Here is a 144,179-nt window from a genome sequence, read left to right as displayed (position 1 = left end):
AATTTGCTTCTCCAAAATCTTATCGCGCATATTAGTTTTATCTTATGAAGAAACTTGTTTTAATTTTTCTTTATATTTATTTTTTCTAAAAGTGCTTCTGGATAAACTTATCCAAGCATGTCCTTGATGTAATTTTTTCCCTGGAGAATGTGTTTCCAACCAAACACAGGCTTAGGAATCTGAATTTTTCTATTTAAACTTGATTCTTCATTGGTCAAAGGGAACCTTGTAACTGTTTAGAACCAAAGTACTTGCCGGAGGAGCCATATGGGTTGATGTGATTATAGATACTTGTTCATTACTCTTCTACCTCGTTTTGTCATATCAGGTGCTTTATCATTTGTATGATATTTTGTTAAGAGGGTTCATGATTTAGAACCTATTTAGATATAAGCTTTCGAGAACTTCTCTACCAGACATAAACAGTGTTTTTCAGTTGAGAAAATCTCAAAATAGTTTCTAAAGGTTGTTAGGCATTGTAGCAAGGTTTCTCTGTATTATTAGACGAAGTTATTATCTGGTGAAATTTGAGGTATATTGTCTGTTGCTTTTCAGTTAATATTACTGTATTATTTGAGGTACAATTATTTGCTGTATTATAATCTTAACATGATAGACACTTGTAACTTAATCATAAGTTGCAGCATATGAGATCAGAGTTGCTTCTGCTGTCTGCAAATCACTATACTTCCAGAGAATGCGGTTATATGGTTGGTGAATCATATGGTTCTTACTCAATCTGGTTAGACATGAATCAGGTTTTGATTTCTGACAAGTTCAGCACACTTGAGAGGTGAAGGACTTGGTAAAATTAAGATCCTGTATCTGGTTGAGATCGAAAGTGACCCATTTCAATTATTCCTTTTGATGCTGGGCACTCTTGGAAAGGTATAGACCTCAAAAAAGTCCGAATCTTATTCACAGGCTGACTTCTATTTTGCATTTATGGGGAATTCCAAGTCATGCTTCATGTGTCCCTCACGTACATTACTGTGGTGATTCTGACTTTTTTGTCACTGCAAGTCCAGGCTAATGATATTTTTCCTCTCTTACAAAGTATCTATTGTCAAAAAAAGTTACTAATTTTCATTAAAAATTATGAGCACACACAAGATGATTATTTTTATCTTAATATAATTTATTTCATATCTAAAGTGAAAATTAGAATTATAAATAACTTAGTTAAGAGATATAAGTTATTATTTAATGATAGGAATTCATGCAAATGGTATATGAACATTAATAAGAGGAGGTGCAGGTTCAAGTGTTGGTGTGCTCTACTTATGGTTGGTTATCAAGCTTGGGTTGAATATGGGATCGTGAGGGAAATTTGTTGGCACTACACTTATAGAACCAACTCAACCAGATTCATACTTGTACCCGAATCTGTGTTGTATTTTCCATCTCAGTACCGGCGTAACTAACTTAGTTCCATTTGAACCTGTATCAGAATCCGCAGCACAACAATCGGTTGTTAAGGGATCCAAAATGACAGCCTTACCAGCATCACCATCTCGATAACTAGAAAACTCTTGATCCCAAGAGGCCGAGACTGTATAACCACTGCGTGTGATCCTCCAACATAGGTTCCTAAATGGCAAACCCAATTCATGGACCACCAGCATGAGAACACGGGGTTTACTATGTACTGCAGTGCCGCTTGTATGATTAAAACGCAATTTAGATTCTCTTTTTAACAAACACTTGTTAATAAGAAAAGAAAAATAAGAGTAAATAACTAAAAAGGACTAAAAACAAAAACACTCTATTTTGAATTTTTATATTTTAATTTATGAAAGTAATTAGTTTGATTGTATATCCTGATTCTAATTCTAGCTAGGTAGATTGTAGTCTCTAAACATGAGCCATGATATACACCATAGAAATAGATTGATAATATACCCTATACAGATTGTGATCAATCTTGAGATTCTTCAATTACATTTGAAAATAATTCAATTTTTCAGGTAAATTTTATTTTTTAAGATTATCCGATATGATTGATTTTCAATATAAAAAAAATGTAACTATCAATGTACAAATAATATTATTTATACGAAAGGATTACAAAGTAATTTATGAAAATCTTGTGTCAAAATAACACAATATCTATTAGAGTGGGGATGATTTTCCCTCCGCAATTACAACTTAGAATTGTAAAATTAACTTGACATCAATACAATTCTAAACCTATCTAATAAATTATTTAAAGGTAAACAAAATGAAAATCCATCCTATCACTGTTGCAACTACCAATCAAGAATAAAGAACAAATTTTAGCGTCAGTAATTATTGGTAACAATGTATATCTTTTAAGTTTTAAATTTCATGAGTTCAAGCACTAATAATATCAAATGTCATCGGATTAATTTGATGCAACTTGAGCACAATTTGCCACTATTTTTCAAACTCTTCAACTTGGTATATCTCTTCAAATTGGCATGAACTACACAAAATCATATTTTTATAACAATGACAAAAATAAGATTGATACATAATATATAAAATGAAATGAAACTTATTAAAATAAGGAATTATGCGACCCTAAAATATTAATTAAAGCCATACTCTAGATCTCCTAAATGTAGAAGAGGAATACTTAGAATAGATTGTCATTTTGTGTATCTTCTAGGATCTATTAATGGGGTTTATTAGGTAACTAATTAGAAATTAAGTGTAATATAACATGCACAACAACGGATAATTGAAGAAATTTATGGGACTATCTTATAAAGATAATATAATATACTCAATAAATGTTGTTATTTATTTATTTTATATAATCGACTTCATTTGAAAATACTACGGGAAATATGAAGTTAACCTAAATTGGTCGGTGTAATTTATATGTTATGAAGTTAACTTAACTCGATCAAAACAATTTATAATTATTTATAACACAATTTATTTATTTATTTTTAACACCACAACACAATTTAGTTAACAACCATCATTTAACATTTTGAAATTTTCTATATTATGTATCTCACTTTTCACCTTAAATAATCTATCTATTAATATACAATTCATCTAACATAGATAACCTTTTGAATGAACTTCACTAACATTGAGAGAGATAATTTAAAAATTTGTATAAAATGCTATAAAACAGGTAATCTTTGAAAATCACAAGATAAAACTTAGAATCAATATCATTTCACTTTTTTTTTCTTTCTCAAAAGGTTATTTCTCTTTTTCTCCTTAACTGCAAATGCAAAAGGTTAAAATAAAAAATAAATATTGGATGAAAAAGGAAGAGTAAACAAGTCTCAAATAAAAAATTATTGTAAAAAAAAAAAATACAAATCTTTGAGTACATTATAGCCAGCAATTAATGTCACTGGAAATTAAACATTTTGATTTTTGAATTTATACAAGTATTGGGCAGTAATAAAGATGACAAACAAATGACACTTGTTGTTTAGCCACATAAATCTGTAGAAGTACTGATTACTACAATAAATACTTCAAGCACTTCATCTTTATAACACTTTATATCTAGCCGAATATTTTTTTTTCTTTTTTAAAACTATGAAGAAAAAACGGTACAATTCACACTGAACTTTCCTGAATTTAAAACTTTTCACCAGGCCCTCAAAATTTTAGGGTAACAATGACCAAATCAAATTCCAAATATATTTGAAATAAAAAAATTCCCACATTAAAAAACACATTCTAAACTATGATTAAAAAATATTGAATAGAAAACCACATAAGTTGTGATCTATATTGATATTGAACAAAAAACCACATAAGTTGTTACCCATTGAATCAGGTTGAAGCCCTTTGATTTGAGAGAGAGAGAGAGGGAGAGAGTGAAGGTTGTATTTCAAAAAGAAGAGCTTAGAGCGCGTTGAAGCGCACACTCAACCCAACCATGGAAGTTCCCAAGGATCAAATCGCTACTCTCCTCGAACATGGCCTCTACAACTCCGCTCAGATGCTCGTAATCCTTCTTCTTCTTCTTCCCCTTTCAATTCGCATTTTAAATATTTCTGATTCCGCACCAAAAATCGTTGCTTTTTGATTTCTTGATTTCTGGGTCGGAGCTCTAATCCCAAGTTGCTGTGTTGAACAGGGTTGTTTTCTTGTCTCTTCGCCTGCTGCAAATGCTGAATCTGCCCCACACCTCAAAACTGAGAGCTTGGTCTCTGCAAAATTTCATTTTTTTTTAATTTTAAATTTTTTAATTTTATAATTTCAAAGGTATTGAATTTTCAATGTTTGAGGAGCTCATTCAAGTTTTCATGTTGGTTATTTATTTATTTGTGCAGGTGCTTCTGGGTGATTCTTTCTTCCGAGAAAGGGAGTATCGTAGAGCCATTGTAAGTGACTGTGCTATCTCTTTCTCCCTTTTGTATATGCAGTTGGCAACCATTTCTTGTTCTTTATTGTATTATCTTAAAGCTTTTGTGAAATGGGTAATTCAAAAGTTGTCTTTTTGGGGGGAGAGGTGAAGTCTTGCTGTTATTAATTATTATTTCTTCTGTTGATGAACAGCACACCTATAAGCAAGCTTTGCAATGCTACAAGATGATTCCAAAACAGAACATGTCGTCTTCTCGGAGTTCGTTGGCTTCGAACCGGTCTTCATCTCCAAATTCTTGCAATGGATCGGTGATCAATGAGAATGAGGTAAACTGGTGTTTTATGTTTCTTTGGTTCATGATATATGAATTGGCTTTATGTGATTTTAAGGTTTCTCAAGTTCAGGTTTTTATCGGGCCTTTTTTTATTTTTTATTTTTTATTTTAACTCTTTAACAGGTGAAGTTCAAAATTGCATCATGTCACTGTTCTCTGAATGAGAATAAAGCAGCTCTAGTCGAGGTTTGTTTGTTCTCTTATCTCCTTTCTGCAGACCAGACTTGTGAGAGTGCATGCTCATTGACAATTTTTTTAAGAAAATCCCTGTTGGTGTAGTGTAAAGTGAAGGAGTGCCAATTCTCTATTTATGGGGACATTAACATTATCAATGAAAACAATGAGCCTAGTATGGCTATATTGTGCATTTTTGTCAGTTCAGGATGTGGCATTTTTTAGTTAGAAACAAAGGACATGAAATTTTGTTTACATTCTTGGTTTGTTTTCAATTTTGTCATTCCTTATCAGTTATTTGTGTCACTTTCTTGTTACAGATGGAAGCAATTCCAAGCAAAGCTAGAAATTTACCAATGAATTTGTTATTAGGGAAGCTATACAGAATTTCTAGACATAGCCGGGCTGCTGTTGCTATTTACAAAGAATGTCTAAGGTTTGTAAATATCTTATACAATGATTGAACCATTGATATGTCACCAATAGGTTACGTTTCAGTTTGAATGCTTTTATGTATCTATTTTTATCAATTTTAATTTATTTGTTGCAAATCCATTTCATATTGACCTTCAGCTTTCAGGCATGATGTCCACTAGCATCCTTATGCCCAAGTGATAGCATTTGCTCTTTCAAACACACAATTGTTATGTTTGTTCATCCAGTGACGTATTTGTTTTTGTTGTCTTAGACATAGAATCTTTGATTGTTAATATTGAATAATAGAATAGGAAATGACGTAGTGTATGAATAAATTCTCTCAAAATATATGGGATGGAGGTAAACACCTTATCATGGTGAAAACAACGCTGACAAAAAATAGAAAAATCCCAAATAACTGAGACCGAGAGGGATGCCCCACAGCTCCTCCAAGCATCCATAACCATCCCCCCTTCCTCCTGTTAATTCCCCCCTTGTATTCTATATCACACTCCCCTCCACTTCCCATGATTTCCGCACCTTCTTCCCCCTCTCTATGCTTGCCATCTGTACATTCAGTTACAACTCTGCCTTTCCCTTTTCTAAATTCCACCTCAGCTGCTATAGTCAAGCCCAAATTGTCTTTTGGCCTATTCCTCTCCCACTCTCCCTTCAGTGTTTTTCTTTCCCCTTCTCCTATATACTTGCGAAATGGGCCTAACATCGATGAACCTGTTGAAGTAGTGTGATTACTGCATTTCTGATATAGGGTTTGGGCAAATAATTTGCTTTCAGATGTCTGCTACAGCCATGTAAATAACCTCAATTTACGTTGTGCTGGGTGCGATTTTAAAAACTACATACATATGCTGGTATCAGACTTCTCTCTTCTTTGTTGTTTTATATCCTCTTAAAGCTTGTATATCATTTGCATTTTATTATGAAGCTCCTTTGCATTTTTTTAATTCTGATTGCTTGCTTTCTCTTTTGGAAGTATTGATTGTGTTATGGACTTATGTAATTGGCTACTTTCTTTAAACTTGTGCATTTGCTTCTTTCATATGATCTATATTATTCATTTACTATTTTTTAATTTGCTACTTGAGTTTAAGATGATATTCTTTTTTGATGTCTTTTTGCCAGACATTGTCCTTATGTACTTGATGCAATCACAGCTTTAGCAGAACTGGGATCTACTGCAAAGGACATCATTTCGTTGTTTCCACAGGTTTGTTGATGAAAAGCTGGAAGAAATTTGTGTGAAAAAATCTAAATAGAGATTCAGCCATTGACCATCTTCAAGATGATCCTTGATATGCAATTGGGTAGTCATTAAATTATGTTATTTCTTCCTCTTTAGGCAATTAGATACCCGGCAACAAAAAATAGATAAACTTTACCCTGTAGGCTGATGTGTTCTATATTGCTGAGTTAGGAGGATGGGGTATTTATACGCCTCAGCCCTTTGGGTTACGAAATCACTCTCCTTAGATGGATTTTGGTTCCTTTCCCCTTTATTAATTAGATTTACCACATTGGAATACTTTCTGTTTTGTGGCCTGATAACCTTTATGTGTGATAATTCTGTGCATGAAGTTACATGAAGCTAAGCTAACTACTTGACAATCAGTCTCATTAGAATACCTTAGGTAGCATTTGTGACATTTCTTTTGTATATTTAATTGCCTGGATTTACTAATAACTCATTACCTTTTATCATGAAATATTTTAATTTTTTTTTAGTTGATCCATTTGCAAAATTGCAGTTTAATTGTAATTTAAATACCCTCCAAGGAAATAATTAGTGTGCAAATATTTACTTTCAGACTCTGAATAGAAGTGGTAGAGCTCCATTTGATCACTCTGACTCAAGTCGTTGGCTTCTAGTAAGTTATACTTAATACTCAATTCTTTTGTTTGTTGTGTGCTTTAAAGTACTTGCTACCATTTATCCCTTCAGAGATTTTTCAATAAATGTTAAGCCTCCATAGATGTATCATTCTTAATCTACACTGTGTATGCTACATCAAATCCTTGAGAAGCAACAAAAGATGATTGCTAGTCTAATAAGTTTGATATTTATTGATTATTTTGATGGTTTGCTGGTACATCTAGAATATATTGAGCTTGGCTAGTTGATATCCACATCTCAATGTAATAATTGGTTGCAATTTGCAATGTAAAATCCAGTCATTCCAAATCAATTTTATTTTTGTATGTTTATCAATTGTCGTGCCAGATACTGATGCTTTTGTTACAGGATGATGTTCTTGGCTTTCTAATAAGCATGATAATGACTTGGGAAGGGTTATGCATTTTAATTGCTAATTTTTTCTTCTTCCTTAGTATTGTTCTTAATGATGAAACTTGTTGGAAAGTCCCATATCGCTTGCCTCAATTCTTGGGATACGCTGGTACAGCTCATATATCTGTTGGTGTTGGGAAATCTCAACTAATGCCAATTAGTTTTAAGATGAAATCTAACATGGTCCCACATCGCCCACCTCAATTCCTGGGTTGTGCGTGTGGCTAACATAACTGTTGGAAAACTCTACCTAATGCCAATTTATTTTAAGATGAAATCTAATATGGTCCCACATTGTCAGCCTCAATTCTTGGGGTGTGGCTTATAATTGAGAAACTTCACCTAATACCAATTGGTTTAAGATGAAATCTAAACTTGTGGGCCCATACCAAACTTAAGCTTTTGGGGGAGTTGGCTTTTAACATGGTATCAAAGCCTGTATACCTTGATGATCAATATTTTGATCCTTTTTTCCTCCTTTTTTAATTCTTAAATTGAATTTCAATCTGATTCAAGCTTTCAAGTTAAAAGGGTTTCTGCATGAAGGGGGCCTGCTAGAGAGAAAAATAATCAGTATTGGGCTGTAACTAACAACTTTGGCTTTAATTATAGTTGGATCTGAACAGAACTGATAGTTAATTATGATTTAATTCCCATCATATGTTGCCTGGTTCAAAATAGTATTTGCTGAGGCATGAGGATATTAGTTAATAAATTCTAACCTTTTTCTTCTTTTATAGTTAATCTTATCTTTCCATATATTTTGCAATTGACATGTAAGATTTAAGCATACACCAAAACTATCAAGGAAGGTTCAAGGTTATATACTATATCAAACAATTTTATTTTCTAAAGAAAATAATCATAAATATAGGCATGATAAAGTTGGAAAATTAGTTTGTTTATGATTCTGGTTTAATTTTGGCATCGTCTGGTTCATGGATTATGTTTGTATACAGGCAGGCAAAATGTCGGAACTACTGACTAATTTTTCCTCTTCTATTTGCAGCGGTATGTTGAAGCTCAATGTTGTATAGCTTCAAATGATTATAAAGGTGAGATATTCTATTTTATTCGGAGTCATTTGATTATTGATTCCATGTTTGCATGTTGAATGCTTGGAGCTGAAAAATCTCATAAGTCAAATGTGTTTTATGGGCATAGCCCTTGGGCCAATTTCTGACAGATTTACAAAATAATACATTCTACCGTAAATTGTTTGTGTTTATGTGGCTCATTTTTCTGCATTAGCTTCTTGTCTTCTAGTTTTGAATTTGATCAAACTTGGATAAAATCTTAATGAAAAAAGAGATTTTTTTGGATTGCTTATATTTTGTTATTTCTACTTTCTACTATCTTCAGTGATGTGTGTTTGACACTGACACATCCAGTTTTACTTTGTTTCCAATGTTGGCAGGTGGATTGGAACTCTTTGCAGATCTTTTACAGCGTTTTCCTAATAATACACACTTACTACTTGAGATGGCTAAGGTAGGCTTGCTACACTGATATAGAACCAGTGTAATATAATCTTCCAACCAGGCTGATTATGCACCTATTTCTAACTTTTCCCTTTGGACTCTCAGGAAAGCTTTGCTTTCTAAAGCTACTGTTGTGATAGATGGATTTAGCTCCTCTATAAAGTGAGTAATTCCCTTTGGAGAGAAAAGTAAAACATCTCAACCCTTAATGAAAAAATTAATATAGTAGATTTTATCAAATCCATGTTTGTAATGCATTTAAGTGATATCAAGTCAACTATTAATTTTTTCATTAATGATTGGGATTTCTTACTTCTCCCTCCGAAGTGAGAACTAGCTTTAGAAGAACCAAATTTGTGACAGAAAATCGATGCTATTCCCATGAGTTGGTTGTCAGAAATTTTTTAGCAAGTGATGCACTACTTTGACTGCCCGCACTTTTCCCTGATAATTAATTTACTTGAAGTTTCCTTAAATTGATTGCTCAAGGTCTAATTTCTGATGTATATTGTAAATGAAGGTTGAAGCTATTATTGGAAAGAATGAAGAGGCCATTATGAATTTTGAAAAGGTAATGCAAAATTATAGCATATTATGTTAATGTATTTATCTGTTTCTCTACCTGCTTATTTATTTGTTTAGTGAGCTTATTATAATCACATTGATAATTTGATGATCACAGGCCCGGTCAATTGATCCATACATCATAACATATATGGATGAGTATGCAATCCTTCTAAAGCTGAAGTCTGAGTATCCAAAGCTGAACAAGTTAGTGCACGATTTATTGAATGTTGATCCTGGAAGACCAGAGGTTTTTGTAGCTTTGTCTGCTTTATGGGAAAGGAAAGATGAGAAAAAAGCATTACAATATGCTGAGCAGGTGTGTATTTTCATTTGATGCAGATTGGATTGAATTATTTTATCTATTATAAAATTGCTTGCAATTGACTGATCATTTTGCAATTAGAGTATTCGGATCGATGAGAGGCATGTAACAGGGCATCTAATCAAGGTAATAATATGGTTTTGCATCATATGAGGCATGGGCCATGCCACATGAGGGTATATTTACCCTATATGTTTGTAGAGGGTGATAGCAAAGCATTTTCTAACTTGTTGGGTTTATTCAGGGAAATTATTTATTGACCATGAAACGGGCAGAAGCAGCTTTGTCTGCCTTCAGAGCAGCTCAAGAATTGAGACCCGATATTCGTGCATATCAAGGTTTATTTTATACTGGAAAAATATATGGTTGCATGGTTTGCATATCTTTCCTGCAATGACATTTATGTATCCTGCTGCCAATATCTACTGCAAAATGCTGATAGAAGAAATTAAAATTTTTTACAGACTTTGACATGAATCTGAATATTGCAGGTTTGGTTCATACATATTTGACACTCTCTAAAATCAAAGAGGCTTTATATGCATCAAGAGAAGCAATGAAAGCAATGCCTCAGTCAGCCAAGGCTTTGAAATTAGTAGGTGATGTGCATGCCAGTAGTTCTAGTGGCAGAGAAAAGGTAAGTTGTCAGCCCTTTAAAATTAGCATCTATTGACTACTATCTTTGCTTTCTTGTGTGTGAAATATAATGCATTCTTCATAAAGGCAAAAAAGTTCTATGAATCTTCACTAAGGCTGGAACCTGGTTACCTTGGAGCTGCACTAGCTTTGGCAGAGCTCCATGTCATAGAGGGCCGAAATGGAGATGCCGTGTCTCTGCTTGAGCGATATCTTAAAGACTGGGCTGATGATTCTCTTCATGTAAAACTTGCACAAGTTTTTGCAGAAACTAACATGCCGCAAGAGGCTTTGTCACATTATCAAGCTGCATTAAGGTTGATCTCCTATCCCTACAGTTGAGCATATCCGTGTGATGTATGCCTGCATTCAAGGACGGAGCCAAGGGGGGACCTACGGGTGCCACGGCCCCCCCAACAATTTTAATTTTTTTTTATATACATATATATTACTATATGGCACCTCCTATTTTTAATATAAACTCATATGTATAATTAAATGAATAACCCAAATTTATTTTTTTATTCAACTTTTGGACTTCTGGTACGGCCTGCTATGTGGTATCACTTTGGAATTTTTTTTTTTTTAAAAAAATGTAGCGCCTCATTTGATCATTCCAATTCTCGGCCCCCCAGTATTGAAATCCTGGCTCCGTCCATGCCTGCATTCATTATTTTACTACTCTTCTACTTCTAAGCTTTTGCATAAATGGCAGGTTAAACCCTCAGAATGAAGCAGCAAAACGGGGTTTGGAGCGTTTAGAGAAGCAAATGAAGGTTTGTTATTTCTATTTATTATTTAACACATTTTTCTAAATAATTTGATGCTTGATTATATATCTCCCAACTAATCACACATTTCTCACTCTTCATTACTGCTGGTTTATGTTATCTGAAATAGGCATATTATAGTCCAAAACTATAATTTGGTCTAATCCATTTATTAAATTATCTGAAATAGATGCATTGTACAAATTAAAAGTGTTCAAGAGTTTCTCTAATGAATTTTTTTTATATTTTTAATAAATAAATTCACAAAAATTCTTTTAAACTTGTATCCCAACAAACTCAGTCCAAAATTTTAGTCTTGAAAAGTTGAGTTGGAATAAAATTTGTGATTTTGCATCCTTTGTAGGGAGTGGATCCTGATGCACCTGAAGAAGATGAAGATAATGATGTTGAAGATGCGGATGGAGATCAAGATGAGACTGAACTTCTTTGAGTATCAGTGTCCAAGGGAAGTCTGTTATGATGAGAACAGTGCCCTGGAAATAGTTTAATGTTGAGACAGCATTAGCAGTAGGGGGTGAGACTTACCTTGGTGGCCTGCAGGCTGTTTGTCTTAACTACAACTGTTCACATCAGAAAACAAAGCATTTCACACTGTTGCATCTGGTGATCATTGGTTAAACCCTGAGGCTGTAAAAATATGGATTGGATGGTGTAATTTCCTGTCCAGGTTGTAAGGCCAAAGATGTTTCAGCTGGAAGCTAAGCTTGTGTAATCTCCATTGTAAATTTTTTTGTTCTTGAATTTAAGTTTGTAAAAGTTGTGATAAGTTTGGTAAAAAATTTAGTTAAGTGAAAGCTCTAGACAGTCTTCATTCACTTTCTGTAACTCCTGTAAAACAGTTGTCCATTTAATTGTTTTCATCACGAGTCAAAAATCTGAGATTCTATGTAAGCTTTGTATTCCTTGTAGTCTAGCTAGGTGAAAGAGTAAAAAATGTGTCACAACTCAAATGAGTGGCCACAGAAGTTGGGCAACTTCATCACTGCAAAGTAAAGAGTTGTTCAAATTCAATCTCTTTCACTTCAATTTTTATATACTTGTCGGTTCCTATTTTACTTTTGCAACCCATACTTCTCCAGGCGACTTTATTTTATTTATGTAAATACTTTCTTTTTACATTTACTCTAATCGCGTAACATGAGTGCAAATGTTGCTTAATTTTCTGTAATTTAACATATGGTGTAATTTCATTTCGATTTTCGTGTATATACAATTTTAACATTTTTAAATAATACAACATTGTATTAATATTTAAACGTTTTAACATAAAAATAGATTATGTCCATTATCTATTCCATTATTACATATACTAATATTCCATATTACATTTACATATTTGAATGATGTCTGCTTCAAAATAAAGAGAACATAAAGGGCATCTCTCAAACTTCCATTCATTTTTAAGGTTTTTATCAATACACTTTTTGCTTTACCTTCTCTTTCATCGACTTTTATTTATATCTATATCATATATAAAAGTAATAGTTTGATTTACTGTATACATTTTTTTAAATAATTTTATTTTTAATCTTTTAAATAATAAAAAATAATATGAAAAGTTAATTATTCTTATAATTACAAAACTTGAACCTAAGATCTTAAGGTTTGAAAATCAAGTAACAATTAATCTTAATAATTCTTAAATATTTTTATTAAATAAAATATAGAAATATGAAATGTCTTGATCTCACAATATAATATACATAAAAATGAATAAAAAATTATAGTAATTAAATTTAATATATATTATAAAGATTAAAATAAAATCTCAATAATTCAAATATTAACTTTTTCTTATAAAGATCATGTTTTAATAAAGGTAATCAATATTCAATTATAGAAGTTAATTTCTTTGTCACAAGTGTCTCATAAATACATAAATTTCTTGTTATATGGATTTAGTAGTTGGAGATTTGAATTTGTCTCGTTTGAATGCAAATTTGATGTCATGCATGTTCAAAAGTAGAATCATTTGATAAAGTAATGTTATAGTTAGTCCATATAATATTTAAACAATAAATTTTTTCATGCTTGATCTATTTTTTTATTGATTAGAATTATAATGACATCATCATGCTTGAATCTAAGACCCTATACATAATATTATAATTTATCATGACTTGATCTATTCTTTACAATAATTTTCTTAAATTTGTTTAATATACTTTATTTTATTATTTTTGAATCATAAATATTTGTATTTAATATGCATGATGATAATATGATATTTCATTGAGTCTTGTGTGACATGCATTATATGCATATAAATTGACAAATTGAAAAATTGATATATATAAATATATATATTATGTATATTTATTGACGCCACACACATATACAAATTGTAATTTGTGTCCACGACATCTTGTATGGGAATGTGTATTGTGTGAAATGATGTGGCAAATTGTGGATGATCTATTTGTACCTTGTTAACAATTTAATTGTATATGTAAATATGATGATGATGATATCTTGTTATTGTGTGTTGGGTTATACAACCTTATTCTATGTCGCAAGCTAGAATGAGATATTTCTCACTCTTCATTTTTTGTGATGTTCTATATATATGTTGTTACAGGTGAAACTCATCACGATGTTGATGATATTGATGACAATACTTAAACTTTGTGTTGGGGGCTCTAATAAGATGTGATATCAAGACATAGTTAGGACATGATATTCATGTTGTTTAGCCGTATTTAGGGACATAGTCTTGGATTTATTTTATAGTGTCTTAGTATAGGTTATTGTTGGATTTAGTGACATGTTTATTTGTTATATGATGTCCTCCTCCAGAGTTGATACTACTTGTTTGGTTATTTATGCATGAACTCAATTTTTAGTTAAAAAAGAGCATTTTTATTATAGTTATTATGTATGCGATAGAAAGTGTCACACTCTATCTGTGTGTATATGTAAATGCTTTATCTTTATGTGTGTCGTGTCTTTATCTTTGTATGTTTGTGTGTGTGTGTTTATGTCTCTATGTGTGTTCATATTTATGCTTTGTATTTGTGTTTGTGTGTGTGCTCTATCCTTGTCTCAATGTTTATGTGTGTGCTTAGCGTTTATCTTTGTCTTTGTGTGTCCCTTTGCATGAGTTGTGTTTATATTTGTGTCTTTGTGTGTGTATGCATATCTTTGTCTTTATTTGATTTATCTTTATCTTTTGTATCTGTCTATATTTGTGTGCGCGCTTTATTTGTCTCTGTGTTTGGATGTGTATTTGTATTTGTGTGTCTTTATCTCTTTGTGTTTGTATCTCAAAACACCTAAAACTAAAAAAAATACTCAATTAGTTAACAAGACAAAATTAAAATACTAATTTTTTATTAAAAAAAATTACTCTAAAGTATAAGATATGCTCAAATAATTGCTTAAATTGGATAAAAAATATTCACATATTTGACAATTATCATCATACTTGATATAACTTTTTTTTTTTTATCAATTAGAATTACAACGATAACATCAATCTTTAAATCTAAGACTCTATATATATTATTCCAACTCACCACCACTTGATCTATTTTTTAACATGCACATATGATTTTTATTCTATTTAAGTAAAATATAATTTTAATTAAAAAATATATAGATTAAAATTAATCTTATAGATAATTTTCTTACATTTTATTTTTATTATTTATAAATTTTGAATCATACATATTTGTATTTATATATATATATATATATTTAAATTCAATATCATATAGTCAAATATGTTTCTGTATCTTGTATTTACAATGTAGACTAATTTTTTATTTTAATATCTTATTTGTAAAAATATATTGTGTGATCATCGTCCTTCACAAAAAAAAAACCTTTTAGTCTCATTTGTGAAATTTTATGAATAAGAAAAAAAATAATAATTAAAATCATAATTAATCTTTCTTTTGGTTTGAATATTTTTTTAATTGCATTAAATTTTTAATTTTTAATATTTTTCATTAATATGTAATACTATATCATTTTCACTATCGTTATGTTTTATGTGATGGAAGTAATTAATTTTTGCTTTTGAAAAAAAAAGTGTTATACGTGATACTTGTCATTCACAAAAAAGAAAAGTTATTTTTCTTATATAACACGTTTTTGTGTGATAAATTTTAGTGATACTTTCTCTAACACTTATTATTTCCTGAAATTTATTGAAAATAATAAATTTTGGTGAGAAATCATCAACATTTGTGATTTTTAATAAACTTTATTTAATAATAAAGAGTGTTAAAGAAAAAGTGTTATTATTATTTTTTTAAAAATAAGAGAACAATTTATTTATTTTTATCAAATACGAATTAGAAATTTTATTAGTCATATTTTTAGCACATTTATTGTTTTTACACCACTCTTAGTATTGTAAATTATTACATTCATTTTTATTTTATTTTTTGAACTGTTTACGTGGTAATATATATATTTTTGTTACTTTTTAATATGCATTATTACATTTCTTTTGAACTAAACTTTCATAATGTTTTTGAAATAAAAGTTTTACAATTTTTTCATAAGATAAATACCAACAATACTTTATTTAACATTATCTTTATAACACTTTCTATTATTACATGAAATTTATTGAAAATTACAAATTTTGAAGAGATGCAAAACTCATCAAGATTTGTGATTTTTAATTTAATATTTTAATTTTCATATTTGTGAAAAAGAAAATATACTTTAAAATGGTCAATTATGTTTTTATGTGTCACAAGTAAACTAATTTTTGCTTTTATTCTCTCATTTATTAAAATTTGATATGTGTAATCGTTGTTATTCACCAATAAAATATATATTTTGGTCTCATGTATGTCGAATTTTTGTAAAATGAATATTTACACTTTTTTTAACACTTCCTTTCTAACACTCTTATTATTGTGTAAATTTTATTTGAAATCTTGATGAGACGTGGGAACCATCAAGATTTTTTATTTCAGCCAATTATACATAGAGTTGGAGACAATATCCCCAATTATTGTGGGGAGGATTGTAGTTTAAATATTCATGGTTTCCATTGAAGTCAAGTTGCTTCTTGCATCTTTTTCTTTTTCTTTTACTTTATTAAATCAATGTAAATATGCAAACTGTACGCTTAATGTGTATAACTACTTTATTTGAGATTTATGTTTATGTTACTCAATTAACGCAAGTTTCGATCAATACTCCTCTTAATGTTTTCACTTGCACACAGTGTGGCAAGTACCAAGTAAAGTTTTTTCCTTTTCTTTTCTACTGTATTATTTTATAAATTTTATAAAGATCATGTTTTAAAACAGGTAATCAATACTCAATCTGAAAAAGTAATTTCTCTGCCACAGATGTCTCATATAAATATATAATTTTTTTTATATGGATTCAATAATTGAGAATTTGAATTTGCCTCATTTGAGCGAAGATTTGATGTCATATATCTTCTAAAAAAAATTATTTGATAAAGTAACATGATAATTAGTCTAAATAATATTTAAACTATAAAGCTTTTCATACTATATATCTGTTTTACCAATTAGAATTCATTTTTTTTATTAATTAGAATTACAATGACTGCATCTTGTTTGCATTGAGAAACATAATATGATAGTGATATTTTATTTAACTTCTTATTAGTAATAATTTATTTTACAGAATATAACCAATTTATAACGTTACCATTTTATGCTAATTTAAAATATCACTTAACTTTATTTCCGATAATTTTGCCAAATTATTATTTTAAAAATTACAAAAAAATAAATCTTATTTAATTATCATTGATTTGATCATGATTTAATTATACATGGAATAGTGAACTCTTGTCTTCACCACTTGAATGACCATCATTCCATGTTTAAACTATAGTGTTTCTGTTAAGTAACAGTGGAGCTCAGTGATTAAAACATGTACAGATCCAATTCTCTCAGCCGATTGGTAGTTCCATTATTTGTGCTGCTTTTTTCTTTGGAGGTCTTCAAAACCATCCTCAAATTGCCCTTTCCTTAACAGATTTTGTCTTTTTGTCTTCTTGGTAGGAGCATTGTCTCATCATTTATGCTGAAATTCATAGGCATAGCATCATTGACCATTCAAAACACTAAACTAGACATGAAAAGGTTTCCTAGGAGTAGGGGCTCGATTTTCCATTGATTGAAGTCTCTGTTTGAGATGGAAAACTTCAACCTATGCACCCAAAAAACATGGCAAAGTGTTAGAGATATCCATGTATGATGAGAAGTGAGAACACTTAAGACATTATTATCAGCTAATGAACAAAAGCATAAAGTTATAAATCAAAGAAAATAAAGCTAGAGTGAAGATTTGTGATCAATCCTAGGATATACCTGTAATTGGAATGCCCTCGTTCTTTCTGCTGCAAGAACCCCTCTGGTTGAGTGTAATTCCTACTAAAAGCTTTTATTAAGTCAATATAGTCTTTATAAAGGTATGCAAGTACTTTCATCAAATGAAGGGTTTATATACCTTTTGTGTATCATCTAAAACAGCCTTGAGGAAAGCCACATCATGCTCAAGCCTAACATTGTCACCATGGACCATGTTGGATAGGTTGCTAGCTTCTTCTTGGGCTAACTCTGCACTAACCAGTTTCTCTCTCAGCAATTCCATCTCCTTCAGTGTATTGGTCAATTTTTTCTCCATCTCCTGCCTGCTTTTAAAGGCAGAAGCTAAGCTTTTTTCAGCAGCCTCTCTGCTTGCTAATGCAGCAGCCAATTGTCCCTCCAGAATGCCAAATTTTCTCATTAGGGAAGCCACTTTAGTTTCATAATAGTGATGGATGTTTGAAGCAGTGGACAACCCTGATTTACTGTTCTCGGGGAATGAGAATGACACATCATCACTTTCTAGAAAGGGGTTTCCAAAACCTAGATTTTGTTGATTTGGATTTCCAGATACCGACACCTGTTCCTCCATGTTGGTCTTGCCTCCACTTTTGCTCATGTGATTTCCAGGGTCATTTTGATTTGTTCTGTGATCAGCAGCCTGAAGTGTACAATAAGTACCAAGTTTCAGGAATGGAATAGCAATTACCACTGAATAAATGGTTCTGACCTTATGGACTATTAAAAATAATACTTATATGTGATGATTGAAAAGGAGTGATACATGCCATCAAGAGAAACCAGTCTAGATGGCAACATAAGCAGCTTATCAATAACATTTATAGTCCATACAAATAAGAAATGTGATACAGTGATAGCATTGCATATTGATGTTTATTACAAGTCGAAATATTCTGATCACAAGTATGTATGACTTATGAAGTGCAAAATAATAATAAAAATGAATGTTACCTATATGCAACTGAATGAATGGAAGCCTAGAACTGTATTTAGAGAGTGGGTAGGAGACACTAGGATATGTATTACTAATAAGTATTAACCATTCTGAGGACTTTCAGCCTAACTCAACTCCACAAAATTAACTTAGGACAGTTTTTAGAGAGTGGGTAGGGGACACTAGGATATGTATTACTATTAAGTATTAACCATTTTTAGAATTTAGACTTAGAGTATAATTCAACTTCACAAAATTAGCTTGTAAGGTGAAGACTATCTAAACTTCATAAGCTATATTTAACTCATATCTCTAGTCAATTAGAACTAGACATCACCCTTTAGGTGGGAATTAAGGCAGCACTCAAAGAGGCTGCAACTAAGGCAGTGGAGAACAACTACAACGACTTACCAACAACCATCATTTGTTATAACCATATCAAAAGTGTTTTGTATTAAAGCATAGCGTTGTGATTAATGGGAATTTGCATTTTACCTGAGGGGCAGAACTTTCATCTTCTGAATGCTTGTCAATCCTTACATCTGCATTGTATTCTTCATCATGATTAAATTGCCTGTGAAAGGAGATGTTGGTAGGGAGAGAATTGGAATCTTGTACAAGCAAGGATTTGGACAGAGATTTCCTTTCAGAACCATGTTCAATTGCAGATGCAAGATTTTGTCGAGCAACAGAGTTGATTGAACGTTGGGATGAGTCATTTTTACGTTGAGAACCCAATCCAGAAGTTAATGAATGTTTTTCAAGAAGAATAGATCTTGGCCCTTTGGTAGAAGTTGGTCGCCTTCCCAGGACTGATTCATTTTTTTCTGTTATCAATACTTCCACCTAGTACAGTAAAAAAGAACAGGGTTAAAAGTTCCAAAAGAATTAACTCATACATTAACTTCATACATTTATGTAATACCTGATTTGATGGCTCTTTTTTGGATCCCCCAAATGCAACAAGAAAGTCCTTATCCTTGTGCTGCACATGTACTAGGCTAAAACCCTGCTAACACAAAAAATATTATAAACATGCTTTTTAAACACTCAAATGCCAAAAATACAAACAAAATCTTCTATAGCAGATCTTTAAATTGAGTCAGGAAATGGATAAGATGTACTCCTAATGCCAAATATAACACATCTAAAAATAATTTCGCTAATAGTAAATAAGATACATGGTAAATAAATTAATGCAGTGTACAGCTTATAGGCTGAACAAAAATCTCTCATTAAAAAAAATATTAAAACTAAACCCTAGCCAGTGATTTCATCAGTTAAGATTAAATAGGTCTAACAAAGTCTCATATTTAACCTCTAGACTACATTGTGGGCTTGTAATACTTAGTTCACCACCATGAAACAAAATGAGTTATAAGCACAAAAAGCTAAATGGAATATTTTTAATAATACCAAATGCACAGTGAATTAGCAGAAGATGAATCTCACCTTGTTGGTAGTAATAGAAGATGGAGGTGATGCAATTGCCACAGACCATTCACTTCTTACTATATCATATACCAAAGTCTCCCCGTGTCCTGGTAAATACAAGGGAAAATTAGAAATTTTAGAATAAATCCCCCTTTCAGTAATCTGATCTTCTTACCGTGTAACTTGTAAGTATTTGTCTCTGGCTATCAAGGAACATTAAATAAATGAAAGTTTAAAACACACAATACAAGGAATGCTCACAAAGGCTATACAATCAAAAGCATTTTAGCGGTTAACAGATGCAATGATGACTGGAATGAAAGGTAAGAAGGAATAACTCAAACGCAACATAGTAACCAGGAACTATATCAGTGAAATTCATGCATAAATTACTTTTCTTAAGCTGCTGTAGTGTAAAAGGACAAGTTCAAAAGATAGAAATAAATAATATGCTCTGATATCAAGAGTGAATGTTTCTTCCATTAAAAAGCATACGTTTTTTCTTGCTTCCACCCCCTGTAATATACCATTTAGTGCCACATAAAACACCACAGCAACCAGATCTTGGTGATGGATGGAAACCACGTATCTTTATTCTTGACCATTCCATCTGAGAAGACATGTATTTTCATTAAATTACAGTGAATAAATATTTAATCTGCATCTTGGAGAAATAATAAGGTTGTATAGAGAGCTCACTGTTCCAAAGTCAAGTGAATACAAGTCATTCAAGGTCCTGGATTTTGATGCTCCTCCAAATATAAATAGAATTTTACCATCATAAAGAGCTGCCACATGGTTGAATCTTGGACAAGGTGCAGCTCCCCTGTAAGTAGTATCATATATTATTGTTCGAAACACAATTCAAATTTTCAAATTCAAATCTCTAAGAAATTATTTAGATTTTAAAAGATATGGATTTTTTTAAGGATATTGTTTAGAATTGAAATATATTAATTTATTTTAGAGATTTATTTCTTCTTTTAAGATTAGGATGTAAGGTTAATAAATAGAGATTCTTGAGATGAGAAGAAACACCAAAAAACTTGTGATAGGGAGGTTTTCAAGTTTCACCTATAAAATTTGTGAGGAAGGAATTTCTAAATTTCATCTATAAAACTTGTGAGGAAGAGATTTTCAAGTTTCACCCACAACTTGAATGGAGGATTTTCAAGATATATGTAATACATTTTGAGATTGATAATGAACATCTTGTAGACATAGTCATGAGAAGCTAAACCATGTTAAATAAATTTATGTGATCTTTTTTATTTTTTATTTTATGGTGTTTTACTGTGTTTCGCATCATTATTGTGCGTAAAAGAAAAGGGGCATCAGAGCTCATGGTGATCTATCACTTGAGTATTGAAGAGTGACATACGACAATTCCAATACCCAAGAAATGGAGACAAGAAATACTGTAGAGTAAAAGTATGATTGAAGATGATTGTGATAGGCATCCATGACAACAAGAAGATCAAATTTAAAAATTTTAATTGAGGGAGGAATTGTTGGGAAAACAATTCAAGTTTTCAAATTCAAATCTGAGATATTATTTAGATTTTAAAAGATATTTGATTTTTTTAGGATATTGTTTAGAATTAAAATATATTGTATTTATTTCAGAGATTTGTTTCCTCTTTTAAGATTAGGATAAAAAGTCAATAAATAGAGACTCTTGAGATGAGAAGAAGCATCCAACTTATAGAGGGGGTCACTGCCTTAAATGAGAGAAAAAGTCATATGAAGGAGGGTTTCCAAGTTTCGTTAAAAAACTTGTGAAGGAAGGTTTTCAAGTTCTGCCAAAATATTTATGAGAGAAGGGTTTTCAAGTTTCATCCATAAAACTTGTGAGAAAGGGGTTTTCAAATTTCATCTATAAAATTTGTGAGGAAAGGATTTTCAAGTTTCGCCCACAAAATTTGAAGGGAGGATTTTCAAGGTATATATAATACATTTTGAGATAGATAGTACGCATGAGAAGCTGAACCACGTTAAATAAATTCGTGTGATCTTTTTCGATTTCTTTTATAGTGTTTTAATTTGTTTCTCATCATTATTATGCGTAAAAGAAAAAGAGATTTTTTGTTCCCAACAAGGAGCTGGGAAAAGAGAAAAAAAGAACATAGTTATATTTCAAAAGCAAGGAAACATTTTAATCAGGTCCTTATCGGCAGATAGTGACATGGAAGTTCAAACTTTTGTTTTTGAACATAGGAAAAAAAGAAGAAAGAATTCATAACAAAGTGTAGACACAATTACGTGTAGAGAAGTGGAAGCCATGTAAAGGAATTGAGATCAAACATATGTAGATCATTCAGTTTCCTCCTTTTTGCATCTTCTCCCCCAAACAATATTAAAACAGAGTTAGCCATAACAACAGTGTGACCACTGCGGGCAACCTGCCAAGAACAAAATCTTTGGTCGGTAAGAAAGATTCTGAAAGGAGAAATGAAATTATGATGCATTAGTCCAGGTAATGCGCTATATTCTCATTACAGAAAATTTCCCTACTTTTTATACACTTTGTGTGCAATACTTTCGGCTCATGTCTTCCTGACAATTTAGCTTGTCAAATGTAATGCACGAATCACTCATCATGCATGACAATGTCAATGTAATCAAGGAAAAAGCTGTTCCATTTCAATAGGGAGTCCTCAATGAAAGACATCCTAGCACATACTCATTAACATAGTTTAATTGATAAAGAACTATTTTGGTTAAAAGAGAGATAAAATAGAAGTATACATGCTGAAAACTGTGTTTCAACTAAACCACAGAGATATTTATAAAAATGATTGTAATAAATACAAAGACACAATTCCTAATTATTATATTTATGTCTACATGATACAGTTAACCTAGACATAATAATACATGTAATGATTACCATGATTCATGATAATATTGGGCACAATATGTAAGTTGCAATTCATTAGCATATGGCTTAATATTTGGATTCCTAATATTATGGAAACAATACCGAAGATCAACTTTCTACCCAGAAGAATTTGCAGTTTTATCAAATGACAATTCCTACCGGTATGTCTCCCTTTGCTTCCATGAGTGACCAACACTCTGACTCTGTATCAAATGCCCACACTGCAAAAATCAGAAAGATAATTAGAACATTTTCACAGCCTGAAACAGGAAAAACTATTACATATGTGAAGGACATGGAGCTGAACCAGAAATTTTGTCACTTGCTGGGTCTGTTTTCCCTCCAATGAGGAGTGCCTTTCCCCCCCAAGAAACCTGGCCAAATTATCATCAAACATAAGAAAATTGACAGTTTGAGACTGGGGGTAAATCATTAAATTATATAAACTTAATTGTTCTTGTATATCTCTTGGTAAGCAATTGATTAACTTTATCTTCAAAGTTGGAGGTCTCAGAATTTAAATAATATATTTGCTATTTCTAGTTTCAGGCAGCTTTCTACAAAACCCTATGTTATGCCAGGCATAAACTTTATGAAGTGCATCTAATGACCAAGAGAAAAAAGGGGGAAAAAACTTTAAAATGGAACAAATCACAGCAGATATAAAGTGATAGAAGAAAACAGAAAATTTTAAGTGCTACACCTGAAGATTGAAATTATACACAAGGGAAATTGAAAACAGGCTTTTATATTTGCCTCAACGCTTGAAACACCGCTCTTCTCTCCACACCAAAAAAGAAGTACATTTTCCAAGAAAAAGAGAATATATAATACCATGCTAAGCACCAACATGACAATGCTGTGTATAAAATAGAAATATAGGAAAGATGTTATCAATTCCAAATGACATTTGATTTGTTGTATCATCAAGCAGCTCATTTATAATGGCCACAATTTACTGATGAACACTACAATTGGACATGCAATGGTGGCCCTTTTATTTTGTACAAATTCAGGTCCATGAAATTTTCAATTTTTCATCTTAAACAGACTTGTTATTCCATGTCTATGATGAGAGCATTATCAAGGTCACTTAGATAGAATACAAATAAACATGTCAACATGCTGAAAATATGTTAAAACCATAAATTAAATTACCAAACAATGCCCCTTGCAAGCTGGAATCTTTAGTGGAAGACTGCTTGGTGACAAGTAAAGCTTAGACGATGCTGTGGTCCATGAAAATCTGTCAAAATTTAGCACCTGAAAATAAAAATAAAATGTATCCAGATCACAGTTTGTGTGATAAGCCAACAACCAAATAATTAGTTAACATTGATGCTCATATATAGCAACAATATCCCTATCATAAATCTTCCAATTCCAAAACAAGAAATGTATCCTCACCTGCACGTCGTCTAACAATTCACTCCCAGATTCACCACCAACCACTACCATCTTATTCTCAATGACAGCTGCAGCATGCTATTTACAAATAATAATAGTTAGTCTTTTGCCGTAACTGCTCATAAGTCATAAATCCTCCACAAAATACCCAGGATCAAACAAAAAATCAACACGAATCACAAAATTACGTACATATGATCTAGGAGTGGGCTTATCCCCTACAATTGACAGCACCATCCAGTTCTCTGAGCTTCCTGATGTACAAGTACGCATCTCTGGCGCAGCAGACGAAAACTGGCAATCAATTTCCTCAGAATGACCACTTATCCCTGCAACTCCATCACCCTGAAATAAGCTTTATCAGTGGCCACAAGCCACAGATTGTTTCAAATTCTATCCAACACAAGTAATGAATCTGAAAAACTCACATTGGAGTTTACATTTCGCTTGTGGTGCCTAATGGGACTTCTAGTTCCCTGGGTGGTGTCAGAAAGCTGGACCTTCAATCTACTGAGAAAACAATCAAAACGACAATAAACCATCAATACAAGTGCTTTTGGAAGAGTTTATTTACAATGACGAAATATTTGTTTGGGGAAATTTCTCTATAAGTTTCTTCATAAGTTAAAATTAACTTACACATAAACTAATTTGTAGTTCTATCCTATTAACTTCTCAGAAATCTTATTTTTAACTGTTTTAGCTTAGAGTCAGAGAAACTTATTTCAACCTAGAAATGCTTTTGGAGAAGCTTATCCAACAATACCCATAAACATTTGCTTAATTATTTGAAAAAACATATGATATGTCTATAATCTGCATTTAACTCATTTCAATAAACCCTTAAATATAGCTTTTAAAGTTAACTTACAACTCATGAAAATAGCTTAATCATCAATTGTAGAAACAATTTAAATAAGCAATCACATTACATTATAAACACTTATTCAAAACACCTTTAGTTAACATGTTTACCAAAAGCACCCTAGAAAGAACTATCGGTACCCTAAAAAAAATCCAAACTTTGAAAGAACAAAAAAGAAAGGTAAAATTCTTCACCTGCCAAGTTTCATATGTTTACGAGAGAACCCGAACATTTCTTCTTCAAAACTCAAAGCAGAGCACCCACTATACGAAGAATCAACTGAACACTAGAACTCCAAAAAGGGTGACCACATTATCCTCAAAGTGAAAGACTTTCCCACTGAGAATGCAAATCAAGATGGTTCCTTTTCAGTTGCCCAGAAAACAAGGAGAACTGAAAATCAACCCTGATGAAAATGGTACAAAGAAAAGAACAACATTGGGACAGTGAGAAAAAAGCTCTAGCTCACGAAGTCCAGGGTGTTGATTCCTAAGAAAGTTGGTAGGAAAGAAAGATAAGCTCCAAACGGCACCGTATGATGAAAATCCCAACAACAACAAAATCAAAGTGAATAATGGAAAAATGAGCTGGAAGCGGTGAAACACACACTTAGAGAGATCACATTAACTGAGTACTAACATATTACAGACAGACTAGATCATTTCCACTTTCCACTTGTTTTAGCAGTTTTTTGTCGTCTTGTGTGTGAGAGAGAGATCCACATCCACCGGTCATTGTACTGTGAATAGGATGTGATCTTCTCGGTCGTTTCTGTGTTACGCCGTGCCATTAGAAAACCAAATTACCGCTTAGTATTTTTTTTTAACCATGTTTTTTAACAAAATATTTATCTGCTTTACATGGAACAAATCTTTTGTTGACAACTTGTAACAGAGATTCTTTTTGTAACATGTTTTTTTCTAGACACTTACTCTAACTCGAGATGTTTAACATGATATACTTAAATAATGCATTAATTATGATAATAACTTATAATTAGGCTACAATATCTTTTTTTTATAAGTATTTTATCTTTAATTTATTTAAAATTCATTTTTATTTTTATTTTTAAAATTTAAATAACAATGAATTTGACATGATTGATAAAATAATTTTATCTTTTAAACATATGATTTAGAGTTTCATCCCTAATTGATAAGTATAAAACAAATATTTATTAAAAAGTTAATTTCTTAAATAGATTACAATATTTTAGAGAATTAATTTTTAATTATTAGTACTTGTGAACATGATAATGTTTTAAATAATGATGAATATTTAGGTGAACAATAACAATTTCAAGTGTGAAATTAAATCTATAAACATATAGACACTCCAACGCCAAGTTAGTAAGCGCAAAAAATGTGCAAAATGATCATTAATTAATTAATTATTTGTAAGAATGAAATGGACATAATTAAACCGTTATAATGAGTTAAAATTCAACGATTGCATGGTAAATTTTAAAAAATACGTAAAATAATTATTCTATTAAAATAAAATAAACAATTTTTTTGAGGTGAATTAATTTCTTTTATTCTACTATATTTACTTGTATGAAGTTTATAAAATTCAACTAATGTTTAAAGTAAGGAGTCATAAAAATAACAAAAATTGTAAAAAGAAAAACAATTGAAAATTTTAAAATTAGATCTTTACATTATGCCTTATTTTTAAGTAAATAAATTTAATAAGATAAATTTTATATTTTAAATTAATTTAAAAAATAAATTATTTCTCAAAATTATGAATGATCATATTTAAAAATAATAATATAACTCAAATTTAAAATTAAATGACCATTTTTCAAAAATAAATAAATAACAAAACAAAACAAATTTTCATGAAACGCCGGGATATATTTTTAGCATAGCATATTAATTACTGTCTTAAGTGGTCATCCAAATGCTTTGAAAAAACTATTATAAATATTTTCCTTAATATAACTAATATTATAATGAAAAAATAATGTAAAATTAAAGATATGTTTGATAAAATTAACGTATAAATCAAGAGTTAAAAAAATATTTTAATTAAATAATAAATTAAAAATATTTAACAAAATTAATTAATAATTTATCTGATTAATGTAAAATGGTATATTTATTTATTAAATAATATTAATGAAATATCATGTAAGCAAAATAATTTTTTTAAAAAGATAATTTTTTTAAATAAGTGAATAAAAAAAATTATGTATACCACGACGTAAATAAACTCTAATAAATTAGTTAAACAGAATGGTAGAAAAAGGTAAGTGTGCATTGATGGATGCACAGGTGTCCGTCGCCTCGTGACTCGTGAGAGTGAGAGAAGAAGATCGCATCTATTGTGATTGTCACCGTAACTCACAAACAAATAATGGAGACCGTGCCATGATTCATCAATCAATCATCACTTTTCTTTGTTCAACAACGCAAAAGTGCTCATTGTTTCTTGATTCTCAGATTTCACTTTTGTTCATGTTCATGATTGGACTTGTCTTGGTAGAAAATAAAACATCCCTCGAGGTGTCCTTTGTTCTTATTATATTTCAATAATAATGAATGAGAGATCATGCTTCTTCGCCACCCGTGTTAGACCAATTTGTTTCAATATTTTTTATAACCCTAAACTATAAGACCAACTTGTTACATGATTAATCATATAATTAATTATATTTTAATAAGTTGAAAAGAGTTGTATCTAGTTGGATTGAGATTTTTTTTTTTAACTTTTTGTGCATTTTTAAATAAATATTATAAAAAAAAGTACGCGCTAACATTAAAAGTATTGATTTAAAAAATAATAAATTATTATAGAATAAAATATTTTTATAAGGAATTATAAGCATTAAATAAATAGAAAAAAAAAAAAAAAAAGTGGTGATACGGAGTATGCACGGAAGATGTTTGATGAAATGGCTAAAGTTTTTGTTTTTGAAATTCCATGTAATCTTGGTAACTTAGCTGAGGCTCATTGTTGTGTTGTTCCCTTCTTTTCAAATAAGATTATTGGGAAGGTTGCCATGTCTAGGATTTTTATGGTCTCTGGCTATGTGAAAGAAGGAAATGTGTAGCAGGCATGTTCTTTATTTCAACAAATCCTAAACAGAAACTTGGCTTCCCGAAATACAATAATTACTGCTTACATTGATTATGGAAACACAATACTATCAGCTAAAGAATTTGTTCAAAATTCTCAAGACATGAATCACATGGACTGTAAGGATGCTATTTTCTCAGCAATGGATCTTCATTTTTCTTGGTTCTAAAGTTTCCTTTATGCTTTAGTCATTTTTTTCTAATAAATTAGTAAAGTTTATTTGTATACGATCTGTTTGAATAGGTCTATACAAAAGTATTTCTTATAGAAAAAAATAAACAAAAAATTAAAATAAACTTTTTCACGGACTAAAACTAACTTAAACAGTTAAAAACAAAATTATGAAAGAACTAATGAAATAGAACTCTTATAAATTAGTTTATTAAAAATTAATTATAATTTATGAAGAAAAATATTTAGAAGTACTTCCAAATAAGCGATAATAAGATTTAGTTTTTTAATGAAGTTCTAATTATTCAATATTGGAAATGCTCATGTATCAGTTTCTATCTATTGAGTATCAAACTATTAATCCTGGATGACACCAGATACTTTTGTAACCTTTTCTACAGAAGTAACAGAATATTAAAAAGATAATAAAGGAGCATTAGCTAGTTTGATAAGATCATTTTTAAAAAATAATGTTTTCTTTTCTCTATAGAAAAAATAATTAAAAATTTTCATTCATCATCTGGGCATCCAAACTTGTGACACTTGCATAGCTAGTCTGATGACCAGCTGGAATATAAAATGCTTGTCAATCTTGACTTTTGAGATGAATGTATTTTGGTCTACAGGTGAAAAGTTGTAGAAAACTGATATTGTTATTCATTTATATATAAAATATGGTTATGACTTTTACGTGGCCTAATTTAATACTAACTAGTGGTTTTCACTTTCACCTGTCTCTCACTGAGAATAATATTATATAATATAATTCCAGGAAACAGATAGTGTTGGAGCTGGTCCAACTCCACCATGGCCCTATCCAGAGTACATTTTTCTTTAGAATATAGCCACTTTTCCTTAATATATGACTTAAGAGTCTCTTTAACTCCATGATATATGCTCAATTAGCTAGTTTTCCTCTTTTGTCTTTTTTCTAACTTGGGTATATAACTGTTTGATGATGTGACAGAGGAACCATGTATTGACATGTCGCATTCAACTGTACCAATAGATTTATTCCATTCTGTGCGTTGTCCCTCATCAACTATGTGAAAGAACAAGACGCTGTTTGAAGCCTTAATGCCTTATCATGTGGACTATGATTTTTGTCTTACAATGTGCCACTTTGCAAAGAGTGACACAGTTGATGACCAAACCCCCCCATAGAGAATTTCTTTAGATTTCGGTTTTACCTGAAAAATAGGAAAAAGGGATCGAAGGAAGGATTTTCTTTTATGTTCACACCATGGCTATACTGAAACACAACTAAGATAGATAACAAGTTATTTTTCATTTCTGTGCCCTCCCTTTTCTTTTGTTATCTAAATCCAATTATTGCTTTAGAAAACACATCTCTCTCTTAATCTTTGCCTTATTTTGAATCTAGTTTTGTGGCTGATAAACCACTATTCACTAGCAATGACATGATGCTTAAACAAACTGTTAAAACTCATACAAACTAAATTACATTGAATTTATTATAATTAACTATAAAGCACAAGGCTACATGCGATGCAAAAAAGGGGCTAATCAAATGACACCCTTATCAGTCAAGTTAACCAGCCTTATTATTACCAATTAGTAGCATAAACTCTAAACTAATATACATGTGCATCCTATAATGGATCATGCCGGCCACTACACATAAGCTTAAGCTCACCATTATACATGTAACAACCAAAACAGATTATATATTTATTAGTGCCTGATGAGAAGGTCACTATGACAAGACATGTAGATATGATTTCTCAAACCCAAATAGCTCCTGCTCTCCTAAGCATAGGGATCAAAGACCTGTTTAGGTGAAGGCTCATGACTTCATTGGCTCCACCAACAAGGTCACCACCAATGAACACAGCTGGCACAGAGGGGCTGCACCCTAGCCTTGAAAGGGCTTGCTCAATGTCCTTCCCCCTAGGAACCTCATCAAGCTCATGAACATTTGGATGCACTCCAAAGTCACTGAAGAGGGCTTTGATGGTGTGGCACATGCAGCAGGAACTCCTGCTAAAGATCACCACTGGTCTCTCTGATACCAACTGAGTCAACCTATCCATTATATATGCTGCTATGTGATGTGATGTCAAGTCCACAAAGGTTAATTAACAAAGGGTTATGGAAACAATGCCAAACAGAAAGTGGTGAGGAGTGTGAAGGAGGTAGTTGAAGTTTTTGTATGAGGTGTGCTTGAACTAGAGGCAAATGGGGTGTGCTTATATAGGGGTTTGATCAGGAGTTGGTACGGTTGACATTGCTATGCAAACTGAGTAAAGAGAAAGATAGAGTGGCTGAGGAGAAAGGAGGTGAAAAGAGGAGAATGTTCCATCAGATATTTGGGTCGGTTTAGAAATTTTCTGAAAGTGATTGATCCATGTTTTCTATCTATTCTAACGAATCGATATCTATGCATGCATACGGAAACAAATTAAGTCGTATCATTGGTACGGCTTCGAATAAAAACAAATCGTGCATGTCCTCTCATAATTGTTTCTTTTTGCTTAATCTTGTGTTATGTGATTCTTTGTACCAAAAATATAATACTGAATGCGAGATGTTTTTATCTTATAGTCATACTTGTTCATCATAATCTATCTTTTACTATAAAAAAAAATAGAAACTCTTGCTTCTTATATACAACCTACAATTTATTTTTTTTATTAACAAGAATCAATACGAGTACTAATTTCTTTTTACAATACTCATATATCTTATTACTCAACTAATTCCTTACTATATGCAACCTACAGTTTGGGAATAAGAAATAGTCTTATCTAAGAGTTTTTTTTTTTTTTTTTTTTTTGTATGATAAGGCTGTATAATTGATTTGAATTCAATTATAGTACTCACGTTATAAAAGTGTTTTTTTTTAAGAGATTTGATCTATGTAGGACGTCATTATCTTTTCATCTATTTCTCCGTGTCATTCGTTACATTTAAATTCTCTCCATTTTTCATTGTAGAATTTGTTGTATATCAATATTATTTATCATTTTGTATACTATCATCTAATCTAAAAAGTTTCTTTATTTTTATAATAATGGTTTTTAAAAGTTATACTTAGGATAATCTTTTACTAGTTAATAATTTATAATATATAAAAATTTATACTTAGTGTACATAAAAATTAAATTAAATTGATTTTAAAATTACGGGAAAAATAAGAAGAGGAAAGTCTAATGTTTGTGATAATTAAGATAACGAAAAATAACTTTATAAAAAAATATTATATAAATAATATAACTTGGTTAATTATAAAATAGGAACTACGTACGTGGAGCCAATAGATTAAAGAGTATAACTGTTATATATAAATATATAAATAATTGTTATATAAAAGTTAGTGATCTATGATTTGATTATAAATATAAAATGCTTTTACACTTAAAATACAGTTTATTTAATTTCACAGATTAATAATATACCAAAGGAACTAGGTTAATGCATATAGTTCTATATGATTCAGCAAAAAGTTGAATTCTATTACTCCTATATGTGCCATTAAAACATTTTTTAATCATGCAATTTGTTGGGGGGTTTCTTCCATATCTATCTTGGAGGCATCTTCTGCCTTGAAAGAAAAGTTGAATTTATCCCATTGGGACCTCTTTCGAGCTATTACTATTCGCATCCAATTCCAGAAAGGGAAATATGATTATAATGACTACAAGTTCTACCAAAAAAAAAAAAATTAAATTTCTATCATGTATTAATTAAGAATAAATATTATTGATGATAAGATTCAAAACTTTTTTTTAGTCCTTATATTTCTGCAATTTTACTCCCTTCAAAAGTTCCAATTAACATAGACAAAAACAAGGGAGGAATATTCTTAGATATAGGTATTGTATTAATTTCTTAAACAAATCTAATCATTGATTAGGGTAAATAGCTAGTAAGTACACATTCCATTTTTTAAAAACAGCAAATTATGAGAATACTTATCATTGTCTTATATATATGTGCGACATTAATTTTCTCATATATAAAAACAAAAAACCAGAAAAATTTTCTCATGTTAATTTTTTAATTACCCTAAATGACATTGTTTGACAAATCTTTTATAAACAGTTTTTTTTTAATGTTTGTTTTTGATAATCTTTAATTATATATGGATGTTTCTAGTGAATGACAACTGTTTAATATTTTCATATTCATGACATAATATACTAATCACGTTGTATAATATGCGACATGAATTTTGTCATATATAAAAAACAAAAGAAAAAAAAAATACAGAATTTTTTTATGTATTCCTCAGTTTCATGGAATTGCATATTAGTGGCGCTATAGACTTAAGTTGCAAATATATTGAGATCATTATTCAATAGTTGATGCTTTGAATCAATTAATTAATTGGAGAATATTGCTTCTTAATCTTTACGATCATAAACATATACGTCGTCGTTCCATAATGAATGCTAACAAAAAGGTCGTGCAAGAAAATAGAAAAGAGATGCCTCCAAGGCATAGCATTATATATCTACCATCTTTGTTCGTAATTTTTGGCCTTACCTTTAATGATCGATCATCAGAGTTTTTGCCACATATAAATTGATTCACATTGATATTGACATACAAATGCAAATAATTTTATTTTAATTATTTGATATTTAATAAGTTTTTAATTAAATATCGAAATTTAATTCTATTTTAAATATAAAGTTGCAATTGGATATATAATTTTATTTTTATAAGAGTTGATTAAATAAAAAGGAGTTATACCTTTTTATTGAAAAAATTATATATAACGATTATGGTGATTGTGAATCCTTGGGGAAAGAAAAGGAACCAATTATTAGACAATTGGTAGAAATTAGCTTTTAAACTTGCCTTATTAGGGCTAAAAGATTCTGAGAAAGTTATGGTTGGTTGTGTTCTAGTGATCCCTAGAAAATTCCAATAAAACTAAAGCTACTTGCCTTTCTTTCCGACCAATGTTGTGGCTAAACGAATCTTGATGGTGCCACCAACTAATGTTCACGTCGAGAAGTGTTTGTTACACTCTTTAAATGCATTCTTTATTGTTGCGTAAAGTTTATTATAAAAAATTATAATTCTCTTATGAATTTTACATCTTTAAAAAAAAAGTTATTGTTTTAAAAAAAATGACTAAAAGTGTTCCTCTTACACGTACACAAAATCGGATAACTCAAGCACAGATCCTCCTATATACAAATCTAAGGCTCTTCATTAACCGTCTCTTCATACAACTCAAGGGCTACTTTTTAGTTCGTTAATTTCATTGGATATAAAGTTGTCGAATTATGTTCATAAGAGTTTATCCTTCTAAATGGTACATAACTTACAGTCAAGCTTTAGATGAGCAATTTACATAAATTAATAAACTTAGTTTTTGAGAACAGAACATAGTCAATCTCATACGTATAACAACTAGTTGATCCGAGTAGTACTCAATTCAGATCTTTTAAGTGAAGTTTCAAGTTTGAAACTTGTAAACAGAAAATAAAGAAAAATAGTTTAGATAGGAAACCCTATTAAAAAGAGAGTAGTCAAAAATTAATCATGATAAAATTAATGATACTTTACACTTACAGTGTTAAAAAAATAATAATCATTGGTTTTTTTTATTAATAATTAAAATTATTTATTTACCTTTACTCCCTTCAAGTAATATTAGATCATCCAAATTGTTATTTATGTGTTATTATTGAAAAGGGTATGTAAGAGAGGTACTTTAGTCCAATTGCACGGAGCACATTACAACTTTACAAGAAGATTAAATGTGCTACTAGATAGGAGTTGATAAACATGAATTAGAGAAGAAGATTAAGGCTCTAGTATATATAGTCGAATATCTCGATCATGACCTTATTAACATTGGTATAATGTGTAGTGAAGAATGTTAGCTGGAAAAGAAAAAGAGAATTGCGATGGCGGATCCTGGCATCACAAATTGGGGTGAAGTACAGAACTGTACAAATTGCTACTCTTTGAGCCATCAATAACTATAATTCAATTAATATCATATTCTTCTTCTCATCCAGAGAAAACGAAGGAAAGGAAATGACAGCCATAAATAACTTATGCCCTTTAATAATTTGCCCTTTTCTATTGCTTTTTAAGATACGAGACACACAGAATATTAATCCTTACATGCAGTATCCAAAACCACATTAAAAATGAAAGGACGAAAAGTTCTCTTAGAAAAAGAAAAAGAAATTGCTCAGGGAACATAATATTGCTGAATATATACAAATATACAATCAATCATGAGCTTTTACCATTTACTAGTATTTATTTATTCCATATTGATTATAAAGAAATATATTCCGAGATTTTATTAAGATAGCCTATGATTCCCACAAGCATTATTATTTGTCTTCTTCTCAGCCATGTCAACTTTCAAAGCTATAAAATTCTTAGTGTCAACATTGAAATGAATAATCATTATGAATAAAGTTATATATGGAAGTCATGTTATAAATATATTCATCTCTAGTTTTTATCTACTTTAGAATTTAATTATAATATATTGTACGCAAAAAAAATTTAAGATTGTCATCTAATCATAGATTAAAGAAATTGCTAACTTTTAGTGAAGGATTATTTTAAAACTATATATGAAATAGTATGTAATTATTCAGAATGAAAAAAAAAATACTATTTATAATATAAAAAAAACAACAAAAAAAAACTCATGATCCTAAGCTCAAACATGTTGTTATTATTGTATTTTTTACTGATTAAAAAAACACGAGTTAAAATTAAGAGTTAATCACCTATACACTGTCAGTGTAAAAAAATTTTACACTGGCAACTAATTATATCTTTTAATTGTGTCATGTCACTGTTAAAAGTAAATGTGTTTACAGTGACATGACATAATTAAAAGATATAATTAGTTGTCAATGTAAAAAAACTTTACACTAATAATGTATAGGTAATTAACTCTAAAATTAATACCAGTGAAATAGGCCTTGGACAGCACATAAATTTTAATGTTTGATTATATAGGCCGAGGTTAGGTGAAAGTAAAATTATGATGATTAATAGTTAGCCCAACGAGAAACCCTATTTGGGCTGGGTTCTATTTGTCATGGAATTAAACCATAATAAAAGGATAATGGATTCACATTCACTCATTCACATGTGGTTCAAGTTGTATAGGGGTTAAATATTCTTTATACTCAAAGTTCAATAATAATTTTCTAAATCTATCGAAAACATAAGATCTGTTTAAATATTCCTTAGACTCAGAGTTTTAGTTAATGATAATTGATAATAATTTATTAAACTTAATGTTTGCATGCATGCCATGTTATTGGATATTGAGTATGTTTGTTTAAACATTTTTAAAAAAATACATTTTAATAAATAAAGAAAATAGTGTGTTTGTCTAAGATTTTAAATTGCTTACTTTAATTTTTTTAAGAAATAAATATTATATATTTTTAAATAATTATTTTAATTTTTTTTAAAAGAAATTGACGTATTATATATTCACAAATGTTACAGAATCAGAAATTATAAGAGTATTTATGACTTTTTTTTTTATTACCCTGTCTCTATCTAAAGTTCATTTTGTTGGGAATTGAGATTTACAAATTACATGTAATATAAATTTTATAATTATAATTTTAGTCATCTCAATCCAACTCAATGTCTATATATTTTTACAATATATAACTTTTTCATTTATTATGTATTAATAATATAATTTATTGACTTTATACATAATATTTCACATAACATGATATTCTATTTATAATATTTCTTTCTTTTGTGAAATGTGTTCTAAATTATATATTTTGGTTTTATACTTTTTTAATTTTATAATTTAATTATGTATTTATAATATTAAATTTGATATCTACTGTTAATAAATTGAATAAACTCGATCATAAGTTATATATTATCGAATTAGACTTAGTCTTGAAAAATTTTCCTCTCAAATCTTCAAATGTGATAAAAATCATGAAAGAAATTTGCCCTAAACATATCTATTAACGTTTCCAATAAATGGGTCCGGATTTTTCTTCTTTTTTTTCAAGCGTTTTTTTCTTTTAAAAAAAGTATCACTTAATCAAAAATTAAGGACTAATCTTCTGAAATATTAAATTGTGCTTAAAAAACTTACATCTCTTAACAAATATTATATATATATATATATATATATATATATATATATATATATATATATATATATATATATATGAATCTTTGACTGCCACATGTTTAAGTTATAAGTTGTTTGTTAACTTAATGACCGAGTGTTACAACAAATTATTCTATTCAATAACCAAATCTTGAATAATAACTATATTTTGTTGGATGCTTTAATTTATTGAATAATATATTTTTAAAGACAAATGAATTATACAGATTAGAAAACTTGTACAAAAAAGCAAAAAGTTAATGTCACAAGGCATAAGTCTATCTTAACCGAGTTATATATATATATATATATATATATATATATATATATATATATATATATATATATATATATATCAGATTAATTAATACAGCAATCTGAAAATAAAATTTGATGAAAATTAGTTCTAATTAATAACCACTACAAAATGAGGCTTTAATTCTATCGTCTAGTACCAGAAGAATATGCAACCAAATCAGACATTTTGAATAATATGTTTTCCTCTTCTAAAAACGAAGGTACATTAATTAACATGATACATTAATTGAGAGGGTTGATTTAACCCACAAAATTGTGTTAGATGCTTGATGATTAGCCTGATGTTCCAAGTAAAATTGTACAATTGATCTCCACAAAGTTGTGGATAAGACACGATATATTTGTCCATTTGATTGTAAATCATAGTGTCTTTAAAATATGGAATAAGAACATATATATATAAAAACTTAACTAACTCATAAAGAAACTTGATAACATGCATGGAGATTCCTTTAAAACATAGCCTGGGCATGCAAAAGATCCCAGTTTGCCTAATCCTGTCCATGTACGTTCTAATTAATAAACTTTTTATAATGTTTTTTTAGAAAAAACGAATTAGTTTATGTAATTTTAGCTTTCAAGTCAGATGAAATCAACTTATGCGGCACAACTATTTGATAATAAGTGAGCATAAACTATATCAATTTACATTATTACAACACTATAAAACTATTAATTAAGTAGTAAAACAGACTTATTTGTCACATATTTTTATTTTCATTAAACTAGCTTATAACTTGATTGAAATAATTTATCAAAGAGAAATGTTAAGAATAATTTTATGACTCATTTTTTAATATACTTTTTATTAGGGAAAATTTATTATAAATCCACAAAATTCAATAATTTCACATACTTAATAAATCTCTCTCGTAATATTTATTGAAATATATATATATATATATATATATATATATATATATATATATATGTGTGTGTGTGTGTGTGTGTAATTTTACATTGTATATATAATTTTGTAATTTCACATATACAAATTAAAATTAAGCTACCATTAATATAATAAAGATTACATAATTAAAAAAGGCTACATAATTAAAATAATAATTAATTTTGTTGACTATCATGTCTAAAACCATCCACAATAAGCTTTAAAAAGTATATTTAAAGTTGATGATCATGTTATCTATCACAAATAACTGTTCACTTCTAAGTATGGTGTAAGATTTGAATGAAAACCGTATATTAACTATTGAAGTATCATTATTGGAATGATTATAAGAAATTCATCCCAAACCATAGATTAGTGTTTTAAAACTTGAAATAATGATCAACTGGATTAAAATATTGAGTCAATGGATCAATGATTGAATTAATGAGTCATTTTAATTGAGTATATAATTAATTTTATAATTTAAATAAATGATATACACAAAAAGTATAAATTTCATAATAACAATTAAACATCTTAGCCTTGTGGTTACAAATCTTCCAAACTTTTCATAGCATTTGAGTTCAAGTCCCACTTAAGAAATGGTAGAGCTCCCAACCTTATATAAGTGAGCTCATTGAGCAATGAACGTACATTCCTCCTTCAACTGCGTAATCGAGCACCAATTTTATCGGTTTATCAAGAAAATCGATCGTGTTAAAACATCCATATATAGTAACATATTATTGTTGATGCTCAGTTTTTAACATTCAGACTTTCAATTCCAACGATCATAATTTATGAAAATTGGATGAATTTCAACTCTAAATGTCAAACTTCCTTTCATTCAATTCTTGTTAATTTATTTATTTTTCTGTTACGTTATTTCTTTTTAATACGTTGGATCCACATTTGCTTTTTGGAGCAATATATATATGTCATACGTGTTTTTTTTCCCACTTATTACGTACATGCATTTTATAGCCATAAGTTCATTCTTATATTATAAATTTACATATTTATTGGTGAATGAGAGCATTTTTATGATTTATTTTATATCATTCCTTTGAATTTTTGCTATGTTAAGTATAGTTTTTAATTATTTTTTTCATTCTTCTCAAAATTAATCAATCTCGGTTTAAATTTTAATTTGGATGCAATATATCAAGTTATAGATATAAAAATTAAAACTATGTCTTAATTCAGATAATTTATTCTCATATTTCTCCTTGATCAATTTCAAAAGTTTTATCTCCTTAACTTAATTATTTCTATTTAGCAAATTAAAATAAAATTATCATTAATTACTGTTTTGTCATTTTTTTAAGATATTCAATTTTATCATTATTTAGTAATAATAATTATTATTATAATTTTATCTCTTACTTTTTTCCTTTAAATTTGATTCAAACTTAAAATAACACATATTTAACACATAAAAACTTTCTATAACTATACATCAATGTTACATCACGGGCTTAACACTTGATTAACACTTTACTAGATATTTATTCTGTTTTCTGAACATACACGCACACCTCCAATAGGAATGTAAGGTGTTATCGTATCTCTGTTCCATAAATTGATGGAGTTTGTGCTTTTGTTTGGTATAAGAATTAGTGAATTACTCTCTATATATATCCGTATCCACCAAGTGTCAACCTCCATGCTCATCCCACGTGGTATGTATTCCCCTATCCAACATTAAAGACAGATTCTTAATGTATTCCAATATCATTATATATTAATTTTAAAAAGTTAACAAAATGATGTCACATAATATGCTAGTGTTAAATGAAAAATGATATTATAATTAGATCCGATTCATCTGAACATCACAAAACTATATAAAAAGTATTATTTTTTTTTTAAAAAAAATCTCTCTATGCCAATCAATAAGATCTAGTTAAATATTTAAATTTATTTTTTATTCATAAAAACTTAAACTCCTTGCCACTTACTTCTTACAAGTGTTGCTATCCAAAATATTTAGCGTCGAGTATTTAAGAATTTGTGGTAAAGTTGACATTCTTCACGCACCATCAAACCCACGTAATCAACGGTATTTTTCATCCACATGAACCACCTCATGCTCCCCCTCTAATTTTGGTGGTCCCATGATTTAGTGTTTGGCTTATCTTCATGGCCTAGTAGATTCTTTGTCACACACAAGTAGCCACCTATACTAATTAGCGACTAACACACCACACAAGTCCCTCTCAAATCAAGGATATTTTGGGCATCAACTCGTGGAAGAACCTTCAACCTTTTCACCCCTTCCTTCTTTAGGATACCAAAATAATTAATGTATCACTCTAACTCTCATCACTATATATGTCCTCACTCCCCACATGTACAACAACAACACAAACCCCTCAACCTTAGGTACGTGCGCACCAACTTCCTCTAATTTCCCATCTATTTTCTCTCTTATTTCTCATACAATTACACTTTATAAGCACCAAACCATATATATCACACATTTAACCACGTACATAGAAAAATATACATACACATACACATATACATATATAGCTAGCTAGATATATGGATCGCATAACAAAGTTGGCATCACAAAAAGCTGTGGTGATCTTCAGCAAGAGTTCATGTGGGATGAGCCATGCAATTAAGAGGCTGTTTTATGAACAAGGTGTGGGGCCCGCAATTTGTGAGCTAGATGAAGACTCAAGAGGGAAGGAAATGGAATGGGCTCTTATGAGACTTGGATGCAACCCTTCTGTCCCTGCAGTGTTCGTTGGAGGCAAGTTTGTGGGTTCGGCCAACACAGTCATGACCCTTCACCTCAATGGCTCACTCAAGAAAATGCTCAGAGATGCTGGTGCTTTGTGGCTTTAGAAACTTATTAACCTCACAAGTACTATGACATAACGTACCATGTCACATTCTAGGGCAATGCAAACAGCTAGCCAAACACGGCCTTAACAGAAAGCTAGTTTAGCTGTATTGTAATATCATAACCTAGTTTTTTTTTTCATCTTTTTAAATTTGAGTATTGGCGGCTTTTGGAATCTACATTGTACTAGAATAATATCTAGAGATGTGCTCCAATATAATCTTGAGTTCTACAACTTTTTCTGGGTACACTAATTGTTTAATTAATATATATTTATGATATGCTTGGAACAACTTTATTTAAAAGTTCTAAAAATATCGGTGGTAATAAACTAATATTTTTTTTATAATAATCGAAAAGTGCATGCAATGTTATGGAGTGAGACATATATTGATCAAAATCTCAATTTCTGTTTGTTTTGTGTGTTTCTTTGGTACTTAATATTCAGAATGCGTTATATATACTTTTAATATTTTCTTCGAAGTACTGCATTATACTGACAAACTTTATTGCTAATACAGTTTTGTGGACTAAATATAAAAACAATCGTGAAATATTGTACTGATATGAACGGACTGCAACGAAAATTGTGGGAGTTGTGATGATGATTGTGACTTACGTATATGAGCATCCATGCATGCCCATTAATTTTAAATTTCGACAAGTTTTATGGGGGAGCACGTGGCTCAAAGATGACATGTTTCTCGTCTTTGTCATTTCGAAAGAAGGATATATTCCTTGATTGATATATGCATATAGAAATGGATAAATTTCCCATCGAATAGAAATATTCTTATCGTAGTGTTGTTCCATCAGCATGTGTGGCCCTTCAATATGCTTATCGGTGTATATATAATGATTTTTTAAATTATGGAATTTTTTTTATCATTTTAAGGAGATTTTAAATCATTTTTTTTTATATCAATTTTGTTCTATTTTTAAAAATAAATGAATTCAGGAATATTATAATAGCTAGAAGATGTTATATATATATATATATATATATATATATATATATATATATATATATATATATATATATATATAATTTTAATTATGATTTCTATTTATTTTCTTATAATTTGTATTTATTTTTAGGTAATAAAAAAAAATTAGAACTTTAATGAATAAAAAAAGGTCAACAATACAGCCTAAAAGAAATCCTTTCAAAGTTTGGGGTTTGTCTATAGTATGAGTTATTTGACCCACATATATATAAAAGGATAATAAAAATGATTATTAGACTTTTTCTTTCATTCTCTAATTTGAGTCGTTATCTAGGATTTTTCCTCTCACACTCTCTCATGCCTTCCATGTTTCCTCACTCATTCTTTCTATCACATTGAATTTTCATCTTTCCTTTTTTTGTTTTAATCTTTTGTTATATTTTATTTTTATATATATGTCCAAATAAATTATTTTTTGTTGGGATTAGGTGGATATATATCTATGTAACTTATGGATTCTTGAACTGAAAAATTTAATGAATTGTTTTTCTCTATTTGAGTTTTCTTTTCCTTAATACTTCTTATTATTAGTTCTTAAGATTTGATCACTCTAATATATTTCAGTGAATGAAATTTTGCTCTATAGAGTAATATCTTGGAATAGGGGTCGACATTGGAATGCTACTCACTATATACCATTAGGAGTTTCAAAATGTTTATTCCCCTTTAATTTTCACCTGAGGAAATTAGGGTTATTAATTAAGGTGTACAATTATAATCACATTTTATCTATTAAATTAATGCATCTTACTTTAATAAACAAATATAACACTATCAATATAGAGTATGAAAAAGGCTTTAAGACATGTAATTAATAAGGCATGACTTGTCTACAAAGCAATAATTGAGAGCACATAATGACAATACAGATTTATTAGTAGGCCAGGACAAGCGATTTTCAAATTGTATTGATGATGGCTTTGACTGTTGAGAGATTCTGAAATATGAAACAACAACGTGCATGCATGAATTACGAAATTAGAATGAAATAGTTTCCTTCACGCGCGTGATTATAATTATCCCTTTTTGTTAATCACATATGAAGATCCTATATATATAGACGTAAATATATTATATTCTTTTTATTCATCACGTTTAAAGAAAAGTTTTGTTTATATTTTTTATCATTATAAAACTTTAAGTAGTATTAATTACTACTTACTCAATTGTATTCTTACAAAAAAAAAACTGAAATAAAATTATATGAAATATCAAAATAAAAAATAAATGATGTATTGACAAATTATAAATAAATTTAATAAAAATAGAAATATTAATCACTTTTTATTTATTTGTGTGTCATAAGTTAAAACCTTAAAATATATCTCCTTATCAAACTTTTTTTTTAAATGATATATAAAATTATGAAAGAATTAGGCAATAATTTATTTATAAAATTTAAATTAAAATATAAATAAATGTTTCACTGACTCTTGGTTTTACCAATGTGGTCACTATTCTTTTTTCTTTTTCCATGATGACCGGATAAATTTGAAGTGTGAAATCTATACTATTTGAGTATATCAAAATGTGCTAGTTACATTCACTCTAATGTTCTCTTTCAAATGCTTTATCTCTGAATGATTAAAAAGCATATTTTGATGATAGACGATCGCTATTAAACTAAGATAAAAACTTGTTAAATAAGATATCAAAACAATAAAATTTATAACCTTTAATAAATTTTAATTAATAATAAATAGTGTTAGTATATAAATAAATGTTAGATGGATTGTTATTATACTATATATATAAAAATGATTTTCTATTTTTGCATACATAATTTTTTAATTGCTTTATTCTTAAATTTTTAAATAAAAAATACTATTAAAAATTAATTATTATCTTTACAAATTAAAGACTTAAATCCAAAATCTTAAAATTTAAAACTAAATACGACACTAATTGATTGAATAAATATTAATAATTTTTATATATTTTTATATATTTTTAAATAAATATAGAGATGGGAGTCTCATCCCCATTAATATACATAATATCATTTATAAAATTTCTTAATTCAAGTTGCTACCAGCTAATTGAGTCACATGCATATATACCAATGATCCAATCATTTTATTTTGGCAGAAAAATAAAAAGAAAATGTCATTATATGACGACCTGTAATAGAATAATAATGTGATAAGGGTGTGAATATTTGGTTTGATATGGAACAAAAAATGACTTATTTGCTAGAGTAGTCAATTAGTAAATGGAAGGAAAGAAATGTTGGAAACCGATGCAATATTTATTCCATTTAGCGTAAGCTTACGTAGAGAGATGACCCTGTCTTACGTGAAATGTACCATATATCTCTTTCGACTGTGCTGGAACCATCATACATATAATTATATAAAGAGGATGGCGAAGGCCAACTTGGGCATCATATTAGGGTTCATCACGGACTTAATTAGACCATCTTCGATACATGTGCTTCTTAAAGGAACTCAATTTTTTAAAAAACTTGTATAATTGTATGGTATTTTTATATTATTTTAAAAATAAATTAAAATTAGAATTATATATATATATATATATATATATATATATAATATTAAAACAAAAATGTTGATATGATTATAAAGTTTTTTGAATTTGGTAAAGGCATAGGTCGACGTGTTGTCACTTAAGGGGCTTGGGTCTTAACAACCAACCCGATCACAACACCTTGTTACCACATATATTATTTTACGTCCTTTACATAAACAAATGGGTATATTTTTCTAATCTTAACTTTAAGAAGAATATATAGAGTCAATTTAAAATGTATTAATTCTTAAAAAAATTATATTTCTATTTTATTGTGAAGTCGTGGTTCTTGTATAAGTGAATGACATGCAATTGGTACATTTAAATTAAATTTGGGAAATTAATTTTAATAAAATAAATAAATTTTTGGTTTTAATATTTGTAAAATATTTGTCTTTGATTTTCATTTCTATAAAATCTAAAATTACTTTTTTTTCTCTAATCATGATTTTAAGATATATAAATAAGATTTATTTTTAAGAACTTGTGAAACTTTTTAAATATGTTACATAATAATATAGTATTACTAACAGTTCTAGGTAATACTTGAAATAATAAGTTAACATTTTAATAAACAAATAAATAGTTAAAAATAATTATATAATAATGGAGACTAAAAATAATGATTCTAAATTTCAGATAATAGAAAATAAAGAAAAAAATTTACAAGTATTTTTTATAGATACTAAAAACAAATTTAAATTTATTCATTAATATTTTTGGAAAAATTATTCCTTAAATTATAAATAATATTATGAAATTTAGTTAATACTTAAATCATTTAACTCTATAAATGATTTTGAAATAAAATTTAAATTTAAGTCATTATTAATTAAAATTAAGTAACTTAACATATTATTAGTCTTGATAAATTAAGTATTTATTTTTTATATAAAGGATCAAAGGTTGTATGATATATATATATATATATATATATATATATATATATATATATATATATATATGTCTGCTTTTACTTATTTATTAGTTATTTCTTTTTTATTTTAGTTATTTTTATTTTTTAATATATAATAAAATAGTTATTTATTTTTTTATATATAATATAATGTTACACGTAATAATATAATTAATTAGACTTATTATTTGCCTATTAGTCTATTAATTAGACTTATAAACTTACTAGCTTAATTAATTATAAGCCTTATTATAATGCAGCCAAGTAAGTAGATAATTAATTAGATTATGCCCATTCTAGATGAAGTTTGACCTGTGTGCATCAATCATTACTCTAAGTATACTTTACATGTTAAAGATAACTAATAAAATTTAAGTTAAGTGCATTTTAGGGGCATTATCCGGTACCAACTGTCTCTCTATTTAACTTAATTTATTCTTTATTAACTTTCTCATATGCATTTTTAAAACTCAAAATATTATTAATTAAATTAAATAACTGAATCCTCACCGATCGACTAATTTTATGCACTTCGTGATATTTATTTTCCTTTTAATTCAAAGATCTAAAATACAAGTTAAAACATACATATCTTTAGTGTGTGTGTGTATATATCTTCAGTGTATATATATAATATAATATAATTAACGAAGAATGGAACCAGCTGAAACATCTACACTAGATTCCGACCAGAACAGGTGTCGCTATGTGTATGACCAAAGTGACACGAGTGGTGGTAAGCAAGTTGGAATCCCTTTTTTGCCCCATACCAATGCTAGCCTCTTAAAGACAAAATATATATATGCATGTAATTGTCACACTAATGCTGGCATAATATATAATATATATTTTTGTGCATTGTATTTTACAGTGTACCTATGGAGCAATTGAAGAATACACCCAAAGTACCGACAATTTAGGTTAGTTATACATATGTTATTTCGTCAGGATTAGAAATTTTTCTTTTTTAGGCTTCTGGTTTAATTGAGTTAATAGAACTACTGTCGGAGTCTTATATCAAGTTGAATAAAAAATTTAATATAATATTTACTCTGTAAGGATCTTTTATCTAGTAAACTAGTATTTTCAGTTAGATTTTTCTTTTGTACTTTAGTTCTAACTATAACAATGTTATAAAAACAACCTAATTGTTTTAAACTTTTCTGATTAAAGACGTTGCAGATTTTGAAATGTTATAACTTTCCAAAACGTATATAATTTACATAGCTAACACTTACAGATCCCTTTAGCATGTAATCTTGAGTTTAGTTCGATCTAATTAAAATTTATGTATATGACAAAAATACTGTTAGAAGATATATATTAATTTTGCTTTAGTTTACCATACTCCCGGAACGAGATAAGTTTAGATAAGGAGAAATAAAAACCTAATTATTGATGGGCTTGAGTTATAATTAAATAAAAATTCTCATAAAAAAATAAAAAGCATATTTGATTTCTATAGTTTCATAATCTTTATCTTCTGGTTCTTATAATTAAAAATATTTTGTTTTAGTACCTATACTAAATTTTTAATCTCTTCTGGTTTTTTTATCGTAAAAACTAAAAAATATAGTGTTATGAATTATAAAAAATAAATAAATAAATAAAAATGATGTGTATAGATTAAAATGAAATATTTAACTATAGAAATTAAAAATAAGGTTCATGAAATTATAAAGACTAGATAAATATTAATTTAAATCTTAAATAAAATGGGAACATGCAGAAATATATATACAATTAAGATAGGTGTTGCATGTTTAGAGATTAAAGAAATAAGGTTCTGTTATTGAGATTTCAACTGTGTTATTTCATTAGTAAGCAGGTGATGGATATCCTCATAAAAACAGAGACGCATAAGGTATAAGAAAGTAAGAAACCACTTCATTAGGGCGGTGCAAGCATCGTGCCCGATCGAGCAACATAAGATGCTAAAGAAGATGAAGAATAAATAGGGTAAGTGTTCTTCCATTTTCCTGAGAAAAGGTAGATAAGCTAATATCTCTATTTGGAATATATATAATAATGGAATGGAATAGGTTCTACTTTATCTAATTCATAATCCAAAATTTATACTTATACCATCCTCTAGCTCGTGCCCACTGTCCCATGTTCATGCGTACGTTCATCCTGAAAAAAATAAAATGATATATGTGTGTTGTTGAGTGTCTTTTTTTTGTATGTTTTGCACTCAATTTTTGGCAATCTTTATATATAATTGTAGAAAATATATATGTATTTCACCCCTTTAATTTATAGAATTAAGTCATACTATAAGAGTAGAGGAGTAGTAGCAATCTTAATGAATTTTCTCATTTTGTGCAGGATCTTTTGGCTAGGCAGAGATCCACAGCCATAGCTGTGGATCTGGAGCTCGAGCTGTGGAAGTCTGGAAAGGATTTAGAGGTCCAGAGACTTGCAGCTATAGCTGTGGTTCTGCAGCTATAGCTGTAGAAATCTGGAGTGCTCATTTTTTGGTCCAGAGACTTGAAGCTACAGCTGCAGGGTCCAAGGCTTGAGCGTTGAGGCTTGGGAAATCAAGAGAAGCCACAGAGACTCACAGCCATGGCTGTGGTTCCACAGCTACAGCTCAGGAAGTTGCTTAATAATGAAGGAGTCTCCACAGCCATGGCTGCAGAGCTACAGCTGCAGCGCCAGAAGTTACTTCACCTTGAAGGATTCTCCACAGCCATAGCTGTGGATCTGCAGCTGCAGCCGTGAAAATAAAAGTTACTTTTTGGCCTTGTTTTAAAGCTGATATAAAAGGGAACATAAGAGAAATTGAGGGGGAGAAGACAGAGCACGAATTTAACAGAGAAAAACAGGGGAAAAGCTTGTGAAGAAGGAAGAACGAAGGAAGAACAGAGACTTGGAAGCTGGATCCTTTGGGAACGAAGATCAACTCCATTTTTTCATCCTTTGCTTTGTAATTTCTTCTTTTCACTCTTTGATTCTGTAATGGCCATGGGTGGCTAAACTTCTTAAGGATTGGTTAGATGTAACTACTAACTCCTCTTCTTCTTAAATATATGCATTTTGATCTCATTATTTGTGTAATGATTCTTCGCTTCACGCTTATATCGGCTTGATCAACCGTTGTATGATTTTTGCCTTTTGAATCCAGTTGGAAAACACTTTCAAAAACCTGAACTGAATCTTGCACCTAATCACCTCTTGTTCTAGGAATAGATTTGATTTGGTTAGTCACATTGTTCAAGTTATTGTTCTTAATGCGAAGTATTAGACTCAAAACATTGAGGAATCATGTTTTGAGCTTAATGACTTTAGGATTCAACCTTGAGGGATCTTGTTGAATTATTTAATGAACGTGGAAATAATGAAATTAGAATTGCATTTATTCTAAGAAGATCTATGAGTTAGCAAGTGCTCTGAGTCAATCCTTGTTTCTTAATCATTGTCTTTACTACGTTTGCTTTATTGTGTTGTTTGAATATGTTTTCACTCAATTGAATTTTTAAACTCATTCTCTTTTAAATCATTTGAGCGAGAATTACTAAACACGCAAATCCCTGAGGACGATCTTTAAATACTACTTCGAAACTTGGTTCACTTGCCAAGTGATAGGTTTGCGAAAATCTTCATCATGTGTCCGTTCAATGCATTTTCATTTAAAGAAGTTCATGTACATGTTTAAGAAAAGGAGGTGGGATATCGATCACTTTTTCCTTTAGTTTCTTTTTCAAGCTCTAATTGAAATGAAGGGAAAAATAAATAAACTTTAAAATTGTTGGTCGTATCATACGGGAAATAGTTAGTTTAATTTATCAACTGATAAAGTTTTAATTAAAGTAAGAATTGCCAATATTGATTGTACGAGCAAATGAAAAAAGTGGCACGAACTGGTTTTGATGAAGTTTTAAACTTTGTAGGGATCTCGCAGCATGCACTGTGTACGTTTTGATATGATTTATGTAATGGATATCATCTAATACACTACGTTTTTTAATTATAATAATAATAATATATATGTTATTATAAAATTTAAAAGATTGCTATTATAAAATATTTTAAGGTTAAAATTATATTTTATATATTTATGTTGATTAAATTATATGAAGATTATATTTTAATGTAATGTTTATTATTATTTTATTATTATCATTATTATTATTGAGTGAGGGAAATGGATTTGTAATCAGAGTTAACATTGAGTAAACCATAGATGGATTAGAGGGAAGTTAAATTAGGTTTAATATTAAAAAGAGAGATGTGTCAGTTTTCTGTTCATGCTCTCACTTTTCTTTTAAGTTCTGAAGAATTTGGAAGAGATCATCTCTAAGACCCACATTTTTTGTTATTTGTTGATAAAGGTAATTAAGGGGGAGTGAAAATTCTCACTCTAGGATGTGGGGTAACTGATGAATAATAAGATTGACCCCCAACCTCTATATATTGTATGCGATGTATGAAAGGGGAAATCTCAATTGCTCTTCATTCTCATTTGTTGTGTTCCCATGTGATTCTATTACTCTTAGATTGATATGAATTATGATCATATATGATTAATTTCATGCATTGAGCCCTGTTTGGTATGAATTGAGTTGCTTGAGGGTTCTTGTGGGAATCCTAAGAATATGCGAGTGAATGGTCATTGTGTGAATAATTAATGGAAATTGTAATTGCATGAAATTCATAACTTATGATGTATTGTATGAGTAAAATAGAGTGTTTTACTGATTGAAATTATAAATGTATGTGTTGAGTTCGTTGTTCACAAATTGTGATTTTATAGGTTTCTGATTTTTGATATGGCATCAAACGTCACTTGCGTCTCACCAGGCACTGGGGTGCCCGATAGTAGGTTCACTCCCTATTCTATTTGTGTCGAGCGTGAGATATCTCGTGTTGGGCGTGGGATATGCCTCATCAGGTGCTAATGAGACTGTAACTCTCTGTGAATCTTACACCAAACATGGGTTGAGGCTTGTTAGGCGTGGGGGTTTCAAAGGGGTCCTAGCTGCTATCTCGTTGGGCATGGTATGGGTCACGCTGAACATGAGTCATCTCGAGAGCTATGAGTGCTCTCTAAACAAGCTGTGTTGGGCACGAATAGATTTTCGTTAGGCACTAATTGTATTTAAAAAGATGGTTCCTTATAAGAGGAACGAGATATGAGGAGTAATTTGAATGTTGATGGGTGTGGAATGAATATGTATGCTTGATATATTGCTTGAATGAGATACTTGATTTCTGTTTACAAATTGTGTATACGGTAAAAAGTGTCTCTTTGATAACAATTGTGGGCATGGTAAAATTGTATGTGTGTCAAATCGTTGAGTATTTGTGTGTGTATACATACATATATATATATATATATATATATATATATATATATACATATTCTTTTTTTGATAAGCAAAAGAATTTAATTAAAAGGAGTACAAGGGGTACTCCAACCCATTACAGAAGATTTCAAAACCTAATAAAAAATTACGAAATACACAAACGTGGGCTAAAATACCAATTAGAGTAACTAAAAGAACAACCAGGGACAGAACTTTTAATCCACTTCCATGACCGCATTTTAATATTGTCCAACACTTCCTTGCAATCCATTACACCTTGCTGGAAAATTATACCATTCCGATGAAGCCATAGTGACCAAATTACAGACACCCAGACCACTTTAAAACACTGCTTGGATTTTTTATAAATACCAAGATTCGTCCAATATAGATAGAGAGAAGTTAGGGAATTTGGAAGGACCACCTCAACCTCCAACCAATTGGCTACAGATAACCAAATATTAAAAGCCATTGGGCACATTAGAAAGAGATGAATAGGGTCTTCTATAAATAAAGAGCAAAGAGAGCATAGGTTATTTTCCACCTCCACACCACGAACTTGTAACAATGATTTGCAAGGGAATGCATTCATGAATACCTGCCAACAGAACACCAAGCACTTGATCGGAGCCTTGCATTTCCAAAGACTTTTTGTGACTAGAATAAAATCTGAAGAATATGAAAGTTCTCCACCCATCGAGTGTTGCAGCCAAGAGTACGCACTTTTCACTGAGAATACACCATCTTTATCACAAATCCATCTCCATTGATCTTGTTTAGAAGAGAAAATTTGAATTTCCTGGAGCATTTCTATTAATGTACTCACACTTCCTTCTTCATGGACAAAAGGTTCTCTTCTCCATTTAACCTGCCACAGCCATGTAGATCCCTCCCAATTACCATTATGACCCACCATTGACAACGGATCAAAAGCAAAGGAGTACAAACGAGGAAAGACATCCAACAAACGTAAACCACCTATCCACTTATCCTCCCAAAATATGGTTGAAGACCCATCACTAATACAACGTTCAATCTTTTCATCCAACCAATAATTTCCTTGTTGGAGCACCCAAACTATATCCTTCCACCACCAAGAATCCCTCTTATCCACATTTGGAGTCTTAGGAAAGGACTCAATGCACCCATATCTACCTTGAAGAACCTTAGCCCATATCGTTCTTGGAGAGATCATACACCTCCACACCCACTTCCCCAATAGTGCCCAATTGAACAATCTGACATCCTTGATTCCTAGTCCACCCTTATCTTTTGACTTACATACCGTTTCCCATTTTACCCAAGGTATCTTTGATCCATCTTTGACACCTCTCCATAAGAAGTCACGTTGGATAGCCACAATTTCCTTAATCACCGAGTTCGGAGCTTTAAAAAATGACAAAAAATGGATGGGCATTGCGTTCAAAACTGCATTAATTAAGGTTACCCTCCCCCCAATTGACAAATACCTATGCTTCCAAGAGGATAGTCGTTTACGTAAGCCATCCAATATAGGTCTCCAAGTAGCCAACTTCCTAGGGTTTGCTCCAAGAGGTAATCCCAAATGCTTAAACGGTAGTTGACCCAACTTACAATGCAAAAAAGAAGCCGCCAACTCAGTAAAATCTTCCCCGGAGTGAATACCAACGACGCTACTCTTGTGGAAGTTAATTCTCATACCAGATATTAACTCAAAACATCGCAATATGGCCTTTAAGCACCACAAATTTTGCATAGTAGCTTCTCCAATTATCAGAGTATCATCAGCAAACTGCAAAAGAGAGATTAATGGACCTTCTCCACCCAATTGTAATCCCTTAAATAGATTCATGTCTAAGGCCCTGGTCATCAACAATTTGAGGCCTTCTACAGCAATTAGGAACAAAGATGGTGCTAATGGATCTCCCTGCTTTAATCCCCTACCAATAGTTACTTCGACCGTGGGACTCCCATTTACGAGTGCTGATAAACTACCCCCACATACACAACCTTCCATCCACCGTACCCATCTCTCATCAAAACCAAACCCTCTGAGCATATACAACAAGTAATCCCACTCCACAGAGTCATATGCCTTTTCATAATCAATCTTCATAACAAAAATCGACTTCTTATATTTCTGAGCATAATCAATAGCTTCATTCGCCACTAAAACACTATCCAACATATGTCTACCAGTAATGAATGCAGACTGATTCTCTGAGATAATTGATGGAAGAATACCACGCAATCTATTTGCCAAAACCTTAGAAATAATTTTATACAGACACCCAAGCAACGAAATAGGACGAAAATCAGTCATACCTTGAGGGCAGGGAACCTTAGGGACCAAAGCCACAAAGTAAGACAAAAGAGCCTTTGGAATCTTGAAGTAAGTATGAAACTCAGCAAGCAAATTCATCACCTCCACTTTGATAAGGGGCCAAAATCTCTTCAAGAAAGCAAAATTAAACCCATCAGGCCCAGGGCTTTTATCACCATCGCTCTCCCTAATCAAACACCACACTTCTTCCTCCGTAAAGACACCAACCAACCTTTCATTTTGTGCATTGGACAACACAGGAGAACCATCAAGTGACAATCGTGGTCTAAGCCAACTCCTTGCTTTGAAATGCTCATCAAAATAAGACCTCACACCCTCTTTCATGTCATAAACCTCCTCTACCATTCGGTCGCCTATCTTCAAAGCAATGATCTGGTTACGTCGCTGCCTTCCCCTGATGCAAGCATGAAAGTATTTGGAATTTAAATCACCATATTTACCCCATTGAACTCTCGCCTTTTGAGCTAACAAGCTTAGTTTATTCCTCCGAGTACACCAAATACCATCCAATAGCTCCTTTTGCCTAATCCTTTCTGAGTTTGTAAGAAAGTAATCTTCATTCTTCGCATCCAGCTCCTTTAATTCATTGGTCAGACTTTTTATCTTAGAATCCACATTACCAAAGACTTCGACATTCCACTTCTTTAGTGTATTTTTAACATTCAGGAGCTTTCCTTTTAACCTCTGGGCAGCCCATGTACCTGAGACCTGTTTCTCCCATGCAGACTTGACCACATCCTCAATACCACTATGTGAAAGCCAACAATTATTAAAACGAAACGGTTTAGGTCCCCAGTTTAGTACCTTATGTTTCAAAATCAATGGACAATGATCAGATACATCACGTGGGATGACCTCCACAAATCCAGCACCCCAGTGAGCACTCCAACTTTCTGAGACCAACACCCTATCCAACCTACTCATCATAGACCCATCACCTTTAAACCAAGTATATCTCTTCCCAACTAGTGGTATATCAATTAACTTCATATCTCTTATAAACGAGTTGAATTCCTCCATATCCCGTACACCGTATTCATCGTTCACCCCTTTTCTCTCATCTTGTCTTCTCACCGTGTTAAAATCCCCAACTATACACCATAAACAACTCCCAAAACCACGTTTAGACATGATAATCGCTTCCCACAACCGCCTCTTATCCACCAACTGACAAGGAGAATAAACATTCACCACAACACACCTATTTGCATTGTCTCCCCATTGCAAGCAAACTCCATGGAAACTAGAACCAGAAAACGTAAACACCAATTTACCTCGATTAGAGTTCCAAATAGAAAGTAGACCGCCACTCCTACCTTGTGAATGAGAAGCAAGCCACTCAAACTCTGAAGATCCCCAAAGCTGAGCACAAACAGCACGATCACACCTCTGTAATTTAGACTCCTGTATGGCAATAAAATCAAGTTCCTCAGCTCGTATTAGCTCAGATATACGACGCCTTTTTACATCACCTCCTAAACCACGACAATTGAATGTACCAATTTTCATTGCATAACCGAGGAACCCCTTTTAGCAATCGCCACCATACGATCCCTGAACTCTAGTGAAATAAGTTTTTGTCGCACCTCATCTTCATTCCCACGCACCTCCATTCCAATACTCTTACAGATAGAAAGAATATGATCAGCCATGGCTTCATCATTACGCCGTTCTAGGTCTGCCCCTGAGTTGACGCCTTTAGACTCAGTCGACGAGGCCACTTTAGATGTCACCCCATCTTCAACAATCTTTTCAGACAGAAAATCTCCAGACATTGACGACGAAACTTGAGAGGCCCTTTTTTTATTCTTTTTCTTTCTTGCTATTTTTAGTACACTTCTCATATTATTCCTTACAGTTGGCTCATTAGTTTTGGCTTGAAGGGTGTTAATTGACATCCCCCCTTCCCTTGTCTCAATACACCTCTCCTCTTCAACTGGATGAACGGTAGTTGTAGTCACCTCCACTGTAGCTGTATTCACCTCTATTTCCACCTCTGTTCGCACCTCTCCCTCATCTCCCATCACATCACCCCCTATATTAAGCACTTCATTCTTTTTACTCACCCTCCTACTCATATTGCTAATCAATTCATCATCCTCTTCTAATGTCACCCTTTCAATTGCATTAAAACTTTCCATTACTAAATCTTTATTTATAGTAGCTTCCATAGAGGATTCTGATACTTCTTTCACTGTTTGCTCTACCCTCTCAATACAATTCCCACCACTATCATCGTTGCCAATCCTCGATGTAGCCTCACCACTCCTATTTTCTTTAATCATTGACTCCAGTTGACCCTCCTCCATCCCTCTATCCTCATCAGAAGAGAAATTTTCCACATCTTCCAAATCAAGTGATTGATTACTGGAGACATCCTCTGAGGTGCTATCATCACTAATCCATCCTTTTGTCATAAATTGTCCCCCATGTTCCTCAACGATACGCACCGAAAAGCATAAGTCATTCACCAACACTCGTGTCTCGTCATTGATCAGCGCCTTATACGTCGTACTGATTAGAATTCGCGCATAATCAAGACGCCTTCTTTCCCGTGTATCTTCATCAACTTGAATGAAATCCCCCATCGATGAAACCATTTTAATAAAAAATTCCTTCGACCATGCGTGAAGGGGGATGCCATAACAACGTACCCATGTCTCTCGACGTACACAAACCATCCTTGGATGCCATTCCACTACCTCATAAAACCACCTTTCCCAAAGCTTTTTATACATAAACACCGTATCCTGAAGTTTAACATCCGCATCCGATTCCACCAGTACCATATCATCACCCATCGTTGTCACCTTGATATCTAGGAAACCCTCTTGTAGTAATTCTTGACGAATCGTCTTCAACTGGATATTGCGATGACGTCTACCCACCAAAGATCGCTGACATTCCTCAATTACCTGACCATCAACCTTGAAATGAAGATGACCCCACGGTTCCTTTTTACGCACCCACTGTTTTCCCCCCAAACCCTGTTCACCAATATTGTCCTTCAACTCCTTAGTGTCAAACCTCTTCGTTCCTTTCAATTTATCCGCATACGATGCTCCATGAATGAGCTTTGCTCTCCCAAGCACAGGTTTCCTTGTACTTTGCTCCCGCTTATCAACATGACCTTGGTTTGTCTTCCTCCGTGAGTGACGAGAGAGGTTGACCTTTAGCCTCCGTGTTCCTATAACAATAGAGTTCAGACTCTTTTCTAAGCCCACCACATCACGGACGTCAGAAAATCGTACAAAACCAAACCTCCGTCCCTGCTTATCACGTTTTGTTGGGATAAACACATCTACTACCGTTCCCCATTTTTGAAAAATTTTCCACAGTACTGATATCTCCTGATTATCCACCACATTGGTGAAGAAAAACGACGTAGAATTATTCAGAATCTTGTTTAGGTGTCCTCCAAACTTTCCTTGACCACCCTCCATTCCTCCTTTTTGAAGCCTTGTTATGAAGATGAAAAGGGAGGTAAGACTTAACTTACCAGACACACCTGTGGATTTGAATGCAGGCTGACGACCTTAGTATCTTTTGTCAAACACCTTGCGTGCACTTCCTCCTCTTCTCAGTAGCTAATTACGCATTTCTCTTGACACTTCCCGAAAACACTTTTTAGCAACCAGATCAGTAATAATGCAACAGATCCAGATCCCAAATGACAAAGCTCATGTAGAATTACGCAGGGGCATTTTGTCGAACAGTTTATGTGTTGCATGCAGAATTACACTATTACTACTTACCATTTTTCCATTACCGGAAATCACCCAAACTCTCACTCTCCATTTCTACTCCATTTCCTGAGATCCACCCCTTCACTATGATCTGTTTCCTTTTCCACTTTCTTCCGCTTCTGGGTCACCACGCTCTTTCAGATTCTTGCGTTGTGCAGTGGCTATATATATACATATATACATATATATATAGTGATTTCATGATATAAAGAGTATGAGTAACATGCATCATATGCATGCAAATTGACAAATCGATAAATCATTTTAAATGCATTGTGCACATTTGAGATTAGTACCACATGCATGCAAAATGAGAGTTCATGTCCATTGCATTCCATATTTGCATATAAATTATTATTTATGATTGATGTGTTATAAATGAGTGACTGTGTGATGGTGATATATGAGTTATTAATAATGATAAATATTTGTTGCTATATTAATAATGTATAGATTGTGTTTAGCTATTTATCTTTTATTCCATGTCACGAGTTAGAGTGAGAAGTTTTATCACTCCCATTTGTTTCCATGTCTTAACTATATGTATGTTGTTATAGGTAATATTTGTTAGGATCTTGATAGTGACGATGATGAGTCTTAATCCATGTCTTAGGGAGCACTTTATAGGATATGTGACATCGAGACTTAGATTATGAATATTTTGATTTAATTTTTAGTAACAAATTATATTTAATTTTATATTTTCGCATTAGTATAAACTTTGTTTAAGAATTTATAATGTGATATTCTTTATCTTATATTAGAGATTTCACTTAAATTATTTATGCATAGATTTTGATTAATTTATATATCTATCGACTTGAACACTCCATCACTCTATACACTTTACTCACATTTATCATAATTCTTTATTTTTTCCTTTTTTTATTACTTTATATTACTATTTTTTTTTCTCTAGTAGGTGTCAAATATATATGGGTTATTTAGGTATTCAGAAATCATTTTTCCCGTAAAAATATGGTCATGAATTGGATTTCTGCCTAGTTTCCCGGTGGTATATCAATATTAAAATGTGTTAAACTACTTTCTTAAAGGTTGCGTAAGTAAACAAATCACGTTTTGAAGGATTCTGGAAGCTATGTCGAAGTTCGTTCAACTGCATGGCTATGTAGCTAGGAAACAAAAAATTCGTATGCGACCAAGAAATCACTATTGCTTGGTGTAGTTTCTATTCATCAACTAGTACTTCACGGCAGGATTTGTGATTGGTGAATAGGGATGACAAATATACCCGTACTCGCGGGTAATATCCGAACTCGTCCTGACTTTGACGGGGAATACTCGGTTTGATCGGGTACGGGTACGGGTAAAACCCGATATATTAAATTGGGTACGGGTACGGGTACGAGTATGTACTTACCCGCCCCGTACCCGTACCCGTACCTGTCCCCGTTCTTATTTTTAATTTAATATTCACTTTCAATTTAATTATATTAAAAAAATTTAATATTTTTTATGTGTGATTATTTATTATAATATGAGATAAAGAAATAACCTAATTATAATTATAATATAATAAAAAAATAATTTAAAAATATCATTTTTTTTACAAAAATTAAAAATAAAAAATTGACGGGTACGGGTACGGGTACGGATATACCCGATACCCGACGGGAACGAGGATGAGGATGAAAATCTATACCCGACAAGCATGGAAACGAGGATGGGGATGAATTTAACTTGCGGAGACGGAAACGGGGACGGGTATCATGAAATCCGTACCCGTCCCGCCCCGTTGCCATCCCTATTGGTGAATAGAGCATGATATAAAAGTGATTTTTGTTTTGGGGTAAACGGTGATTTTGGGTGGCTTTAACAATGACAAAAAAAAAATCATGAATTAATAACGCATAAAATTAACAAGTTGTGGTATTTAACTTTTTGCTTATTTGTTTAAAGGAGACAAAAAATTGTGTTGTGTGATTTCTATTGTGGCGTCTGGAAGGGGAGAGAAAAGAAATAAGAGAACTCGTGGCCGTGTTCATGACTCATGAGAGTTGGAGACTTAAAAAAAAAAAAAATTCAATATATAATCATATTCAAGCTCAAAACAAAAAGTGACAAGTTTGAATATTTGTCAATATTGTAAGTTTGAAGGTTTTATAAAGTTATGGAAGTGATTTATTAGTGTAATTGTGTATTTATATTTCTTAATTAATGGAATTTAAAGTACTATTTTTTTACTATGTACAATTGGATTAGATAATGTTCAAAAAAACTTCTATTGTTGAAAATTTATTTTTTTATTTTTTTAACATATTTATAAATATTTTAAAATTGATTATTAATTACTAATTTAAATTTTAATTAAGGATTAATCTACGTTTATGAAACGTTACATAACATTTATTTTGTTTTTCTTGTGTTTACTAACCTACAAATAAAAAAATAAAAAATAAATAAATAAAAAATAAAAAACCTTAAAATTAAATGTCGCTATACCACCCGTATTTAATTATGTCAATATAGTTGACTAAGGGTTTCATTGTCATACTTTAATGCACTTCTCCAAGGCTATATGGCATCCCTTGTATAGTGAATGGCATTATTGGTCTTGAAGCAATTATTTGTGAATTGTGATGTTTTTGTAGTTTTAAAATAAATATGCAGTCACTTGCAAGTTTTTTGAAAAATTGTGTCCTATAAATTATAAGTAGTAAAGAGATGTGATTGTCATCTGTGATATTCGGATTACCAATCTTTCAATTATATGAAAAATATGGTGAAATATTTATTATATAGTGTAAAATAAAAACTAAAATACTAGTTATAATAACTGTTGAGGAACTTCACATTATTTTTCTTCGAATTATTGGCTTTTTAGCTCATTAATTATGCGTATTTTTATAGCTATAAATAAAAAAAAAAAAAAAAAAAAAAAAAAAAAAAAAAAAGAACAATTGGTCATATAGTTGGATCAAGCTGGTCGTGAAACCTCTCCTTAATTAGTTAGTGAGCTCTTGTTAGTTTTTGGGCCACCAATAAAATCTGTCTCCGGAGGCTGAACCCAAGGGCTTGTTCTTAAAAAGAATGTTACTATTCATACCTCCAAACTTACTATTTGAACTCACTCAATTTCGGTTTATATATTTTTTATTGTCATTTCTTACATATAAATTAAAATGATTGTATTTGTTGGCTTATTATTCCTTTATTTTTTTTAACAAATTAGAATGAGTGGTTTTATGAAATATATGCGATTTAATTATCAATTTAGTTCCTCAATTATAAGAATAAGCCAATTTAATCCTTAAAATTAATAAAATGATAAAATATGTCATAAAATTGTAAGTTACCGAACAGTTTAATCTATATACTAATTAATATCATCAAACATGGTAATACATCCACTCTCTCATTTCGACAATACTTGTTTCATATAATTTAGGTACAAAAATTGTTGTGGTGATATCTTTTCAATGAATTGATTAAAAAATACATACAAAATTAATGACCAGATAAATAACAAAGACCCGTGGAAAAAAAAAGTAATTATTGTTTTATTAATGTTTTAATTATTTTTATCTTTATGGTGTGATAATCACATAGGTGTGTCATTTATAAAAAAAATAATGACTAAGTGTGTGTAATTTGATTGTCACTCAACACTTAATATATGAATTCAATATTTTTGTAATATTAGATGTCATTAACTAATAATAAAAGACTAAAATGATATATGTTTTAGTGATTTACCATTTCAAAAAGCTATTTTTATCATTTTATTAATTTTAAATATCATTTTAAACAATTATTATAATTTTATAGAACAAATTAATGATTCAATCAAAACTATATCATAACTTGTGTTCTATATTTTCTTAAGAAAAAATGCCACGGATATCATAAGGGATCGTAAAATTCGTAAGATATTAATTATCACATATGGATAAATCAAATGTAAGCAAGTGATACACAAACCAAAATTAAAATTAGTTCAACTCGCAAATAATTGTTACTGTATGTATTTACATTTCTATGTGGTATACTTTTACATTGTTTAAAGTCAAACAATTTATATAGACTTAATTTATCAATGTATTTAAAAGGCTAGTCGCACCAAACAAGAAGAATAAATGTGTTAGCATAAAATTGTCACAATAATTCACATTTGACAATGTAATAAAACCATTAGATTAGATTACTCACACAAATTTCTTATTTCATAGTAAAATCCACCGACGTAAATTTTGACTATGATTGAAATTATTCACAACAATTTATTCTCTCTCTGCTTTTGAGAAATGGGAACAGAATTTGCAAAATCTAGATAATCTCAAATTAGATACTCACTTTCCACCACCAACCTTTGGAAAATCTCAAAGGTCAACGTTTTTTATTTTATTTTATTTTTCCTTTTTGGGTTTTCAATTTTTCAGTTTTTTGTCTTTTTCCTTTTGTATTTTTGTATAAACTATATTCCAGACTAATTAACATTAACCATTACCTGTACATACAGTATTTGATTTAACTTTATTTTCTTTTTCAGTTTTTCATATCAGGCTGAACATTAATCTACAACATACTTTTAAAATGAGAAAATATTTTACAAAATCACAAATAAATTAATGAGTTTAACTTCTATGAATGGCTAATATAAAAGTTTTTACGTTATTAATCAATCATAAACCATAGTTAGTATTATTTTTAAAATAATTATTATAAAAATTAATAAATTTATTATACATATGTTACTAAATATTACTATATGCCCTAAATTAATTTTATGACTTTTCCATTCACTTTTTTCTAAGTCATAAGGTGTAATCATGTACGATCAAATAATTTTTAACTTAGAAGCAATTATTAAGTTAAAAATATATATAATTAATATAAAAAAAAACTTAAATTTGAATTTTAACATTAATGCATTTGTTTTGTTAAGTAAAAGAATGGGGTCAAACGTTAGCATATTATTCAAATATAGTCAAGGAAAATGAATTTACGTACCAAAAACGAAAAGCAATTGGACTGGCATCATTACATGGAATATTTGATCTTGTACATTTATTATTGGAAAATGAAAGCCCAAAATTGACTTCAAACAATACGCACGCATGTCGGCATGGTCTTCGACTCTTGGGCTTAAGGCATTGTCTGTTTGGTGAGTGTTTTGATTCATTGTCACCATTTTCCACTTTAGCTCACGTTTTTCTTTTTTCTCTAAGTTTTTCCCTTTTTGCTCTTTATTGCATGGCTTAATTTGTTACCCAAATTAATAAATTAAATATTTATTATCTAATTTCAAACTTTCACATATTTTGTCACTCCATCAATTGATTATTTAATTTTGAATGTTGATTATTATTGATGTAATGACTTACTGTGATCTCTACACTAAGTGAAATTGTACTAACTATGCTAATCAACTACGAGAAGTCTCTAAATTGGATAAAAGTAATAGTAAAACTACAAAACTATATGCAAAATAGCGTACTATGTATATATAGTCATCTAAATAATAACAATATTCTCCTAGTACTAATCAAGCACCTCTAAACAATTACCCAAGCGGTAACTTGGACACTAGGACAAAACTTTAACATCTAGTAGCAATCAACATCCAACCTAACTCTAATCTGCTCTCATATATCGTATAATCATCATAGTCCATCTGCATGGAAACAAAAGGGTAGGCTAGAGTTCAATAAATAATCATGAATAAACTTTTGTGCTACTCAATCATCAAATCAGCAATCATCCTCATAGAGTCAATCCTTACACTCAAACTACAATCATGCAATAAATGCAGCTCATGCCAAATATTCATACATATCAATCATCTAATGCATCGTCACGCATTCACTTAGGAGATCTTCCTAACAATAGAGCAGTATAAGTGACATCTCATCCTACCAAAATCACCTCGACCACTTTTCGCCCGAAGTGTCCTGACACTTACACAATTGAAAGTCCCGTTCCACCATTAGGTATAACACAACTGGGCATAGGCTTACCACAACTTTGACATGCATTACCAAGTCACTTGTGGAATTCGCCCACTAATTATTCGCAAGAAACCATGCACCTTCCCCAATACTTAGTTAAGAGAACAACCTTCGACCTCATATCCCGCTCCAATACTAGCTAAGGACTTAAAGGAGACTTATCCAACCTAATGGCCTATCCAAATATCACTTTCACCCAAAACCAGTGGCCTATCCAAGCACCACCCTCATCCAGACCAGTGACTTATCCAAACACCACTTTAAAGAGGCTCTATGTGAGCTACTCCAGTACGAAAATATTTTTCCCTCTCCTCATTCCTAAGCTAGACACATACCATAAAGCATCACATACAAACAATACATCATACATCATACATGGTCAATCCACCATCATGATCAATATCATCCACAGAGGAATATACATACATATCCAATCATGTTTAAAACATTCATATATACCTTTCCAAGCATACATATGAACTAAACATCACTTCACATCATATACCATACATACATTATCCAACATCAAACATCAAGACATGTTAAAGCATCACAGTTCAATTATAACACCAAGTTATAACTCATGCCTAACGCAACCAAGCTTGCGCCCAACCTAATCTCAACCCGAGAGCCCCAAGGTTATCTCACGCCCGATGTCAGATTACCATGCTCGACATAAGTCTAACAGAGACTCCTTAGAGAAAATTATGCCCGACATAATTCACATTGCGCCTGGCCTCATGAAGTCAAAGACTTCCAGGGTTTTCCACACTCGGTGCATCCAACCATGCGCCCGACGCCATATCAATAAAACACCACACACAACCATTGTGTGATATCACACTCGGCGTGGCACTCATCACGCTCGACGTGACTCATCCAAAGACTCCCATATCAAATCACGCCTGACACGACTAACCTCACGCCTATGCGCGGTTAGGAAATGGTTGCCTCTATTGAATGCATGACCGGTGCCAAGAACACACACCCAACGTAAATTCAAACAGTAGCACCCCAAACTAAAAAAAAAACATCCAAAACTTGAAAATCAGAAGAATCCACAACATTCAAGCCATATAATATGATATCCAAGCACCATACTATCTAAAAACACACTCAGATCCTACATGCACACACCTAGTGCATCAAAATCATCAAAATCCAAAAAATGGACCGAAATCTCGAAGTTGAGAAAATCCTCAATTCAGCCATTAATTCCCCCAAAATCATGTTCCAATTGAGTTTCTAAACTCAATACAACAAAACAACTTACAATCTAACTTCCCTCACCTAAACCTGACCCAAAAATTCAGCCCAGAAAAGAAGAGGAAGAAGAATCTTTGAGAAGTCGACCCAACTGCTTCAATTTCCAAAATCTCAACTTTCTAGCATGAATTTCAAGAAATGACAGAAGAGATTAGTAATCTATGGGGAGAAAGGAATCAAACAGAGAAGTTTAAGAAAAAAAAGAGCTCACAGTTTCAGAGCTCTTCTCTCTAAAACTCATCTCTAGATTTCTTTTGAGAAAGAATTTATGAGGCTCTGTTCTCGAAAGAAATCTTATATATATATATATATATATATTTCCCTTAGAGTAACTAAACTCTAAACAGCTTATCCAGCACCGTGTTATAATTGACATGATACATTAACCGTTAATGTTATTTTATGTCATGTTATTATTTATTTGATAAATTAGTAATTCATACAAGTAATCAATATGTTGTGTAAAAAATTGATATGTTAAGTCAACAATTAACTAACACGTAAAAAAATGTGAAAAATTTTAAAGACTAATTAATAAAAATTGTAAAATCATAAGTATATGTAACAAAAAGTGCAATTAAGATCTATTACTCCCTCTATTTTTTTTCAAGGTTATGCACAAGAATTAATAAAATAATTAATATTTTAGTTTTTCAAAGTATTTATTACTTATTTTCCTGTTATGTCTTTTAGGTATGTTATGCCTTTTAGGTAGTTAAAGAATAAATATGTACATTGAAAAATGAATAGACATATTGTCCAATAAATATACATTAATTATCAATGGTAAAAATGAAAAAGAAAATTAATGAGTCATTGATTTTAGAAAAGTGACAATGAAAAAAAATAACAAATACTGACAAAATGACTATAAAAAAAATGGAAGAAATATATCTTTATAATTTATTGTGCACTAATTTTGTTATGATCAATCCTTTATAATAATATATTTTAATTAAGATGTGCAACTCACTATTTTTAATAGACAAAAAAAAATTCCATGGATATGGAATTCGTTGCTCCAATTTAATCATATTAATGTTTTTAACACGACAATACTAAAGAATTCCAAACAAATTTTATATTTTTCTTACAACGAGGTGGTGATGCTCAATTGTTTTCTACAGAATATGGGTATATATGTACAACACCTAAAGTTTGCCCATGAAACACATTGAATTTCTTTATTGGAAAAACATTTCAAAATAGCTTGAAATAACAAACTCACATTGATGTTTTTTAAATTTTTGTGATAAAAGTTACAATGATGAGTTATTGTCGAGTACAGATGCTCTGCCCACCTTGTATATTCATTATTGTTTTGATTGAAAACAAAACATGAAGTGCAGACTCGGAGGAAAATGAAGCTTTCTTTTAATAGCAAAATAATTGAAATCATTTACTAATTAAGATGAAGGCTAACCCAAAAAATTTGAATGTCAACAAAACAATTGAAATAGGTTTGCTAATTATATATAATCAAAATGAGCATCCCAACTAACTAAAGAGTAAAGAGACGTATTATAGCTCAAAGGAAAGTCTACCATCATACTAATGATAATGATATTTATTTGGTTGACATAAATACGCAACTATCTCACATCAACTTATGTTGCAATGGAAATACTTTATGAATGTGGCTTGTTCCAACATTTTTTTCCAAGTAATCTTAGGAAGAAAGATACAATAGGATAAAAAAAATAATATTCATATTCATATTGTATGCAAAAATCTTTTGGATATGTAACAATCATAATATCGTGAATGGAATTAGTTTTCAACCCAATAAATTTGAGAGGTACTTGAGATAAAAAAAAAAAAAAAAAAATTATATATGCTTTAGATTTTTCACATGTAGGTATCAACAATATCAAAATTTGATAAAATGACGTCTTTGATAATTCTTTTACAAAATATAATAATTTCATTGTTAAATTTAGAACATTTATAGAATAAATAAAATGTATAAAAAAAATTATATAACTAAAAACTATTTAATATTTTATTACGGCATTTATGTTAGTGAAAAATATACTTGTTTAAATATAAGTAAATATCTTTTGGTAAAAATTATATATAAATAAATATCTTGTATAAAAATATATATAAGTGTAAGTATATGATTCCATGTTATATAATTATGATTATATTTGGTTAATGAAAATTACATTTGTGAGTATAAATTAATTTTTATTTGTTAATCTTAAAATATTATGTGAATTATTTTTATAAAAAAAACAATTATGATTGTTTATGATTGAAAGATTGAATTTATTAATTTTACTTCATTTATTAAGGCACCACTTTACAAAATTTAACTTGAGGAGACATTCTTATTCATTAGATCGATATATTCTGAGTCTATTTGGGTGGACAAAACCTAAGACCATTAAAAACGTTAACCCACCAGTCAAACCCCATGCTTCAAATTTCAAAATTTAAATAAACAAGCTCTCCAAATATCTAAATAAATAAATAAATTGAAATGCTTATATATATATATATATATAATTGAATTCGAATTTTGTCGTTTTATAGATTTTTTAAAGTAGATTTGTACTGAAAATCTTAAAAATAAAATAAAATAAAATAATGATGGATTATAGTTGAACATAGAGTTGCGTAAAAAAAGGAAGCAGTTGCGTTTGTGAAATTCACAGCTAGCTATCTTAAGTAGACAACTCCGTGATTCACAATCACGTGTGGACTCGTAATGCAATAATACGCGTAACCAAAATTCTAAATAAATTAAATTAAAAAAAAAAGGGTTAGAAATTGTTGATAGAGCCTAGCATGAAAAGAATAATAATGGGGCAAACCGAAAGAAAAAAAATAAATGTATTATATTAGAACAAATTAGGTGACCCACTCATGGTAACAAAAGGAACATGAACTACCATTTCAAACCTAGATAGAGGACTGGTCAACAACTTAATAAGGATTTGGAAATAAATAAATAAACATAGAGAGAGGAGGAGGATGCACCACAACAAAAGTTCAAATTCCTTTTCTTCGAATCAAATTGCCATGAAAAGGAAATATAAAAAACTTTGCATTCAAGTAGATTCATCATCAATCATCTATTATGCTATTATTAAAACCATTCAACACACCATAGAGTGTGGGATTAATTGAGGTATGATTATGCAGCTCTAATAAGTAATTTTAGGGATCAATCATCTTTTTTTTATCGAACACACTAAGTTATTCTACTTTATCTTATTTTATTGTATTCTAATTAGAATCCGTGTATTTACACCAAGGATTATCTAAGTTAGGGGAGTAAAATGTAATAAATGTGAACATTTAGGGTGTTTTGTTTAGGAATAAAAAATGGATGGATCTGAAGTAATTTTTACAAAACTCTGGAGATGTTTTAGTAATTGACTCTTACTTTTATTTGATTGCAAGAATAATTAAAAGAGAAAAAGAAAACCTAAGCTTATAAACCTTGCTAACATTATGTACACAGAAATGTGGCCATGAACTATTAATAATGACCATCCATCCATTGTGTTTTGGGGGATTTGATATTCAGACACCATTTATATATCATTAAAAAGTATTATTCTAACTCAACAAGAGTTTAAAGTTTAATAAGCATAAATACACATCTAATTCTACCTTACTTTATCATTATTTTATACATTCACTTAAATATCATAATTTTTACTTATTACACCAAAGTTTAACTTGTAAACATCTTGAAAGATTATAAATTTTATCTCAATTTTTTTTAGCGTTAAATTAGTACAAAAAGATCTTAGATTGATTAAATAAGTCTCGATTTGATGTGATTTTTTTCAAATTTGTATATTCTAACTAGATTAAAATTGAAAATTTATTTTAAAATATTAAAAATAAAAATTAAATTATACTTGTATCCCTTTTTTCAACGTTAATATAATTAAAAAATATATGCATTTTTAAAATATGCAATTAAGGTGTAGAATTTAGCAATACTGATTTGTATGGTACAATTTGGGGTAGTGGGTAGCTCAACCATCACCTATTGCCCCCCAAACCCAATCCCATCCTTTTCTTCTCTCTCCTCCGTGCCAACAAAATTGAGCTTAAATAATTTTTACAGGTGTTATCATCAGAATTTTAAAGAAAACAATGATACATAAATTATTTTAATTTAAAGTCCATTAATGAATGATTTTATTGGCATATTATTGTCGAAGTTAAAAATTCAACAACATAAAAATCCAAAAATAAAAATCAAAGTTGTATTGTATTGTATGTCGTGGTTGGAGTTGAACATGTGTTAGCAATGGCCATCACACATGGTAAGGGTGGGACCCACTCCCCGACCGCGATGATGATTATTAAAAACTACAAATGTACATGTACATGTTTGTAATTATTGAGAGTTGCAGGGTGAAAGTGAAACTTCGTAGTAGCAGCTCGGAAAATCCAATGGCAACCTCGTAATAGAGATTGTGTAACGCAATTGTGTTCCCTAATTAGTAATTACCACCTTCATAATAATTCTCCATTTCCACTTCAAATTTCCAAATTTGAAAATAAAATTAAAAAAAATTCCCTTGCATTTTTATTTTATTTTATTATTTGGCTATGTTCTATTTTATTTATTATTCTTCCTTTACCTTGTGTTGTGTTTCACCACTCCAGTTTCTTTCTTCGATTGGTTGATCTGCTTCCGGGGCATGTTGGTGTCGATGAGGATCACGTTGAGGGGCATCCAGAGTGAGTTGTAGAGGCAAAAAGGGGAGTGCTTGGTGGAGATTTCTGAGATGGGTCTGTGAGAGAGTGTGTGAGTTTTGAGTTTGACTGTGTTGGAGGATTGAGGGGTTATGAGAGGCATTATTCCTTGGTGGGTTTTGTGAGGGGTGGCTTTGATTTGCTTGGATTTGATATGGGTGGGTGTTTTCCTTGTTTTGGATCATCCAACAAGGAGGACAGTGGTGGGGTGAGGGTGAAGGTGAAGGTGAAGGAGGTTCCCAACAAGGACTCTTCTTTTAAAGAAGCAGCTTCTGTTCTTCCTCAGTCTCATCATTCAGGTCTGCCTCCTAATTTTCCAACTTTTTTTTATTTTTATTTCTCATTCTTCTTTTGCCCTCTTTCATTGCTTCCTTGCCTTCAATTGTCCTCAATTTCCCCTTTTCTGCTTGTTTTCTTGGGTTTTATGGCCTTGTTCTACTATCCAAGTTGTTGGTTGCTTTGATCTGGTTCATCTGAGGTTGTGCTTCTGCTGGTGTTGCCAGTGAAGCGGTTTGAGGGGTAGTGGATGTGCTTTAGCTTCACTTAATTGAATTTTGTGTCTACTAAGAGCTCCTAGTGGTATCGTTGGGGATCTGCACTTGCCTTTGGATGTGACAAGTATATCACATTGTTTCATGACGTTTTCCGTTTGTTTTCTTGACAATTCTGGAGTGCAAGGCAGATGTAGGGTCCAATTCAATAGCTGCATTTTCTATAGATTGTTCAATGTAGCAGATGATTGTACAATATTAGGTTTTAACTTAGATGATTTGTACAGAATGCCCTTATCTAGTGAAACATTTAGTTCATTCAGAAGATAGGTACCGGAAAAATTACAATCTATGCCGGGTATTTGTGATGCTGGACAATTGGGATTGTTAAAACTACTTTAATCATATTCTAACTGATGGCCAGATGTGATATATGATTTTTTTTTATCCATAAGAAATTAACACATTTACCAAAGGGGTTTACAACACTCACGCACCCATCTCAACCATCTGAGCTAGACTCCCTTGATAAAGTATTGTCATTGAGAAATTTAAACCAGCATACCTCAAGCTGTGTTCAAGTATTTCGTGTAATTATACTTAATGTGACTTTATGATGATTAGCAGTATCAACGTCATGATATCACCTTCTCTACGTATTTTTATTCTCAAGTTTATCCAATATGTTTCTTCTGTAGCTTTTTACTCCTTATTTTTTGTTATCCATTTAGATAAATCAAAATCATCACGAAGTGGCTCAGATACTAAGAAGGAACCACCAGTGCCGAAGGATGGCCCAACAGCCCATATTGCTGCACAAACATTTACATTCCGAGAGCTTGCAGCTGCTACAAAGAATTTTAGGCCAGAATGTTTATTAGGCGAAGGAGGTTTTGGACGTGTATACAAAGGTCGCCTTGAGAGCACAGGACAAGTAAGTTGTGATTCCTGCTATGAAAATTTTGGATTGACAGTAAACTGAAGCCCAGCCTAAGGCCTTCACATGGAAAGGATCCATCATTTTTCACTTTACCTGTTTACCGTATATATGTCTGCTGTCAATTTCCCACTTGATTATTGGTCTATTACTATAATTCCCTTTTAATCTTTGTTGATGAAATCATACTCTTTGCAGGTAGTTGCTGTAAAACAGCTTGACCGAAATGGTCTTCAAGGAAATCGAGAGTTTTTAGTGGAAGTTCTCATGCTCAGTCTCTTGCATCATCCCAATCTTGTGAACTTAATTGGTTATTGTGCTGATGGTGATCAGCGGTTGCTTGTTTATGAATTTATGCCATTGGGATCTCTGGAGGACCATTTACACGGTCAGATTGCATTTCTTTTTAATTGAAACCTTTGCTTTTGGAATTATTGTGGCTTCATAAATTTCATGTTGATTCAATCTTTTTAATCTCTTACATGTCAAAGGAAAGCTATAACTTGTAGGATAAAGTGGAGAACCAAAGTGTAGGATTCTTTGTTGAATGGGAAATTTCTTTCATTCTATGGTTAAGACTTTAATTCACTGTTATCAAACAAAAGAATTACGTTTATATGTTTTGGCTGTGTCCTTTCTAATTAAAATCGGGGAAACTGTATGTGACTTGAAAGCCAGGAGAAAACAAAAAGGATTGTTATCATGTGGTTCAAAACTCAAAGGATGAAATATACCATTCCAGAGGCATTAAAAAAGGAGAGAAAATGCACCACATTTTTCTATTTTTACAAATCAATTTGTGTTGGGAGTTTGAAAGTTAGTTAGGAAAGTTATTGTAGTTTGTTAGGAGAAGGATAAGACAGTTAGAGAGGATTCGAGAGGCAAATAAATAGGAGGAGGATGTAGAGGAGAGGCATTCTATCTTGGAGGAGAAATCTATTAATTTGTAGATTGAGCTTTTGCTTTTTGTAAAAGGAGAAATCCTTTGAGAAGGGAAAACCCTTGGAGGAGAGATCTCTCACCTATTTTCTGTTTTTTCCATTCAATTGAACTAGAGAAAGTGTGTTGTGTGTCAGGAGATCATATATCTTTGAATAAACATCATATGTTCTGATTAAACAATAGAATTTCCCATGTAAATAGGTCATAGATTAATAATAGTTACCTTGAACTATTGTGTGGTTGATGTTATTCTATTTATTTGTTTACATTTTATATTGTGAAAATTTTGGCTTGTTTACATGATGTTACATTGTTCAAATGGATGGTAGTTGACCGTTATCACAAACATAGTTGGGCATCTAGGATTAAAGGAGTAACATGAATTTTTTAGGGCATCACTATTATGGATGCTTTATGATTTATGACATGGAAATATTGTTAATGGTCAGATTCATAAAATCATGATGTAAGTTCTGACAGTTATTGATATCTGTTGAATGAGAAAAATTCAATTTTATATTATATAACTCTCTTATTACTTTTGACTTGTTATTACCTTCAATGAGCAAACATGTATCAGTAGGCTAGGAAATTGACCAATGAGGACTGTTTTTGACTGTTGAAAATTGATCAGTCATTTCATTTGGATTTCTACCTTTTTCACTTTGTTTATTTAGTTGCCGAGATAGAAAAGTAATGTGACATGGAAATGGTTATATTATGCCCATATTTGGGAATAGTTTTTTTTTTTTTTTCCTTTTCAAAAGTTTTCTTAGGAAGCTAGAAAATAATTACTATATCTCCAAAATAAGTGAAACCAATATACATTTGGTGTTTCGGAAAATAATGATCTGATCTATATGGTGAAAGTTAAATTTCTCTGGTGGATAGAAGTGGTTCAGTGGTTGACCACAAATGCAGAGAATATTACTTGTTTTTTATGTAACTTGTAATGAAAATCACGCGGGTGAGGGGCAGGGGGTGGAGGAGGATATTTTCAAGCACCACCTTCAGAAATAAGACAATTTTCCTTTTATACTCTTAGACTAATACTATAAGAGTAGTAGCTAATTATTTATTGTAGGGTTTAATTGAGTTTGAGACTTCTGGCAATTCTTATCCTATATGATATAAAAGCATTTGCTACGGTTTCTGAACAATGTGCCAGACTTTCTTTTTTGCGTCTAGCTTTTTAGCTTCATGGGATGTGCAGGTTTGCTTAGGCTGTCTATTAGTATGCTTTCAGAGTTTTTGGGTAAGGCCACAAGGAGTGGTGTCCTGACACCCATTGGGTATGGGAGTGATTCACATAATCACATATGGACATAGACAAGCATGCTTTTAGCTGAATACAGATTGTTTGTTTCTAATCAACAAAAGCTTTTAATCCATATATGGTCATTGAAGTAGGAAGACCATTTTAGACTCTTTAAAGCTTTATGGTTTTCTCATTGCCAAGCAAATATCTTAGATGAAATGGCTCTCTTCCTAGAACCAGATTGTTGGTGCAGAATTCAGACAGTAGTGGTGCTAGTTCTAGTAGTTAGAATCAGGTCTTAAATTTCAAAGAAGAAATGTAGGAGTAATGAGGTTTTTAGCTGAATATGGTTTCAATAATGGTAGCAATGAACTTGCTCGATAGGACTTACTTATGCTAGGGGCCTGGGCTGGCAACAACAGATGATTTAGGATGGCATTTATATTCTCGACTGTCAATTTTATTAATCATTCATTCAATCAATCTTCTTTGTAGTAGTTAGATAAGATAAGCCATAAATATTGTACAATACCTGTTAATTTGATGTCATATTTTGGCTCGAATAAGTTCCCAACTGGTTAAGGAGAAGGCTAAAAGATGAGTTGGATGTTACAATTCTAGTAAATTAGGATGCATTTTGAAGAGTTTATTTACAGTTCATTTCAATTTATCTTGAGAAACAATCAGTTGTATAAGTGCTTGTGAGAACTTATAAGAATAGTTTATGATGTGTCTATAAGCTGTTTTCTGCTTATTTCAACTAGTTCTCTAGTACAACTTATAAAAATAACTTGCAACTTATATGAAAACAGTTCAATCCTATTTTCTCCAGTTATAGAAACAACTTATAAGTAAGGGTCCATTTGGTAGAGTTTATTTACAGCTTATGTTGGGCATACGTTATGTTACAAGCACTTGTGCAAGTGTTTGGGTGGGAGAGCTTATGAAAATAACTTATGTATGTCTACAAGTTGTTTTCAGTGTATTTTAATAAGTCTCTAGGATAGCTTATTAAAACAGCTTATAGCTTATATGAAAACAATTTAAATTATAAAAAAACAACTTATACATAAGTCTTGCAAAATAAGTATTTATTAAATAAGGCTTTAGTTGAGTTGTTTATCCATATGGCCATGTTTATATGATAAACGCTCGAATAAGTGCGTAATTATGCTCTATCCAAATGCACCCTTAATGCTCTTACTGATAGCTGCTTGTATATTCATTTCCCTGCATTAATGGATACAGTTATATGTTTTTGTTTCCCTTGCCCAAAAGAAAAAGAATCAAAAGATTTATTTACCTTGGCCGTTCTCTGGTTTCTGGCATGGTTTATTCATTTACCTTAATGTTGAATAAAATAGTTATCTAGAAACATTTAATAAAAATATCTTTTATCACAAAACAATGACAGTTGCTTAAAAAGGTGCATTGTCAATGTTGCCTTCCATGGGTAGTGTCCAAAATTTTTAAGCAAATGCCAAATGGTCGACATATGAATCTGAGTACTTCTAAAAAGTATTAATCTATTCCCATCTATGGAAGATACCTTAAGACATTAGTAGCAGCTCTGTCTCCTATTTCTCTATTAATAGCCATATTGGCATTTTTTATCTAATTCTCATTGTGTAGAATTAGAGTTGAAATTTATAATTCTGAACTTCAATTCCAATTCTGAGCAACAAATAGAATGTCTATTGAAATCCACTTTTTCCTTCAGCATCTGGTAACCATTATTTCATTTACTTATCATGGGAAAAGTTATTCTTTCCCTTCTTTTTTCTATGTTTTGTTTAAATTTTCCTGAGAGCAGTAGTTAACTTGTATAGTTTCTGAATTTAGATGTTTCTTTGAGCTATCTAGAGTGTTGCTTGGAATCTCATCCATTAGGTGGTTACACAGACCACTCCCTATAAATATTTATTGCTTAAAGGTGCTGAACTTGATTTCAAGGTCTTCGTAAAGATATTCTCCTATGAAATTAATTTATCTTGTACATCTACAACTGGCTATGGCGCTTCGCACTTTGGGTAGCCAAGGAAAGGTCCACCGTCCAGCAAATGCTGATGTTTACTCCATAAGAAGATTGGAATTAATTATTAAATCATGGGTAAACAGTTACTGCAGGGTACCACATGCAAAATTCTGCAGCTTATCAGCATCTGCTATGCATTATGCTACTAAATTAAGTACTGTGTAATAAACTAACACTAGGAAGTTGAATCAAAGGAATGATAGGAAAAGGATTCAATATAAAATCCATTGTTTGAAAATTGTTTCGGCAATAAATGGATTGGGATCAATGCCACTAATGTAAAACTTTAACACACCAAACAACTTTTTAAAGGATGTTCCTGTTACAAACCCAAAGCAAAGCAAGAAATTCAAAAACATTTTTATTAACAAGAAGAAAAATCTGTCCTCCAAGGGTGTCCCTTTCTACAGTTCTACAACACCTCCACTGCTCTATCCTCAATATTTTCTAATCTGAATGCCTCCCATGCCCTGGAGACCTCCTATTTATACAAAATATGTCTAACTTACTGTCTATCTTATTGTTTATTCTTTATTTTGTTGTCATTGGCCTAACTGATGAGTCATGAGATATAATTATGGTGATTATGCATTTTGAATTTCAGGTAAATTCATGGGTACTAAAGTAAATACAAGATAATTTTCTACAATATTCGAAGTGTATTGTATGCCAAGTTTTTTATTTATAACATTTTGGAGTAAATAATTTGAATTTTTATCAGCATAAAGTGGAAACTTTATCAGTTTTTCTGTCAAACTGTTACTTGGAGTAACACTGGTATTGAGTATTGCTAACTTCATGGGTTTGTGTGTGTTGAATTTTGTGGGGTCTCTGGGGGTGGACTCATGAGATCCTCACAAAATTCTCTGCCAAAAAATTCAATTACGACTGTTATGCATTTTTTTTGTCTTCAATGACTCTAGTAAAATTTGATTCCAAATCTGAAATTTTGATGTCACCTATGAGGCTTGGTATTTCATCTGTTTTACTATTTAGTTATAGTCCAAGTGACAATTGAGCTTTGATTTTGCAAATAAAATGAACAAATAGACATTGCTTTCAGTTGAATGTTATATTATTATTAGAAATTAACCTGTATAATGTTTCAGCCTATTCACTGGAGAAATTTCTGACTCTGAATCTCTTTCCAGATCTTCCTCCTGATAAGGAACCTTTGGACTGGAACACTAGGATGAAAATAGCAGCTGGAGCAGCAAAGGGGTTGGAATATTTGCATGACAAGGCAAATCCCCCGGTTATATATAGAGACTTAAAATCATCCAACATCCTTCTCGACGAGGGTTATCATCCCAAGTTATCAGATTTTGGGCTGGCAAAACTTGGTCCAGTTGGTGACAAGACTCATGTATCCACACGAGTAATGGGGACATATGGCTATTGTGCCCCAGAATATGCTATGACTGGGCAACTAACTCTGAAATCAGATGTCTACAGTTTCGGAGTTGTCTTCCTTGAACTCATTACTGGGCGTAAGGCTATTGACAATACACGTGCACATGGAGAGCACAATCTTGTTGCATGGGTAAGTATTTCTAACCTGATCATCCTTGTGTTAGTTCTAACCTGAGTGTTCAAAAATGTTGAACGAATTGAATTGATCAGGACTAACTAGAAAACTATTCGGGTGAATTAAATATTAGTTTGGAGAACTGTTTTTAAATTTAAACTGAACTGTATTTTGAACTAAACTGAATTATTTTTTCTTTTGCAATGATATAAATAGGAACAATTAAAAGTAGAAGAATTTATAGTTTTTACCCTTTATAAAAGTAGTTTAGTTTAGTTTAGTTCTTTTTTTTTATAAAATAGTTCAATTTAGTTTTTATAGTTTAGTGTAGTTCAATTTACTACCATTTCAGTTCAGTTTAGTTCGGTTCTTTTTTAACACCCCTTCTAGGTCATACATCATGTAAATTGGTTTGTGTTAATACTTTGATCATCTTCTAAATTAACACAACAAATTTACAACCATTTGTCTTCATAATGTTGGGATATGGAACTTTGTAGGCACGGCCTCTCTTCAAAGACCGGCGAAAGTTCCCCAAAATGGCCGACCCACTACTTCAAGGCCGTTACCCAATGCGAGGACTGTACCAAGCACTTGCAGTTGCTGCAATGTGCCTACAGGAACAAGCTGCTACAAGGCCTCTTATTGGGGATGTGGTGACTGCTCTCACATATCTGGCCTCACAGACATATGATCCAAATGCAGCCAATCAATCCAACAGGGTTGGCCCATCAACCCCCAGGGTCAGGGATGACAGAAGGAGCATGGCAGATGGTGTTGACAGCCCTGACCGAGGCCGGCTTGGCTCCCCTTCCACCCACAGAAACTCGCCTGACTTCAGGAAGAGAGACAGCAGGGATCCGAGTGCTCTAACCGACTTGGCAAGGAGTGAGACCGGCGGTGGATCAGGGAGGAAATGGGGATTGGATGATTCTGAAAGGCAGGAATCTCAGAGAGACAGCCCTGTAAATACTGCAAGAGCAAGAGAGAGTCCTTGGAACCGCGACCTGGACCGAGAGCGTGCAGTGGCAGAAGCCAAAGTGTGGGGAGAGAATTGGAGAGAGAAGAAGAAAGCAAATGCCATGGGAAGCTTCGATGCCACGAATGACTGAGCAGACACCGGAACAAGGAATCAGCTTGGTGTTGATCCTGAGGTGAAGAGATGAGAGATATGTATGATTGAGTCAGAGAGGAGAGAATGTGTTGGTTTTCATGTCTTGAATCCAACTCTGACTGTTCTCCCACGTCATTCTGGTAGTTTGTTAGTCATCATGTGAAGGAAAACAGTACACAGTTGAAAAACAAAAGGAAAAAAAAAAAACAAAAATAGGGGTTGGGGGAAGTTAGTGTGGATTGGGGTATTTAAATGTAATGATGCTGCAGAATGATGATGATGTCTATGTACTAACGATTTCTAGGTTCATGTTGCATAGAGCAGCAAAGGCGTCTAATTTTTGGCCCCTCATATTTGCTTGTATGATGGGGGGAGCTTAGTGGATTGCTGTCACACGTACTCCTACAGTATCACTTCTGTTGTATGTCTGAGTCTCTATGTTTTCGGCTTATACCACAAAACAAAAAAAAACAAAAATTATTTTCCAAATGATTCCATTATCTCTTGCACATGCAATGAATGACTAGGATGTGTGCTCACATAAGCAGACATGTCTTGTTGGAAAGAGGGAAAAAAAAAAAAAACATGTTTCCTATTACACTAGATCAAACAATTGAATGAAAAATAGGCAAAACGAGTCCGAAGATGGAAAACTTGAATATCAAATGATAGGTTGTCGATTTTATTGACCCAATCGGTCAGTTAAGCCAATCTGTGCCGTTCTATGGACTGCTCATAGATTCCACAATTGACCTAGCTAAACTTAATTATTTATTCATATCCTCGTTCATTAATCATCTGAATATGCATGCTATCCAACCAAAGATCTAATACTCCCTTTGACTTTAAATATAAAACTCTTTTAATTAATTTACACCCATTAAGGAAGTTAGTTAAGTTGACAACATTAAATTTATAGTTAAATTGCACTATCTGAATATCAATTCTTTAGTTTTGATCCTTATATTTTTAATTTTATAATTTTAATCTCTCAATTTTATAAAATCCATAATTTTAGTTTTTTAGTTGAATATTCACCCATTGATTATTAAAATTGTAATATTAGTTATGATTAGACATTAAATAAATGATATGATAATTAATATTTAATAATATTTAAGTTAAATTTTAATTTCAATTCTTATTTTTATATTATTAAAGTGGTAAAATGAGTTGAAAAAGTGATAAAAATGAGAATAAGAAGTGTAAATTAGTCTAAATATTAATCATTTTGTCATTTACCTAATATTAAGTTACGACAAACATTAAAATGATTGATGAATGAACATTTAATAAAGGGATAAAATTGTTGATTTTTAAAATTGAGGGACTAAAATTATGGAATTAGAAATAAAGGAATCAAAATTGTGAATTTAATATTGTAGAGGAACCAAAAGTGCAATTAAATTTAAATATATTAACAATTTGTATTAATTATCCTTAAGTTGTATTTGGAGGAAGTTTAAAATTTTAGGGGATTTGAAATTATTGAAATTTGAATTATTATGATTTAAATTTTCTTCACTCATTAAGTGTTATGTTGGATAAATCAAACTAAAATTTTTTAGATTTTAATTTTTAGTTTGGATAAGTCAATTTAATTTTCACTATATGTAAAATTGACTTTTAAATAAATAGATAAATATATTCATACTAGTATTTTAGTTTGTGTTAAATATTTATTATATATAACTAAAATTTACAATAAAAAATATATAAATAAGTATTATATTTGAATATATAAATCATATATTTCAAAATTTGTATAAATAGATATTTTTAAACAAAGAAATTATATTTTATTTTTTTATAAATAATTTATATTGTAACAAATATTATTTTTATTTATTAATAATTTTTTAAAAAAATATTAAAATTTAATTCATAAATAAATAGGATAAATAAAAACTTATTAAAAAAATGAATTAGATTAAAAGTTAACAAAATTCTTAAAAAATCTCTTATTGAAGTTAAATCCCTAAAAATATTTTTACATAAGATAGAGGTTCATGTTTAATATATAAAAATTAATATATAAACTAAAATTTTAATATTAAACTTTACAAAATAAACATTAGTGAATTTTCAGATGTTAATCATATTAAAATAATTTTAACATTAGATAATATTTAATAATTTACAAAAATATTTGAAATATTTAATAATTCATAAAACAATATTGATACTTTTTACATAAGTCCTTGAGTCCTCTTCTGCCACGTGTTGCAGGGTAGCAAACCCATAAAAAATGATATGTATTGGAGAGAGTACTCCTAGCACTAGCTGAAATATGGACCTTTTCTTTCTCACCCGTGTGCACGCATCTCGCTTCTTGCGCCCTCATCCATATAACCTTTTTGGGTTGGGTCACATTCCTTTCTCGAATACATATCCACCTCTAAGATCAACAACATTTAGTGTATTACGTTTTTTTGCCTCTTTTCACACTTACACACCACTTAGTGATGCTGTATTATGCTTTGAAAGTGATATAACTAGAATCATAAGACTCATCATCTCACTCTTTCTATCTAATTAATTAATGTATGTAAATCATGTTCTTCGATCCTTATAAGAGAATGAAATTATCTTGTTAATTAATTTAATCAAGGTATTCAGTCAAAAAAAAAATATTATCGTAGACAATTTTAAAAGAATTTTATAAAAGGGACAGAATTTAAAATAAATAATAAAATGTCTCACAAATAGAGACGAAGGGGTACTAATTTATTTTTATCACGGAACGGTATACTAATTTTGAAGAGTTATAGTAAACATATGTATAAGATAAGAGAAGATGATCGTTAATTGTTAGACTAAGGTTGGATCCGACAACTTTTTCACATTGAGATCAAAGAAAAGAAAGAAAAAACACATAAAAATCCTAACTTGATTGGCTCAAAGTATGTATTTATTTTAGAGGAATGCTTCGGCGTCTGAAATTTTGACCAAAAATTTCTCCGAATTAATTATAATTCACATTTATAATTTTTTTAATTAAAAAAAGAATTTTTTAGTGGGTCGGAGGATGATTCGGAATGAATTTTCAGAGGATATATCATTTTTCTTTATTTTATCCTTCACATACTAAACGAAGGCTATGATGGGGGACTTATGCATGTTATCCAACCAAAGAACAAATACCCACTTTGTTCTTAAACATAAGACTCTTGTAATTAATTCACACTCATTAAATTTAATTTAGTTAAGAAAATTAAATTACTAACAATATGTATTATTTTCAAAAAGTTACCTTTAAAGCTATTGGACTCGTCATCTGACTGTTTTCCTTGATTACTTTCTATCTATCTAGTCAACTAATGCATGCAGGTCACATCCTCGGATCATCGTGAGAGATAATAAATATATTTTATTAATATATGATATTTTATTCAAAATAATTAAATATACTTTAATCAAAAAATACTTAATATAATAGAATTTGGAAGAATTTTATAAAGACAAAATTTAAAAAGAAAATGTCTTGCAATAAGGACGGAAGGAGGATTAATTCTGAAAGAGTTATAGTAAACTTGACGATCATTAATTATTGAAGAGTAAGGTTTGGGCAACATGTTTTTCTTCACATTGAGGATCAAAGTGAAGAAAAGAAACCATATACAAACCGTAACCTAATCACCTCAAACTCGAAGGCTCAAAGTAAGTATTTATTCTATGATTCACAGTGATTGACTTGACTTGATCTAATGGTACAAGAGAAGAAAATTCTCAATCATTGTTAAGTTAATTAATCTAATGGTACGTCATAAGTTTTCGACGGTGATTGACTTGATCCCCTATTCTTTCGTAGCCTTCCTCCACATACTTACGCATCAGATCTCACCATTACCGTTAAAAGATCAGCTCCGAGGAGGTTCGTCAACACACTTGTCTTGGTCACAAAATTACGTGATCGAAGCCAATTATTTTCGTTTATATCACACTTGTGCCAATCCAAATTGTAACCATGTCAGTTATATTCAAATCTCAATATTTCGCCCCAGAATTTTACTTATAACATACAAGTACAAAACATCATTTTGACATCAAATTCAATGGCCAGACCCATTAGCTTAATGTATGTCTATATAAGTATCAAGTTAAAGTTACATATATTCATTGAACTAGCTATTCAAATCTAAAGATTTGTTTGTAGATTTACATACTTACATCATCCGATTTCTACATGATATTCTCTAACTAGCCATTCAACGCCTACATAAATCAAAGAGGTTGGTAGCACGGCCTTTGTCATGTCTGGGCCACGTCAAAATTAAAACCCAACAACCCCAGTTATCCTATGCAATTTAGAGCATATATCTATTTATTTTCTCCTCTTCCCCTGCAACAACAGCATGATCTGCTTCAGTAAAAACGCAGCAAGAAACTTCTATATAATGTAATCAACAAGGAATATAACACATTTAAAAACTATGCATACCGTGCTTGCATAATCATCCATGGTTAACTGCTTGCGCTTCTTCAAAGAAGATGGACTCTCTGTCTGTCTTGACAAAGCACGCTTTGATGGGGTCATGCTCTGAAAGAATTGTTAAATTTGAGCACGAGGAAAAATCATAGATGAATTCTATACTATTAACACACAATATGAAGAGAAACTAACTTTGGCAAGTTTCTTCTCTTTGCGAGCCTGTCTCTCCCTCTCATCATATTCTTGGTTTTCCTTTTCTACCAGCCGAATGAGGGTGTCACACCTCCTTGCCAGTTCCTGAGTAGTGCGAGACTTAACAAACCAATCAAATCGAAACAAGGGTGATGTTCGAAATGCTGCCTTTAACTCATCCCAGTTCCCATAGCCAAGTTTGTGAACCATGCATATCTGTAAATTTATATCAAAATAATTTTTAGAAAAAATGGAAGGACAGTGGAGCTACACCTAGAGAAAAAAATTGAAAGACAATATAAATGTACCATGAATCTGTCACATTCTTCATTGTACAGCTTCCCTTTGTTTTGCCCATATTGTATCTTCAACTCTAGCCAAGGATTCTTGTAGCGGTCCAACTTCTTCCCAATAGCTTTCATGATCTCATCTTTCCGAGAAATTCTAGCTTCCCCTCTTTCAATGTTTTTAATAATTCTATCATAATCTGCAGACAATGATTTAAAATGCACAAATTAAGCAGAATCATGACATTCTAAAGTGAAACTAATTTCCAGCTAAAATTCATACATCAGCACCTATACATGTGCACAGTAAAAAGAACCAATGAAGAAATGCGCATTTTAACACAGCATAAAATAAGTCCAAATCAAAATAATATCAATCACTCAATTTGCTTGCTATTATATGAAACAAGCAAATTGGTATTTTTTAAATTAAAAAAAAAAAAAAAAAAAAGGATTACTGCCAATTAACAGGATATAAAAACTCATTCAGATTTGGCCAAGTATTTTGTTTTCACACTCCAATTTTCAACAAAAAAAATTGTTCTGTGATCACATTGGCTGCACATACCATTTAATTCCTTATATCTTTCTTTGAAGACCTTAGCATATCTTTCAACTTCCTCTTCAGTTTTTCCTTCCATCTCAGAAGCAATACTTTTTATATCATTACGGCCATATTTTTCGCAGGCCCTAATGAAAGTATTAAAATCCCTCCGGCTCCATGATGAAAATCCCTATATTAACCAAATAACATAAATACAAAAGAAGTCCACTTGAAAGCCTAGTTTGCAAAAAAAAAAAAGGGCGAAATTGTTCACCTCTTCTAGCAAGCGCTCTTTCTCTTCCAACTCTTCAGCAGTCAATGGATCTCCCACCTCTAAACATTCATTTCATCACAATTAAAATTAATGAATTACATGTAAAATGCAGTCAAATTACTAGTCTTTAGAGTACCCACATACCTTCAGGTTCATCAACATCTATTGAGTCCTTTATCTGATTCTTCTGGTGTGTTTGCTGAAATTATATAACGTAATAAGCACTAAATACCAATTTGTTGAGCTAAAGCTAAACCTAAAAACATGAACAAATAAATTCTTTTTTCCTTGACCTACCATGAGATAGCGTACTTCCTTTTCGTACAGCTCACTCAACCTTTGTGTGTTGAAAAATTGGAAATCATGCCTGGTGGTCAAAAAAAAAAAAATTTATCAGCAAGTAAAATAACAGGTACTATGTTAAGAAGAAAAATCCAAGTGTAGAAGCTTACAACTGGGGCATCCTAGGAATACGGGGCTCTTTTGGTTTGGTAGGACCACCTTGGCGCATTGTTTGCTTGAAGTATTCAGACTCTGAGTAACTATGTGCATGAAGGCCCAGAAAAAGAGAACCAGCACATAATGTCATAAAAACAAGAATACCAAATCAAAGTGGATGTATTTAATGTAAAGGGCAATACTTACTTGCGTTTCCGCTCCCTTTTTGGTGGTTCAATCCAGTTCTCACTCACAATTTTTTTTATATCAAATCTGTTCTCATCCTTTATTTAAAAAAGGAAATTGGAATGCCAATGTGAGCTATATAGACAAAAAGGGGGAAGGGGAGCAAAGCTTGATACAAGGCAATAAAAAAAGATTGCCAAAGATAAAACAAAGTGTCATCTTACCTTTTCATCATCAAAATCATATAACTCAGCAGCTACAAAAAGAAAGCATCAGTATTAGAAATTCTAAACTGCAAACAGCAGAAAGCATTAAGCTTGTAAAGATCAGGCCAATGTAAAGCTATAACAGGTAGTCATAGGTACATACTGTCATCCATCTTAAATTTGATGGCATCTTCAGTAAATTTTTTCATCTTGGCATCAAGCTCAGCAGTTGCCTCCTCTCCTTTAGCAATGATTCTATCAATATCCTCATCTGTAATTGTACTATCCTTGGAACTGAAAACCATTTCAGCCCCAAATCTAACCATTTGAAGCAACTCATCTTTATTTACCGCTGCACATAAAAGCCAATGGAACCATATTAGACAATCCATACATCTTGCATCAAAGAAACAAGAAAAATCAAATGTTGAATTCTTACTCTTCTGCTCAGCCAATCGCCCCTGCTGAATCACCAGAGCATCAAGTGCAAGCTTTTTATAGGCCCTTTCAATGACTTTCTCTTCAATTGTATACTGTACCATTACCATGACGTGATGAGATACTAATGCGCATATAGAGTGAACAGCAAACTCAAAAGTAAAATAAAGTTTAAAATTGCAAACCTCAGTACAAAAACGGAAAACTTGAACTTCTTTCTTTTGACCAATCCTATGAGCACGATCCTGAGCCTGCAAGTCCACTTGCGGGTTCCTGATGTAAAACCACCAACCATCACAAATAATAATTATGGTAGAGATATAAATCAGATGGCTGTGTCCACAATTTGAAGTACTGACCAATCACTATCATACAGAATGACGACATCAGCAGTAGCAAGATTAATACCAAGACCACCAGCTCGAGTTGACAACAGGAAGACAAATTTCTCACTTCCTGGCTTGTTGAAAGCATCAATGGAAGCATCTCGATCATCCCCACCAGTATTCCCATCAATGCGACAGTATTGATATCCTCGAAACATTAAATAATCTTCAAGTATGTCTAGAAGCCTAGTCATCTGAAGAGAAAAGCCACAAATTAGGCAGAGGAAAATTTTAGAGGCAGAAATAAATCAGAGCAAACAAAAAATGGCTTGCAAAATACAAAGCATTCACAATCATCAGTGACAAGAATCACGTTCTGAAAGAACTAACCTGTGAAAATATAAGGACCCTAGAATCACGCTCTTTCAATTTAGGAAGTAACTTATCCAAAAGAACCATTTTACCTGGAAACAATTTTTTTTACAACATGAAATAATCTCAGATTTTATTGATCAACCTAAAAACTTCAGAACCATCTATTAATAAGTAGAGCTTACCAGCATTTGTAATAAGATGATCTCCTGTTGTGTAGGGAGGACCAGGTTCAGCACCTTGGAAAAGATATGGATGATTACAACATTTGCGCAGTTGCATAGCTATGTTCAAGAGGCGCTTCCTTTCACCACCAGCATTTACAACCTCTAGATCCTTCTGAAGTAGTGCTCTATAATATTGTTTCTGCATCTGGGACATGCCTACTTTAAGAATAGTTTCCTTTTTCGGTGGCAACCCTTTCTCAACATCTGACTTCAATCTTCGAAGAAGAAATGGACGGAGGACCTTAATATAAATAAAAAATGAAGATGTCAATTATGTACCAGATTAACATTAAGGATTTTCAACAATCAAAAGATGGTTCCATAATTTACCTTGTGTAATTGTTGAACAACCTCCTGTTGGTCATTTTCACCAGAGATTTGAAACCATTCATCAAAAGTTTCGGCAGAACTAAAAATTTCGGGCAGAAGAAAGTTGAGAAGAGACCAGAGTTCGTGAAGATTATTCTGTGCCATTAAAAGATATAATACACCAGTAAATACTTGAGGAAATAGAAGCAAAAAATAATAATTCATATTTCAAAATAAGCCTGAAAAGCATATAATTACACAATTTAAGCCTGATAGACAGTTGAAAACCAACAACACCTAATGCAAAGTTAGGAATCATCTAGCTCTTCAGACAGGTTAATCAACCTAAATTAATTGATGGTGAAGAATCTTTTCAGAAACACATAATGCCCAATGCATCACCTCTAATAAAATTTTGCGACATGCCACATAGTAAAGGTCTTCCCAGAAGAATAGCTAATTATATTTTAAATATTCTTTCTTTAACAAAATCTCCACAACTGATACTATTCATTCCCCTCCAGCACTACTACAACTAAGCAGGACTATTACTAAAAGGCAAATTTAGAATTTCAAAATGCAGCCAACACTCCATCACTACTAGCAGTTTCTTTATTTTAAAATTTTCAGATTAGTATAGAATACATAAGATATCAAACTAATTTCAATTACAATGAGAAAATTTGCATCGCACCTGTGCTTAGCCCGGACCAATAAGTTAAGTTAAACTCAAGATAACGAAAACCCATTCTACAGATGACTACACCATTGTGGATAATAATACAACATGTCAAAGTGTCAAACCTGAAGTGGTGTGCCAGTAATAAGGAGGCGATAGTTTGTACTGTAGAGCCTCATTGTTTTGGAAAGCAAGGAATTCTCATTCTTGATTCGATGAGCTTCATCAATAATTATGTAGCGCCAACTAAATCGACGCAACGCAGTCTTCTCCTTGATTGCCATTTCAAAACTTGTGACACAAACATCAAACTTCCCGGCAACCAACAATTCATCTCTTATATGTCTCTGAAGCAAGTTGAAATCATTAGGAAAAAGAGTTTAAATTAAGCATCAACTATAACCTGTCAGAATAATTCAACCCATAAAAGATGGTCTTACCCTTTCATCAGGGTTGCCAAGAAACTTAATTGCACGAAGAACAGGACAAAAGCGCCGAATCTCATTCATCCAATTTCCAAGAGTAGATTTTGGAGCAACCACCATATGAGGGCCTTTGATTCCTCTGAACTCATGCAAGTAACCCAGTAAAGATATAGTTTGCAATGTTTTACCGAGCCCCTGCAAATCACATTTATTTGCCATGACTTATCTAAATCAACTTAAAAACGCCTAAGCCTTAACCCCTGGGTGGGGCATCTAAATCAGCTCATTTCATCAAATTGCATATGACAAAGCAACTGCATGTAATTCAATTAGACACAACTGCAAGCCCACCAAACACATACCATTTCATCAGCCAGAATTCCATTTATTCCATTCTCATACAAGCGTATGAGCCAATTTAGTCCAGCTAGTTGGTAATCCCTCATCTTCCCTTGGATGCCTGTAATGAATTAAAAAAAGAAATTAGCGGCCACAACACGTGAACCAAAACTTCAAAAATAATATAAATTAATAGATCCACGTATTTGTTGAACACCCCCCCCCACGCTAAAAATTTGTTGATTTGACAGCAATCCATCAGATGTCAACAATAAACAATAAAGCTTCAAGCAAAAAGGGTGCACAAATCAAAGACTCCGTGATGCATTTCTAAAACACATGTTGCCCATTGAGAAAACCAGAATGAAGGGCATTTACCATCGAATACTGATCAAGTATAATGTATGCCATATCCTCTCTACAAGTTTATTCAATTACTGCATCATTATCCAGCATTGTCATATGAACATGCATATGCAACCTAGAGAAGTCAATGGCGCACTATAGTATAGAGGGATAGTGGAATGGAGTGGTCATGGGACACTATGGAATTCAAATAGTGAAATGGTTTTCAATAGCAGCCAAAATAGTAGATTTTCACGCACTGTAGAGACACTACCATGATATAGGCTTCAAAAACAAATTTTTACCCTTTGGAACATCATTGTTTGAGGGTTTTTGGAGTAAAATATTCCTCCACAAAATGTTAATTTTATTTTAACCCCCTATTCCTTCGCACATTATAGAACCATTTTTTTATCTTGTTTTCCATTCTTTCTTTTTTTCCTTTAGACTTCCCACCCAATTCACATTTTGCTAATTTCTTATCTAATTTGTTATCTCTTTTTTTTTTCCCATTAATTTCACCATCGTGTTTCATTTTGGCTTCATTACTATGCTTTATCCATGCCCATTTATCATTAACATCTTTAATTTTGGGGTTTTGAGTATTTATGTGTAGTATAAATTATTTAGTTTGTATTACAACATTAAAAATACACAAAATTCAAAGAAGGCATCAAGGTTATTTGTGATCACAAAGTACCTATCAGAAGTCAAGTTTTATTGTGCAACCATACACCCCGCCATATTATATTTTAATGAATGTTGAGCTTTAAATAGACAACACGAGAAAGAGGTGGGAGTAACAGAAATGAGAATGTTAATATGAATATGTGGCACACAAGAAAGGACAAGATACAGAATGGTGAGAAAATATTGGTGTAGCACCAATTGAGGAAAAGATGACAGAAAATCAGTTAAAGGCACACCAGTGATAAGGGTAGGTAGCATGGTTTCTAGTCATGTGAAAAAAAGGAGAGGGAGACCTAAAAGGACTTTGGAGGAAGTTGTCAAAGGAGATCTCAGGGTAAATAATATTCTTGAAGTTGACCTCAGGGTAAATAATATTCTTGAAGTTTAAGTTTCTAACCAAGCTGAATGAATGGCATCGTGTGTCCATGCAACTGACCTCAAGTAGTAGGACAAGGTCTTATTGTTAATGTTGTATAATGTTTAAAATAGCAATCATCCCACTCTAATGTTTTCAAAGTTAGCCACTAGGCACTGCTATCTGAGATTGATAACTATGATTCCAGTCATTTTTCACAAACAAATAGAGGAAAAAGTGGGAGAGAAAAATAAACATGTTGTGTCAAACAAAGCAAATACAGAACCAGCACTATATTTTGCATATGCATATTGCATACACAGAAAGAACACTTACATGATGGTTGTGTCACCAGACGTGTGTTTGCTACACCATCTTCTTCTTCCTTCAAGTATTCTTCATCTTCCTCTTCCTCGGTCACTTTTGATGCATGGCGACCCCTTAACACACAACAATAAATGTTAGGATAAGTTCTTTTTCGTAGCACAAAGCCAGTGTCAACTCTTTAGTGCTCATCTGATATCAGACTGTTAGAAAACTGCCCGCAGATTTTGCTCTGATGGCAACATAAAAGACATGCTTCTACTGAGCTATCTGCGGTACTAAATAGCAAATGGGAACTGACAGTGTATCAATTAGTGGATTAGTTGATTCTAGTATATCTCTGATTTCCTTGGCCATCTGGCATACAATAATTTATATATACCCTTTAAAAAGCTTCAAACTTTGAAGATACAATTTATGATGTCATCGAAATGCCAAATGTAACAAAATTCAGAGGAAGAACAAAGGAATGAGTGAGGACAATTAGCAAAATGAATTTTTGGAATGTACCTTCCCTTTGACTTCTTCTGAGACGAAGATTGATCCCCTTTCGCAAAATGAGAAAACAGCTCAGTCTGCTGCAAGAGATACTTCAGACGCCCTTTTCCTCTATTGTTCTGCATTAGATGACGGTTCATTTACTTAGCGAACATATATCAATACAAAAAGAAGTTCACTGAACACTTAACTGCTACACTCACCATGTCAGCGTCAATGGCCGCATTTTGTGCATCCAGTATCTCCTGAATCTTCTGTTTCTTCATTTTTTGCATTTCTTTCAACCTAGCCTTCTCTCGCTTGCTAATTTCGGGATCAACATTATCCCCACCCTGAAGTCAGACAAGACAACAAACGCTTAGACCTCACCTCAAATTCTCCGTCCAGCAAAAAAACCATATAAGAGCCAACCAAAAACAAGTTAATTCGCAAGCACGTTGTTCTCACTCCCTCTCCAGCACGCACCGCATCTCCACACACTCACAAGGCAAGTAAACGCAACTTCAAATACAAACAACAGCACCGAAAGCAACTCATGCATGACAAAAGAAGCAGCAAAGTATAAACCCTAGAGCAAAACAGGACTAGCTAGCTCGACACGAAGTACGAAAGCACAGTAAGCGGTGACTTTGACCTGATCGTCTTCGGCGTCCTCGGCGGCGGCGGGATCTTCATCGGAATCCGGCGAATTGTCGGCGGCGACCTCGTCATCGTCGTCGTCGGAACTGGCGGAGCGCGCCACCGCCTCGAGCTCCTCCTCGTCCTCCTCCTCGTTGATCTGCTGCTGGTTCACCTGCTCTTCTTCCTCGGAGGAACTGGAAGCGTTGGAGAGTGCCTCGTCGGAAGACGAGTGAGGCTTGGAAGGCCTCGCCATGAATTCCGAAACGGAGCGAGGGTTTGGTGGAGAGAGAAATCGAAAGAGGATTCGTATTTCGTAGTTTGAAGTTGAAGTTGCTCTCTAATTATTACAACATTGGGGGAAAAGTTGGTGGTTGCGGGGTTTATAACCGTTCGATTAAGCGTCTAGATGTGCGGTTACGGCCTCGAATGGAAATGGGGATTTCCCGCCATTGATGTGGAGATGGACTTTCCCACCCGAGGCCCGTTCTCGATACCCAAGGCCCAACTTGTGAAGCCCGCTGAAGATACAAGTGGGACAGTTTCTAATTTGGGCCGTGCATAAAATGGCCCGCTAATTAATAATTAATAATTAAATTCCTGAGAGTGTAATGATGAATTGATCATAGGTTAAAGTTAAACTAGTCTCTGAAGTTAATAAAACAGTATAATAAATGGTCAAATTGATCATTAGAATTGAAAAAATAATAAAATTGTTTTTATATAGTGATCTTAAAAGCATATACTTATACTTTAAATGTTTGCCAAAAATATAAAATTAAAATTAAAATTTTACATTTATTTTATTGAAGGAAATAACATAACAATCAACATGATAAATAAATATCTTATAAAAATTGAAAGGAAATATAAACAAACTGTTTTAACCCTCACACAATAAATTTAAAATTTCAAATACGCGAAAATTACTAGAAAAAAAAAAAAAAAGTGTTTAGTGAGTGTCAGTAAAGACACACAATATGTAAAACACCTATATAGATATGTCATATATGTCGATAAATAAACTTCAACGATTGATAATTTAATAAATTACAAGCAGGAAGACATGCAAATGGTTATAAACTTAAGTTTAATAAATATTATAAAATATTTTAAAACATTTTGCCTTTTTCTTCTAAATAATCAATGAACATTTGTCTCATGTCAAGAGTCAACTGCAAAACAACATTTGTCTCTCCTATAGTCTTTGATTGGAGTGAAGTTGTTGTTTTTAGTTGATAGAGATCATGATAACTAGATTCTAAAGATGTATCATTATGGAGAATATTGTCTAAAATATATGAGGTCAAACTTTTACATTTGTTTATGAAAAATTATATCAATTTTGTACTAACTCAAATTTAAATTAAATTATTAGGACATGGCAGAGAATATACTCCATAATCAACCATATAACATGGGATGATGCTCGTATCATGGGGAATCTTCTTCATTTACAACAACTACAAAAAATCATGTTTATAAAACATTTAGATGAACACTTCATGTTTGCTGTTAACAACAAATTAATCTGATGATGATGAATGGTATACTATACCATGCACTTCTTAAGTCATTCTATTTAATGGTGTACTGCATTATCCAAATATGTTTTTTATTATTGCATGTAGTATATTAATTTGCATTTTTTATAGCTTTCTTTCTTACTAAATCTTTTTTTTTACTATATATTGATTGTCATTTTAAGTTATTGAATTCATTACATCTTATTTGACACTCTTACCCGATTGAAATATAATATTTATTGGTGCAAATTTATATATACGAAGATTATATCTTATTTAATATTTTTACTTGATTGAAGTAAAATATCCATTGGTGCAAGTTTATACATACAGGAAAAAAAAAAAAAAAAAAACTGCACCAGTAACATACCAGTTTCTATTATAATTCACATACATGTGAAGATGAGAATCAAAATCTATAAAAATAAATAAATAAATAAATAAATAAATAAAAAAATTGTACTTGTTTGAACTAGTTTTGTAAAATATTTTTCGCTTTCTTTTTAAGAAGTAAAACCTAATTGCTTCTTTAAAAATAATTTTTTTAGTGAAACTTTATTTTAAGAAAAAAAATTAAACACGGTGACCTATTGCTTACACAATCATCTCAAGTGTTCTCCATTAACAAAAATGCATTATTTCTATCACGATTTTTATTTTAAAAAAAACATTTTTTATAGTCGACAAACAAACAACAATACGAATTAAATACAAGTGTAGTCTCATGTTATTACACTTTTTTTCTTTAATTAGTTAGTTTATATTCAAGGAATAACGTACACTTATTAAACAGTAATGCATGATAAATTAAAAAACATATTCAGACTAATTTCATCATAAAATCACAAAACACAAGTTAAAATAACCTTAATTTCTTTTTTACTTGTAATCTTACGTTTTTTAAAAATACAAAAACATGCTTATGATAAAGTTAAAGTTTATTTAAGAAAATATATATATAAAAGCTAACGATCTATTCATGGTAGCTGCAAAGTTTTTCCATGTTTTAATTTTCAAGTTAAATCATTTAAAAAAAAATGCCTGTTTAAAATGAAAGATAAATTAATTTTTAATTCAAATTCAAAACACTTCTAAATATTAATATCTTTGGATAAACATCATTCTAATATATGAGAATGTGTGTTGTTAATACTTTAATTCGTACAAGCAAAGAAACTATAAATAAGTTATTAAAAGTTATAGTTATTTTATTTAAGTATTTAACTTAACTACTTATTCTATTTTGTATATCTAAACATATTATTATTTAAGTCACACACTTTATTGAATTATGAATTAAAACAAGTAATATTTAATATTTTTAAAAACTTTTTTTTATAAAAAAAATCCATTATTTCAAACATAAAAATGACAATAATAATAATAAATACTTTCAAGAAATTAAATGATATTTTATTCTAATTATCTTTAGTTATATATATATATATATATATATATAAATGCTTCAATTTCTCTAACCCTATTGGAAGTTTAATTAATATGTCAACGATTTAAAATTTTAACATCATTATTTAAAAAAAGAAAAAAAAATCATTTGTCAACATAATCACGACTATTACTAATATTAGTCACTTATAATGTTGTTGTTACAATTATTATTGTTACTTATTTTTTACCAAACAAAATTATTACTTATTTTATAAAACCTCAAGTGTTGAGAGATTATATAGAAAAGTTTAGTTATTACTGCTTCATATAATTATACATTACATTTATCAAAATTTTACAAATTATTCACAAAAGAATGAGAAGTTTATTAGTTTTTATTTTACAATTCCCCCTCTTTATTCTGCAATATTAATACAATAACAACTATTATATATTATATAAGAGTTAACATAATTTGTCAAGGGTAGAATAAAAGTAATATATAGTTATAGGTCCATCTAAAAATATTATGACATTCTTATTTGATAGCATAATCGTTGAAGATCCTTATCTATGGAAAGTGACAGTATTATTTTGTGTGTCAATCGTCTATTACATGCCAAGAAAAATTGTGTGTACCAAAGCGATAAATGATCCAACATAAGGTGAATTCATTTATATATATATATATATATATATATATATATATATATATATATTAGAATAAAAGAAAAACAAAAGGAGTGAAAACAAATATCCAATAAATATAAATAATTAAATAGAATGTACAAAATTATTTATAACCAACATTAAATATATAAATATTTTATATTTTCTTGTTATAATAAAATTTGAATTATTTTAGTAATGACGGGTCAATATAAATGAGTGTCATTATAATATCAACCAACAAAATGATATTTCACCATAAGTTCTTTACTTGTTTAAATCCTTAAGGTTAAACCACCAATTATAAATTAATTTAAACTTTATTTCTTATGGACATAGAATAACATTTATATTTATAATGTATGAAGAAATAAAAACAAGATGAGCTTAGAAAAAATAAATAAAATTAGATTATAGATAGAACTATTATAAAAATAATTAATCTAGATAAATTCAAATATTTTTAATCATTTAAAAATATAATCTAACATAATTTACAATAAAAATGGGATGTATTAAAAAAATCTATTAAATAACAAATATAAACATCATCAAATAATTAAACAACATAAACTATAAGCACCTTATTGATTATTTAATGTAAAAAGTATCACAGTTTAAACAAATAAATGAGGTTAGGTGCACCTCACTAAGTAAATATAGCTATAACATAAAATAAACAAATATAGTCTCCTCCTCATTACCTTAATAACTAAAAGATAAAGTTGCTAAGATTGCGTATGGCTGTTATTGTTGATAAGGTTGGCAAATTGACAATAATATTGACTTGAACTTGTGACCTGAGACACAAAGTACTTATGCACAACTAAATAAGTCATTAAACCAATCTATATTGTGTATATATATTATTATATAAGTTATAATATATATAATTTATTCCATGTGCAATTATAATAATTAAAATATTATTCTGAAATATAGTATAAATAAATTTTTTTTCTTAAGATATTTACAATGTAATTGAATATTATACATTTCCATTTTAGTTGACTAGAAATATAAAATTTTGAATGCATTAAAATAAAAATATTGTAGTTAATTTGTATTTATTTATTATTAGTAGTATTATTATTTATTTATTTTTTATTAATTAGTTTGTCCACTTTAACGTTTGTTTAATTTTTGTAAGTTAGTTACATTTGGATTTTCTATTGACTAGGTCCCACGTTTCTTTAATTTTGATAAGTTTGTTATATTTTGACTTTCTATTGACCAGGTCCTTTTATTTCGTTATACACCTTAAAGTTGTTTTTAATGTTAAAAATGGTTTTTTTTTTATCACTTTGAGATGTTTTCAGATTTCAAGCGATTTTTATCATTTTGATGTTTTCAAATTCCAAGTAGTCTTTTATCACTCACATGATTTTGGATTTTGAGATAGTAACACGATAGAGTGAAGCAGTACAGTATTTTTTGTATAAAGACTAATATTATGAATGATATATTTTAGATTTTTAAATAGATTTAAAAGATTAAAAGAAATTCATTTTTTAAGAAAATATTTATTTCATTCAATCAAGTTTGATTTAAGTTGTAATACAATATTTTATTTATAGAAAAAAAAAATTACCAACAAAATGCATTATATATTTTTATAATGACACTTTATCATAACTAACAAATTTTTGATGATGATATTTAATTAACTTTATCTATCTTATCTTTAAGAATAATTTTATCTATAATTGAGACGAATTTTTCATACTTCAAGGATACAATTAGAGACGGATGTATGTTAATGTTGGTGGGGGCAGTTGCCCCAACTAATTTTTTTTCTTCATTTTTTTATATATAAAATATTAATTGTTTTATAAAATATATATTATTAATTATATTTTAATTATCCTATAATATAATATAATATATTTATATTTTATTTTATTGTTTAATTATTTTTACTTTGTGACAAAATTATCTTAATTTTTTATGAGGAAAAAATTCACTTATTCCAAGATTAAGTCTTGATAGACTTATTATACTCAATAACTAATGTTCTATATTAATTTTTAAAAAATTAAATTGTTAAATTAAAAAAATTTAATGTATAAATCAAATTTATAAATTAAAAAAAAATAAAAAATCATATAATACTTCATTAGATAGATTCAAAATAATATATAAAATATTTTTTATTATATGTCAATTTAAATTAATGAAACTGAATATCAAATAATTTTTATCTTTTTAAAATTTTATAAAATTGATTTATGCATTAAAGACTTTTAATTGAATAGTTGAATACTTGGTGTAGAACATGAATTATTGAGTGAAATAAGTCTATCAAAATTTACTCTTGAAATACGTAAATCCCTCATCATTTTTTATTATTATAATATACTATATTTTTTTGCTAAAATATTTATTACTTCTTTATTCATTAAGTATGTCATAATTTAGTTTACTAATGTAGGTTATTTTTTAATTTTTATTTTATTTTTTAACCCTTTGATCATGTATATGTATATTGTGTGTTGGTAGGAGATGATCCACATTAAGAGAAATGAGAGTAATTGTCACACAATTTCTTTAATTAAATAAATTTAAATAAATAAATTTACTCTTATAAAAAATAGACATTGCACTCATAAAATATTTTACTTTAAATGAGTGTAGAAATTTAGAAGACACTAAAAGAAAATAAATTAATAATTTAATTATTTTTATCCTATTAATTTTATCATTTTATTCCTCTAATCTTAAATAAGTCACAAAAAATTATAAAGTAACATTTAAATATAATCTCAGACAGAAAGAGAAAAAAGAAAAGTTATCATTCTATTTACAAAACAATTGTAATTTATAAAAATAGAGTATTTTAAAATTTTAACCATATAAATATATTTTTTAAAAATTATTATATTTTTTTGAATAAAAATGATATAAAAATATTTTATTATTCCCACTTAACAAATTTTCTGAATCACTCGACACGACTATCATTAATAATACTTAGTATGGTCTAGTTTAAAGTGATGAGATGTAAAAGTTGTCTCCCCCTAAATTATTAAAGTTGCTACTAAAATTATTTTGGAGCATGGTTTGGAAGAGAAAATGTATCAACTATGCTTGAATCGTGTGTTTCAACACAAACATCAACCTCTATACTCTCTTATTTTAATTTGTTATTGTTGATGATTTTATGTACTGATAAATATTATATTAAGTTTTCTATGTTTTATTTCTTACAGTTTATATTACTAAACGTAAATTTGAGGTGGTCATTCACGTCAATCTAGACAGTCATGCTGCTTCCTTCGGCATAGCCATGTAAAAATTAGTTTTCGAGATTAGCTAATTGAATGTAGACTTGGAAATTCCACCCAAAAGAGTAGAAAAGGAAAAAACAGAAAAGCAGTTAAAGTTTGATTAAAATATATTTGCTACTATTTCGATAAGATAAACCAAGCATACATATATTTTAAAACTGTAAAGTAATTCCACTAATTCCTCAACACATTTCCCCTTCCAGATAACGAGTTCTTAGAGCATATAAAGCCCTTTTATTTTCCGTCTAGATCGATAAGACAGAATGGGGATGGGGAATCTTTACACCAAGCAATGGAATGTTTATTCTATTTTGGTGGAGGGAAGAAAACAGCATCGTTAGTCCTCTTTGAACGGAAGAGTTGCTCAACTCCTGAATCTACATTGAAAGCAGCCTGTAGAACCGTGGGTGATAAAGCCTTCCACACAGAGGAACTTCCAGCCAAGTGGGTAAATATAGGACTGCCAAAAGTAAGAATGAATCATAAGGATTAGTAAAACCACCATTGCATGTTATACCATACATGAAACTAATTAAGATGTGATATCAATTTCAAGAATATCTAATTCAGTTGGTTGACCAGATTGTGTGTCTCTTCATCACTGAGGTTGACTCTGATGGATAAAAATAAACCTCACCCCTTTATGGATGAGGCTAGCGTGCCTTTAACAATCAAATATATCAATCAATTGTTACAATATGCATGCAATAATATAGAATAGTTGTTCACTAATTGACTTTTCATTTTCCAACCAATATAAACATTCCTCGCAAGTATTAGGATCAGGTATGTTTTCATTTATGAATTATGATGGGTTCTATACGCCAATCGTTGGTCAGAAACTCTTAGGACTAGCATAAATCAATCGCAAGAGGGTAAGGTTCCTAAACATTGGAGAAGGTAGACACACAAATAATATGGTTATGTAAGCAAGAAAGAGAATATCAAATGGATGATTACTTCTGCAATGAAATGTATAACAACCACAAATAACATGTACTGACAATAAGGTAAAGAAGTAATACCAGAAAGACTTACTTAGGGGTGGTGATGATAGAGAACCACTCCATTCCCTCAGGATCAGCAATCTTTGAGACCACAAAGAACCTTGGCACAATGAACAAATTACCAGCTTTTATGGTTGTCTCCAAAACCCTACGGCCATCAACACCAACAACCTGAACCCTGCCACTACCCCTGACAATATAAGTAACCTGCAGAGCAGAATCACAAGAGAATCCTGGAGAACACATGGCACTTCCATCCAACCTCACAAGATCAGCCCCTAGTCCAACCTCACCAACCAAGGGAAGATTCTTGGTGTTCAACACCACAACCCTTCCACCACCCTTGATGTCAACATCCAATGGAGCCTCTTCACAGTTCAAGGCCATGCCATCCCGGTGCTCCTGTTTAGGCTCCGGAAGGCTTATGTTTCCTTCCAGCTGCACAATGCCCTGGCCAGATTGTTTTCCAACAAGGGTCTTCACATCACCCTCTTCCAAGTCCCAAGCCCTGCCCACAAACTCGGTTGAAAAGCCCGTGAAGATTCCATTGGATCCAGTCAGAAAAAAGTCAGTGAATTCACCAGCCTTGTGAGCCTTGGAAGTGTCTCCAAGGAACAGAACAACCAACTCAGTGTCTTCCTGGTTATACCACCATGTCACAACACCAAAGGGGAGTGCCAAGGCATCACCCTTCTTGATCGCAACAACCTTCTCTTCTGACTCAGGCAGCACTATTCCAGCCACTCCACTTCCTGATTCAAGAACACAAGTTCACAAATAATCAATACAACAACATAACTTCATAATACAGAATCACTTAAAATAATGAGTATAATTTTCTTGGGTGAATACATAGTATCTCACATGACATGTTTAAGGTACAATTTTATATATCAATTTCTGGTATGTTACACCACATATACGATTTCATATACTACCTTGGAGAACATAAGCGACTTTGGAAGAGTCAGAATAACGAGGAAGTGCGAATCCGTTTTTGTGAAGAGCGAGCTTGGAGGCACCAATGTTACCTTGGCCAAGCATGGGAAGCTGAGAGGGGGACCATGCGTGGTAGGACCCACCATTCCCTCCGTAAAGCTCCTTCGGCAACTGGGGAGTGAGATCAATCTCCATCAGAATCAAGACAGAAAGGGGTTTTCGAAATTGGAATGTATCAACTGCATCAATACTCAGTGGCTAATGTATATGTATATATACAGCTATCTGTAACAGAAAAACGTAACACTGGAATCAATCCTTGTCATATTCACCTTTTTTTCCATCAAAACAATTTCAGTTTTAGATCATGGATAATTATGGATCAAATCTGTTTTTCTTTCTTTTTACTATCTATCATTCTATCCGTAACTCCTATAAAAGGCTCATTAAATTTTTTTTCTTATTTTATCTTTAATTCATTCTTATCTAAACTATCTTTAGTCCACACATTTTATGGATTGTTTTAAATTTTTATTTAATTCAATTTTAATATTTTAAATAAATTATCATAATTATAAATTATTTTATATCATAAATTTCAAATATATTTTATATGTTAAAAATATCTATTTATACAAATTTTAAATATAATATATTCAAGTTTTGTTTGTATATTTTTTAAATATAATTTTTGCTCATTTATTAAACATTTAGCCCACTTTATAGTCATTTGAATAATCTTTTCTTATTAAAAGGTGAATTTTACACTTCTTAAGTGCAGCTGTCTGTTTATATTCTTTTTTATGTTAAACAAGAAACTGCAAAGTGAAATTTACAAAAAAAAAAATAAAACCAATTACAAACATGAACATCTAAACAAGATTCCTAACAATCCTATAAGAGTGCCAACTCTTTTTCGCAATTGAGATCCATAATGAGTTATTTCTTCTATGCTGTCTTAATCTTGGTGTTACAATATAAATAATTTAAATGAACAACTAATCTCACTTGTTTTTAAGTCTTTATAACTGCACTTAATCTGTTGATCAATTTTACAACTTCAAATACGGGAAGAAAAAAAAAGTGCCAGTGTAGGAGAAATGTGCAGTTAAATTTAAATGAATACAAATTGAAAAACTAAAAGGACCCTGGCTCGCATGCACAGGATTTGGTTCACACAAGCAAGGATCAATTTAATTTCCTAAAATCCCATCAATCTCAAATCCTCAAAACAAATTGTTCTTTGTAAATTCCAACTGTCATAAAAATGCTCAGAAGAAAATCCCAAAAAGTGCAAGTCTCTCCCTTCACCCAAACAAGAAAAAATTCCTCAAAGGAAAAAATAAGGATAAATTTGTTAATGTTATTTTTAGCAAAAAAAATTATGATATTAAGTAACATATGATCAGATTAAAAGAAAATTATTCAAATATAAGATACTAACCATCATAAATATTTTAAAATTTTATCTATCAAAACAAATAAGAACTAGATAGAATTTTTTTTTTAAGAATTAAAACAAATTTTATTTGTAATTAATAAATAAGGGATACAATGATGCATAGCGAGTATTAATGTGTAAAAAAATTTTCAATTGTGAAAATAATGATGATAAATGTTTTTTTTTATTTGATTGAGAAGAAATTTTTTTTTTAATATCATAAAATAAAATTAGTATTTGGTTATCTATGTATAAATAGGAGTGTTTATTTTCATATATATATATATATATATATATATATATATATATATATATATATATATATCGAGAAAATTTTAACTTTTTAAATAAAAATAATAAACTATTAAATGGAATATTAAATGGAAGTTATAAAAATTACAAAAGTCTTGTTCATACTATTTTATTGACGTGATAGTTAAATTAGGATATGAAGTGCTCTCACTAGTTTTAATAAAAATAAGGTTTAGCTACATTTTCAATGTGATTAGTACGATTTTTAAATCAAGTTTAATTTGAGTAATATGTACTTGCATTTAATATTAATCTCATTAATATATATATATATATATATATATATATATATATATGTGTGTGTGTGTGTGTGTGTGTTAGAGAGAGGAATGATCTATTTATTTCATGAGTAAGTTTATCTAGATTTACTCTGTTCAATAACTTATGTTTTACATCAAGTTTTAACGATCTAATCATTAAATTTAAAGTTTTTATTGCATAAATCAAATCTGTAGATTTAAAAAAAAATTGAAAATCATTTGATATTTCATTTCATTAATTCAAATTAATAAATAGTCATAAAATTATTTTATACATTAATTGAATTAATACAATGAAATATTAAATAATTTTTAATTTTTTTTTTTAAATTTACAGCTTTGATCTTTGCATTAAATATTTTAAATTCAATAATTAGATCGTTAAAATTTATTAAAAGATATATGTTATTAAACGGAATAAGTTTATGTAAGCTTATTCCTTGAGTAAATGAATTTCTTATATATATATATATAATATATATATATATATATATATATATATATATATCAACATCTAGAATTGAGAATATTATGAACAACACATTAAAAAAAAATGTTGGTAAATTTTCTCCCTTTGACAATCATGTTAGTTTTTTTTCTTTCATATTTTCTAATGTTTTTTGGTATGTAATCACGTTAGTTTAAAATTAGTAAGAGAAAAAATATTTTGTGTTTCTTTAACTATTCATAATTTTCTTTTATAAAAATGAAGTGTGTAGTAAGTAGTTGTGAAAGAGTATGAAGAGGTTAATGATTTAATGAAATTTTTAAAAAAATTTAAAAAATAAGAAAAGAAATGATAAAATAAATAATTATCAAAAAATGTAAAAAGATAATTTAGTATGTGAAAAATACATAAAAAATTCTTAATTTAAAGTTTTTTTTTTTTAAGTAATTGAAGGAATTTAATAGTCTAATTGAAAGTGAAAATAAAAAATAATCATAAAAAAGTATTTATTTTTATATATGGGTGTTGACGTAAAAGATAAAAAATAAAAGAAACGAGGCAACAGGAATGCACGTCACACACACTTCCATGTATGTTATTGTTGGATCGAATCGAAGGTCATCTAGCGTGGCAAATAATAACAACTTGGCCAGACGCCAGAGTGTTCCAAAACGGCACGAAAATGACGAAATGAACCCCTGCGACGTCGTATATGCTACTTCTTCCTTCTTCGTCTCTCCAACCCCAAATTATTGTTATGACTCTTTGACTTCTCCTTCATCTCTTTCGCTGGACCCAATCCTCTCACCACTCCGATTCCCGTTCCACCGTGCTTCTTTCACGCATGTATTCAACTATTTTATTTCCCCTTAATCTTACCTTTTTATTTTTCCCCAATTCGACGAGCACCAACTCATTGTTCTGTTTAATTGTAGCTATTTGACTTTTTGTTCCTTTGCTTTCTCTACTTCAATTGCAGAGTATATGGGGAAGTCTAGGTGGTTGATATTGGTTATCTGTTTATGCTTGCTTGCCTTTTCTGATGGCCGAGGTACGACTTGAACTTGCGTCTTAATGTTATTATAGCCTGTGTTAATGTTATTATAGCCTGTGTTAATGTTATTATAGCCTTCTAGGGTTTACGATATTGTTTCTTTCGTGTCACTCTGCTATAAGGATCCTTGGATTTTGTTAATTTTGTTTGGTTGGTGAAATGAAGCTTTTATTCGTTACCGAGGAAATAGGGACTCAGAGGCAGGTGATTAGGGTTTCCTCTTGGAAGAGTTCGAGAAGGAATTGAAGCCAATAGGGATATAGGGATGGAAGACTATATGTTTGCTTACGTGGCCTTGTATTGATTTGCTTTTTAAATTAGTTTCTTGGCTGTTGTTGGGTTAATGTTTTGGAAAAATGATGAGAAAATGAGCTTGGTGGGGCAGATACCTCCAGGAAGTTCATTTATCTGTTAACCTAGGTTAGGCATCGTGTTATTTCTCTTCTGTACAGTTGCTCTCTTTTTCCGGGACCTGAAAGTTTTGGGTGATGAATTTATCTGCATCCATGAATTTATCTGTATCTAATTCTATAGAAGAATACCCAAATTAAAAGGTTCTCCCTCCTTATTATAAGGCACAATTTAAACTGAAATAGTGGTCTTTTATTTTATGTAAGGCACTTTACAATTTCTATAAAGCATTAATTTTATTTTCCATCTTTTTCCCCTGTTAAATATTGTGAGAATATGTATTTTTTGTTGTTGGATAATGAAAAGAGAATTTGGGAAATAAATATTCTCTTTTGTTATGAAAATCAACATAAAACTATAAATTGTAATATAGAAGCATCAGAGAGAAAGGATAGATAGAACAACATGAGGGAGAGAATAGAAAGTTTCTTGTAATATTTTCAACAACGAGATAGCTTATTTATAGGCATAAATGGTTACAAAATAAGGTAATAATATTAAGGTGAATTATAAGCAGTAATAATGGACAACAAGCATTGAATATTCATAGCATCTTTCTTCCCTCTTATACTCTCCAATTGTCATTTATCAATTTTATTAGTATTGATACATAAGCTTTGATATAAAGTAATATCTTCACCTCTCCTATGAAAATTTAATGATAGGAACTTAGGAAGAGTAAAATTGGTATCATGATTTTATTTTATAAACCCAATAAATTCAATTAACATAACTACTTATATTGATACGCGTGATTTAGTTAAAAGTGCCTTATAATAAGAATCAGAGGGAGTATGATATGTGAGTGGCTCATATTGTGTGCCACCCAAAGGTATACCCTTTTATTTGCACTGGTGTAGGTAATGCATATTTGGAAGCATTATCTGATGCAGTGATCTGTGATGCATGCTACAAATACAATCAACAGGATCTTATTTTTTCTGTTATTGAAAAAGTTAATGAATGGTTCATATATGCTGATATGTCTATTGCATATATGAGCAAATACGGAGTCATGAGATGTGAAAAAATTATATTCTGAATCATAGGCTTGTGGATCATTCACATTTGTATAACAATTATGCCTTTTTCATGCAGAACTCCATGTTAGGCATAAAAAGAATCACTACCAATACAATCATACACTTGCTACAATATTAGTGCAATATGCTTCTGCGGTGAGTTCTTTGGGAATTTTATGTGCTCAACCGTTAAGATGTTTAGGCAGAGGATTTAAATTTTTTTGTGTGTATTATTTGTTTTCTAATCTTATCATGGATGGTAAGTCATGAATATGGAATTGTAATGAAACTTTAGAGTTTTAACTGTCCTTCTTCCTCTCTCTTTTAAGTGGGTTTGATATTATAGCTTTAATTATAAGTCTGATTTGGGTTTTTCATTGTTTATAAGAATTCCCAAATACGTATTAGAGATGGCTTTACAGAAACCATATTTTCTTTTTTGTAAACTCAATGAATTTATATCTGCTTTGCAGAACTAAACTGTTTAAAGAATTGAGTACCTTTCTCATGTGTCGAACCTGATGGAGAGACAGACTCCATCTTGGTCGAGCTATGGTCAAAATTAGTCAAAGTGGGATTTATTGAAGTATATCATAACAACTTAATAGTTTAGCTAATTTCACTTGCCTGATGCAGTGAATCTAAAGTTGCATTACGTGCATTAGCCAAGCTCCTGTTTGTTTAGGGGAATGTGTGGGAAATCTGTATGAACTATATAAAGGACTAATTTAGGTTTGGTTCTTGCAGGTATACTTGTCAGATTTAACAGAACTTTTTACTTGGACGTGCTCTAGGTGTGATGGCTTGACCAAGGTGCTGAAAACGTGAATATTGATTTTAACTTTACAAGTTCACTTATGTCATGAGTGAGCTTTGAATTATTTACGTTCTACTGTCCTACTAATTTGTCTCCTTTTAAAATACTCGATCTAAAGATATTTAAAATGGAAACAGGGATTTGATATTATAGAGTTAGTTGTTGACGTTGAGCATTGCTTACAGGTGGGTAAACTCTCATTATAGAAACAATATTTATTTTAATGTTTTGGATTAATGTATTTTGTTTTATATAATTGCAACCCTAAACAATATTTATTGTAGGCATTTGTTGGAGTGGCTGATGATCCACATGCCATTATCATTGCATTCAGAGGGACAAATGAACACAGGTGAATTTTCTTTCTGGGTTAAATATGCTTTTTTTTTGGTGTTTTGGGCCCATTAACTGTATTGGCACCTTCAAAATGGATCTATTAGAGTGTCGTGCTGTATGTGATGCCTAGATACAGATGCTCTTATGTTTTAGAAGCAAGACTGTTTTGCTCATGCATGTTAATTTTGTATGATGCTCATATGCATGTGTATGTAATTGTAAGCTAAGAAAATGCATTTAACTTGATTTGCTGTGCATGCAATGCATTATTGTCACAATGGTGTCTTGAAGATTTATAGCATATGTGGATAAGTAATATGTCTTGTTTTCATATTTATGTGCACTGGGCATGCCATTTTTTGACTCTAAATTGATCAGCAACATTCTTAAATTTTAAAATACTGTAGATGGCTATCCATATGTCCAATCATGTTTGAGATCTTGTACATTATAAATTGTTGTGAATGTTCTCATATACCAATATTTGAGAAAGTCAGAGCATAAATATCTATATTTTAAAAAAAATGTTTGGCCAACCATGTTTGAGAACAATTCAAGTTCCCTTAGGAGAACACAAGTTCCCTTATGTTGTTGACCTTTGAGAGAGCCAATAAATGTCCTATAAAGAAAATATAACGTCCATATACATGTAAAGAAGGAAAACAATTCAAGTCTGTCAGATGTTTGGCTCACCTTTGAGACAACTTAAGTTATATGCTGAGCTGATTTTTTTGTAACAACTTATACAGCTTACAGAATTGGATTGAAGATTTATATTGGAAGCAGCATGAGATAAATTATCCAGGCATGGATGATGCAATGGTGTGTAAGAGTTTAGCCTTAGGTTATGCTCTGTATTGGTGTTAGCTCTGATATATTATTATCATTGTCTCCAGGTACATCGTGGTTTTTATATGGCATACCACAATACAACAATACGTCCTGCAGTTTTAGATGCTGTTGAAAGAGCAAAAAAGTTTTATGGAGATATTCAAATTATATCAATAGGGCATTCAATGGGAGGGGCAATGGCTTCATTTTGTGGACTTGATTTAACGGTAATTATAATTTAGCTGTCTTGTCATGACTGGGTATTATACAACAAGGTTTTAGGTTCTCATGTTCCCTTTGATATTTTTGCATTAGTATTTCTATATTTTACCTCAAGCAGTGGCTTTGAATTTCTTGTGGAAGTATCATAATTTGGTAAGCATTTTATTTTTAATATTATAAATTTATATAGCTGTTGCTAGGTTTGGGTAAAAGTGAAGGGTAATATTACTCAATCGGTGGCTAATTTAGAAACTGGTCAAACATTTATGTTTTGGATTAGTGGTGTTGGAGAGCACCTTTTGAGGAGAAAATGACAGAAACATTCCTAAGTCCTAGTTTGGTCATGTGAGAAGACCAGCAGGAGCTCTAGTTATAATTTATAAAAGGAGATCATGGATGATAGTTGAGTATGAGGGGTTAAAAGCCTAAAATCTTCAGGAGAAACCAAAGGCTTTACTGTAAGACTGACTTTTCTAAAAATTTGGTGTTTTGATAGAGCTAAATGACATTATAATCATTTAGTGAGACAAGGTTGTTTGTTGTTGTCATGGTTGTTGATTTTTAAATTCTATATCATGGGAACTTTACTTGCTAGCTATAGAATTTATTTTCTTTTATCATTCCAGTGATTGATGGATACCTTCTGGTTCTTGTCACGATTTTAGGATATTCCCCATTGGTAGGAAGTTAACCACATTTATACATAGTTTTTAACTCTTTTTGATAAGCATTCAATTGTTTTTATGTTTTCTCTATATTTTTGTGTTATTTGTGTTGTGGAATTTTATAAACAGGTTGCAGTTCAGTGCATAGTTGTTTTATGTTAGTTCTGAATTACTTATTTGTAGATATGTTTCTATAAACATGTTAATCAAATAATGAACCAAAATGGTTTATAAAAGAAAAGAAGTAATGAACCAAAATGTGGGACTAGTAAACTAAACATATAATGGGTTTGTCATGGGTTATTCCGGTTAAATCTGGATTGTGTATTTTGGAACTGGTGCATATCAGATAGGTTATAAATTCAATGTTAAAGCTGAAATTGAACCAAGTCAGCTATTGAATAAATAATAATAATAATAATAATAATAATATTATTATTATTATTATTTTTATTTTTAAAACTCCAGAAACCTGTTTAGAATAGTATCCAAAATGTAAAGTGCAAAATTGTGTTATTATTTTTCTTAAAAGATCACTATTTAAGTTCTCATTTGGTCTTTTCAGGGTTTCCGTATTTTATGATGACGAAATAGTTAATTGTTTGATTTTGCATTCTTACAGGTAAATCAAAATGAAAAAAATGTTCAAGTTATGACATTTGGACAACCTCGTGTGGGAAATGCTGCTTTTGCATCTCTCTATAGCAAACTAGTTCCAAATACAATCCGAGTCACAAATGACCATGATATTGTACCTCATTTGCCTCCATATTATTATTATTTGCCACAGAAGACATACCACCACTTCCCGAGAGAGGTAAGGCACTGCCTGATGAACTGATGAAATTTGTATATCAAATCTGTTATATTATCTTCAAACTAAGTTTATCTGTTTGTTTGTGGAAAGTTATATGTCATCTGCTGTCTCTACTTTGGTTGCAATTGGATAGTTTTGTGAATATTAGAAATATTTTTTGCATATTTGTATTAATATATTAAATCGCTTCCAGTTGTATTACAAATGACAACTCTGCTTCTCTGTATTCATAATAACTCTCATCTCCATCATTGCAGCCATATTTTCCCAACACATTCAAATTCTCTGTTTATTTGTTACTAAAATCACCCTCTTCATCACTTCTGGTAGTTTTGAAAACTTTAGGAATAATGTTTGTGTGCTAATTTGTTGGGACTTGGGACAATTATGGTTTGGTACCTGTGTGTCGTTTTTGGCGTGACTTGATTTGAGATGCCATCTCTACCCTGCGTGTCCACTGATGCGATTGAGGTTCCTGTTTCCAAGCTGTTAATTAAACACATCTATTTTGAGCCGTATCTATCTGCTTGTTTGTTGCTTGGACAACACAATAACTTTAGTGTTGACCATTCTGCTGCCATGATCTATGGCTCCTGGTTAGTTTATAGCGAGGAATATGCAAACCTGCAGCTGCAGCACTTGTTTCATTAGTTTTCCCATTGTTCAAAAACCTAACAAGTTGTGGACTGCAGGTATGGCTTTATAACATTGGATTAGGTAGTCTTGTGTACAGCGTTGAGAAGATTTGTGATGGATCTGGCGAGGATCCAACTTGCAGCAGGTTAGTCTCTGTTCTGTCATAATGCCTCTGAAAATGTATAGGTCAGGAAAAGGTTTGCCACTTCATGGGCGTGAATAAAATTTAGGAGATCCTGAAATTTGGTGTGTTATGATGGAATGCTGCTGAAATTTGATTTGGTGATCTTATTCAGGTCGGTGAGTGGGAATAGCATTGTAGATCACTTGGCCTATTATGGCGTTGACATGGGATCAGATGAGCCAAGTTCATGCAGAATTGTTATGGATTCTCATGTTCAGAAAACTAGCATCAAAGATTCAAGGGGAAACTTAATCTTGTCCAGAGATCCTGCAACCCCTATCATCAAATTGAGTAGAGAGATTGACAATCAGGAAAATCCTGTTAACGTTGATTGAATTGGCAAGGGATATCTCTTGCATGATAGGTTCCAAGGTTTGCCATGGAGGCATTATAATTCGTATTTCTTCTTTTCTTCACGGTCCTTCCTAATGGCATGGACCATACAGCTGCATTTTTTATATTGAAATCGATTAATGCTGGAAGAAGATTGTATAGTCTTGGGCTCTTGTATATATGTGCTCATCCTTGTATATATGATTAATAATTCGATACTCGGTTAAGTGTATAATTTCATCTTAAAATTCCACTGAATTCGACCCCTCATTTGGGTGATAATTCTTTTAACCATTTGTCGCTTCCAGTTTAATTTTACGCAAATTTTCTGATTCTCTCATTAAACTTTTATTCATTGTTTTTTTTATTGCCTCTTTCATTATTTGTCATCATTATTTCCTGGTCTATTTGGCTAATTTTTTCTTTTATATTTTGTTTGGATAAAGTATTTACATTATCAATCAATTCAAATACTTTGTGGATTTATTTAGTGTTGGTAATAATCACAATCACAACACTATATAACGTTAGGCTTATGGTTAATTCATTTTTTAACTTTAAAGTTATTTTTAAATTAAAGTTTAGAATAACAGTTTTAAATTTAAAATGGATGTCATGATATTTCGTTTAAGTTAAAAATAGATGACTAGAGAGACAGCGATGAGAAAATAAAAGTTAGGAGTGTTCATCAATCGAGATGGTTTAGATTTGAGAAAAAATAAAATTTAAATTAATTAATTTTAATTGATTCTGTTTGGATTTGGATTTAGAATTTTTGTTTGACATAAATCAAATCAACTTGATGTTGAGTAGGTCGATTTGGTTTGATTCCTGGTATATTCAATGAAAAATAAAAATTTAAATTATTTTAAAAAATGAAAATTAAGCTTAATTTTGTCTCAAAATTCATAGATGATATTGTCATACAAGAATATAAATTTAATATTTGAGTATATTTAACTTACATTAATAAATAATAATATAAATGATAAAAAAATATATGAATAATTGAATAAATCATAATACTTCATCTATAATAATAAAATCAAAAGTTATTAGTTTAAGTAATTTAACATTTGTGTTTCTTAAATAATGATTAAGGTTTGATTCTCACATTGGTCATGTTGAGGTTTGGTCTCCACTTCAAGCATATAGTTGTGATGGAAGATATTATTTTACTCTTATAAGAGATGATCCAATAGAAAGGAGTTATATCTCTTTATCAAAACCAAAATATGATTTCAAAATTTTGATTGTTATTACTTATTTGTGAAATTTTGAATTTGAAACTAAAACACAAATTTTTTAAAGTGACACAATATGTACTACGTTAACACACCTAATAAGAATGGTAAGAGAAAGCAAAGAGGAAAAATAGAAAAAGAGAAGAAAGAATAATATGTTACTAATATTTTTTAGCATGTGCAATGTATATGATTACTTTTTGTTTTATATAATAAAAAGTTATAATAAATAATATTATTTACATATAAAAATTATATTATATTATAATTAATATTTATAATAAACAAATATTTTATCATATTAGTTATATTTTAATTTTATAATAAATAATTTATTTTGTGATATAAAATTATTTTTAACTATTGATATTTTTATTAAATATTAAAATTTAATTTAGAAATAAAGCTGAGAGTGATAAATTAAAAGAGATAAAAAAATTCTGAAAATGTAATCTTTAAAGAAAATAATTAAATTATTGAACAATATATTCAAGAGAATTATTCTATATAAAATAATTATTCTAATTTATAAAGAAAATTATTGTATACATTTTATTTAAAATATTATTAAATTCAATTTAAAATTGAAAATGATGTATATTTTTTATTAGTAAATTAAAAGGATATATTGTTAAAGTTAAAAATAAAAGGTTATGGTATGTATGTTTCAGAAAAAATTCTTATTGAACAAAAATAACTAAAAAAAAATACGGTTTGAGAACAAATGTTTGAACTTAATATATCAAGGTGAATTTGAAAAAAATATTTTTTTTGAATAATTCTTTTAAAAAATAAAAAAATAAAAAATAAGTTTTTTTAAAGCTATAATTAACTTATGCATAATTTAATTTATAAATTTTTTGGAATACTAGTTTCTTCTTAAAAATTTTTTTTTTTATCCAAATAAATCTAATAACGGAAAAAGAGAGCACAAAGGTTAGATGGAGAAGAGAGGGGAAACATTAATAGGTTATTTATAGGACAAAAAATATAAAAGAGAAAAATATTTTTTTATTTGATTGTATAGAAAGTAAAATTAAATAAAATATATATATAATATATATATATATATATATATAATGACATAAAAATCTTTATTAAAAAATAAGAAAATAAGAATAATTTTGACTTTATGTATTTTAACCGCTACACTCTTCTGGATCCAAATATGGATGAAATAATTTTTATGGTAGACATAATTTATTTGTTCATACATTATTGATAGCAAAGAGGTCAAATTTTTTAATTTTCTTTTTCTAGATTTTTCAAATTGAAGTTTCACTTATTTTGCGGATCTTACACAAAAATTACAAGAATCACAGTGGCATTGTCATTATCATCGGTAACTATGCTTCTGTGTTAGACAATTACATGAAAACAATTACTTTGCATCGTTAGCAACAACAATCACATTGCACTTGGTACATAAAAGTAATTAACCAGAATGATTTCTTTATTAATTTCAATTAACTCTAATCTCATTCTCTTCACGTCTTGGTGCTTGTTGGATTCTCTATTGTTCCTGAAACACAAACATATTTCATCTAATTTCTTTCTCAAAACTATCATGTGAATAAACAATATGTGAACTTTGGTTAACCCCACATACCTCCTCAACTTTCAAATCCTTTTCATCACCTTCAGAGGTTGAAACGTTTGTGTCTTTTATGTCTTCTTCTTCCTTCACGCTCACATCCTCTTTACACATATAAAAGCAAATTAATATTTCAAAAACCACATTTCAATCAATCACTACGTCATATACATTAAGATTTATTAATTCGTTCATGGAAATTAAAAAAAATAAAAAAACGAATACATATTATATGGTAATTAGTTGTGTTTATGAATCATGTAATATTTTTTGAAAAGAAGAATTGTGTGAAATGAGCCTACTAGAGAGAAAACAAAATTGAAGAAAGCAAATGATAAGTGTGACGAGTAAAGTTAAAAAAAATAAAAAATAAAAACTCAAGAAAAGAAATAGAAAGGAAAATTGAGTGTTAAATGGATGAAGGAGAATATGATGAAAAAAATAAAAATTGTTAAACTTTATAATCAACATCTAGTACTTTAAATTTAGTTTCATCTAAACCAAGCTTTAGAGTTTCAACTTTTTTACACCCTTTTCACTTTCTGTTGACATTTTCTCTTTGTCAATATCACTAGTCTTTTGTTCATTCTCTTTCAAAGAATCATTTTTCTCACCTTCAAACTTTACAAACTTTATTTGTCCCTTTGTAACAATAGGCTCAACTTCTTTCTAATCTTGCACATTTGTCTTCTCATTTTCACATACATATCATTAATCACTTCATCATCATCCTTGATTTTAATTTCAAATTCTTCGACACTTTCACTCTCCTTCTATTCCATTTTCACGCTGTCAACATAGTTGTTTGTATCTTTAACTACTTCATCATCCTTAATTTCTTTGATATTTTCATCATCTTTTTGTTCAAGTGGCACCCCTAAGCTCACATTGTCAACATTGTTGACTTCTTGTTATTTGTGTCTTTGATATCATCAACTACATCACCCTTAACTTTACCACCAACATTTTTAATACTTTCACTCACCTTATGTTCCATTGTCACCCCCTAAACTCATATTATCAATATTGTTGTTGTTTGTGTAATTGACATTATTAACTACTTCATCATCCATAATTTCATCACCAAGCTCTTTGACATTTTTATTAACTTTCTATTTCACTCACTTCTAAATTCACATTGTTGTTGTTTTTATCTTTTGTTTTCGTCCCATTTTTTTTAGTTTCCCTCTATGACAATTTCTTGTGTTGGAAGATAGTGTTGCTTGAAGCAACATCATGCTTGGATTTCCCACAACCCATGTCTTTTTTCTCCCTTCTACTTTTTATGTATATTTGATTAAGGTAAAGGAAACACACAAAAATAGAGGGAAACTTGAGATGAAGGTTGGAATAAGAATAACTTATTTTCTTTAGGAAAAATTATGAAGAGAAGAAAGATGATTTGTGTTATGGTTTAGCCATGAAAATATGGATTTGATGAGTGTAACAGGTGTTGTGTAACCGATTATTTTTTCTTGTGCTATAATAGGAGTTGTGCATTGGCAACTAGTTGCCTTCATTGATGGAAACACATAATATAAAGTTGTTGGTTATAACTAGAAACGACCTCAACTTTGTTTTCTATTTTTCAGTTCTCCTCTCAATCCAATATTAGACATGAGATTTAGGTACTAAGTTCACTAAAATCAAGAGAAAATAGGTAGGAAATAAATCACTTATATAACCTTTTAATTATTTAACTATATAGAAATGAATTTAATTAATTCGATAAAGAAAAATGTCAATAAAGTTTTTGTGATTATTATTGTCGTTCATGAATTGATCCAAGAACATGCTATTTTTATCTAATATTCGTCTGAAATGAGTTAATTTTAGACTTTCAAAAATAATTTTCAAGTATAAACGTAAATATGCATAATCCAATTCAGTAAAAAAAAATGCATAATCCCTTATAAGCCTTATAATTTGAATATGTAATTTAGGGTGACAATTGACAAATTATTGCATCAAGAAAAAATGATAGTGATACTCTTTTCAATATCCTCTTGTTAATATTTTTTCTATGATTAAATTAAAAATTTTGATAAATTTTATTATTAAATCAAGTGAGAGACTCGTTAAATTTGTAATTTTTAATAAATTTCAGTTATACATTTGGCATTGAATTGACTAAAAGCAAGTGAAAGTTAAATAAAATTGTGAATTTCAGTTTTGTATTAATGTCTTTGAAGAGAATTTGGAATGAAACAGAAGCAAAATAAATTGGTGATATTTTTGTTGATTGGGAGTTTAGAATTAGAGGTGGGTGTGGGTGATCTGCATCAAATTATGCACCTTGGAAAAGGCCTGCTGCAACACGGAAACATTTTCACAATTTGATTTGGTAACAAGCTTCATTTGTAGTTTCTGTCATGGCAGTTCATGATTTTGCTGTTTGGAGTAGATGATGCTTTTGGTGGTTAGGGAGGCTATTGGACAGTTTTGATTCAACAGTTTTTTTTTGTTTTTTTACAAACTTATGTGAAACATTAATGACTAAAATGCATTCATATGCTATAATCCAAACTCATCACACCTTCCTAAATAAGTTTCTCACACATAATACAATGAAATGATCTACATGGAGTTGGAGTGTGACCACACTAATATTAATCCTCACATATAATAACACATATAATAAAGTTGTAAAACATTAAATTTATTGATTTAATACTCCAAGGCACCTTAGTTAGCCCTCTTAAGTCTCAAAAGAGGAGGAACCACAAGCAGCAAGAGGAATGCTGTTGATCCAAGAAGTGACGTGAAAAGAGAAAGAGTTGCTTGGTGACAAAATTTGCCAAAAACATTGCACACTTTGTTCCAATGCACGTGTGAGTTTCCTTGCAAGCCAAGAAGACCAATTGCAATGGCAGCACCATTACCAGAGAAGAGCAAAGCCACCATTAGTGCATCAATCACACTGATCAATGCTTCCATCCCTTTGCCTTTACGCCTATTTGCAATAGTAAGTAGGAGAGACAGTGTTGCATATGCACATGCAATTGCATTTGCCGCCACAAAATAGCTATAATAATAATACATGCGTGAAATTTAGTGAGTTCTTTCATTACATTTGCTATGTTTTGGAATTTAATTTTAAAATATGACGATAACATATATGGTTGCGTGAATTAGATCGGCAATGGTGAGCATTTATGGGAACAACATGGTTTGGCAGAAAATTTTGAAAAATACTTGTTTCTTTTAAGACAAGATTCATGCCTCTTCAACACTCAGTTGGAAGTTTTAGTCTAGACAGATTCTTTTAAGATCAATCTTTGAGTTCCATCCACATCCAGTATGGGCATCTTTAATGTTTGAGACACCTAATAAACTTTAACGTCAATTCTCTCCAATGTAATTTAGTTGTAGTGTTTTGTGTAATAGATAGACAACATTTTTTTATTAAGATCATTTTGTTGCAATTTTTCATAAGAAAAAAACCATATTGGAGAACAAATCAAACGAAATTCTTTTTAAGGTTTAATTATCTTTTGTTTCTATTTAATAGTGGTATTCATTATTCAATTTAATTCAATTTTTATCTTAAAAGTCGTCTAAATAAAAAAAAAATCAAGTACTGTTCAATTTAATTTAATTTAAATAAATTATAAAATCTAAATCAAATCAAACTAAATAATTTTTGTAATGAGTTGGAGTACTCCTTATATTTCCTTTAATTTCAATTATTTGACTTATAAAAATAAAAATAAAAACTTGCAACATTGACATGTGATTTTTTTTTAAAAAAAAAATAGTTATATTAAATATTTTGTAAAATTTATCTTGATATTGTTTTATTCCTATTCTAATTTTTCTTAATTGTTTAAAAACTATTATACTGCATTCTCCAATAAACGATATTGATATAAACGTTAAAAAATAGAAATTAAGTGCAATCTCATGAAACTTAAGTGCCAGTGTAATTCATTCTTAAAAGAAAGAAGAAAAAAACCTTAAAACATGTTTTCTACTTCCTGGTGCATAATGGAAGATTTTCTAATCAACTAAATCTTGTTCAGTTAGAATTTGTTTTGATATAAACTTAGAAATTCTTTTAAGAGTTTATTTATTGAAAAATACTTTTTATTTTCAAGAGAAAAACTCTAAAAAATACATATATCTTGTATCTAATGAGAGTCTAAGTAATATTGTTTATACAGCAGACAAAAAAAAGTAAGGTATGGGAGAACTTACAGAAAGGCAGACAAGTAATGCCACTTAGCAGTAACAGGAAGATCCAAAGGTGGCATGGAATCCAGAAGCTTGATTGAAACAATGGCAGTTTGTTTATCTGCCCCTATAACTATAGCAGCCACTAGGGTCATGACAAATGCCAAAAGCCTTAAAACCAAATCACAAGTTCCCACAATTAACTTTCTTCCTTTGTTCTCACTCCCTTGATCCATCACATCAAAACTACCCTTACTCTCACCCTCCATTCTAATAACCAAGACCACACAAAACTCTGCGTTACCTTGCAAAAGGAACTGAGGGAATGTGTCCTTAAATAGTGTGTGTGTGTGGAATTTAAGAGGGAAAGGGAAGTTGGCAATATTGTTGCTATTAGGGGTGTGACTTGGAGGAATACCATTAATTTATCCCCATACTGTTTGTGTGGAATGGCATTTAAGGCGTGGAAAAGTATGCACATCTTAGAAGGGGTCGTTGTTGGAAAGTAAATTAGCATGGAGAGTCACCAACAAGTGCATTTATTATATAACTCTACAGAGTCTAGACACTTAGAAATGTTCAATGTAAAATGGACAACCATCTTGCTCCACTCTGTTTGCTTAAGGAAATTAATAAACTTTCCTCATAGCCCTTTAAATTTGAAGAATATCATTGGAATTCATGTGCTCAAAGTGTGTTCGGAATCTTTGATACATCCCTAATATGTCACCAAAATTCCATTAAATTATATATATAGATGCTATATGTATTATAGCCTCTAGTAGAATATGTATAATAAGCATATATATAGATGCTATATGTATCATAGCCTCTAGTATCCCTAATTTGCTTAAGGAAATTAACAAATGTTTGAAATTGAAAATTAATATATATATTTGTAAGTATAAAAATGTGGTGTACATGTACATTGGGTTGTAATAAGCATGCATGCATTAGTTTGTAATAATGGTTTTAAAATTGAGAAAGGTGATGGGAACCCTTGCATCATAGCAGTTGCACACGCCTTGAGTGGCACTCTATAATTGCTCAATCGTGACTAACCTTTCATATTCATCCGTCACCCCTTGCTACTAAAATATAAGACAACAGTTGCACACACCATGTGTGCCACTTCAATTCTGTAAGTATTACCAATATTTAATGCGAGTGTGCAAATTTAAAACCTGCTACATCTTCATATATAACTTGTGAACTTAAAAAAGAAGTGGTTAATTTTTCTGTTTCATAAAATTATTATCATATTTACTATTGAATCTGTTGGCATGCATGCAGTGTCTCTCTTTCTCAACAACAACATTTATACATGTGTGTTCAACAATCCCAGTTACGTACTACGCGCGCAAACAAATGCACATCAGAGACAGACAATATTCTTTTGTTAGAATGAAATGAAAAGCATTTATGAGCTCATTGAGCTGTGTTTGTTGAACTTGAATTGAAGTATATATCATCAACATCACCCATCCCGATAAATTTCACTCACTCACACTCACGAGTTTCGTGTTTACTTCTAAATAATATATACATATAAACTAATTAATTAATTAATTAGAGGCACTCTGCTTCACAATTATTATGTATATATACATCGTGAGAGATTAAATCACACTTACGATTCATGAGATTGTTTTAATATGTTATTTAATTGTCGGTTTCTTGGGAAAAAAATTGTTTTCATTTATATATCGTTTTTAAAGTTTCACATTATAATAATTATTGTTCTATCAATTATCTCATCTAATTTTTAATTAATTTACACTTACAACTAACATACATTTATTATGAAGTAAAAACAAAGAAAGTATAATAAGATACATTAAAATCATTATATGAAAAAACAAAAATAATTTAGGAAAAATTATACTTATCTCCCTTGATGTTTTTTTAAATGACACATACATGTCAAAAAATAAAATTTAATTCATAATATACCACTCATATATATGTTTATTCTTTATTTATGAATTACATATGATATTATATCTCCTTTATAAAAAAAATTCATTATTCTTCAATTTTGAAAATAATAATTTTGTAAATTATTCCTTAAAATTGGTACATTTGTTTAATCACAATAAACATGATATTTATGATATAATTTAGGAATTAAAATTAAGTAAAAAATTAAGTCTTATTTAATTTTATTTATTAATACTTATACTAATAATCTATTTTACCTTAATAATATAAATAATATTATCTCATATTATATAAGTATCATTTAGATAAATAAATAAGAGAGACATTTACTTAAAAAACTAAAGAGGAAGGTGTATGATATTTAAAAAGACCTCATGTGAAGTCAATGTAATTTTTCTAATAATTTATTGTGTTTCTTAATTTTTGTAAAACAACGTTAATAAAAAAAATTGAAGTAGGACTATTTTAATGTTTAGGACAACGTCATCTTTCCTTATACGAAAACATGATGTAATGTTTTTTAAACAATGAAGATAAGTTTGTGTGATGTAGTGTTAGCATATTATTTTTTAAAATAATTAATTAAGAGAGTGGGAAAAAGTAAAAGAAATGCATTTAATTTTACGAAATATTAGAAGTGTCAGGGCATTTGGTATATGCAAAATATTTTTAATTTTTTTAGGAATTTGAAATCGGAAATATTAGTTTTTCAACAGTCTTAAGAAACATTTACTTAAAATAAATAATTTTAATCGACGTTAATTACACTTTTATTACTTGATGTGTTTATGAATGTTGAGTTGCATCGATCATAGCATTGGTGAAGAAAAAATGAGAGAAACTTTAGTGTGGTTGAAGTGAGCATGTCCATCCATGATTGAGCACTTGAATCTAGCCAACAAAATTCAAAATTCATGATTAAATTTATTACAGCTTTGACTATGAGCATCTACCTAGTTACTATAACTCCGGTAATAGGGATCCAAAATAGTAGCTATAGATTAGAGACATAAAATCATTTTTCAACAAATAAAAAAAAAAAAAAAAACTTACATGCAACGTCATAATTATTTTTTTTATTAGATGACATTTAATAGTTAAAATATAATGATATATCTATTATCTTATCTATTCATTAACTTTTTTTTAATCAATATAAAAAAAAAAACTTAGAACCATACATAAGATATTGAGAAGGAGAGAGTAATAATTATATATAAATAGCATCACCCATTGAAAAGGTTACGTTAGTAACTACATATAAATGGTCAATTGGTCCGTAAGCGTGCCCATTCTTTGGCTTTTTTGAAGGAAAGAATGGAAGGTTCTATAATAATCCAAACTCAAAGTTAATTGGTCGAGATTAACAAAATTGGAATTATATTCATTTTCAATTTATAAATGAAATAAATAAAGAACTTTGACTTCTTTATTCTTGTCCAATAATTATTATATACAAATATATTCAATTTTATTGATCAAAATTATTGCAAGTTATAATTTTTTTTGGAATTCATATTTTGTTTGAGTTTAATGGTCATATATCGTAACTGTAAAATAGTACAATCAATAGTTAGAAATCATTATTAATATGATTTTTAAGATATTATTTTAAAATTCAACAAATTATGATATAAAATAATTTGTAATTAAATGATTGATTAAAATTATTTTATATTATTAATTTTTTTCTCTTTTATTTAAAGGTTTAATCATTATCGGTAATGCATTGTTATTGAAAAAGTTTTTAAGTTGTCAACCAATTAAAAATTATTATTAATGTGATTTTTAAGGTGATTATTATAAAATTCAATAAATTATTTATGATAAAGATGTTTTTTTATTGAATGACTATATATAAACAACATATTTTATACTGTCAATGAATAATATTTTATTTCTTTATTTAATAAACTTCTCTCTAAATTTTGTAATTTTTTTAATAATTTTAACCGCTAAAAAATATATTAAATAAAGTCTATAATACTTATCTAATTATATATAAGTGAGACTAGCAGTAAATTTTAAAAGTTTTATTTAAATAAAAAACATGTCAAATCTTTTTGTCATATATAAGATTTTTTGTATGTGATATTTTATTTTATAAAAATTAACAATAAACATTTTTTTATGATAAACTTAAAATTTAAACTTTAATAACCTAACTCCTAAATTGTCCCTAAAAGTGTATTAAAAAAAATCTCAAACTCCTCTACACATGATTGATGTTTTATTGCATGAGAGTTGATTATACTTATACCTTCACGAAAACAAATTTTTATAACTTATGCCTCTTTAGACGTGAATTTTTATGTTAACACACATTTCATATGGTATACCAAACACATGGCAGATAGGTTACCTTCTGCGTTAATCAAGTTTAGTTAGGTTTCATGAAAGAAAAGGGTGGTCGATTTGTGGATAATACTCTTTCTTGGTGGGTCAAATCATTTCAAACTAGATGGATTAGATCAAAGATAAAACAAAGTGACTTTTTTTTTCTTTAAAAACCAACCCTTCTTCTAAAACCTACCCAAAATGAGAGAAAACTATATAAAATAAACCTACCAGAATCAGTAGAATGTGGACTAGCAACACTCAATATATTGGATTTGTCCAGAAATGAATTGAAGATAAACTTGAACTAATTGGCAGCCGGCTGGATTTAAAAATCATGAGTTTAACAAAACATGCACCTTAGTATGGTTTTTTTTTTTTTTTACATTATTAACCAATTATAATTCATTCTTTATACAATTTGCATTCTTTTAGAATATGTTAACACATTTTTACACAATTTTCCCAAGTTATTTTCAAACTGAAGTGGAAGGTCAAGATAGTTTTCATTGTTAGTCTTGAATATTTTACAAAGGAGCACGAATGTGTGATTAAACCTTTGAAAGGAAGTTTAAACTAACATTCAATTTTCCATCAAACTAGTTAAGAAGAGATGTGAAGAACCCTGGCCCTACTCCCCATCTTAATTTCACAATTCCAATAGTAATCCTTTTGCATCTAAATTGTGTAACCTGGATCAAAAGTTACTTCCATACTTTATTTTGTAAATTGGCTCAAGTATGTTTTAAGTTTTTTAAATATAAGATAAATTTGTTTTAATCTCTCAAATTTAAAATTAATTTTTCTAGTCTTGTAATTTAAAAAAAATATATATATACATTTTAATTTCTCTATTGAAACGTTTTTAGAAACATAAGAGAATTTAATCTAATACTACCAAACTTGGCAAAAAAATAAATATGAGACGATTATATTATAGGAGGCAGGACCACAGGCTTGTGACAGATTTAACACTTGTAACAATTTTATACATGTCTCTGCTTATTTGGCCTCGTAAATACAGACACATCTAGTAACACAACTTGTGATGACCATGCTATATAGCCTATAGCTAAAAACAAAAAGAAAACCTTCAAATCACATTCTCAATCAAACATAATCATAATCCTATATTGCTTAAGTTATTCAGCTGACAAAAAATTGTCTTTTATGAGAACCTTGTGCCAAGGCATATACAAAATTTTCAACACGAATGAATCTAGCTCAATTGGTTGAGAAAGATGTCTGAGTGTTATAAACTTCTTAATACCAAGTTCTATTTTTTGTGAATAAGAAAATATCTAAAATTATCGTTATTAGCTGTGTGACTCAATCACTTAGGCACCAACAAGCAACTGTTCAAAAACCATATCACTTAGCCTGCAGAGAACACTAACTCATTTGCTTTTACATCTTTTTTGTTCAATTGGCTCCCCCACTAATATCAAATCCTTCTATATGTATATATAAGCAAATAGATTATTCCTCTCAACTATCCATATCTTGCATTTCTCTCTCAGTTGCAACTATCTAGTCCCACTAAGTCTCCTACTAGTTAGTACCTGCCATTCAAATCAATTTCACTAGCCACCTTGCAGATCAGCACTTCATGGCTTCTACAGAAACTGAGTACAAATCATCTTCAACTCCACCGCCTCCGGCTGGTGTGGACTACTTTAAAGTTGATGTGATCCTCAGATTTCTGTTGCTGGTGGCATCAGTGGTGGCGCTTGCGGTGATGGTCTCCAGTGATCAAACAGAGCTAGTGCTCTTCCTAAATATGCTTGTACCACAGCCAGCCAAGTTCAAGTACTCACCGGCTTTTGTGTAAGTTGAGAATCATTCAAATTCTTTGCAGCTTTTCTGTAGTTAGTTATTTTCTATATGATATCAAATATCTTGATACAAAAGAAGAATCAATGATGGGGAAAAAAGCACTATGAATATGAATTGTACCAACCTTAAAAAATTTCCTTAATTGCTTGAACTTTTTCCTTAAATTATTTTGAGCTCTAGAGATATTTTGTGTTTCTGCTTCTGCTTCATGCTTAGTGGAAATCACTTTATAAATCAACCTCTTGACTTGACTACTCTAAAACATAAGGATGTAACATGCTGACCTTCTTTAGTATATGAGTTTTGTTGCAAAAGTAAATAATCTCATCCTGGGAATGAGATAAACAATCTATAATTTCATTGGAAATCTTCAAATAATTTGGTAGTTCTTTCTAACCTTATATAAAGTTATGTCTTATCTTAATTTAAACTTTTCATTCACAAAAAAAAAAAAAAAAAAGGTTAAATTCCTTGCAAGTAAAAGGTAAAAAATCCATGACCCATGCACAGGACAAAGTTTTTTTCTTTTTTGTGTGCATACTTTTTGTTTTTTCCTCTCTGTTCTATATTGCTGAGATAATGTTCCTCAAGTATTTTTTCATTTTTAGTTTGAAGGTCCAAAGTCTTCCATTTACATACATTTATTATAATTTTATAAAGACTCGTTCTATTTGATTCCTTTTTTTCTGTCCAACAAGTCTTCTAAAGATCACTTAATAAGAATTTTAACTTGAAATATAATATGATATGCATGCAGATATTTTGTGGCTGCATTCAGTGTTTCTGGCCTTTATGCTCTCATCTCTGCTCTGGTATCTATCTCTCTGATTCAGAAGCCAGAATACAAATTGAAATTCCTCCTCCACTTTCTCTTCTGGGATGCAGTAATTATCAATTAACCTTTCTTTCCACACTGCTATTCATCTTCTCTTCTCAACTCTCTTGCTTTATATATACAAAGCATAACAAATTATGATAAACTGTTCACCATGACTTGGTGCAGCTGATATTGGGGATAACAGCGTCAGCAACAGGAGCAGCTGGAAGCGTGGCATATGTTGGTTTAAAGGGCAACAGCCATGTCGGTTGGATTAAAGTTTGCAATGTCTACGACAAGTTCTGTAGGCATCTTGCTGGCTCCATATCAGTGGCTTTGTTTGGCAGCATTGTGACTGTCCTGCTCATATGGCTTTCAGCTTTCACCATTCACAGTCGAGTTCCCAAGTAGATGGAAGGAGCATGACCATTCAACATACATATGAACTCAACTCCAGAGTCACATTGTTCACAAAGTCACCAGTGTGCCAACTTAATAGTCATCATAGATTCACGTGAATACCTTTTGTTTTTGTGAGTGTTTCTTCAAAGGTGTTGACTATGTGTAATGAAGAATGTTAACAACACACTCTCTATAAACATTCTTTTCGACAGTCTTTGTTATTTAATGGAATTCACGAGTTTTATTAAATGATGCAAGTCCAATTCCTAATCAGTGTGTTTCATATGAATTTCATATGATAATAAAGAATATAGTGAAAAGTTTATGTAATGTGCTACTAGCATTTCTCGTGTGTAATCGATGTCCTCCATGGATCCTAGTTGTATTTTGCAACCTATTTGTGCTAAAAATGATTTGCAATTATCCTGCTCCCTCAAAAAATAAAACATTTACAATTATTGAAGAACAAGTTATACGATTAATGCTTTTATACTTGATTGTGCAAATCAAATACTCCCCCTGGCTCCCTTTAGTACACCAGGTTCGAGAGCATTCGCACAGGAAACTATGCTAAAGCAAGATCACTACTAAAGCGGCCAACATTACCTAAAACTTGGTGAACTTTGATATACCAGTGGGATATATTCCATGCATGTCATGCAAGGAAGAAATTCTTCTTTTTTGCAGGAGACTTTGATGGGTTATAACCAATAGGTGCTTTAAAATACGGTTTAGTGCATGTTTGGATGCATGTCCAAGTGACTAAAACATACATATAAGACGTGAACACCTGAAGCTATCCAATGAAACTTCTACGCCAAAATCAACTTAATCGTGATTTTTGAAGAAATTAGATGCAAGTCCAAACATGCCGTTAGTCAATCCATTTAAATAGGTCCTCATTTTGAGTAATCAATTGACAATAGTGATTAGGCATGGGAAAATTTACGTAGTGGTATATTTGAGGAAGTATCAACAATACATCAGTATGCACTATGCACTGATCCAGCTCCTTACAGAACAAAAATGAACTTGGTTTTAGGACAACAAACTCAACTGCCAGTAGGCTATAGCATTAAGCAATTTATTAACAGGGGAATGATAGTGCAATGCAATTGAAGAATGAATCTTCAATAATAATTCATTTCCAGAGATTTGACTTTCTTTCAACAATGCCTGAACTTGTAAGCATTACAGTGACTCTAGCTGAATACATACATTTACAGAAACAAAACTGGTTGCTCTAATTGACTTATTGTGTTCTTACATATCTAACCACAACCATGTTAAAATATTGTTTGCTCACCTAGCTCTTGACCAGCCATCCCCTCCCTCAGAACCCTTGCAAAAAACTCTTCTAATGTATCATTCCCATAGCTAGGTGTCATCTCAGCACTGTACTCTCCAGTCTCAGGATCCAGAAGCAACATACTCTCCGCCGCATAGTACCTTCCAATTTTCCCAAACTCAGCAGCATCCTCCAATGAAGGAAAGATCTTAACCAGAAAGTCAAGAGCCCCAATGGCAAAATCCATGATCCCTATTGGAACTTTCAGGAACTTTGGCTCCTTTCCCAATAGCCTAAACAAAATCTCCCCTTGTTCCAAAGGAGTCAATGCCTTCCCTGGCCCTCCGATTGGCAACACCTTGTTAACTTTGTCCTCACTCAGCACACAATCCACAATGAAAGAAGCCAAATCTGCCTCACTTATGGGCTTACAAGCACACAACCTCCCATCTCCAAACATAACATAAGGCTTCCCATCCTTCACCAACTCAACCTGACCCCCCAAACTCTTGAAAAATGCAGTTGGCCTCACTATACTATAACTAAATCCACCATCCTCCTCAGCCTCCTTCATCAACTCATCCTCAAACTTCAACTTAGCACGCTGAAACTCAAGGAGGGGTTTCTGCACACATATTGCTGAAAGCAACACAAAGTGAGAAGCCCCATGTTTTCTTCCAGCAACAAGACTATTCCTTGTTGCCTCATAATCAATCTTCCACGAGTCCTTAACCCCTCCATTTCTACTAGCAAGACATGACACAACAACATCAAAGGAATTCCCCAAACCATTCAGAGATTCCTCCAAAGCATCCAAATTTGTAACATCTGAGAAACACACATTGGCCCCTCTTAGCTGAGCCAAAGTCTGATCTTTATCACTGCTACCCCTAATTCCACTCTTCTCTCTAGCAATGGCTGTGACATTGAAGCCTCTCTTAACCAACTCTCTCACCACAAACTTTCCAATGTACCCAGTTGAACCCACCACCAAGACGTTGACATCTTTGGGGCTCTTGCTCCTGAAACTTGATGGGGTGGTCTCAACTGCTTGGGATGGCGTGAGAGAGGCAAAAAGTTTGAACCTTTCTGCGGTGGAGTTGATGGGGTGGTGCGGTTTCCGAGGCCTGACAGGAAATAGGTTGATGGAGTGATGGGACTCTGGAGAGAAGGTTAAGGAAAGGTTTTGATGGTTGAGGGAGTGAAGTGAGATGAAGTTGGTGTAGCAGAGGGACATTTTGGGAGCTATGAAAAGGGTTGCAGTGTGATTGAGAAGCAGAAGAAAGAGTTGTGAGGTGAGGAATGAAGGAGAGTGGAAAGTGAAGTGGAACTGTGGAAGTGGTTACACTTACAGAGGAGAATCCGAATGGGTGGTGGTGATGAGATGACGTGGGCGTGCCTGTTGCATTTTGCATCCACTATCCAAATAGGATTCACTCTTACATATCATATCATATCATATGATAGTAGTAGAACAGTACAACACAACTTTGTCAACTACTATCTCCATATGATCACTAGGATTCACTTGTATTTACAATTGATTACAATCTAATTTTAACTATTTTTTTAAGGAAAAAATTTACTTATAGTATCTAAGTGTTAAATATATAATATTGATGTAATTGTAATGGAACAACAACACTAATCGCATATAAAAAAAATTGTATCTAAGTGTTATTTTTTTTAATAGGTCAATTTTTTTATATATATATATATAACTATGTGAATATTCCCCATTAATATCTATCAATAATTTGACAACGTCATTTTTAGTGAGTTTTATATCAACGAATGAAAAATATTATTTTTTAATTATTTATTTATTATATTTGTTACTTATTTTTATAGTTATTATTTTACATATATCATTAATTTCATTATTAAAAATAAAATAAAATAATTACATAATAAATGTTATCAAATTAAGATATTTGATAACACTATATATGATCATAATATATATATATATATATATATATATATATATATATATATATATGAACGAAAAAGGAGAAAAGAGGAGTTGAGTAGGCAATTAGATAAAATGAAAAACAGTACTTAAAAAAAATTAATTATGAGAAAAACTCCAACCTAAGTATAATCTCAGCTCTAATTCATATAATTTATCATTGTTTTAAATATATGCTTCCATTTTTTGATAAAAGAATTATAGATATTCATAAACTCTGATAATCCATTTCTTTATCTTTGATAATAAGTTCATTGATCTTCTAAATCCTTGCTTTTTCTTAGCTTCAACAGACACAAAGTTAAAATAAATTTTTTTAGAAAACAAAGCTAAAATAATTAGGTACATGAACAAATATCAAATAATAGCTTATTAGAATTCGGGCTAGAAAGATCCAAATTTTAAAATAGAGTTTTGAAAAGTAAAAAAAAATATGATATAAACTCGGATCTCTCAAATCCAAATTCACACCGTAAAATATGAATAGTGTGAGGTGCTAGTTTGGTAAATATTTTAGGTAAGTGTGTGCAAGTAGATAATTTTTTTATGAGTTAATCATTCATACAAAATCAGTGTAAAAATTTTTACATTGGCAATCAATAAAATTTTTTAAATTATTTTATTTTATTTTTATTTCATTAAATAAGCAACTGACATGACACTATTAAAATATATGATTGGTTACCAGTATAAAAAAACTTTACACCGGTAATATATAAGTAATTAACTCTTTTTTATAGTGTAAATTAGGAAGAAAATTCTCATATTTTATAATTTATATTCAAATTGACTAAATTAAAATTATAATCATGTTTTGCTTCCTAAATTCACATTAAACATTGATTAACATAAATCAAGTCAAGTTTTGTTTCCTTAACTCATAAAAGATTTGATTAGTTAAAATAATAACGAGTGTTTTGCTTCATAAACTCACTTAAGCTAGGAAACTTTTTCTTACTGTCTATTTCTCTATTTACTTAATGATTTTATTCCACTTTTTGTCTCTAAAAGTTTTATAATCTTACGGATTTTGCTCCTAAAGATTTTTCCACAAATTTTGCCTCTTAATTTATAAAATATCACAAATTTCCACTCCACATTGAAAATTTTGGCGATATAAAAAAAATAGAAGTATCCATTATCACAAAAAAGGGCCGTGAGGCAAGTTTTCCAATGATTCAAACCATATGGTGTCAAGTTTCGCGGGAATAAAGATGCATCTTTCAAGCCAAAATGAGAAATGATATCCACAAATAGCTTTTGAAAATTGCAATAATATTTCATAATTATGCTTGATCAAAATGATACGCACATGACCTTGTGAATGATGATACTATTAATTATCGCTATATTGCGTTTACCTTCAATGAGAGTACTGTCATGTAGTTCCAGGTACAGGATTGGATAATGATACTTCTAAAACATTGATAATACATACTTACAAGCACAACATAATTAAGAATCAGTAAGGAGAACTCAAAACTCAAAAGTACTTAAATTCTTAAAGTAAAAAATTTCTTCGTTTTCATTTTGTTTTGAAATTCAAAAATATGCATTTTATCCAAACATAGTCTACCAATGCATCTTGACCATGTCTTTATTATACCCCTTCACAGCAAGGCTAAACAAATAAATCTTGCAAGTAAGAATTTATATGCAAAATAATCTTGATATCAATCAACAAATTAAGTGTTTCTGCTTTCATTTAGCAAATGATTCATGGTAATTTTCTCTATCTATAATGTCACCATGGAGAAAACAGCGAGTTAATCAGATGGTCTCAAGGAAATGAGCAAAGCTAGTGTACTTGGGTTCCCACCCTAGTTCTTGGCGTGTTCTGGAGTTGTTTAATCTCTTCCCTAGAGGATCATCAGTTCCTGCAAAGGTAAGAAACAAAGGCTCAAGGATGCTTTTACAATGTTGAGTCATGAGTGACACAGTGATAGCACCCTAAAAAACAAGTTAGAAAAATAGTTGATTATGAGTACCATTTGTGTACCCTTGCAACATAGGTGATAATGGTTTGTTAATTACTATTGGTTTTCGATCTCAAATCTACCATTTACAAATCAAAAAGAGTGTTTATTTACCTGTAAATTTCTCAAACTTTTTACTGAATTTCCCACTTTTGTTAACTAGATCCATTATTTCTTGCCTGCCAACATTTAGAAAGGATCAGAGAGAAGGAAACATATATTGCACCACTACCTAACACAGCAATTGCAAGAATGAGGAACAAATATCAGAAAGAAAGAAGCAATTACTGTGTCCATGATAATAATTTCAAACCCAAGGGGTAGCATGTAACCTGGATAAGGGATGATTATCACAACCCAAGAAAATTCTCCCACGAAATTTTTTCTTCAAAATTGCAACAGATAGGGAGGCTGCATCCTGGGGCAGATTAAGCAAAATATCCAAATTTTCATATTAAAAACAGTATAAATGTCTAAATGACCAAAATTAGAAATTAAAAAATGCAATGTTCTACAGAAACTGTCACCAGAAGTTCGTTAAGGGACTAAAATTGGTCTCATGGTGAAATGCAAAATATGAAACCAAATATGCGACTGTGATGAGAATAGAGAAAGCACATCAACGAACATCTTTTGGCTTTTGATGGTAAACCGGATAAAATTAAATTCAATACCTCAATGACTCAATGTCAAACAGTTTTAAAGATTTCTATTGCCAAATACAAATAAAACCACTATCATGTTGAAAATAATTTACAGAATACAATAAGATGCAATGAAATTCCGACCTCATAGTGTATAAGATTCAGGATGTGATCAGGACGAGATTCAACAATCCCCTTCTCTAACCAATAAACATGAGCACCTTTATCTGTTTTGTTTAAAATGTCAAGGTTGGCAGCAGATAATAGGCATAAACATATTGAATGTTGGTATATTTTCAAACATTATAAATTTATTTTTTTTATTAATATTTTCTTTATAAGATAATAAGAGGATTTATAGGAAGACACAACATTACTCTAGAGATAACTACCAGATAAATGGGTAATTGAAATCCTAGTAAACTGAATTCTGAAAAGGATATATAAAGTCCAGACAGTCTTAAAACAGAGCCACCAAACTCCAGCACTATTTTTTCAGCTTTTAGAAGGACATCAGTTCTGGGGCTCCTCCCTATTGGCACCACTGGACTATCCTGTACAGAAAAAAAAACAAAAAAAAACCTAATCACATGAACAAGATATGTTGTCAACACTGATGCCCAAAACATGGCAAACATGATTCTACAATGTTATGCATCTGAAGATGAGGAAAATAAGTGATGGTGAATGGCACAAATTATGCAACAAAAGAGTGAGAGAGAGCAGCCAAAGAATGTTTTAGACCTACCTCATCACAAAACCCATTATCATTACAATCATAAGGGGCAGAGCTTGATGTAAACAGCAAAGAACCTTCACCATTCCAGCATGATGCAGCCAGCCTGATTGGTTGACAGTCCACCACACATAAGGTCGGAATAAAAACAACTCTTAAACATGAATAACAATATTTTTTTTAGTTTAATTTCTGTACACCATCGGTGCAATAGAAATGATCGTTAATACGATTTTTTACCTTAATTATTATAAAAGTTAACAATCTAAACCAACATACTATTCATGATTGTATCATAGCACATAAACTAATTTTCCCATTAAAAAAAATTGTCCTTTTTTGTTTCCTTTGGAAGAAAGAGATGATAAGAATGGTGACCTAAGATGAGCAAGGTAATCGGAGGATTGGTAAGGCGGGGCACAGAAAATGACATAAGGAAATTTGTGGGAGGCTTTGGTCCATTCCAAAGAGGGATTAATAGCAAGTTTAGTCAATTCGTGGTGATGATCAGTGGTAACTGTTTGTCCAAAAACTTGACAACCAGGGTATTCCTGCTCCAATAAACAAAGTAAGAGAGTAATATTATATAACATGTCTAAGTCTAACAATATTATATTAATTTGTTTATCCAAAATGAAAGAACACATATGATATGAGTGAAGAGAGTGAGTACCTGACGCCAATTTTGGGCCACCAAACGGCCAAGAACCCCAGGACCGACGATCAAGAGGTTGTGTTCTGGAATTGCAACCTGTAAATGGGTAGCCATGAAAGAGTTGGAGAAGTGAAATGTTCCCATCAAAACCATTCATTTGTGTGAACCAAACACGAATTTTTTTCTGAAATAATATTTTTTTTAAAAAAAATTACAAAAATATCACTGTACAGGATTATTTACCAAGATAGAACCCTAAACCCTAAACCCTAAACCCTAAACCCTAAACCAGTTACTGTTCAAGCTCAGAATTCGGTTCCCCGGGAACCGAATTCTGAGCATCAAAATGTAATTTTTTTTGTTTTTTCAACTCAGAATTCGGTTCCCGGGGAACCGAATTCTGAGTTGGTTTTAAATTTTTTTTTTTTTTTTTCGTGTATGGGGCAAATGTGGGCTGATCTGGGAAGCGGAACGGCCCGTTCCAAAAGCAGAACGGGCCGTTCTGCTTAAAGAAACAGAGTGCAAATTCTTTAAGCAGAACGGGCCGTTCTGATTTTGGAACGGGCCGTTTCACATTCAGAATTTGCACTCTGTTTTTTTAAGCAGAACGGCCCGTTCTGCTTTTGGAACGGGCCGTTCCGCTTCCCAGATCAGCCCACATTTGCCCCATACACGAAAAAAAAAAAAAAGCGGGAACCGAATTCTGAGTTGAAAAAACAAAAAAAATAAGATTTTGAAGCTCAGAATTCGGTTCCCCGGGAACCGAATTCTGAGCATGAACAGTAAACAGTTCTACGTTGGTAAATAAACCTGCACAGTTGATATTTTTGTAATTTTTTTTTAAAAAAATATTATTTAAGTAAAAATTTCACCAAACACACTTACACTTGTTTCACTTTTCACTCCATATGTGTCAGGGACCAATCACACTCACACGCATCATCCCCTATCTTTATTTTTTTACTTTACTTTTAAATAACTTTTTTGTTTTTATTCATTTTCATCTTTATATAATACTTCCTTGTTCCTTACATATAATATATTTTATAAACCGGTTAAATTTTAAAAATTTATTATAAATTAACATATGATAAAAAATTGTAAAAGTAAAAAAGTGTGAAGTATTTATGAAATCTTGCGAAACTTGAATCAATTTCCGTGTAATTTACTCTTTGCAATATCGTAATCCATTATGGATTGTTGAAAGTTGAAGTATAAGGACAGCTACAATAATACGAAGATAATTAATAAAGGTTGGTGATCTTCAATGGGCCCAAAACAGGTTTTTATGTTAGATCATATATGAGTAAGTTACAGGAGAACATTTAAAAAAATTTATAAAAAAATCAAAAATCAAAAATCAAAGATTTCATATGGTGCTGTTAACCGAGAATTGTACAATATTCATAGAATGATAGATAATAGATACTTGACTTATAATTTTTGTAAAAAAAATGACAATCAGACATTTTGTGCATAAATTTATTTTAAAATGATGCTTAAATTATTAGACATTCTTCGGTTACCAAGTTGCTAACACTAAAATGGAAGGATGATGAATGATGAGTGAGAGGGGTCCGAGAGTTTATGTAATGTATAAGTGATATTATTGTGTTTAATAAAAAAAATGAGAGAAAAAGTAATTATTAAAATAATTTTTTGCTATTTATTTTTTATTTTATATTATTTTTAAATTAAATTTATATATTTTATTGAAGCTTAAGTATTTATTTATATCTACACATATGTCTTCTTTTTTCTTTTAATCTATGTATTATTTTTTTCATTCATGTAATTTTTTTTCTTTATTTCTAATCTCTTGTTGACATAACAAGCGGTGACATTAGCTAGTTAGCGTTTTTGTAATTGTGTTTGACAACATAAATTAAAAATAAAATGTTTAAATTTTACAATAATAATTTTGAGGAACAAAAATGAAAAACATTGAATTACAAACATTTAAGTTGTTTTTTTTATCACTAATTCCTTTATCTAATAGTTGAGTAACAAAATGATCTACCTTATCTAACCTAGAGAAAAAAATGAGACACTTCGTATTTTTCAATATATTTTAAAATAAAAAAAGAATTAAAAAAAATATAAAAGATTGAATGATTATTTACAATAAACTAAGCAATTATTCAAATAATTGGTCAATAGTAGTTACTAAAAAGAATTCTTTTTTTAATAATTGAGGATATAATGGTAAAAATAATTGTGGAGATTAAAAATATTTATAGAAAAAAATAATTCCTTTATATATTAGTATGATACGTATTATATTATATTTCTCTTTATTTAGCAATTTTTTTATGAGTCATAAATAGACAATAATGTTTATTATATTTATTATTTGAAAATTATAAATTGTTGGACTATTTTTATAACAATTTGATAGGTCCTTATACTTTACAATTCAATATTTTATGTAGTAAAAAATATAAATCTAACTACTTAAAATTGACATACAAATAGTTGTTGAATATACATTTAGCAATATATATATATATATATATATATATATATATATATATATATATATATATATATATATATATATATGGATTGCAAATGTAAACTTAAGTTGTTGGTCAAACAGGTCAAACAACTACTATAAAAATAACCACATCAAAGCAGCCCAACAACCCCTTCATCCTCATGCATGGCTCTCAAACAGGCACATCCTCCAATTTATTCATGCCCTACTCCCATAACAAGAATAATCACCACAATCCAATCACAAGAAAAATGTAAAGGTAAGATTCAAAAGAAACAACATAGTATAAAAATATTAAACTAGTTGTACAACATCTCCAACAATAACTTAACATTCCAAAATAGCCTAAAGCTCAGCTTAACAACATAGAACAACATATCAACATGATTTTACAACTTAACAACATGACAGTAGTTCAACTTACAATCCAACCATACAACTTATCAGCATATCAATTTAACATATGAATAACACAACTCATCAATCACAACATATACATAACACAATAATTATATTCTGTCGTCACATATTTCAACTAAGAAATCTCTTACAACACAGGTGAATAATCTAAGTGGCTTAATCCTATCAAGCCAACTTAAAACACACGATCTTTTTAGATTTGTTAAATCAACAATAAATTTGGATATCAATCACAATACAACATGATTTTTCAAATTTTGTCACTTAAATTGGGGAGGTTTAATATTCTTGTTGAGCATAAAATAGTTTGGTGTGAGTTTATCATAGCCTTAACATGCATATCTGAGTCTACCGACTACTCTCCAAATATTGTGTTCCTTATAGTACTTAGTTAGAAATTTTAGCTTTTAACCTTGTATCTTACTTGGTTGATCACTTCATACACATATAGCTTGACCTTGCCCGATACGGTTCTACAATTGTCACTTTTAATCAGTATGACTTGACTTGACCCCCATACTATATTAACTAAGGATTTAGAGGAAAATCAACACTCAACTTCAAGAGATAGGTACTCAAAAAGGGTTTTTCAACAATTAGATTTGTCAAGCACCACAACATCATATCTTCACAACAGGATATTCATTTTTTAAAATAACACCTCTCTTTTAATCCTAAGTCAATCAACATAGCATAAATACATGCATTAAGCATCCATGACATAGCTACTTTTAACACTACCTTTCATACAACTCTACCATGATTCAACTTTCAATTTTAAGCAACTTAAACATCATTATACATTATCCAAAAACCAATGCATAATGAACTAGAATCATAGTTCAACATACATCATATGAGTACTTCAATCAATTCAACACTGTTCAACACTTAGTCAAATAACAATCAAGTTTTCATTTGGTAACTCATGCTTGACACAATTATCCCTATGTCCAATGTCATTGACTCATTGAGACAAAAAGCCTTTGACTCGCTCATGCTCGATGACACTCTACTTGTGCATGACGTAGGTTAGGTAGAAAGCCCATGTGTTAATCATGCCTACCGTAGCTAATTCCATGTTTGGCCTCTTTCAAACAAAGTGTCTTTGCTTGACTCATGCCTAACACTATTCAACTTGCGCTTGACATCGTATAAGTAAAAAACTGCTACCTAAATCACGTTGATGCCACTCAAATCGAGGGTTGACATCACCAAGTTAAAAAACCCTTAAGACAACCATGCCCAACATTACCAATCTTACACTCGATGTCAGTGAGGCAGAGAATCTTTGACTTGCATCACACTTAGCATCATGAAGTTACACTTAACACAATGGTGAATTTTGCATTTGGTAGAATCACGATCTTTACTCTAAAACCTAAACTTTTTAGCAACTCACCAACATGCATCACCACAAAAGACATATAAACAAGTATAATAATTTAAAAACACCATTTTTAACAACGTGCAACAATAAACAATCAAGGATTTAGCCACCTCTTCTTCAAAACTTCCAACAACTCAAATGATAAGGTATTTAATTCTCCAATCAACAACAACTCAACCAATGTAAGATTTATTTAAGTAGTAATCAACAAATTACAAGCTTCTCTTACCTCTAAATCACCTAAAAAGAGGAAGAAGGAAGACTAAGAGCATGAATCCTTCTAGCAACTTCACACAACAACACCAACATTTTGATCTTCAACTCTCAAAGCTTTGAATCACGACACCATAACTCAACTCAACTTTGGGGAAAGATTCAAAGTCCTATTATGGAGTAAGAGGGAAAAAGGTTTACCAATGGCTCCAAAGTTCCTCTTTCCAACTTTCCCTAAACTTGATCAATTTTGACCTCGATTTAAAACAACTCATAACCAACATTACTCATAAAAATTTCTTAATCCTTAGAGTTCTATAATTATTAGATAAACTAATCACAACAACAACAAAAATCAACATGCATAAATAAATAAAAAATTCACAGTGTTATAATTTTTTTGTTATTAAGTATTTGATTTTGTCATCCATATTTTTGAATTGTCCTGAAGCATAATTTTTTTCAAGAACTTCCTTTTGATGCATTATATTCAATAACTATCGGTGTAACTTATCAATTGATTGATTAAAGTGTGTGAATTATTATAAATATCTTATTACTTAATTTGATTATAATGAAAATACTTGATATTAAATTCTAAAAATTGTCTTTATTTAATTTTATTATCTTCTAAATTTATTGATTGGAATTAGGACTTTTAGTGATTTTAAAAATTATTTACATATTTTTTTTATTAATTAAATCTATTTATATATGTTTTTTTTATTAATAGTAACAGAATTATCAAACATTACACTGAGATTGAATTATTTTTTCAATTTCTCTCTCTTTTTCAAAACCATTTTCATATTTTTATTTGACATTCTGTTACAAAAATTATATAAGATGTAAAAGGTAAAATAAAAATAAAACAGATATAAATAATTAAAAATTATAAATTAAATAAGTAAATTAATAAAAATGACTTTCTTTATTGCAATCACATGTCATTGTCAGATTTTTATTTAATTTATTTCTTTCAACAAGTAAATCTTTAATTAATGTCACAACCTACACTCTAATGAGTAGGCAAGCCTTAATGCACGTCATCTCTTTATTTATAGAAATGCCATTTGTATTATTTAACATTAAATATAATTTAATTAGTCATGTTTATTTGATTACACATATTTATATCTTTATAACTATATATTAAAATCTTACTTTAATGAACTTATATACTTAAAAAGATCATTTTGTATTAAAAGTAAAATTTTGTTAATAAACTTTTATTGATCAATCATTCGATAAATAAAGTTTTAAATTAAATTAGGTATTATTGTATTTTAGTTAAGTATTAAGTGAATAATGATATTTAATCTGGGAATCTTTAAAATTTATTGTCTCTTTATCTAATAATCTTAAATATCTCATCCTTTATATATATTTTTAATTATAGAAAAAATATTATGTTTTAACATTCCCATGTATTTTGTGAAAGATAAGAAATAAAAGATGATTTAAAAGTAATAGGGACTACTATAAAGAAAGGGTTATTTTATTGAAAATTAAAGAAAGGGAAATCTATTCCTAAAAGCAATGTTAGGGTAGTTGTATGAGTTTTCATTTTCATGGTGGGTGGATTATTAGATGCGTACTTAAAGACAGTAGAATTAGACATTCTTATTGCCACAATTTAAATTCGACATGTTTCACACTAACAACACGTTTTCGTTTTAGAAAAACGTCGGTAACAAACAGTTTAAATTATTTTTAATACACTCTTTAATAAGTTTGCTGATAAAAAAATAACTCATTAATAAGTTAAAATATATTAGAAAAATAAAATTAGGTGGATTATGTACTTATTTAATAAACACCTAGTTTTTAATAAACTTTAGTTAATAAGAAAGTGTGAGTTTAGAGGAATATATTATTAATATTTTTCTTTCCATATTTCGGTTGAATTAAATGGGTTTAATGATTTTATAAAATTATCCAAATCATAATTTATCATAAATAATAATAACTGTGTTAACTATTATAATAATTATGTAAAGTATTATATAAATTATAATTTATGATCGAATGATTGTGTAAAACTTTTTTCATTAAAAGTATATGACCAATAAGCTCTTTTTTATTTTTTTATTGGTTGAAATTTATTGAAACTTAAAAAATTGAATAAAACAATCATTATTTAATAAATTTACAATAACTTTATATATTTACATTGATATTAACTAATACTATTTTTGCTATTTTTCTTTTACTTATTTAGATTTTAATAAATTTTTATTTTTATTTATTTGTCATTTTAAAAGTTCAAAACAATAATATTAATTATTTTCTTTTATTAATTATACTTTTTATTTTTTTTTATCTAACTTTTTATTATTTTATACGTTAATTAATATACATTTATCATGAGGCAAATATGAAAAAAATTATAATGGTAAACATTAATATTATTTTTTTGAAATATATATATATATATATATATTATTTATTGGTGTATATAGTGATCGATTGGATAAAGTATAAGGTCATAGACTTAATCCCTAACTAGGTACCAGAGGAGTGTAGTATTTGGAGAGTAGTCGATAAGCTAATTTTACAGGGGACTTAGTTTTGTAGGCTAATGTCATTATAGACTCATATACAGACAGTTCTACTTTAACATAAATACTAAACTTTTTAGTTTAATTGGTGACATTCGATAAACTATGTTGTTAAGGATTGGTATCCCAATTTGGTTATTGACCTAACAGGTGTGGAAATGTATTGGTTTGATAGGGTCAAACCACTTAGATTACTCACCCTATTATAGGAGATTTTTGTAAGTGAATGCATAACAACGCTTTAATTGAGGTGTATGCATATGATGTGGTATGATTTGATGTTATTCATATGCTTGTTGTTTATATGGTTGAATGACATTAGTATGGTAAAATATGTTGTAAGTTGCTTACTTATGTAATGTTGTTGAGGGTCATGTTGAGATGTTTGATGTGTTAATATGTTGTAGACCATGAGGTGTTATGTGTATAATAACTATTTTTAAAAAAAGATTCTTAGAAATATAGTTTATTGAGAATCATTTTTATTTCACTTTCCATAAAAATAATCTTATTTGGATTGAGAATCTAACTTTCTTAAGTTAAGGAAAATTTTATATATATATATATAAAAATCACGGTATCCACTTTTAAAATAATAAAAAAATGTATCTCTCATTCTATTTCTTTTTCTCTCTCACTCCCCCTTCTCTTTTCCTCTCTTTCTCTCCCTCTCTATCTCTCTCTCCCTCCCCCTCTCCTTCTATTTATCTTTCTCCTTTTTTCTCTCTCTCTCTCTGTCTCTCCCCCTCTCCCCCTTACTCTCCCCTCCCATATATCTATTTTTTTCTCTTTCTTATATCTCGTTATTTATTGATTTTGTCAGTTTTAATAATATTAGTAAAATTTATTTTGTTCTTACACTTTAATGGTATTTGTTAAGACTTTTTTATTTGAATGAAATAGAATAAAAATATATAATGAATTTATTTTAATAAGAGATATTTTTTGTAAAAAATATTTATAAACCTAAGAATATACTATTATAACCAAACATGAAAATTTTTAATTCTCGATAATCATGTATGAATATTCCTATGAATTTTTATGAGTAATCAAATGTATTTTAACTATTTGTAGCAATAATGATTTCTGAATATGAAAAAATCCCTCATTTACCAAACGTCCCTAAAAGTTTAGTGGATAACTCATATAAGATTTTTTTTTATATATTTACAAATAATTTATTAAAAATCATATCAATATATTGACTTAAATATATTATAGTTTAGATAATATGGCCATTTTTTTAAATAATTTATAAAAACTCAAAATATTTTGTTATTATATCTTTACTCTTATTTAAAAAATCTGTAAGTACAACATTATATATATATATATATATATATATATATGCATTTTCTCTAAATAAATAGATATTGTTTTGTTTTAAGTTATGAACTTTATATATACAAAAATAACTTTTTAAAAACTACGACAATTAACACTAGGAAAAGATATCCTAAAAAAATAGAGTTAAGGAATGCAGGAATTTAAATACTTATTTAAATATTTTACTCAATGTTGACTCAAAAGTAGTGGTTAAATAAACTTTTTCTTAAATAACAATTTTAGGATCCAAAACATAAGCATTAAGCATATAAGTAAGGCTTGTGCAGTGAGGAACATAAAATCTTTATTTGCACCACTATTATGCACATGCTTTGATCTTTCCTTATTTTTATCATAAATATTGGACCAACTTCATGATCTCTTTTCTTCCTGAAAGCAATGTTCCAACTTCGAAGTCATAAACCACCGAAACAGACCCAATAAAAAGACAACAAATTATACAAAGCAACCGATCTGGTGTACATACTGCACAACACCTACCTTCCTACTACACCATTCACTAACCACTTTATGGAAAATGTTAGTAAACTCTTATACTTATTAAAACTTTTTTTAATTATTAAAAAATTATATATATTTTTCTAGATCTTACTTTAAATTAAAGGAGACTGATAAATAAAATAATCGACTAAAATTAAAAAGAGAATGCGACTATCATTTTTTTTAAGATAATGGGTATTATGGAATGTGTGAAAAAAATTATTCCCTTGTCTATTTCTAAATTATATATATGACAAGTTTAGTAACTTAATGATGATTTTTTTGATTAATTGGTAATATGAAAAATTTACACCGACATGATATAGACATTAATTTATGATATTTTTACCGCATGCAAAAGGAAAAATAAATAAATAAACCATCATCAAATGTAATTATTATTTAACACAAACACTTTCATGGAACTTGATCCTGAATTTTGTGTCTTGCTTTGATTGGACACTATCATGGAAGCTTCTTCACCATGATTCAAACACAGTACTGAAAGGGAGTTAAAAAATATAGACAAAAGTTAGTTACACTTTCATTCATATGATTGTTATTATTCTCCGATTAAAATTAATGTTTTATTCTAATATTATGTAGATGCTTTTAATTCATGTCTTATTTATTGTATTTAATTAAGGGGAATGTTAATATATTTTTACTTCTTTTGTAGTGAGAGTATGTTAGTAATCTATACCAAAATTTTAGGATAAAAAAATCACTCATTTTTTTTTATTTGATTAATTTATATAAAGGATATTATAGTAATTTAATTTAATTTTAAATGAAAATTAAATATTTTCTCTCTCTTATTAATTTGTTTCACTAAGTCATTCCTCTCTCCTATTAAATTCTTTCTTCAACTCATTCATCTTTCTTATTAAATTATTTTTCTAACTTATTTATCTCTTTCCTATTAAATTCTTTATTTAATTCATTTCTCTCTCATCTCTCATGATGTCTCCTCCCTCTTTCCTTGAACAAATAAAAATTAATTAATAAAAAAAAGAAATGATTTAATGAATGAAGTTAATAAGAGAGAGAAAATATTTAATTTTATTTTAAAATAAAATTAAATTATTATAATATCTTTTATACGAATTAACTAAATTAAAAAAAATGACTAGTTTTTTATCCTAAAATTTTAGTATAAATTGCTAACATACTCTTACTAAAAAAATAGGTGGGACTATATTAACATTTCCCATTTAATTAAATATTAAAGAACAATATCAATTATACTTAACTAACTATTCTGAAATTTTGTAAAATAACAAAATTGAATTGGGCACAGATCATTGACACGCCTCACCCATAATCATAACTGGGTTATTATGGGTCTTTGCTACCTTTAAGTCAAAATAAATACAGAAACCACTATAGCATAGGTATGAGAGAGAGAAGTTGAAAAAAAAGGGAGATCCGCCCTCACCTTTTTTTCTCTCTCTATAACATTCTTTTCTTTTCACTGATCCTTGAATCTGGTAAGACTCGACTTCAACTATAACTGTTTCAACTTTGATCTTCCTCCAAATCACAGAAGTACTAAAAGGAGAGAAAAAAAAAATAATAAAGTCCCGCCTTAAAAAAGGAAAAAAACAGTGGTCTTATTTTCTTTGACTGCACCACAAATTGTGGGGTGTCTCCAAATCATTGTTTTCTCACTTTTGTCTGCCAAAGTTGGGGTCTTTAGAATTAGCGTTTGCACAGTCCAGCCTTTGGAGATTTATGATTAGGGTTTTGGAGGGGTGAGTGGTTGTGGGGGAAAATGTGGTTGGTGCAAGTGGGGGAGTAAATGAGAAATTTTGAGAGATGGGGTGTGTGTTTGGGAGAGAGTCTTCAGGGGAGGAAGTTAGGGAGGCAAAATCAGAGGTGGGTAGAGGAGAGGTTGTTGTTGAGAATGAGAACATTGAGAAGAAGGAGAAGAGGACAAGGGCAAGGGGGGAGAGGAGGCGATCCTCGAAGCCGAATCCGAGGTTGAGCAATCCTCCTAACCATGTTCATGGTGAGCAGGTAGCAGCAGGGTGGCCCTCTTGGCTCTCCAAGGTTGCTGGTGAAGCTATCAATGGATTGACCCCTAGGAGGGCTGACACTTTTGAGAAGCTTGATAAGGTAAAGGGCATCTTGGACTCACTATAGTACACCTGCTTTTTATTCCAATTTTGGTGTGGTGGTAATTTGATGATATGTTCTTGCTGTCTGGATTTGATTATTGAGAATGTGTGATTTGATGTTGATGTTGTTGTGTTGTTTTTTGTTGTTTTAACACAGTATGATGAATCTGGCTCTAAAGAAGAACTTTTTGTTGATGTTGTTTGGTTTTTTGAATGCAAGAAATTGCAACACCTAAAAGTAGTAATGTGGATTTAGATTTTTTAATTTTGTGGGGGTTAGGATTTATAAATTGGAAAGCCTTCCATCAAAGAGTATAAAAGTTATTTTTCCATGATACTTGCCTGACAAATATTATCTCTTATGGGTGCTTTTTCTATTTTTCAATCAGATTGGGCAAGGTACATACAGCAATGTTTACAAAGCTAGGGATACTCTGACGGGGAAAATCGTTGCTCTAAAGAAGGTTCGTTTTGACAATTTAGAGCCAGAGAGCGTGAAGTTCATGGCCAGAGAAATTTTGATTCTGCGTCGCCTGGATCACCCCAATGTTGTCAAACTGGAAGGCTTAGTGACTTCTAGAATGTCGTGCAGTTTATATCTTGTATTTGAGTACATGGTGCATGATCTGGCTGGACTTGCCACAAACCCGACAATTAAGTTCACAGAGCCTCAGGTATTGACATATTTACCTTGAGTGCATGTTCTTGTTTTGTTTGAAATAAATGATTCAATAATGTTTTGCATTTTTAGTTGCTTCTGGAGGTGGACCTTCTTTTTATATGTTTGTATATGGGTATTTTAGGTAAAATGTTACATGCATCAGCTATTTTCTGGACTGGAACATTGTCACAATCGTCATGTGCTGCATCGTGATATAAAGGGGTCAAATCTACTTATTGATAATGATGGAATTCTTAAAATTGCTGATTTTGGATTAGCTTCCTTCTTTGATCCTAATCACAAACACCCTATGACCAGTAGAGTGGTTACATTATGGTATCGACCTCCAGAACTTCTTCTTGGGGCCACTGAATATAGTGTGGGAGTGGACCTTTGGAGTGCTGGCTGCATTCTTGCAGAGTTATTGGCTGGAAAGCCAATCATGCCTGGTCGAACAGAGGTAATCTGTAGGATGGATACATTATAGGGTCTATAATTGCATCTTTTAAGGGCATATATTCAATTTACTAGTCTATGACTCTATGGTGCTAGATTTTGTTGTCCATGGATTCTCAATTTTCTTGTACTTGATTGTGACATTTTTGCTTTGGATTTTACTGATGTAGTTAGTCTCCTTCATACTTTGTAGGTGGAGCAGCTACACAAGATATTTAAGCTTTGTGGCTCTCCTTCTGACGAATATTGGAAAAAGTCAAAGTTGCCACATGCTACCATTTTTAAGCCACAACAGTCATACAGGCGATGCATTGCAGAGACATTTCAAGATTTTCCTCCATCTTCCCTGCCACTCATTGAGACCCTTCTTGCAATTGATCCTGATGAACGTTTGACTGCCACTGCTGCATTGCATAGTGAAGTAAGATAATAACTGAAATGACTAAAGTAATATTGTGAAGTCACCTAATTTCTTATGCTTTTATCTTTTTTTATATGGGCATGCTACAACTGCATAACAGGATACTTCTCGTTAATTTACCCAATTTATATTCCAATGCAAGAACCATGTGTATCTATTTCATAATATATTAGCAGAGGCCTTCTCAGAGAAGTTGGATGGCCTTCTTCCTTTCCCACTACACATGCTTTTGTAAACATGTTTTGTTGTAACTCACCGTGAAGAAATAAGAAATTTATGAAAACAAATGGAAAAGATTACCAAGATAAGAGAGGTTTGGGATACACCTTATCAAAAGAATGAAACAGAAACAACAAAATAAAGAGAAAACCTATGCAAAGAAAATGCTCAATCCTCCAATATACCTTTAGTCACACTCCATTGAGGCCATAGAAGTCAAGTGTGTATTGTGCCATTGAAACATTCTTAAAAATACAAGTTAAACTCCAACCAAATGCACCAAAATGCACAGCATAGAGTGCTCCATGTGCATCTTTCTGCTAGTTATTTAATTAACACTTATGTCATGAGTTGTAATAACATTTGAAGCTCTGTAAATCTGTTTCATAACTATCTTTCTCAAACTCACATGTTTTATGGTTTTGCAAAAATGTTTAGTGTTGAAAGCACACATTTTTGGATATTCTTAAGCAAAGAAACAAAGGAATCTTCTAGACGGCAAGTTGCAGACCAAAATACTTATTTAGCCATGTGCTAAGGTTTATGTTCAAATTAAACTCTGAAAGTTTTGTACTGTTCATCTTATCTGTAGTTCCTTTCTTGATTGTTATGCTGTCCAGTTAGGGAGAGTACAAGGGTGTGTTTGATTGTGTTTTTTTCTTTTAGTTTTTTAAAAACTATTTTATAAGACAGTTTTCAAAAACTAATTTTAGATAATAAGAGTGGGGGGAAGAAGATGGGATAGCGTAAGGAAGAACATAAGTAGCACAAAACTGAAACAGTTTTAGAAAGGTATTACTTTTGAAAATAGTTTTTCTAAATCTATTCTTATCAAACAGGTTTTTTTGTTTTCTTTTTAAAAACAGGAAACAGTTTTTTAAGAATAGGAAACAATCCCTGATATTCCAGGACCTGATTGGAACTGTTTAGTCACGTCAGATAAAGTAGTGAATTTATTGGAATTATTGGATTTGCAATTTCCAATCAATATGTATTAGCTGTTGCTTAACAAGCTTTAACTTCTCTCTAATCTTGGGTATTATGCTGCTTTAAACCACTAAACCTGATTGGCTCTAGTTTCCTGTGTCCATCTGTAGTGCTTGTGTACTAATTTACCAAAACTGGGTGTAGGATACTTATCTAACTCAAGTTTTTATCATGGTTCTCTGTTTTATTACTCTTTGCCCTTGCTTTGGTTATATCAATACTAGCAAGTAGCGATTGTGAAGTTTTATCTTTATAAAATATGCTCTTGTAGGCATAGTTATCTGACTTTTGAATTGTCATGGTTTTGGTCGTTAAGCAATGAATCTTGACTTAGTATGTAATGTTTTGTTTGGAAATTATGGTAAACTAACTTAATTGAGCCTATTGATGTGTCAACTACTGAGCTTCTCTTCAATGAGTTTGATTGTTTCCACCCCCCTCCTCTTTAAGTGACAAATAGAACAAATGTTTTTATATTTTCAACTCTATAATAAGCTAGAAATGGGGTCAGGTTTGCTTCTTAGTCATAGGAAATGACAGCAATAGTTATAGTGCTATATGTTGTCAACGTTTTAATTGTATACGGTTTGAAATTTGAGAGGATGAAAATTGTGCTTACAATCAATGTTTTAAAACTCGGATCGGTAGTTGACTCGGTGGAGGTACTGAGTTAGTGAGTCACTGGTTAAACCAGTGTATCTGTAGTTAAATCGCATGAACTGGTGTAAACAAAATATAATTTCATATATATATATATTATATTTGTCCAACATATATTCAAAGGTTCACATTGTTTAGTGGTTAAGTAAATTCTCCTACACACTTGTCCTTGGGTTGTTTCCTGCTGGTGACAATTCTTTTACATTTTACTAAAAGTTTAAGTAAAAGCACCACTAGGAGGCAGGACCAAATGCAGACATATAGCAAGTCTCGAGACAAGAGCAACATGCAAGTGGGAGTCTC

The 144,179-nt window shown here is 30.6% G+C and overlaps 15 protein-coding genes across 20 annotated transcripts in view; 7 read left to right on the top strand and 8 right to left on the bottom strand.

The window, feature by feature from the left end:
• The window catches only part of LOC109803681 (uncharacterized), a 1,702-nt gene extending 1,393 nt beyond the window's left edge, over positions 1-309 (top strand). The window contains exon 1 of the mRNA XM_020365365.3: positions 1-309. This exon is cut by the window's left edge and continues 1,393 nt beyond it. The gene's annotated coding sequence lies outside the window, so the exon portion shown is untranslated.
• Positions 310-3,724: 3,415 nt separating this feature from the next.
• On the top strand, positions 3,725-12,347 carry APC7 (tetratricopeptide repeat (TPR)-containing protein). The gene is made up of 18 exons (XM_020366161.3): positions 3,725-3,946; positions 4,079-4,147; positions 4,275-4,325; positions 4,501-4,635; positions 4,767-4,829; positions 5,138-5,253; positions 6,378-6,462; positions 7,061-7,120; positions 8,549-8,594; positions 8,957-9,030; positions 9,541-9,591; positions 9,703-9,903; positions 9,991-10,035; positions 10,154-10,247; positions 10,401-10,546; positions 10,633-10,862; positions 11,261-11,321; positions 11,680-12,347. Exons 1-18 carry the CDS (start codon positions 3,878-3,880, stop codon positions 11,764-11,766), a joined length of 1,683 nt encoding a protein of 560 aa, XP_020221750.1. The 5' UTR covers positions 3,725-3,877; the 3' UTR covers positions 11,767-12,347.
• Positions 12,348-17,052: 4,705 nt separating this feature from the next.
• On the bottom strand, positions 17,053-25,936 carry LOC109803500 (uncharacterized). Of its 3 annotated transcripts, none has more exons than XM_020365104.3 (16): positions 25,384-25,934; positions 24,753-24,834; positions 24,517-24,669; positions 24,325-24,402; positions 24,076-24,180; positions 23,225-23,291; positions 23,077-23,138; positions 22,299-22,438; positions 20,736-20,862; positions 20,532-20,646; positions 20,055-20,143; positions 19,528-19,611; positions 19,098-19,448; positions 17,790-18,308; positions 17,651-17,710; positions 17,053-17,489 (listed from the first exon to the last, which is right to left on the bottom strand). In XM_020365104.3, the coding sequence occupies exons 1-16, from the start codon at positions 25,419-25,421 to the stop codon at positions 17,409-17,411; spliced, it is 2,151 nt and encodes a 716-aa protein (XP_020220693.1). In that variant the 5' UTR covers positions 25,422-25,934; the 3' UTR covers positions 17,053-17,408. The 3 variants fall into 3 exon arrangements, 2 of the variants coding, with proteins under 2 accessions (XP_020220693.1, XP_020220694.1); XM_020365105.3 differs by having other exon boundaries at positions 24,753-24,831; XR_002240185.3 differs by having other exon boundaries at positions 17,347-17,489; positions 17,651-17,713; positions 25,384-25,936.
• Positions 25,937-29,894: 3,958 nt separating this feature from the next.
• LOC109804263 (monothiol glutaredoxin-S4) lies at positions 29,895-30,764 on the bottom strand. Its single transcript, XM_020366063.3, has one exon. It carries the CDS (start codon positions 30,496-30,498, stop codon positions 30,190-30,192), a length of 309 nt encoding a protein of 102 aa, XP_020221652.1. The 5' UTR covers positions 30,499-30,764; the 3' UTR covers positions 29,895-30,189.
• Positions 30,765-40,110: 9,346 nt separating this feature from the next.
• On the top strand, positions 40,111-40,853 carry LOC109804262 (monothiol glutaredoxin-S10). Its single transcript, XM_020366062.3, has one exon. The coding sequence runs from the start codon at positions 40,312-40,314 to the stop codon at positions 40,618-40,620; it is 309 nt and encodes a 102-aa protein (XP_020221651.1). The 5' UTR covers positions 40,111-40,311; the 3' UTR covers positions 40,621-40,853.
• A 27,198-nt stretch (positions 40,854-68,051) lies between these two features.
• Positions 68,052-77,205, top strand: LOC109803258 (serine/threonine-protein kinase PBL27). Of its 2 annotated transcripts, XM_020364750.3 has the most exons (6): positions 68,052-68,155; positions 68,322-68,710; positions 69,634-69,836; positions 70,038-70,227; positions 75,226-75,617; positions 76,103-77,205. In XM_020364750.3, the coding sequence occupies exons 2-6, from the start codon at positions 68,566-68,568 to the stop codon at positions 76,712-76,714; spliced, it is 1,542 nt and encodes a 513-aa protein (XP_020220339.1). In that variant the 5' UTR covers positions 68,052-68,155; positions 68,322-68,565; the 3' UTR covers positions 76,715-77,205. The 2 variants fall into 2 exon arrangements, with proteins under 2 accessions (XP_020220339.1, XP_082921607.1); XM_083065481.1 differs by lacking the exon at positions 68,052-68,155 and having other exon boundaries at positions 68,199-68,710.
• A 947-nt stretch (positions 77,206-78,152) lies between these two features.
• On the bottom strand, positions 78,153-79,089 carry LOC145952646 (uncharacterized). Its single transcript, XM_083065486.1, is given in 2 exon segments — positions 78,153-78,968; positions 78,970-79,089. Coding segments are annotated over 2 exon segments (183 nt in total). The 3' UTR covers positions 78,153-78,905.
• A 1,665-nt stretch (positions 79,090-80,754) lies between these two features.
• LOC109803257 (ISWI chromatin-remodeling complex ATPase CHR11) lies at positions 80,755-89,571 on the bottom strand. Its single transcript, XM_020364749.3, has 25 exons — positions 89,237-89,571; positions 88,806-88,934; positions 88,615-88,721; positions 88,117-88,220; positions 86,414-86,511; positions 86,067-86,246; positions 85,752-85,973; positions 84,969-85,103; positions 84,597-84,879; positions 84,430-84,503; positions 84,073-84,293; positions 83,899-83,986; positions 83,715-83,808; positions 83,439-83,627; positions 83,294-83,325; positions 83,091-83,167; positions 82,898-82,987; positions 82,743-82,812; positions 82,590-82,644; positions 82,446-82,504; positions 82,196-82,361; positions 81,649-81,827; positions 81,341-81,556; positions 81,158-81,256; positions 80,755-81,058 (listed from the first exon to the last, which is right to left on the bottom strand). The coding sequence occupies exons 1-25, from the start codon at positions 89,474-89,476 to the stop codon at positions 81,041-81,043; spliced, it is 3,225 nt and encodes a 1,074-aa protein (XP_020220338.1). The 5' UTR covers positions 89,477-89,571; the 3' UTR covers positions 80,755-81,040.
• Positions 89,572-96,180: 6,609 nt separating this feature from the next.
• On the bottom strand, positions 96,181-98,318 carry LOC109804116 (glutelin type-D 1). The gene is made up of 3 exons (XM_020365892.3): positions 98,037-98,318; positions 97,130-97,850; positions 96,181-96,551 (listed from the first exon to the last, which is right to left on the bottom strand). The coding sequence occupies exons 1-3, from the start codon at positions 98,230-98,232 to the stop codon at positions 96,398-96,400; spliced, it is 1,071 nt and encodes a 356-aa protein (XP_020221481.2). The 5' UTR covers positions 98,233-98,318; the 3' UTR covers positions 96,181-96,397.
• A 2,827-nt stretch (positions 98,319-101,145) lies between these two features.
• Positions 101,146-108,120, top strand: LOC109803516 (lipase). The gene is made up of 11 exons (XM_020365128.3): positions 101,146-101,344; positions 101,478-101,549; positions 103,062-103,141; positions 103,733-103,798; positions 103,940-103,987; positions 104,087-104,154; positions 104,888-104,960; positions 105,035-105,196; positions 106,479-106,673; positions 107,366-107,454; positions 107,606-108,120. The coding sequence occupies exons 2-11, from the start codon at positions 101,483-101,485 to the stop codon at positions 107,826-107,828; spliced, it is 1,071 nt and encodes a 356-aa protein (XP_020220717.1). The 5' UTR covers positions 101,146-101,344; positions 101,478-101,482; the 3' UTR covers positions 107,829-108,120.
• A 5,021-nt stretch (positions 108,121-113,141) lies between these two features.
• On the bottom strand, positions 113,142-115,280 carry LOC109804516 (CASP-like protein 1E2). Of its 2 annotated transcripts, none has more exons than XM_020366363.3 (2): positions 114,862-115,280; positions 113,142-113,617 (listed from the first exon to the last, which is right to left on the bottom strand). In XM_020366363.3, the coding sequence occupies exons 1-2, from the start codon at positions 115,104-115,106 to the stop codon at positions 113,350-113,352; spliced, it is 513 nt and encodes a 170-aa protein (XP_020221952.1). In that variant the 5' UTR covers positions 115,107-115,280; the 3' UTR covers positions 113,142-113,349. The 2 variants fall into 2 exon arrangements, with proteins under 2 accessions (XP_020221952.1, XP_020221951.1); XM_020366362.3 differs by having other exon boundaries at positions 113,142-113,689; positions 114,862-115,263.
• A 5,052-nt stretch (positions 115,281-120,332) lies between these two features.
• On the top strand, positions 120,333-122,593 carry LOC109804282 (CASP-like protein 1D1). Its single transcript, XM_020366087.3, has 3 exons — positions 120,333-120,942; positions 121,709-121,835; positions 121,955-122,593. Exons 1-3 carry the CDS (start codon positions 120,725-120,727, stop codon positions 122,177-122,179), a joined length of 570 nt encoding a protein of 189 aa, XP_020221676.1. The 5' UTR covers positions 120,333-120,724; the 3' UTR covers positions 122,180-122,593.
• Positions 122,594-123,275: 682 nt separating this feature from the next.
• Positions 123,276-124,883, bottom strand: PCB2 (NAD(P)-binding Rossmann-fold superfamily protein). The gene has a single exon (XM_020365311.3). The coding sequence runs from the start codon at positions 124,693-124,695 to the stop codon at positions 123,457-123,459; it is 1,239 nt and encodes a 412-aa protein (XP_020220900.1). The 5' UTR covers positions 124,696-124,883; the 3' UTR covers positions 123,276-123,456.
• Positions 124,884-127,009: 2,126 nt separating this feature from the next.
• On the bottom strand, positions 127,010-129,747 carry EMB2799 (NAD(P)-binding Rossmann-fold superfamily protein). The gene is made up of 8 exons (XM_083065441.1): positions 129,460-129,747; positions 129,165-129,337; positions 128,799-128,892; positions 128,489-128,604; positions 128,195-128,279; positions 127,739-127,824; positions 127,521-127,585; positions 127,010-127,307 (listed from the first exon to the last, which is right to left on the bottom strand). Exons 1-8 carry the CDS (start codon positions 129,592-129,594, stop codon positions 127,201-127,203), a joined length of 861 nt encoding a protein of 286 aa, XP_082921567.1. The 5' UTR covers positions 129,595-129,747; the 3' UTR covers positions 127,010-127,200.
• A 9,976-nt stretch (positions 129,748-139,723) lies between these two features.
• Positions 139,724-144,179, top strand: part of LOC109803276 (putative serine/threonine-protein kinase At1g54610) — an 8,547-nt gene continuing 4,091 nt past the window's right edge. Inside the window, exons 1-4 of one of the 2 annotated variants that reach the window (XM_020364781.3) lie at positions 139,724-140,470; positions 140,862-141,146; positions 141,276-141,593; positions 141,783-142,010. In XM_020364781.3, coding sequence (XP_020220370.1) covers positions 140,171-140,470; positions 140,862-141,146; positions 141,276-141,593; positions 141,783-142,010 — 1,131 coding nt within the window. In that variant the 5' untranslated portion in view covers positions 139,724-140,170. The remainder of the gene's footprint in view (positions 140,471-140,861; positions 141,147-141,275; positions 141,594-141,782; positions 142,011-144,179) is intronic. The other variant, XM_083065438.1, reaches the window with a different exon arrangement.

The sequence above is a fragment of the Cajanus cajan genome, chromosome 1, assembly GCF_000230855.2.
Source record: "Cajanus cajan strain Asha chromosome 1, NIPB_CcT2T_4, whole genome shotgun sequence".
Classification (NCBI taxonomy): domain Eukaryota; kingdom Viridiplantae; phylum Streptophyta; class Magnoliopsida; order Fabales; family Fabaceae; genus Cajanus; species Cajanus cajan.
This window is presented reverse-complemented; position numbering and strand designations above follow the sequence as displayed.

Coding starts and splice junctions, on each gene's coding strand:
- LOC109803516 (XM_020365128.3), top strand. CDS start 101,483: ATGGGGAAGTCTAGGTGGTTGATATTGGTTATCTGTTTATGCTTGCTT. Junction 103,799..103,939: donor GGTGTGATGGCTTGACCAAG/GTGCTGAAAACG, acceptor AAATGGAAACAG/GGATTTGATATTATAGAGTT. Junction 104,155..104,887: donor AGAGGGACAAATGAACACAG/GTGAATTTTCTT, acceptor CAACTTATACAG/CTTACAGAATTGGATTGAAG.
- APC7 (XM_020366161.3), top strand. CDS start 3,878: ATGGAAGTTCCCAAGGATCAAATCGCTACTCTCCTCGAACATGGCCTC. Junction 4,326..4,500: donor GGGAGTATCGTAGAGCCATT/GTAAGTGACTGT, acceptor GTTGATGAACAG/CACACCTATAAGCAAGCTTT. Junction 6,463..7,060: donor TCATTTCGTTGTTTCCACAG/GTTTGTTGATGA, acceptor ATTTACTTTCAG/ACTCTGAATAGAAGTGGTAG.
- LOC109804262 (XM_020366062.3), top strand. CDS start 40,312: ATGGATCGCATAACAAAGTTGGCATCACAAAAAGCTGTGGTGATCTTC.
- LOC109803258 (XM_020364750.3), top strand. CDS start 68,566: ATGGGTGGGTGTTTTCCTTGTTTTGGATCATCCAACAAGGAGGACAGT. Junction 68,711..69,633: donor TCCTCAGTCTCATCATTCAG/GTCTGCCTCCTA, acceptor TTATCCATTTAG/ATAAATCAAAATCATCACGA. Junction 75,618..76,102: donor AGCACAATCTTGTTGCATGG/GTAAGTATTTCT, acceptor GGAACTTTGTAG/GCACGGCCTCTCTTCAAAGA.
- LOC109804263 (XM_020366063.3), bottom strand. CDS start 30,498: ATGGATAGGTTGACTCAGTTGGTATCAGAGAGACCAGTGGTGATCTTT.
- LOC109803500 (XM_020365104.3), bottom strand. CDS start 25,421: ATGTTCGGGTTCTCTCGTAAACATATGAAACTTGGCAG. Junction 20,863..22,298: donor TGGCTTCCACTTCTCTACAC/GTAATTGTGTCT, acceptor TACTACTTACAG/GGGAGCTGCACCTTGTCCAA. Junction 17,711..17,789: donor TTTTAGATGATACACAAAAG/GTATATAAACCC, acceptor AGCTTTTAGTAG/GAATTACACTCAACCAGAGG.
- PCB2 (XM_020365311.3), bottom strand. CDS start 124,695: ATGTCCCTCTGCTACACCAACTTCATCTCACTTCACTCCCTCAACCAT.
- EMB2799 (XM_083065441.1), bottom strand. CDS start 129,594: ATGGTTTTGATGGGAACATTTCACTTCTCCAACTCTTTCATGGCTACC. Junction 128,893..129,164: donor GATTACCTTGCTCATCTTAG/GTCACCATTCTT, acceptor TCAACCAATCAG/GCTGGCTGCATCATGCTGGA. Junction 128,280..128,488: donor CTGTCTGGACTTTATATATC/CTTTTCAGAATT, acceptor TTTAAACAAAAC/AGATAAAGGTGCTCATGTTT.
- LOC109804282 (XM_020366087.3), top strand. CDS start 120,725: ATGGCTTCTACAGAAACTGAGTACAAATCATCTTCAACTCCACCGCCT. Junction 120,943..121,708: donor AAGTACTCACCGGCTTTTGT/GTAAGTTGAGAA, acceptor ATATGCATGCAG/ATATTTTGTGGCTGCATTCA. Junction 121,836..121,954: donor ACTTTCTCTTCTGGGATGCA/GTAATTATCAAT, acceptor GACTTGGTGCAG/CTGATATTGGGGATAACAGC.
- LOC109803257 (XM_020364749.3), bottom strand. CDS start 89,476: ATGGCGAGGCCTTCCAAGCCTCACTCGTCTTCCGACGAGGCACTCTCC. Junction 86,512..88,116: donor TCTGGTGACACAACCATCAT/GTAAGTGTTCTT, acceptor AATTCATTACAG/GCATCCAAGGGAAGATGAGG. Junction 84,880..84,968: donor TTGTTCAACAATTACACAAG/GTAAATTATGGA, acceptor ATTTATATTAAG/GTCCTCCGTCCATTTCTTCT.
- LOC109804516 (XM_020366362.3), bottom strand. CDS start 115,106: ATGGAGGGTGAGAGTAAGGGTAGTTTTGATGTGATGGATCAAGGGAGT. Junction 113,690..114,861: donor CATTACTTGTCTGCCTTTCT/GTAAGTTCTCCC, acceptor TTATTATTATAG/CTATTTTGTGGCGGCAAATG.
- LOC109804116 (XM_020365892.3), bottom strand. CDS start 98,232: ATGGAGATTGATCTCACTCCCCAGTTGCCGAAGGAGCTTTACGGAGGG. Junction 97,851..98,036: donor AGTCGCTTATGTTCTCCAAG/GTAGTATATGAA, acceptor TTCTTGAATCAG/GAAGTGGAGTGGCTGGAATA. Junction 96,552..97,129: donor TCTATCATCACCACCCCTAA/GTAAGTCTTTCT, acceptor TACTTTTGGCAG/TCCTATATTTACCCACTTGG.